The following is a 144,179-nucleotide window of genomic DNA, read 5'->3' on the forward strand; positions in this document are numbered from 1 at the left end:
CCAACAAAAAAAAGAAAACAGTGGTGGGCCATTATGGGGGGCATTATTTAAACCATGGGGGAAATTATTTAAGATTGGGCCCTACATTGGGGGCATTATTAAAGCTGGGGACATAAAAGAAAAAATTATACACTATGGGGGACATTATTTAAGATTGGGGACTACATTGGGGGTAGGGGTGGACGATATAGGCGATATGCGATATAAATTTGTGCCACGATATGGATTTTGAGCATATCGCCGGACCGCGATATGATCGCGCTCTCTGCGCGCACCATCTTCTCCTGAGCCGGCACACTGGGCACAGTGGAGAAGGAGAGAGTCCCTCCCTCCCCACTATGCGCGGCTGCCGCTGACCACCAATGACAAAAGAGGAGGAGGGGAGGGACTGACAGTAAATCATTGAGTTTTCACGATCTCAGTGAGCTTGTGAAAACTCAAATCCGATGGTATATTCTAACCCCCAGGCGTTCCCATGGTGACAGGGACGCTTGCCTGGGGGTTAGAATATACAGGGCCACGCCGCTGACAGTAGAACATTTAAAAACGAATCAGTAACTTTAACTTTATTCATTGGTGATCTCTTTACTGTATACCTTACTAGGTCTTAGCTCCGATAACAGCAGGCAGTGCGGGGGGCGGCGCTCACTCACTGACGTCACGCGCCTGCGCCGCCTAGTGGAAGGAGCAGGCGCGTGACGTCAGTGAGTGAGCGCCGCCCCCCGCACTGCCTGCTGTTATCGGAGCTAAGACCTAGTAAGGTATACAGTAAAGAGATCACCAATGAATAAAGTTAAAGATTCGTTTTTAAATGTATTCCTGTGAGCGTAGGGGGGGGGGGGGAATCTGTGGATGGCACCGTTTAGGGCAGGGGGGGGGTGTCTGTGGATGGCACCGTTTAGGGGAGGGGGGGGTGTCTGTGGATGGCACCATTTAGGGGAGGGGGGGGGGTGTCTGTGGATGGCACCGTTTAGGGGGGGGGGTGTCTGTGGATGGCACCGTTTAGGGGGGGGTGTCTGTGGATGGCACCGTTTAGGGGAGGCGGGGGTGTCTGTGGATGGCACCGTTTAGGGGAGGGGGGGTGTCTGGATGGCACCGTTTAGGGGAGGGGGGGGTGTCTGTGGATGGCACCGTTTAGGGGAGGGGGGGGGTGTCTGTGGATGGCACCGTTTAGGGGAGGGGGGGTGTCTGTGGATGGCACCGTTTAGGGGAGGGGGGGTGTCTGTGGATGGCACCGTTTAGGGGAGGGGGGGTGTCTGTGGATGGCACCGTTTAGGGGAGGGGGGGTGTCTATGGATGGCACCGTTTAGGGGAGGGGGGGGTGTCTGTGGATGGCACCGTTTAGGGGAGGGGGGGGTGTCTGTGGATGGCACCGTTTAGGGGAGGGGGGGTGTCTGTGGATGGCACCGTTTGGGGGGGGGGATCTGTGGATGGCACCGTTTAGGGGGGGGGGGATCTGTGGATGGCACTTTAGGGGAGGGGGGGGATCTGTGGATGGCACCGTTTAGGGGAGGGGGGGATCTGTGGATGGCACCGTTTAGGGGAGGGGATCTGGGGATGGCACCGTTTAGGGGAGGGGGGGGGGATCAGCTCCCTGCTGCTGTGTGCACAAAGCACAGGGCAGCAGGGAGAGTGTAAAGTCCTATTCACCCTAAAGTTGCGGGTGCGTTGCAGGAACATGCGTGATTTTTCCACGTGAGTGCAAAACATTGTAATGCGTTTTGCACGCGCGTGAGAAAAATCGGCATGTTTGGTACCCAAACCCGAACTTCACAGAAGGATGGCTGGCACCGTTTAGGGGGGGGGGGTGTCTGTGGATGGCACCGTTTAGGGGAGGCGGGGGTGTCTGTGGATGGCACCGTTTAGGGGAGGGGGGGGTGTCTGGATGGCACCGTTTAGGGGAGGGGGGGGGTGTCTGTGGATGGCACCGTTTAGGGGAGGGGGGGGGTGTCTGTGGATGGCACCGTTTAGGGGGGGGGGGGGGTGTCTGTGGATGCACCGTTTAGGGGAGGGGGGGTGTCTGTGGATGGCACCGTTTAGGGGAGGGGGGGTGTCTGTGGATGGCACCGTTTAGGGGAGGGGGGGGTGTCTATGGATGGCACCGTTTAGGGGAGGGGGGGGTGTCTGTGGATGGCACCGTTTAGGGGAGGGGGGGTGTGTGTGGATGGCACCGTTTAGGGGAGGGGGGGTGTCTGTGGATGGCACCGTTTGGGGGGGGGGATCTGTGGATGGCACCGTTTAGGGGGGGGGGGATCTGTGGATGGCACTTTAGGGGAGGGGGGGGATCTGTGGATGGCACCGTTTAGGGGAGGGGGGGGTGTCTGTGGATGGCACCGTTTAGGGGAGGGGGGGTGTGTGTGGATGGCACCGTTTAGGGGAGGGGGGGTGTGTGTGGATGGCACCGTTTAGGGGAGGGGGGGGGTGTCTGTGGATGGCACCGTTTGGGGGGGGGGATCTGTGGATGGCACCGTTTAGGGGGGGGGGATCTGTGGATGGCACTTTAGGGGAGGGGGGGGATCTGTGGATGGCACCGTTTAGGGGAGGGGGGGATCTGTGGATGGCACCGTTTAGGGGAGGGGATCTGGGGATGGCACCGTTTAGGGGAGGGGGGGGGGATCAGCTCCCTGCTGCTGTGTGCACAAAGCACAGGGCAGCAGGGAGAGTGTAAAGTCCTATTCACCCTAAAGTTGCGGGTGCGTTGCAGGAACATGCGTGATTTTTCCACGTGAGTGCAAAACATTGTAATGCGTTTTGCACGCGCGTGAGAAAAATCGGCATGTTTGGTACCCAAACCCGAACTTCACAGAAGTTCGGGTTTGGGATCGGGGTTGTGTAGATTGTATTATTTTCCCTTATAACATGTTTATAAGGGAAAATAATAGCATTCTTCATACAGAATGCATAGTACAGTAGGGCTGGAGGGGTTAAAAATAAATAAATAATATAACTCCCCTTAATCCACTTGCTCGTGCAGCCGGCATCTCTTCTGTCTTCTTCTTTGCTGTGCACAGGAAAAGGACCCGTGGTGATGTCACTCCGGTCATCACATGGTCCACCACATGATCCATCACCATGGTAAAAGATCATGTGACGGACCATGTGATGACCGGAGTGACGTCACCACAGGTTTTTTTCCTGTACACAGCAAAGAAGAAGACAGAAGAGATGCCGGCTGCACGACCAAGTGGATTGATGTGAGTTATATATATATATATATATATTTTTTTTTTAACCCCTCCAGCGCTATTGTACTATGCATTCTGTATTCAGAATGCTATTATTTTCCCTTATAACCATGTTATAAGGGAAAATAATAATGATCGGGTCTCTATCCCGATCGTCTCCTAGCAACCGTGCGTGAAAATCGCACCGCATCCGCACTTGCTTGCGGATGCTTGCGATTTTCACTCAGCCCTATTCACTTCTATGGGGCCTGCGTTGCATGATAAACGCACAATATAGAGCTTGCTGCGATTTTCACGCAACGCATAAGTGATGCGTGAAAATCACAGCTCATATGCACAGCCCCATAGAAATGAATGGGTCCGGATTCAGTGCAGGTGCAATGCGTTCACCTCCCGCATTGCACCCGCGTGGAAATCTCGCCCGTGTGAACTCAGCCTATGACGGATCTCAATACCGGAAAATAGAAACTCTAGTGTGAAAGTAGCCTTCATTAGCCAGCTTCATGTTAAGCAGATGAAAAATCCCATGGGGCTAATCCATGTGGTCCCACGTCCCTCAGTTTCCATGTGTTTTCCTACTTGTAAAAGGCAGTAAGAAATGACGTCACTTGTATTTTTTTTGCACAATAAAAAAAATTCTGGGGTCAGAATCAGTTTTTTTTTTTTAAGTAGCAGAACAAAACAAATACCATATAGACTCATTGACCAAAAAAATGCACCAAGAAGGAATTGTTAGAATGGAATGAAACTTTCTATGTGTGAATGTAATGACATACCGTATTTTTCAGACTATAAGACGCACCTAGGATTTGGAGGAGGAAATTAAAAAAAAATTACATCAGACCTCAGAGCAGACACCCAAATCAGATTCCCATTCTTCATCAGACCTCAGATCTGACCCCCCAACTTCCATCAGCCTTAGATCAGACCCCCAAACCGTCATCAGCCTCCCATCAGACCCCCCAAGCAGCTTCAGATCGGACCCCCCAGCCCCCATCAGACTCAGATCAGCCCCCAATGAGACCCCCAGCCTCAGATCAGATGTTAAAAAAAAATAAAAAATTTACTTGCCTCACTTTCTCCATCGCTTCTTGCTGTGTACTGTGACCTGACGGCTCACAGTATCAGGTCATAGTGCGCGCCTAAGTGGAAGAAAACCAGGGAAGGTGAGTACAACCAGTACAGCCCTGCCCTCACCTCCCCGTGCCTACCTCATGATAATGACCGCTTCCATAACGGAAGTGGTCGTTAGAATTCAGACTATAAGACACACTGTCAATTTTTCCCCATTTTTTGGTGAAAATGTGTTTTAGTCCGAATAATATGCTATGTAAGTAGAATATTAGAGTCAAGGGATAAGTTTATCAGGGAAAACTGTACAATTGAAAGGAGGTTCTAGTACACTGTTGGGTCACCTCTAGCCTGGATACAGAATGAGATACGGTTGGGCATGGAGGCATACATTTCCGTATGGTATCCTGCAGCACATTTGGCCAAAGATTATGCAACTAGGCCTGTAGATCCTGCACAGTTGTGGTTGCTGAAGCTGGCATCCCAGCTGGTCCTATAAATGCTCGATTGGTGATAAATCTGGTGACCGGGCAGGCCAAGGAAGTGTTGCAATCTGGCAGAGACATTCCTGGGAAACCCTTGTGTGGGGGCGAGAATTATCCTGCTGAAAAATGCCAGATAGGCTACCTGCACACGGGTGCAAGTGAATGCACATAAGATCCATGCAGATTTATGTGCATTTCTGCAGCATATCCGCACCAAAATCTTCAATGTCTAACAGTGGTTTTTGGTGCCGATTTGATGCGGTTACAGGCTCGTGCACACAAACGTATTTTGCGTTCCATATACGGGCCTTTTTCTGCGTTTCGCATACGGTCCGTATACGGAACTATTCATTTCAATGGGTCCGCATCCGTTGCTCGTTCCGTGGCCCCGCAAAAATTTTGAGTCCTATCCTATTCTTGTCCGTTTTGCGGACAAGAATAGGCATTTCTATAATAGGCCTCCAGATCCGTTCTGCAAATTGCGGAAGGCACACGGGCGGCATCCGTTTTTTGCGGACGAGCCCTACCATTGAAAAGGGTGAAATCCGCAGCTAAAACTGCAAACAATTGACATTTCATTTAAAAAAAAACGCAATGCAGGTAAATTTCCGCACAGAAACAAATCTGAAAAGTGAGCATGAGGTTAGCGTAATCTCTTACACTTTTCTGGTACTGTAATATGCTGCAGTTTTTCCACACAGAATTTTTTATTTTATTTCGTAACTTGTGTAAGTAGACTTGGAAGTCCTGTCATGAGAGGCAAGACATAAGGCCGCAGGATGTCCTGTGCATATTGCTGAGCTGTTAGCGTCCCTCATCACTTCTAGGGGTGACCGACTGTTGTAAGCAATGGCTCCCCAAATCATCACAGCAGCAGTTGGGGCAGTGTGTCACTCCACAGCAAACGCAGGGTTGAACGCTATCACTATGATGTCTCTATACTCAAACCCAACCATCGTTGGATCCCATACAGAACGGGGATTAATTGCCGAGTACAATACAGTGCCACTCCATATCTTGATGGTGAACAATTAAACTATGGAAGCTGTTCGAGCTTGTTGGCAGATCAAGTGATCCTCTCTACTGGTGGTCTGTCTGGAGTCTTCGTTGTGCGTCCCCTCAGGTAACTGCTAGTTAATATCCGCTAGGTCAGAACAGCCTAGATGGCGGGCAGTTCATCCAATCATTCTGCTTCTCTCAGTCCAATGAGTCACCCCTTCTAAATGGCTGTCAACTGAGCAAAATGTCTTCAAGAACTTCGTAATGTCCAGTGGTCAACGATCTCTCACCAAGAGGAGCACCCACCAAAAACAGTCTAAGGCCCCTTTCACACCAGCGAGTTTTCCATGTGGGTGCAATGCGTGAAGTGAATGCATAGCACACGCACTGAATCCTGACCCGTTCATTTCAATGGGTCTGTGTACAGGAGAGGTTTTTTTCACACATCAGTTCTGCATTGTGTGAGAATCGCAGCATGTTCTATACTGTGCGTTTTTCACGCAGCTCTGGCCCAATAGAAGTGAATGGGGCTTCAGTGAAAAACGCATTGTAATCTGGACGTAATGCATTTTTCACTGATGGTTGTAAACCTTCATTTTTTTTTCACGCGCATCAAAAACGCATTGCACCCATGCAGAAAAAACTGAACTTGCTTGTGAAATGGTTCGAGTTTCACTGAATGTATCCTCAGCCAATCTCTATCATTCGTGTGAAAGAGGCCCAAGGCAGGGGAAGCAATTTCTTATCCGTATGATTGGGGACACAGGCTTGACCTTGGGTATAGCTGTTGCTGCTAGGAGGTGGACACTAAGCACAAAGGTGTGAGCGCCTCCCCTTCAGCTATACCCTTCCTACAAGGACTAAGCTAAATCAGTTTTTAGCTTAGTGTCTGTAGGAGGCATACCTTCCTGCATTGCAGGTCTGCTGGTTATTCTTTTTTGTTTTCTCTTTTTTTCTAGCGGGAGTTTCAGGCAGTCGGGAGACTAGGGGGTCCCCCAATCCCGCTGCTCCTTCCCGTTCTCCAGAAGCAAAGGAGGACCAGAGGTTCCTAAAAGCCTCTGTATCCCGTCAGCGTTCGGATCACCACAGTCGTCTACCGCCAGTCCCCTCTGTTCTGGTGTAGCGTCCCTCCCCAGGCTCGAGCCAGTGGGGCAGAAGACGCCGGACAAGTGAGTAGAAAAAAAGAAATAGAATTTGGCCCCAAAGGGTTCCCCTCCTCTCCATCACCCTCCCCTTCTCAGGTTACCTGGGCCCCTCCCGGACATTCCTGCTGTTGGAAGAGGGGGGGGGGGGGTGGCAGGGCTTGATACGGGGCGTCCATTTTCCTTTATTGTTCAGTGTGTCGGCTGGTCCGGGGCCTCGCTAATTGAGGCCCCGGCTTCTCTGCGGCCTGCTCCTTCCCCCCGACGCTTCCTATTTCCCGGCTGGCATCTCGGTTCGGCCAGGTCTGCGGTGGGTGGTTCCTGCAAGCGGAGGGGGAGCGAAGGCTAGGGGCTGGCGCTGGGTGAGCGGAGTCATTGTTGGGGGCAGGAGTTCACCCCATGTCACACAAAATTTCCATCCGCTCAGTCAGATCCCCTCTGCGTGTGCGGCTCCGCTGTCCACTGGCTTAGCCCTGGACGCAATCGCCCCTGCTGCCCAGCTTATGGTAGAACCGGAGTGGGCACATTCCCTGTCAAGGATGGTACAGGATGTCTCCAATACCAACAAATCTAGTGTGGAAATATTGGGGCTTTTATCGGCAAGGCAGTCCTCTGACTGGTCCGACTCTGGGCCAGAACATCCTCCCCCAAAAGGGTGTCTGTCTCTCCCATTTTCTCGGCCTTTCCTCCTCCTACTAGGGAGTCTCACTCCGACGTGTACTCCATGGAAGAGGCATGTTCTGAGGAGAGAGGGTCAGATGAGGATGTTGTCTCCCGAGGGTCAGTCGTCCAAACTGCCCTCTTTGGTGGACAATCTTATTACAGCGGTTATCGAGACGTTACAGGCACCTTCTTCGGCCAGCTCGAGGTTTTCCTTTAGAAGATCCCGTCGCTCGCACAAGTGTTTCCTCAACCATTAGGATTTTAATTCCTCTCTTTCCAAGGAGTGTAATTTTCCTGATAGACGTTTTGCCTTGCCAAAACGCTTAAACGTCCTTTATCCATTTCCGGAAGATTTGACTAAGAAATGGTCATCCTCACCTATAGTGGACCCGCCTGGCTAAGCATACTACCTTGCCAATGGCAGATGGGGCTTCTTTCTCTGATATCAGGGATAAGAAACTGGAAGCATTTGCAAAGTCTTCCTTTGAAGCAGTGGGCATAGCACTGCAGCCGGTGTTTGCCTCTACTTGGGTGAGCAAGGTTATGGGGGAGTGGGCGGATAATTTGCGTAAGGGTCTCGCCTCGGGAGTCCCCTCTGGGGAGTTGGCCGATATGTCTCTGTAGCTCTCTCATGCCAATGCCTATATTTGTGAAGCCTCTTTGGATGCGGCCAGGTTTATGGCTCGCTCATCAGTTTTTGTGACGAATACCGCACCAGTCGTGCCCCAACTGACACCAGATGTCAACTACGTCGAGCTCACGAGATACGGTATGGTTACTGGTTACCAAGGCGTGACGTTATGCCCTCCTGGAGGAGCGGGTAAGGTCAGTCTTGGTACAGTTTTCACAGACTCCTCCTGTCCACACGGGCACAGAGAGGCAACATGCTGAGAGAGCCTTTTCACTGTCCCAGTGAAATAGGTGTTCTCAACCCGGGAAGACTGCCACCAGTTTCTTGTTTGCTATAAGCCCGGTCCGCTAACGGGATTATATAGGGTAAGAAACCAACCCGCGGTAGCGTATAAATAGGCCGAAACACGGACGTGGGGATTCATGATCGAGATACAAGACAGCACAAGATTAAATTATATATTTAATCGCCTAAAGGCCTCACTAGACAATACACTATACACACAAGGAATATATACAGTGGTCTGAGGTTACAAATACAGGTGGTATGGTACAAACAGGGTTAAGCAGAACAAAAGTCAGTTTACCAGATGGATGAGTCCTTTTGGGTGGTGAGTTCTTAGCTGAATTCACATGGAGGGCAGTGATGTCAGCAGGTTGCAGGTCCCTCTAAACACATGGCATGATGTGACCCTCCTTCAGAGAAAAGACACGCCCGCTTGCTGGCACAAGCCTTTTAACCTGTAGCCGGCCCCTCCCCTCTCGACCTCTGGGAGGGGTCCATCCCCCCTCTGCTGGACTGACAGCAAATGACCCACAAAACCCTTTAGGGTTCATAGCTCCAGACCAGAAGGTCACAGGGAGATGGTTCTGGGGCCAACGGATCTGCCTGGGTTCCGGCTACCAGTAGAGTCCAAGCATGGTACCGTTTCTGTGGGGAGATACAGTCAAGTCCATAAATATTGGGACATCGACACAATTCTAACATTTTTGGCTCTATACACCACCACAATGGATTTGAAATGAAACTAACAAGATGTGCTTTAACTGCAGATGGTCAGCCTTTATTTGAGGGTATTTAGATCCAAATCAGGTGAACGGTGTAGGAATTACAATAGTTTGCATATGTGCCTCCCACTTGTTACAGGACCAAAAGTAATGGGACAATTGTCTTCTCAGCTGTTCCATGGCCAGGTGTGTGTTTTTGCCTCATTATCCCAATTACAATGAACAGATAAAAGGTCCAGAGTTCATTTCAAGTGTGCTATTTGCATTTGGAATCTGTTGCTGTCAACTCTCAAGATGAGATCCAAAAAGCTGTCACTATCAGCAAGCCATCATTAGGCTGAAAAAACACAACAAACCCATCAGAGAGATAGCAAAAACATTAGGTGTGGCCAAAACAACTGTTTGGAACATTCCTAAAAAGAAGGAACGCACCAATGAGCTCAGCAACACCAAAAGACCCAGAAGACCACAGAAAACAACTGTGGTGGATGACCTTAGAATTCTTTCCCTGGTGAAGAAAACACCCTTCACAACAGTTGGCCAGATCAAGAACACTCTCCAGGAGGTAGGTGTATGTATGTCAAAGTCAACAATCAAGAGAATACAGAGGGTTCCCTACAAGATGTAAACCATTGGTGAGCCTCAAAAACAGGAAGGCCAGATTAGAGTTTGCCAAACGACATCTAAAAAAGCCTTCACAGTTCTGGAACCACATCCTATGGACAGATGAGACCAAGATCAACTTGTACCAGAGTGATGGGAAGAGAAGAGTATGGAAAAGGAAAGGAACTGCTCATGATCCTAAGCATACCACCTCATCAGTGAAGCATGGTGGTGGTAGTGTCATGGCGTGGGCATGTATGGCTGCCAATGAAAATGGTTCTCTTGTATTTATTGATGATGTGACTGCTGACAAAAGCAGCAGGATGAATTCTGAAGTGTTTCGGGCAATATTATCTGCTCATATTCAGCCAAATGCTTCAGAACTCATTGGACGGCAATTCACAGTGCAGATGGACAATGACCCAAAGCATACTGCAAAAGCAAGCAAATAGTTTTTTAAGGGAAAGAAGTGGAATGTTATCCAATGGCCAAGTCAATCACCTGACCTAAATCCGATTGAGCATGCATATTACTTGCTGAAGACAAAACTGAAGGGAAAATGCCCCAAGAACAAGCAGGAACTGTAGACATTTGCAGTAAAGGCCTGGCAGAGCGTCACCAGGGATGAAACCCAGCGTCTGGTGATGTCTATGCGTTCCAGACTTCAGGCTGTAATTGACTGCAAAGGATTTGCAACCAAGTATTAAAAAGTGAAAGTATGATTATTATTCTGTTCCATTACTTTTGGCCCCTTAACAAGTGGGAGGCACATATGCAAAGTGTTGTAATTCCTACACCGCTCACCTGATTTGGATGTAAATACCCTCAAATTAAACCGGACAGTCTGCAGTTAAAGCACATCTTGTTCATTTCATTTCAAACTCAATGTGGTGGTGTAAAGAGCCAAAAATGTTAGAATTGTGTTGATGTCCCAATATTTATGGACCTGACTGTATGTATACCTCCCTCCCACCGCCAGACTATGACCATGGGCCTGTTCATCGAGGCCACAGGGACACAAATGTGTATCTGGTTTATGTATGTAATGCACGGGCGATTCATAATTCCTTATGAACTGCCGGTTCCAACCTGTCTGAGTGAAGTGGTGAATGGCTTAGACCCCCTGCAGGGACGCTTTTCCTGTTTCATTAGCTGGGTTCCTGGCTGGCTGAATGGAAGTGTGAAAAGTTGTAAACACTGGTGGACTGCTAGAGGTCCTCTGCCATCTGCTGGCTTTGAAGCAGGGCCCTCCTGTGGAGTTCACTACCTCTACTATCTGACAGCTGGTGTGGGAACATGGCTGACATGGAATAATAATCCATATTCCTCACAGTCCTGTCGGTGACTATTCACTGTACCCTATGGCTCTCCTGCTGGGCGGCAGATGATGCTTCAAAGCGGACCCCGATGGCCCTCCCCTTTACCGGCAGCAGACTGTTTGGTAACCTCCTGGATGAGATCATTTCAGACGCTACAGGTGGTAAGAGCACTCATTTACCACAGAGGGGCAGTTTAATAAGTCTAGTCAAGGAAGTCTTTTTTCGCCCCTTTCAGAGTTTTTCCAACCCTAAGAGGTCGGCTGACAAGTCAGCCCCAGAACAAGCCTTTCCCTTCCTGGCGGCCCCAGCAACAGGGCTCCAAGTCCTATAACCCCAAGACCTCCGCTGCATGACTGACGGCTTCCGGCGCTCTCTAATTGGGTGGGCGGTTGGCTTCATTTGTTTCGGCATGTCTGGCTGGCTCACATCTCGGATGCATGGGTGAGAGAAGTCATTGCAGGGCTACAAGCTGGAATTCAAGTCCTCCCCTCTGTCCCGATTTGTTCGGTCGTCGACTCCGACCTCTCCCTCTGCCGCAGATTCCTTTTTTCAGGCGATTCGCACACTCTTGCGGCAGTGAGTGATTGTTCCGGTTCCTGCGCAAGACCATTTTCGAGGGTTTTACTCCAATCTCTGTGATTCCCAAAAAAGGGAACGGTCCATCTCATTCTGGACCTCAAGGCACTCAACTGCTTCTTTCGCATCCACAGTTTCTGGATGGAGTCCTTGAGGTCGGGCATTGCGTCCATGGACACGGGGGAGTACCTATCCTCGATAAACATCAAGGACGCTTATCGTCACATGCCCATCTGCGTCATCAGATATTTCTCCTGTTCGCAGTGGGTCCATTTCACTTTCAGTTTGTAGCCCTCCCGTTCGGCCTGGCCACGGGTCCCAGGGTCTTTACGAAGATTTTGGCGGCAGTCATGGCCCTGCTCCATGCCAGGGGGATTGTGGCGGTCCCTTACTTAGATGATATCCTGGTGAAGGGTCCGTCATTCCGGGTGACCGCGGACAGCCTGAGCATAGTCTTGGACACCCTGGAACGCTTTGTCCTGTCTTTATCCATTGCAGCAGCTGACTTATCTGGGCATGGTGCTTGACACATTTCAGGCCAAGGTATTCTTGCCTCCGGAGAAGCTATCCGCTCTGTCTTCAAATTTTCTCCCTGTTGCGGCCATGTCCTATTCACATTTGTCACTGCATGCGGGCTCTGGGTCACATGGTCTCTGCCTTCGAAGCAGTACCCTAAGCTCAGTTCCATACCAGGACTCTTTAGCGAGCCATTCTGTCCAGTTGGGACTGTACCCCAGCCTCTCTGGATCGGCGCATGCGTCTCTCTGCTCCGATCCTCTGTGCCCTCAGATGGTGGTTGGCCTCTCCGATGTTGACGTCGGGCGGCTCGTTCCTTCCTCTCCATTGGACGGTGTTAACAATGGATGCAAGCCTCTGGGGGGGGGAGGGGGGTGTTGGAAAATCTCTCAGTTCAAGGAGTATGGTCACACGAGGAACGCTCCCTTCCAATCAACGTTCTGGAGTTAAGGGCGATTCGTCTCTCTCTGTGGCCTTGGACCGACCATCTCAGGGGACATCCGGTTCGGGTTCAGTCTGACTACTCCATGGCGGTGGCGTACCTCAATCACCAGGGCGGCACCCGGAGCCAGGCAGTCATGGCGGAGACGGTTCTGATCCTCAGCTGGACGGAGAGCCATGTTCTGGCATTGTCAGCAGTTCACATCCCCGGCATCGACTATTGGATCGCCGACTTCCTCAGCCAGGAGCATCTCGACCCCGGAGAATGGGCTCTTCACCCGCAGGTCTTTCGAGCCATTTGTGAGCGGTGGGGTTGGCCAGATGTGGATCTCATGGCCTCCCGCTTCAACAAGGTCGAGGACTTTGTCGCATGGTCCTGGGACCCCATGGCCCTGGCGTGCAACGCGCTGGTGATTCCGTGGAGTCAGTTCACGCTTCCTTATGTGTTCCCGCCTCTTCCTCATTACGCGTCTCCTCCGGAAGATCAGGTCTGAAGGACTGCCCGTCATTCTTATGGCCCGATTGACCACACCGGGTGTGGCATGCTTCTCTGGTCACCCTCCTCAACAACGAATCCTGGCGTCTTCCTCTTCGGGAGGACCTCCTGTCACAGGGGGCGATCTTATACCCGAATTTAGGGTCGCTACATTTAACGGCATGGCTGTTGAAGCCGCCGTACTAAAGGCTCGGGGGTTCTCGGATTCTGTGGTCTAGACCACGATTCGTGCCAGGAAGCAGTCATCTTCCCGGATCTATCTCCGAACCTGGAAGTCCTACTTTAGTTGGTATGAGCGGCGTCAGCTGTCTCCCGTTTGGTTCTCTTTGCCGCGACTCTTGGCTTTCCTGCAGTCTGGCATGGACTTGGGGCTGGCTCTCAGCTCCCTCAAAGGGCAAGTGTCAGCTCTCTCCATTCTTTTTCAGCTGAATTTAGCTTCGCTTTGGGCAGTTCAGACTTTTCTGCAGGGGGTGGCACATGCTGCGGCCCCTTTCCGTCCTCCATTGAATCCTTGGGATCTTAATCTAGTACTCAACGCTCTCCAGTCTTCAAAAGAAACGCAGATGTGAACGCTCCCTAAAGCCTCATTCACACGTCAGTGCTTCACGGACATGTGCTGTATGTGTTCTCCACGGACAGCACACGTCCTCATTAATTTTAATGTGTGTATTAGTGGGTCTGTTTTTTTTTAGCACAGATGCATGCTCTATTTTGTCAATGTTCACGGATCCATCACGCCTATTATAGTCTATGGGTCCGTGAAAACCATGGATGCCATCAGTGTTTCACGGATCATTAGGAAGAGATGCTTTTAAAAAAAAAATTCAGCTGTTCAGTGTCAGTGAAACACGGATGGCACAGCAAAAAACAGACACACGGACCCTTCACGGATGCATCACTGACCACCTTCTAACGGATTTGAGGCTCAACTCACATAGCAGGGGTTGGGAGCTACAGAATTTTAGCCTTGAAAGGCAAAGATGGAATAATCCATTTAAGTAGCAAACTAGGCTGCATCCTTAAGGCCTCGTTCACACGAGCGTGGCGGATTGGCTCCGGATGCATTCAGTGAAACTCGCACCATTTTGCAAGCAAGTTCGGTCAGTTTTGTCTGCGATTGCGTTCAGTTTTTTCTGCGTGGGTGCAATGCGTTTTGATGTGTTTTACACGCGCGTGATAAAAAATGGAAGGTTTATAAACAACATCTCTTAGCAACCATCAGTGAAAAACGCATTGCACCCGCACTTGCTTGCGGATGCAATGCGTTTTTACTGAAGCCCCATTCATTTCAATGGGGCCAGGGCTGCGTGAAAAACGCAGAATATGGGCTCATTCATACGACCGTTCCGTTTTTTTGCGGTCCGCAAATTGCGGATCCGCAGAACACGGAAGCCACCTGTGTGCCTTCCACAATTTGCAGAACGGAACAGGTGGCCCATTGTAGAAATGCCTATTCTTGTCCGCAAAACAGACAAGAATAGGACATATATTTTGCGGCCCCATTAAAGTGAATGGGTCCGCATCCGAGCCGCACAAACTGCGGCTCGGATGCAGACCAGAACAACGGTAGTGTGCATGAGGCCTATAGAACATGCTGCGATTCTCACGCAACGCAGAACTGATGCGTTAAAAAAAAAAAAGCGCTCATGTACACAGACCCATTGAAATTAATGGATCAGGATTCAGTGCGGGTGCTATGCGTTTGTCATACATCGCACCCGTGCGGAAAACTCGCTTGTGTGAAAGGGGCCTAAGGAGTTAAATCTAGTTAACTATAGCTGGATATTACTTTTCCTGAATTAATTTGAGGCCTAGGTCACCTTTCGGGGGGGGGGGGGGGGTTCACCTATTTTGATCCATGTCTTTTACAAGTACCCCATGTTCATTAAAGGGGGTCTTCCAGGATTTTAGTATCGATTACCTAGCCTCAGGATAGGTCATTAATATCAGTCCGACACCCGGCGCCCCCGCTGATCAGCTAGTTAAAGAAAAGCAGAGCTCCGTGCAAGTGCAGCCTTCCCTTCATTGTTTACCTGCTCCCTGTCAACATCACAGCGGCGAGCAGGAGTAAATACAAGCCGCCCTGTCCTCGTCTATGGGACGGCTCCTTCCTTTTCAAGTGTACGCTATGACAAGGACCATATTCTGATAGCTAGACGACTGGGTCAGAGCATTTCTGTGTATGGTGTTGCATATCCATAGACCAGAGTTCCCATGCTGACCCCTGTCCTCTGCAAAATTGTCTACAATGGGCCCATAGCATAGAAGTAAGCAGTACAGCAATAAAAAAGGTGGTCTGCTCACATTTCTTTTATATCATATGGAAGGCCAGGTGCATTGATTACCTGGGGAAGAGAAAGCACCAGGATGATCTATGTGAATGCGCCAATTTGATGCTGTGTGCAAAGTATTGCTGCAAAATTTTGTATCCTGTCTCTCCTAGACACACAGCACCTATCTAAACAACATTATTGCAGACCAAGTACACTCCATGACAAAAATATTCCTTAATATATCCTCTTGCAGCAGGAAAAGACACCGTCAAGGTTTGGCTTGACTTCCAAGTATCTTTGGGATCAGCTACAAAAACAAGTCCACAGGATAGGGGACAAGCATTGATTGGTGGGGAGTCTATCCTCTAAGGTGGTGTGTGGTATTGCAGCCAAGTTCCACTGAAATGAATGGAGCCAAGTTGCAATACTATGCACCACCTGTGGACAGGTGTGGTGCTGTTTTTAGAAAAGATCAGATAGCGACCCAGAACTCCGATTCTGTTAAAACTTGACTTTTATTATAAAATTTAAAGAAACACTTGGAAACTCTATGATTAAGGACCCCTAGTGGTCAGAAACACGTTTTAAGTTTCCCATTTTGTGGACATTTTGCTGGATCGCTATTGGATCGTGTTTTCCTACTTCAAGTGCTGCTGTTTTTAGAAGAAAGCCGCCATTTTTTTTTCATCCCGGAAACCCCTTTAAGAAACACCTGATTTTACCCCATCTCACTGCATGCTTTTTACTCGTTTAGGATGCATTCACACAACCGTATGTATTTTGCGGTCGGCAAAACACAGATCTCCCAAAAATACGGATGATGTCCGTGTTGCCCTTTTTTTTTTTTCTTTGCAGATCCATTGTAGCAATGCCAATCCTTATCCGCAAAAAAACGGACAAGAATAGAACATGTTCTGTCTTTTTTGGGAACTATGGAACAGACATACAGATGCGGACAGTGCATGCTGTGCTGTCCTAATTTTTTGCGGACCCATTGAAACGTATGGGACCGCATCTAAGCCACATTTTTTGAGGATAGGATGCGGACCCATTCATTTTAATGGGTCCGCAAAAAATTAGGTTGCGTGAATGGGGCCTGTAAAAATGCACAACCTAAAATACATCAGGTTATATTGTGCAGTGTGCTGCCAGTAGGTTTATGGTAACCTTTAGGCCAGGGTAATACGTGACTGCAGTTTTTGGTGCGTTTCCACAGCATAAAAAGCATGAAAAACCACATGTATGACATGCAGTTTTTGCAGCGGAAAAGCAATCAGATTTCACTCTCTCCATGGCAAAGGGTGAAATCCAATGTATAAATTGACATGCTGCGAATTTCAAATCCACAATGCTGTACCTTTTCCGCTGTGTTTTTTTTACGCAGCATGTGGATGAGAATTCAGAAATTCTCATCCACTTTACTGGTACTGTACAACACTGTAGAAAATCCACACAGTGTAGGGCTATCTCTGGCACTCCCACAGAAATGGAGTTACGGCGCACATTCTGACCCATTTCAGGGGGAACTCCATGTGGTTGAGTCCCTTGTTCTTGTGATCGGTGAGGGTCCCTGTCCTCTGGATAGGGGATAACTTTTTGTAACCGGAATACCCCTTTAACTTAGTGATGTTTAAGCTGGGTAAAGCATCACAGTGTCTGTCAGTCAGTGCACACATACACCAAAGTACGCTTAAGTTCTTCAAACATTTATGTAAAATATAGTGTGTATAAAAACATGGACAATTCAATAAAATATTCCTATATATGTACAAGTAATGTCAGTCTCGGGTGTATCTGGTCTATTGGTAAACTGATGGAGTCCAAAACTGTGATTTAATAAATAATATGTACACAGGGTTCAACAAACTAATATACAGACACGGAAAAGACTGCAAAGCGGGGTATGAAGACTTGTGGAAACGTACAAAATAATCCAAAACATTATTGCTGACTGTAGTGTTCTTGACCATATTACAATACTGTTCCTTCTTGAAATGCTTCAATCCACCTGGGGAGGAAAGAACAACAAAAAGTTAATGATGAAAAAAGCTCCAATGTTTCGATTACATTTACAGCGACTTTATGCACGGTCTGTATATTTGGTGGCGAGGACAGGATCCTTGTATCCCCTGTGCAGCTCATGCGTGGAGCTATAATACTGCCAGTGGCATGAGCCCAACTATGTGTAGTGACAAGTCGTCCTGGTTTACTCGTGAACAATACTGAGAATGAACCCTTCGAGTCCCTGCCTGCTTACTTTCATTGTCCTGAAATATACGGTACATTCAGCCACAGACGCACACCCATTTCTCTATGGCCAGTATAACTTCATCAGCTATACAGCAGCCAACACAAACCTGGTGATGACTCAAACACATTATATCTTTTAAAGGGAACCTGTCACCGGGATTTTGTGTATAGAGCTGAGACCATGGGTTGCTAGATGGCCGCTAGCACATCCGCTATACCCAGTCCCCATAGCTCTCTGTGCTTTTATTGTGTAAAAAAAAATTATTTGATACATATGCAAATTAACCTGAGATGAGTCCTGTAGGTGAGATGAGTCAGTGACAGGACACATAGCAGGTTAATTTGCATATGTATCAAATCGTGTTTTTTTACACAATAAAAGCACACAGAGCTATGGGGACATGATATTGCGGATGTTCTAGCGGCCATCTAGCAACCCATCTCCTCAGCTCTATACACAAAATCCCGGTGACAGGTTCCCTTTAAAACATATATTTTCCCTGAAATCTCAATATACAAATCCTAAACAGAAGAGAGGTGTTACATAAAGCATTACTTTTCCCTTCCTGGTGCTACCTCTGTCTTCAATATTAGAGGACTTCTTAAATGCTTTTGGTCATTGGCTATGTGTTTCTAAATGGTCTTGGGACCCCTTGGTGACTGGGAATATTCTTATTTACAGCCGGAGGTACATTGTCCATATATATGGTGATTTGTACACATTTACATCCTATAAAACCAGAACCAACAGATGGCTAAAACAAGACTGATCTGAGGATTTTACCATGCTTCCACTACAGAGCGCATGCATGGAATACACGCCAAAGAAAAATATTGAGCCAGTAATGTATACTTAATGTATGTTATGTATGGGCCCCTTCTAGTCGGCATAGATCAGCTCTATGCAAGAAACATTGATACAGATTTTATTTTTTTACACTCAAAAGTGTAAAGTGTAGATTTTATACTTAACTATTTTTAATCGCTGTTTGCATTTTGATTATAGGTTTGTCATTAATTTTTTTCAAACAAAGTGTATATTGGCCCTAAAGGATGACCATTAGTGGGATGAGGTACCTTTCAGTAGTGTGCACATCATCAGCTCTGAAAGCGTAAAATAAAGTGTTTTTGTGCAGTAGATGAATGACTTTATTTTCGCTGCCATCTTCCTTTACTACTTGAACTGTGAATCCTAGAAGCGGTTGGCTCTCCAGCGCTGCAATGTCCTAGAATTACACAAGAACATTTTTCTCTGAAGAATGAGCATCTATACAGGGACCCTTCAAGTTACAATGATGATGGATTCTGGGATAATCATTGCAAGATGAAAATATTGTAACTTAACACATAACGCTATAAGAAACTGGTAATTCATTCCAGACAACCCAAAAAATAAGGCATAAAGAGAATTAAATCAGAAAAAAACCTACTAGAGATAAAGCAAGTCCTTACATATAAGGGCTCATGCACATGGCCATTGCCATTTTTGCGGCACGCAAGTTGCGAATCCGCAAAACACGGATAACGGCCATGTGTGTTCTGCATTTTGTGGAATGGAACGTCCTGCCCTCTACTTGTCCGTAAAATGGACAAGAATAGGACATGTTCTATTTTTGGCGGAACGGACATACAGATGCAGAGAGCACACAGGTGTGCTGACCACATCTTTTGCGGCCCCATTGAAAATGGGTGCAGATCGGTTGTGGACCCAAACAATGGTCGCGTGCATGAGCCCTAATATTCAAAACTAGCTGACTGAAGCCGTCAATCACTTTCTATGATGAGGACAGGAGCTTCTTCAGGGCCCTGTATAGCACAGGGTACCAGAAAAATAGAATGGAGCCGCCCTCACCTGGTGTCTGAAGATGCAGCCCATCTTGGGAACAGTACAGGACATGTAGTACTGCACTGTATCGTAGAAGGGTGCTACTAGACAATCAGTGCATACAATTCACTAGTAGATCTTCCAGCCAATGAAGCATGGCACATATCAGCAATGTATGTGGCATCGTATGTAGAATCTGGTTTCAAGTTACAATGGTCAAGAAAACACCATTTTATGTTAAAAATATTGTAACCCAAGGCCATTGTAACTTGAAAGACCAATTATGTTCCTGTCCATAATGCCTTTTATGGCAGTTAAAGGGTTAGTTTTAGGTGGCACAGACCAGAAAGTAAATTAAAGTGGTTGTTCAGCCTCTTCACATTTTTTAACATAAGCTTGGAATGGTATAAAATAACATACCAAGTAATAATCACCCGAATGAGCCACAGATTCCCAGGTCCCCATCTGTCTCTGTATCCCATCCTCCAATGAGGACGTTTTGACATAGACATGGCTGCAACAGTGATCTCAGTGGTGTCCTGCAGCCAGTGACTGGTTGCAGCAGTCCTATGTCCAAATGTCCTTGCTTGAGGCCAGAATACAGAGACTAACAGGGGATCAGTACGGGTTATTTTATACCATTCTTTGGTCAAATGGACAACCTCTTTAAGAGTGGATTCCCCACACAGGTTTTAGCAATTTTTTTTTGCACATGTGATTTTTTGTGCTGAAGCCACAAGTGGAGAATTACAAGTCTTTCCTTTATATTTCCCATTCCTTCTGAACACACTTCTGGTTTTGACATTCAGCAGTGATGCCAGCAATTAGGGTACATGTAAACAAAGACAAGCTGCGGACCCCTGGACCACCTGCAGGGGATTGAAGAGGTGGGTACTGTGTTTTTTTCATTTTTTTTTTTATAAAAACTCTCAGACAACCCCTTTAAAGGAATGTTGAGATTGCCTCATTGCTTCATTAACAAAAAGTGTCAGAAAAGGATACATAAAAAGAAACTGCTTCTTACCTCACTAGCAGCATACGTGTATAAGACTTTGTTCTTTATGACAAACCACAGTGGTTTCCAAGGCTTTTTGCTGCCCTTTGATCTATGTAAGTAACCACTCATTGTGGAATCCTCCGTGCTGGCTGACACCTGAAAAGAAGAATGCTACAATTAGACCTGTGCAGGGCTTTCACTTTATGCGTTCGGACTCTTTCACATCAGCGCTATTTATTCCGGTTCTTCTGCTCCGTTATAGGAGCAGGAGAATGAAAATATTCGGCACATAACTAACAGGAACGGAGCCTAACATTTTTTTTGGGCGGAGAAAAAAGTCCTGCATGCAGGACTTTTTTCTCTGCTATTTTTGACAAGCTCTGTGACGGAGGCCCCAAACAGATCCTCCAACGCAGATGTGAACATAGCCTTACATGTCATACTCAGCTATGCTCAGTCTATGGCATAGTTGGTGTAAAGTTGCCCAGTTTTACGGTCTGCATATCTGTTAACTCTAAGTCCTCGTCCACACTTCCATTTTTCACCGACATGTGCTATCTCCATTTTCCACGTGCAGCACACATACCCATTGATTTAAATGTGTCTGTTCACACATCAGTATTTTTTGTATGACCATCACATAGACATGCACTACTTTGGTCTGCATCACGCCCATTGAAGTCTATGGGTCTGTTAAAATTAAGGACACAACACAGATGGCATCCATGGTGAGTTAGATAGGAAATGCTCTTGAAATTAATTTTCAGCTGAGCAACATCCGTGGATTATGGATGACACACAGAGTAAAAACAAACGCATGGACATCTTCACAGAATAAATGACACTTTTTCCACATCTGTAATATTCACACAGAAATGTGAATGAGGCCTAAGAAGGCACACAATCTATTGATTTTCCCTACAAACTTTCTCCTTTCACCCAGTTCAAGACCAGACCATTTTACCCCCCCTTCCTGACTAGGTGCATTTTCATTTTTTTTTTTTTGTATATGTGTCTTTGAATGTTATAACTTTTTTCCCCATTCAATCACAAAATAATTTTCGCAGCTTTTTAGGCGATATATATGGGGCTTTATTTTTATGTCACTTTAATTTTAGCATTTTATTTTTGGGGGGTTTTATACCCAGGAAAATGTGTTTTTTTGTTCTTTTTAATAAAAGGAAAAAATTGTTTTTCAAATTTGTTTTCAGGTTTTTTGTTTTTTTTCACTAGCACAAAGTGAAACTAAAATACTATTAAAATTTATTAGGGTAATTTATCAAACTGGTGTAAAGTAGAACTGGCTTAGTTGCCCATAGCAACCAATCAGATTCCTCCTTTCATTTTCCAAAGGAGCGGTCAAGACTGAAAGGTGGAATCTGATTGGTTCCTATGGGCGACTAAGCCAGTTCTAATTTACACCAGTTTCATAAACCATCCCTTAGGGCCTTTTCCACAACGGTCAATTTGATAGAGAAGCCATGAATGTATGGGATATAGTCACCAGGGGCAAGGCTGGAAGCTACAGTGTGGCTCATGGTCGTAGGCTTTTTGTTTTACATTTTTTTTCTTTTGTCTTTTTTTTTTCTTTTCTTTACACCTTTTTAAATTGCTGATTTCTTCTGTAACTAGGACCAATATATAAAAGAGATCAGATTCACCCCTTGGAATATTGCCATTTTTTGACACTGATCAACAGGAAAAAAAAAAAGCCTTTCATCTCACAGTAAGGGCTCCGTGCCAGTGCTGCGGATCGCGGACCCATTCACTTGATTCGCATCAGACGGTCCGCACCGCAAAAAAGTAGTGCACACACTACTTTTTTGCGGTGTGGAGACACAGCCAGAAACACCGCACCGCATCTCCGGATTTGCGCACCCATTCAAGTGAATGGGTCCGCATCTGTGATGCGGAATGCACACGGCAGGAGACCCGTGTATTGCAGAACCACCGTATGCGGTCCGCAGCACGGGCACGGAGCCCTTACGTTCGTGGGCATGAGCCCTAAAACAAATCTCTACAAGGTGATTTGCAGTTTCCAAAGTAAAAACAAACTTACTTTAAGAGCCGCAGGGATTTTCTTATGCTTCCTCCCAGATGGAATACTATGCAACACCGATGAAAGTGCACTAGAAGGGGACTTGTGGTTTGCAGGTGAGCCGGTCTTGGCCATGCATTGGCTATCTATGTAGAAAGAAAATATTCAACAGATAAACTCAAGAGATGTAGTGCAACAGTGAAAAGGTGGCATATCTTGAGGTCATACTGCTTTTTTGCTAATTCATTCTTACAGCTCATGGACACAACTGGCAGTGTGCGTTCCACATTTTGCGGAATGGCCGGCCCCTAATAGAACAGTCCTATCCTTGTCCGTAATGCAGACCATATTAGGACATGTTCTCATTTTTTACGGAACAGTCATGCAGAATGCACACCGAGTCATGTCCGTTTTTTCCGGCTACACTGAAGCGAATGTTTCCGCATACCCCCCCCCCAAAAAAAAAAAGAACGGACAAAGAAAAAAACTATACGTTTGTGTGCATGAGCCCTTTAACTGTGGCATTTGGTGTGTTTTTAGCAAACCGCTAAGGACTACGACCCAAGGCCATGACATGTTCATGTTAGTGGTGGCAAGTATTGGGACTTACCGCTAAATGCCAGCAGCACCTGGACTTGCCATTTTTCAGCTTGCAACTATAGGTGTAGCCCAGCAATTAGCAGTAACCTGTGAACAGTACCAGGGGCCACTAAAGCCCATGTAAAAGCATAAAAGTGGCCTACACTGAGATTAGGCATGAGCGAACTTGTGTTTTTCAGGTTCGGCGTTCGGGTATTAGTGCAATTCTGTCCAGCATAACGGAAACCAGACAGATTAGTTATACTGCCCAATGACTTCTTTTATGATTGAACGCAAAACGGAATGCCTCTTAAAGGCTTCCCTGGTGCATTCAATCATATTTCGTGATAACAGAATCGATAACGGAATTGCACCAATACCTGAACTTGAAAAACACAAGTAGTAACTGGCAGTAAGATGAAATGCAATTCTATTGAAAAAGTATAATAATGAAAGCCAGACTGCATGATGTCACTGGATTCTGAACTTCAGAAAGCTTCAGAGAGAAGCAAGTAAAAATAATTAGGTGAGCGAGTTATCTCCCCAATCAGATGTATTTGCAGATAAGTAATCATCTAGCTATCACATTTATATTTGTAGGAATATTTTGCCAAAATGGGAATAGGAAAATTGTTTCCACTCTAGCCAAAATCAATAAGAAAATTCTTAATTGCTTTCTGTGTTTTTGGACATCCATAATAAGTTTTGCTAAGGGGCCCAATGAGATATGTGTAAACCCCTGGAGCCTGCTTCAAACGCCTAAAGTTTTACTGCAAAGAGAGAAGTGGTTTTGTAATTTTTTTTTGTCTGACTTATTTTTTTTACTGTCAAAATACAGTAAAACACTTAAAGGGAGTCTGTCACCTAATCTGAGCCTTTTAGACTCCTTTGCCCTCATTACAATGGTACCTTTGTTCTGTACCTCGCCGAGAGAAAAAAATACTTTTTAAAACTTATGCTAATGAGATTCGGCAAGTGCCCAGGCCCCTCAGCGATGTGCCCAGAAAACCACACCTCTTACCCCTATGGCCCGCCCTTGTTTCCTATTATTACCTCCTCCTCTCTCTCCCAGATCTCGCGCCTGCGCAAGCGCAGTCCAACTACCTGTTCCTCTGCCCATAATGGACACAGCAGTGCGCAGGTGTGGGACAAGTGTGGAGTGGCACAGGCGGGAGATATGGGAGGGAGGATGTAATTATAGGAAACAAGGGCGGGCCAGAGGGGTGAAAGAGGTGTGGTTTTCTGGGCACATTGCCGAGGGGCCTGGGCACTTTCTGCTGTAATGCCGCCCCTAGGCACTTGCCGAACCTCAATATCATAAGTTTAAAAAGTCTTTCTTTGAAGATCTCGATGAGGGACAGAAAAAATAAAAGGTACCATTGTAATGAGGGCACAGGAGTCTATAACCTGATCTGAGCGGTCTAAAAGGCTCAGATTAGGTGACAGACTCCCTTTGAGTGTTTTACTGTATTTTGAATGTAAAAAAAATAAGGCAGACAAAAAAATATTACAAAACCACATCTCTTTACAGTAAAACTTTAGGCGTTTGAAGCAGGCTCCAGGGGTTTACACATATCTCATTGGGCCCCATAGCAAAACTTATTATGGATGTCCAACAACACAGAAAGCAATTTAGAATTTTCTTATTAAGACCTCATTCACACAACCGTAGTTTGGGTCCGCTGTTTCTGGGCTTGGATGCGGACCCATTCACTTCAATGGGGGCGCAAAAGATGCAGAAGCACTCTGTGTGCTGTCCGCATCCGTTGCTCCGTTCCGTAGTCCTGCAAAAAAATAGATGATGTCCTATTCTTGTATATTTTGTGGACAAGAATAGGCTTCCTTGTAATGGGCGGCCTGTTTCGTTCCGCAAATTGCATGGCGCGGTCGGGTGCATGTAGCCTCAGTGGAAGAAATTTTCATTAAAAACAAGGAATTGTAATAAAACAAGTCACCCTCAGCCTCACCCACTTTATCCAACTTCTTTGTTGGCAAAAGTGTAACTGATGCTTCATAAACATAGCTCTCATTCCGAACACCATATTTCTCAATATATTTACACAAGAAAATTAGGAGATATAATGAAAGGTCCTCTGTAGTTTGGCTGTGGGGTTAATAAGGGCAGGTGTGAGCAGGGGCGGACTGGGAACTTAAAGTGGCCCTGGAAAAAAAATACTAAAAGTGGCCCCGTTTTGTTGTCAGGTCCAAATTAATGGAAGGCAGGGCCAGCAATACCATATTGTGGCACATTATAACACCCCAACAGAGCTAAATACCACCGTCCATCACAAAATACATCCCCAAAAACTTCCACTGGCCGGCCGCGAGGAGGGCTCAGGCGGCCCCCTGGGCATCGGCGCACCAGGAAATTTCCCTGTAAGGTCTATGGCCAATGTGCCCCTGTGTGTGAGCGATGGCTGGCCTTTTGCAATAAATGGACACACACAATGAAAGAAAGAGCGAGGCGGAGCTAACAGAATAATATTAGCCCTGTACTCCCGACACTTGCCCAGCAAAGAGGACCATTATCAGGAAGTCAAGTACTGTATGTAACAGTATGTAACTCTGGTTATGTAACTGAGGGTTAACTGGTCGCTCTGCTGTATGGTAAAAAAAAAAAAAAAAAAAGGAGCAGCACATTAAGAATCTGTCCGGTGGAAGTACAAAGCCAATCCCCCAGATGGGCTCCTCCACGTAAGTGCGTATAGGGTTGTTGCCTCACCAATAGCTATATCTCTGAACTGAATATATATTGTAGTTTAAGGTCACTAAAGTTGGCCCTGATTTGAGAGGTCAGTGAGAATACTGATGAAGTAAGGCTATGATTTGAGCATAGAAGAGCAATAGGTAACTGTATCAACCGTTGGCGACGTCCTTCTCCCCTAATAAGAGTTGCGCTGTAGAGTTGCTCCAGCGACTTCCAAGGCCGAGTTGTGATTCCCTGTGCAGCTCTTACAAGAGCTAGTAGTAATATTCCCTACAACACGAGACGAGGCTGCGAGAAGATTCACCTTTATTGGTGCCACACTTGGCCTTATATACAAGTCCCCATGCAAGGGGACCTCCCCTCTGGACCTGATGGAGAACTGGGTGACAAACACACAGACCAATGGAAATGACCACACAATCCGGGACACTCCCACACAATGCCTCCCCTCTGCCTGGAAGATAATTAGGTGAGATACTGTATGTAACCCAATCATCTCCAGACAGTAAAACCCCATTGTTTATAAAAACTCCCATACAGGACACACAATGCCTCCCCTCTGCCTGGGAGATAATTAGGTCACAACTGTATGTAACCCAATCATCTCAGACAAACAGAGGGCTTCTGTTACAGTAACCAAACTACTTCTGGATAACTTTAGTAGTTATGGAACATTCATCCTATATTTTTAATAACTGAAATCCCCAATGCATCTCAGCAGCTACAGTTCAATTTTCTCATCTATGAAATCAGTAGTAACATAACACATAAGGTAGAACTCAATAAGTAATTCTACTACCTTTCTTCTGAAGTTCTTGAAAGCAGTGATCACATACACGTGCCAAATGATTCTTCAGGTACTCCAGGCTGTACTTGTTTGTTGAGCAGGCCTGACACACAATCTAAAAACACAATTAAATATCATGATACATTATCCACAATGAGCACAATGTTTATGACCTGACTAGATATACCAATTACATGACCAGGGAAGTATCAATCCGTTAGAGGGAATGTGTCATCACAAAATTACATTGTTTAAATCAAGGTTTTATGTTAAACATATTTTAAAAAAAATGTTGGTTGTTTTTAAATTTTCCATATCACTATATTTAAAAAATAATAATAATCCAGATTTTTATTTATTAAAAATTTTGAAAAACATTTATCTTTCTTTTTCCGTCACACATAATTGCTACTTTGTGCTGGTCTATCACCTAAAATCCCAATAAGATACAATTAAGTTTGTGGTTATAACGTGAAAAAATGTGGTAAAGCTCAAGGGGTATGAATACTTTTTCAAGGCACTGTATATATATTTATCGTTAAAGGGTTTCTACCACCTAATTTTGACCTAATTAGCTCTCAGACACTAGCGATCTGCTAGTGTCTGATCTACCTAACAATGCTATTCTCAGACCTGTGTGTGGATCCGTTTCACAAAAAAACGAACTTTTATTAATATGCTAATGAGCCTCTAGGTGCTATGGGGGCGTCTTTTCAGCACCTAGAGGCTCGGTCTACTCACATTGTATGCCCCCACGCTCGTCCGTTAAGCCCGCCGATCTCCTCTTGAATGCCATCCTCCATCTGAGCCAGCGGACAAATTCTCGCGCCTGCGCCGTGCGCGTCTGTATTCGGTGCAGGCGCAGTGAATGTCTGACCGCTCCCTGCACAGACATTTCCACTGCGCCTGCGCCGATGACCGAGATGTCTGTGCAGGCAGCGGTCAGACATTCAGTGCGCAACCTGCCTTTCTGTTTAATTCAGAGGTCCCCATGAACGGTGAGGGTTCCAGCTGTAGGACCTGGAAAACCCCTTTATCTTCATAGGTTTTAACAATTCAGTATTACAGGACATAGCCCAGCATAAGGACACACCTTTCCACATGCTCTGCAGTGATGTCTTCTCCAGGTCAGAGTAAATTCACTAGTGCAGATCATGCACATGGTGGCTCTGCCATCAGGGATCCATATTGGTGCCTTTGATCCAAGAGTTTTATCTCCTTCCTCTTCAGGATCAGTCTGAAAAGGTAATAAACAACATTTTTCTTGGGTTAAAGTGCCCATACACATCAGATAGAAGTTGGTTGATGGTTAAACAACAGTTGAACAAACATATGGTGTAGGAAGGCGCAAGGGTCAGTCATTGACGGAAGGTATGTGTCACCAAGATTCCTGGCCTCGGTGAGGTAAAAGCCGGTAATTTTAAGTGTCAGCGGCAGTTAGTGCTGACTGACACTATTTGTTATTTAGTATGGCTGTAGAGCCAATCCAGGCCGGCTCTTACTGAGAGCAGCCAAAGTGCAGGGTGGGTGGCTTCTCCCCACATTCCAGGCCGGGTTTTGGTTTGGGATATAAAAACCCAGCCAGCAGTCTCAGCTGGGTGGATTATCCTCCACTTCACAGTGAAGCTGTGGTTTTGGTATCCGCATGAGGTGTGTCGTGCTAAAGGGCTGAGAGCCGCATTGCTGGAAAACAGGCCCCCTAAAGCCTGCAGTGGATGGCTAATGAAAAACTGCTAACCAGGTGGACGTTTGTGTTCTGTGGACTTTCCATGGTGTGAACATACACCAACACTGCGAACTGTTATTTTAGCCTTTTGTGTGAATAAACACTGAACTATTTAAGTTAAAGACTTTGTGATTGCCTCTTTACTGTGTCCGCTAAGCTGCCTACCAGAGCAAATCCCCGCAATGATTAATGATCTGTTTGTAGGCATGGCCACGCATATTGGGCGTTACAGTTCTTCAAAATGCCTATACACGTTCCATGAAACCAGGTGATGGACAAAGGTCTTTCTGGACACATTCTTTCAAAGAAAGATCTTTCAGGTGAAAATGTCTCTGCATCATGATCCCCTTAAATAATCCCAAACTTTATTTTTTGTTAGACATACCTCTTCTTGACTTTTAGTGGGATTGAAGGTAATTTTCTTCTTGGCATAAGCCTCTATTGCTGCAGAAATTGCCTCGAGCCAGTCATCTCTCTCTGTGGCAGAGCTGTTAGAAGAAAATAAAGCTTCATTTAAATTTCTTGTTTATTTCAATATCTACTGTGTCTTCTCAGAGGACAAATACTTTAAATATGTGAGATGTTGCCTTTTTAATGGTGCATTAGGCTACTTTCACATTTGTGGCACAGTTCTCCGGATCCGGCATTGCTGGAATGCCCGCCAACCAGGCTCCATTGACTATAATGGGGTCCAGCGGAGATACTGCCGCTATCTGGCAAATATACTGCAACGCAACGGTTCTGGTCCATCCGATTCCCAGCATTCTATGCTGGTACAGCCTGTGCTGCAAACATGAAAGTAGCCCTAGAAGTTATTTACATATAATGCTGTGCCTTATTGTCATTGCCTCACTAATAGAACTGTAATGGGGCAAAATGGCAGCTTCCACCAACTTGTAATCAAATGCTCAGGTAAAATCTCAGGATTACTTGACTGAAATACTTCCCCATGGAAGAGTAGAGAATGACCTTCTGACTGGCCCAAAAAGGCACATATATCTCTGCTGCCATATTTCCCAGTAGACTATAGACTACTTGGAGTCCCATTAAGGGGACATTTTGTGATTAGTTTATTTTCAAGGTTACCTTTTAAAAGGGCATCTGTCCGCAGATTTGTACCTCTGAAACTGGCTGACCTGTTGCATGTGTTTGCCAGCTGAAGGCATCTGTGTTGGTCCTATGTTAATATGTGCCTGCATTGCTGAGAAAAATGATGGTTTTAACCCCTTGGATACCAGAGTTTTTTTTTTTTATTCTTCCCTGTTTTCCCGGAGCCATAACTTTATTTTTATTTTTCTGTTCACATATGAGGGATTGTTTTCTGCGGGACAAGTTGTACTTTTTAGTGGCACTTAATATGGCATGCAATGTAGCGGGGAAAAATCTGTACGATTACAACGATACCACATATGTGTAGGTTTGTTTGTGTTTTAATACTGAAAAAATAAAAACTTTTTAAATACATTTTATTAATTTTTTTACATCGCCATATTCTGATTCCCCCATAACTTTTTTTTATAGTTATGTCTACTGAGCTGTGTGGGGGCTAATTTTTTGCGGGACGATCTGTAGTTTTTATTAATACTATTTTGGAGTGTGTGTGCCTTTGATCACATTTTATACCATTTTTTCTTGGGTAAGTGAAGTGATGAAAAAATTGGCGAATCTTTGATACTTTTTTCTGTTACGCCATTCACCATATGGGATAAATATTTTTATATTTTAATAGTACAGGCATTTTTGGACATGGCAACGCTCATGATTAGGGATGAGCGAACTTCATATTTTGAAATTTGAGTTCGGGTTGTGATATATGCTGAATTGCATTATGGATTCCGTTACCACGAACCATAACGCAATTCCATGACGGAATGCCTTTAGAGGCATTCCGTTATTCATTCTGTCATAATAGAAGTCTATGGCTTGCATAACGGATCCAGAGGACTCCAGCAAAACTAAATCCATAACACAATTCAGCATATATCCAAACCCGAACACAAACTGTTGAAGTTCCCTCATCCCTACTCATGAGGTTTATATTTTTTATTGTTTACGTATTTTTTTATTCTAGGGAAAGTGGGGTAGAATTGCAGTTTATACTATATTCCCATACAATGAAAGTACAAGCTGAATTTGCTGATATTCTATCTTGGACTGCCACCTGCTGGCCAACATAGGAAATGCAGCTCTAATATGCTGGGTCTCTTCAAAGAGACTCGGTGTATTAGAATAAATAACTGGCTTCCCCGATTGCCGCACAGGAATCCGGTCTTAACTCAGAAGGATTTTTCGCTATTTAGCTGCCGTGGTCGCACTTGACCACGGCATCTAAAGGCTTGAATGACTGCAATTGGCATTATTGCCAGTCACAGACATTAGCCACGGGCCTCTGCTGTTTGAAAAGGCAGAGACTTGCTGGCTATGGTGCCCGCTGCATGCACAAGCAGGCACAATGTTTAAAGACCCTCCCAGCACCGTACATGCATAAGGGTACATGCCTAAGGGTTAATATATGCAAATGAGCCTCTAGGAGCAACGTGGTGTTGACATTACACCTAGAGGCTCTGCTCTTCCAACTGCAGGACACTCTGCTCTTTGATTGACTTTAGGAGAAGTCAGGGCCAGGCGTGATGACATTTTCATTGCCTGGCCCTGTCAATCAAAGTAGAGAGGGTACGGCAGTTGCAGAGCCACTAGGTGTAATGGCAATGTCCCCATTGCTCATAGAAGCTCATTTGCATATATAAAATTTCATTTTTCTTAGCAATGCGGGCACATATGAACATGGGACCAACAGAGACGCCTTCAGCTGCCAAGCGCCCATGTAACAGGTCAGCCAGTTTTATAGGTACAAGTCTCCTGACACATGCCCTTTAACATGTAGGGACTGACTAAAACATAGAACACCTTTAAGTAATGAAAATAAATATTAAAATATTAAACTATGTTAAAGTTATGTGTAAAGGGGGTTTATCCTCTGGATAGGTCTTCAATATCTGATCACTGGGGTCTAAAACCCAGCCCCCACACTGATCAGCTGTCCCCTGCAGCTGGGCTGCAGTAACGCAGCATAGCCACCCCCACCATCTGGCTACTGATGTCCCATCTTAAGGATAGATCATCAATATCGGGAGCCTGGAAAACCTCTTTAAATAACCAGGAATATGGTTATGGTTATAATACCTGGCAGACAAAATGAAGGATCTCTCCACACTTTCTATATTCAGCTCATTCTGATAGGCCTCTTGGGTCGGCTTCCTCACCTTGAAGAGCAAAGCGCAGAAATAAAATATATCACCGTTGAACCCAGACAACCCCTTTAACAGCACTTTATATACAAAATACCTACCTTCATCCCAGCCAAAGAGAGCATGTTGTTCAGTTTATACATTCCTGACTGGACAGGGGTTGTATATAATAAAGCATCATTGAACTAGGGGAAAAAAAATATATATGTTATATTCCATTACTCTGCATTACATACAACATAACAACATGCATATTGTTAATGTCGTCATCTAAGCAGGCAGGTTCTGTTTAATGCGTTTCTTACTAGAGATGGATAACGGTTTTTAGTTTTTTTAATACTATGACAACGTTTTCAGGCCTTTGAAGACAGAACACGGGGCCTTTTATTCAAAATATGGTGGCAGAGGGGATACAGTGACCAACATAAAGGGTGAATAAACACAAGAAAAATACATAAACTGCAAAGTTGTTTTGCTTTCTGTTCATCTATGTGCAGAGGATTACTATGGGGTATGGTCAATAATGGCTTCCTCAGGCATGTTTTCACTAATCTGGCAACTTACCAAAAAAAACATTCGTGGCTGCATGACCTTCCTGGAAAGCTTCATCAAAGTCCCTTCTTTCAGAAAAACCTGAGCAAGCAAAATGAAACAATGAACAAAAAAAAAAAAAAGAGCAAAAAAATAAATAAAAATGAACTACCACCATGCTTGTTAAGTACAGTCTACCATCTACAGCTCGAAACCTCCTGTCCCGTTGTAGACAGCTTTTTCATTTCTGATGCAGAGCCTTCCAGGACAGGACTTCAGCTACTAGTAAACTCCTTCAGACGTGGCAGATAAGTACAGTACAATACACATAAATGGAGGTCTCAAAACCCCATTCACATGTAGAAAATTTTTGCACAGCCAATTTGAGAACATGCTGCAAATTGTGAAACCTGCAGCACTTGGAGAAGAATCAGTCTGAACCCTAAAGTATACTGTAATTAGGGGTGTGAGCCTGGTTGTAATCAGAAGTGATGAGCTGTAGGAAAGATTGAAGGATTATGACCAGTTATAGTTGAATGATCTGTAAATACAAAAATATTTCAGGCAAATCGCTTCCATATGAGAAGGGAGACGTATTCTCTGCACGCTTTAAAGGGGTTATCCAGGAAAATATATTTATAACTTATGCTCAGGATAGGTCATCAGTATCAGATCTGCAGGGGTGCAACACCAGGGACCCCCCACAGATCAGCTGTTAGAAGAGGTCTTGAGCACTGCAGCCTCTTCCTAGGCCAGTGACATCACTGTACATCGGTGACATGGCCTAGTTGCAGCTCAAGCCTATGAAAGTCAATGGGGCTGAGCTGCAATACCAAGCACTGCCACTATTCAATGTACGGCACGAGGCCCCAAAACGTCCTCATCTCGGCTGCACTGACCAGAGTCCAGCCACCGGCCCTAGCCAAAAAGGAGCCCGGGTGTTGAGCAATGAACTGTTGGGCGAACAAGTTCGTTTGCTCCACCATCAGATTCACAAAGTGGTCACTGAAAAAAAAGACTAAAATAGTCATATTCAGTGAAGCCCACTGTGGAAATCTGAATTCCTGGTTGGCCAACAAAGTCAGGAATCATAGGCTCAAAATCCTCTGGGGTACACCAGACAAGTTCACCGGTAGGGGGCTCAGGTGGAATTATCTGGTGGGCCGGAAAACTAGTACGAGCCCCAGGGCTGCTCATACTAGTGTGGGCCACAGGGTCCCTGGCATGGGGGTCCCCTGGCTCCGCCTGGCGGCATCTCTGCCGACTTGGGGGCTTCATCATCACTAGATGATGAGGAGGACGGGGATGACAAGAGGAAAGTGGGGTCATCCTAGTCCTCACTGGGACTCTCAGAGTCGGAGACAAGCAGGGCGTATGCCTCCTCGGCCGAGAACGTCCGGCGGGCCATAGGGGAGTGTGTGTGCGCGCGTGTGTGTAAAACTTTATTTAGTGTGTGTGGGGGGACGGGTGTTCACGTTCACTTATACCCTACCCCAACCCACCCTAAACCTAACTGAAAAAAATAAAGAAAAATAAAGAAAAAAAATATGACAGTCCCGAAAAAAAATAAAAATAAAAATTCTAACTCGCTGATCAGCGGTCCGAAGCTGATCAGCGGTGGGGTGGGCGATGCGCTAACAGTGGCCGGATGCTAAGAGTGCCGGCCACAGTCAGCACACGCACATAAAAATAAAAAAAAGTGCTTGTGCCCCAAAAAAGTGTGTGGGGGGGGGGGGGGGGGGGGGGCAAGCTACAACACCCCTGGGGTGTCTAGGGTCGCACAGCTGAGTGTGCTGTGGACCCCAGACACCCGATCAGGGTGAAGCACAAAAAAAAAAAAACTTTCCTCCCTAAACTATCCCTCAGTCTCCCTGCCTAATCTAACCTTTCCCTAAACCTGTCCCTAATAACTTTTGAGTGCCAGATGGCACTATGGTGGCTCACGTGGGGGTGCTGAGCTAAGAGGTGGATGGACGGGCTCCTCTCTCCTGGCTCCACGGAAGCAGTGTGGAGGAGGAGAGCAGAGCTGGGGGAAGTTAACGCCCGCCCGTCCAGCCAATAGGATGCAATCCTGAGAGGTGATGTCACCGCCACCTCTCAGGATCTAAGGATGGTGATTTGTAGTGTATTATCACACCACCGATCACCATCCTATTCCGGTTTATTGGGTCACCGGAGACCTGAATGACCCGGAAACGCAGCAAACCGCAGGTCTGAATTGACCTGTGGTTTGCTGCGATCACCGATACGGGGTGGTCACAGGACCCCCCTCGGCATCGTCACAGAGTGCCTGCTGAATGATTTCAGCAGGCACTCTGTTCTGCTCACCGCCCGCCGCACGGCGGTGATCGGGAATACACAGGGCGTACATGTACGCCCTGTGTCCTTAAGGACTCGAATATCAGGGCATACCTGTATGCCCTGTGTCTGTAAGAGGTTAAACCAGTGGCCTGCAAACTGCAGTGCTGCCTTTAATTGAAAGTAATGGGAGGCAGACCCCACACGGCCGCTGCTGGAGTTTTGGTCCGGTGTCCATCCCAAAATTCTGCTGGCAAATTCCACCTTGTGAACAGGCCCTTACGCAGCATATGCAAATCACTAGCAACCACTCTCTTAAAACAAGATTGCCAATGACAGCGGAGAAGCAAAAAGCAGCTTGGCAGCTTACAGATTGTGCCATTGCCAACCTCATGCAGTATCAGACAAAAGTTGGTTGGCGCAATGCATATTTATGTTGGTCACCACTTTCAACTGGAAATGTTACTAGCAAAATGTCAAATAACAGCATAGGCCCGTGATGGCTAACCTCCGTCTCTCCAGCTGTGGTAAAACTACAACTCCCAAGATGCACACTTGCTTGGCTGTTCTCAGAACTCCATAGAAATGAATAGAGCATGCTGGGAGTCGTAGTTTCACCACAGCTGGAGTGCTAGAGGTTAGCCATCACTGGCATAGGAGGTATTAATCTGAATAAGATAAATCTTCTCTTCTAAATTGTAGCGGAAAAAAACAGAGAAGCAAACATTGTGCACTTTCACAATATAATTCTGATCTAAATGAAGCTAATGTAGAATTAACGGCAGACACATTTGGGTTATACCAGCAGTCAATAGGAAACACATAAAAAAGACTGAAATATTTGCAATTACTAAAACATGAGAAGTGAAAATGATTTTTATACATACTCTCCCTGGCTGGACAATCTCATGGTGACCATTCAGGCTGTACTGAATCTGCATAAGCTTTTGAAAATTGTCCTTACAAAAAGAAATAAGAAAAACATGCAATAAGCATTATTTATGAATGAAATAAACTAGCAGAATACATTAGTGAATTTAACCACTGAATAAACTTCCAGGTCAAAGCAATTCTAACTATGCCGTGCTGGGTACTTACCCCATGCTTCAAGATGTCATTGGCGTGATTAGCAACTTCAATGACAACACTCAAGGCAGCTACAAAGGGAGAAAGTATAAAAAGTGAATTAATAACTTTAAAATGTCTCAAAATATTAGAGAAAATACCAATATCAGACAGTCTTTCTAGAAGATGCTAACAAGTAGGTGATGACCTGCCATGAACAGCTCAGGGCATGCACATTTTTAAAAGGGTTGCCCGAGCGTTTAATACTGATGACCTCAGGGTAAGTCATCAGTTTCAGAACAGTGGGGGTCCATGTCCCTCTGCCTATCAGTTGTTGAGAGCTGTGGACTCTTCTTAGCCAGTGATGTCACGTTTATCGGTCCCATGGCCCAAGTGAACGGGGCAGAGATGCAATACCAAGCAGCACTGTGCTTGGCAAGCTGACCGGAGGGGATGTCGGAAGATGGACTTCCACCAATCACGTACTGATGACCTAAATATTTTTAAAAGGAATTGTCTCATTAACGACAACCCACTTTGCAGGTGCACCCCTGACACATAGTCGATTTTGCTGGAGGAAGCCACGGTCGGCTATGGCAACTTTAAGGAAAATGTAGTATTACATGGTGGCCACTCAGATGAATAGCCATCCATGTAATACAAGTATGGCTCGGGTCCACCAGTGTTTTCAAGCAAGTCCTGAGCAGGGGATCCACCTCTATGACATCCACATACTCTAATAGAGTGCATAGACAGGGGTCTTCATGAGACAACTCATTTAAAGATCTGCATATCATGGTATATTTATGCGTGCATTACCCTGTGTGTCACTGTAGTCTGATGATTCCTGTGACAGATTCTGGAGGTAATCTAAAAAAAAAATAAAAAAAAATGCTTCATAAAGCTGAAATATATGACAAAAATCTGCTGTCCAATTGTTGAATATTAGAGGCATGCAAGAATATTTTAATGCAACAGAACCAAATACTGCATACACAAAAGTTTATAGATGCTCATTAAAAAATTATTATACCCTTTATCACCACTAGGTGGCTACTTTATCAGCAGAATACAGAGCAATTTAGATGTTGACTGTGTGCTCCATACAACATGACTTACATACAGTAACAACTGGACTACGGACAAGAATCTTCTATCCGATTGAAGGAGGCAGAATCTCTTTAAGGTTTAATCAATTAATATACTTAGTAAAATAATCTCCAAATAAAAAGTAGTTAAAACAGAACAGATAACCATGACACATTACACATAAAGAGATGGACATCAACATCTTTATATAAAATGTGCAGAATCCCTTGGAGAATTGTCGTCAGTTCCTGCTCATCTCAGCAGAGGAAATGCCAAGAAAATATATACAGTAGCAAGACAATAAATCCATCATCACCTAAAGAAAAACCAAACAAAACAATGCAGCGGAGACATTCATTAATATAAAGAGCGTGTCTTTCATGAACCCGCCTGCTTTGATGTGGCACAGAGGTGAACACATGAAGTGGATGCACAATGAGCAGAGAGCTGCATAGTTTAGGGCAAACCAGGAGGCCTCCTCTCCAGCAGGCTCTGAAATGCTCCGCTTTGATGTCGACTTCTGGATGTAATATTTCAAAAGGGGCCTAGACAAACTAATCTCTCATATTACAGGCAATAATAAACAAAGGGACAAATGGAGGGGAATAAGAAGGGCTGTGCAAGCCCTTATTCCATACAAAGGTGCTTGTAAATCATTAACACCAACATTAAAGGGGCTGCCCAGCCCCTAACTCAAAATTAATTGAGGGGGGGAATGGGTTTACAATAAAGTAAAAAATAAAAAAAAATAAAAAAAGACACTGACCTCTTCCAAGCAGCTCTGTTCCAGCATAGTTGGTCACGTTCCCAACTCTTCCGGTCCCCTGTGGACCGGAAGCAGGATGTCCTGTCTTCACATGTACATCTGCAGCCATTCACTGGCCTCAGTGATCACATGCCAGTCAGTGCTGGAATGGAGTTGCTTGGAAGAGGCAAGAGTCTTTTATTCTATATTGTGCATAAGGGAGGGATGCCCCTGGCCCTGTCACCAGTTGTCCCTCCTTGGACCACTTTGGGTAGGTATTAAAAGGGGCTGTCCAAACGCAGGGACTGTAATAACGTGACAATAAAACCCATACTGACCCACTGGACTCTCACTTCCAATGCCACCCACTCCTCTGCCTCTCTGGTCTTCTTCTCCACTACAGCCTGGTAATCAAAGCCTAGAGCTAGGCACTGGAAACAGGACTCCAAAGGGTAAGCATCTTATTTTTTTTAATAATCCCTTTAACCAAGGCATACCAGGAACAACCCACAAGACCAGTAAAAATAATCAGAAAGATATACTCCCTAATACATTAGAAAATAAAATCAGCTGGCATGACTGTACTAATACAGAAAGGTTTCTTTTAAGAAATTACTAGCATGCCTTACAGAAACTCGTTCATGTACCTGTTAAAAGTAATCTGTACTGAGGAATTCTTTGAACCGGTTTGAGTAAATAATGCTTCAGAGCCAAGTGTGCGCAGCGAGGGCTCATCTGAAAGAATCCATTGCATTACATTAAAACGGTGTTAAACCACACATCCCCCAGACACATACAATATTAAACAGTAAAACAAAAAAATTACAAGTAATCGCCTCATTCATACAACAGTACTTTGCATGAGTATTTGGTAGCAAAAACCAGGAGTGTAAAAGTATAAGGCTGTGTTCACATGTGCATCTAAACAATGGAACCGGACACATCCCATTAAAAAAGTCAATGGGCTCAGGCATTGCTGATGTGTTTCGCCTGATTGATCCACAACACAGTAAATGGAAGCCACCATGCAGATGCGACCAGAGTCTAATGGAAAGATTTTTTTATCTCTTGTGTTCGATCAAAGTGTGAATTAGGTCTTCGAATGAAGTAATACAGTGTATAGCAGCAGCCAAAATCCATTGCTTTCTATATGATGGGATTATAACCGATCTATATGGGCATAAAATGCAAAAACAAAACAGTAATATTCTGAATTCAGCTCAGTTCCCATATCTTTGTGGCCAATACCCGCGGAGGAGCTACCTGACAGTAGTCTTTACATAGTAAACAGACAGACTGCTGCCTTGATGTCAAACTACCTACACAATGCTGCAGTGACTCAATATACTTTACAGTAGCAGCATCTTCTGTATGTCATTTGTATTCGGCCTCATGCACGCGGCCCGCAAACGGCAGGTCGGCAATCCACGGCTGCCGGCCGTGTGCACCCCGCATCACGGATGCGGACCCATTCACTTGAATGGGTCCGCAATTCCGGAGATGCGAAACAGAGTCATGGAACGGAATATCGGAAGCACTACAGAGTGCTTCCATGGTGTTTCTTTCCGTTGTTCCGGACTGCAAATAAATATGACGTCATATTTTTTGCGTTGCGGACAGACCACAGAGCCATTCAAATTGAATGGGTCCGGCCCGCTGCACGGATGTTCCCCGTGCATTGGGGACCGAAATTGCAGTCCCCAATGCATGGAACGGTCGCCCAATGGCCATGTGCATGAGGCCTGAGGCCCATCTTGTAATATGCAGGATAAAACTTACCAGGAAAGATTAAAGGACCTTAACCTGTATAGCTTGGAAGAAAGACGAGACAGAGGGGATATGATAGAAACTTTTAAATACATAAAGGGAATCAACAAGGTAAGGCTACTTTCACACCTGCGTTCGGGGCTCCGCTTGTGAGTTCCGTTTGAAGGGGCTCACAAGCGGCCCCGAACGGATCCGTCCAGCCCTAATGCATTCTGAATGGATGCGGATCCGCTCAGAATGCATCAGTCTGGCTCCGTTTGGCCTCCGCTCAGCAGGCGGACACCTGAACGCAGCTTGCAGCGTTCGGGTGTCCGCCTGGCCGTGCGGAGGCAAACGGATCCGTCCAGACTTACAATGTAAGTCAATGGGGACGGATCCGTTTGAAGTTGACACAGTATGGCTCAATTTTCAAACGGATCTATATATATATTTTTTTTTTTGTTCATGGTAATGCAAACGGATCCGTTCTGAACGGATCTAAGCGTTTGCATTATAGGTGCGGATCCGTCTGGGCACATACCAGACGGATCCGACCTAAACGCAGGTGTGAAAGTAGCCTAAAAGAGGAGAGAATATTTAAAAGAAGAAAAACTGCTACAAGAGGACATAGTTTTAAATTAGAGGGGCAAAGGTTTAAAAGTAATATCAGGAAGTATTACTTTACTGAGAGAGAGTAGTGGATGCATGGAATAGCCTTCCTGCAGAAGTGGTAGCTGCAAATACAGTGGAGGAGTTTAAGCATGCATGGGATAGGCATAAGGCCATCCTTCATATAAGATAGGGCCAGGGGCTATCCATAGTATTCAGTATATTGGGCAGACTAGATGGGCCAAATGGTTCTTATCTGCCGACACATTCTATGTTTCTATGTCTGGTCACTTATCACACTATATAATTGTCATGTGAACCTAAATGGAATATCTGGTGCCCTCATCTAACTGAAAGCAGGGGGTAGTCCCCATTTGTCGATTTGTGGTGGACACTATTACACAGAATTTAGAAGGTGGTCCCCATTTTCCCCAATAGCTGAGGGTCCCAGAGGAGAATATCTTGTGGATATGCTGCCAATACCCGTTGAACACAGTCTATGACATTATTGTGACCTTCACAGGCTGTAAATAACCAAGTTAAGCTGATTATTATAATATAAGACACTACACCTTTTATTACCTCAAAATCTTTAACTACTCCAGCAAAAGCAGCATTTTTCTTGCATTGTTCATCGAGTAATGACACATTCCGATCAAATTCTCGAATATATGTAGAATACATCTTGAGGTACGGACCTTTCTTCACAAAAATATCAGCTATTTTTTGTTGCTCACTCCTACAAAGAAAAGCCTACTTATTATATGGACAAATATCACAAACTGTGTATTACAATGGCCAACTGCTCTAAACATTACCAACAAATCCTAAATGGAAAATAACCATTTTCTTTTTTAGTCTGCATTGGACTTTCTATCTACAGTTAAAAAAGTCCTGAGGGTGCGGCAGCTGCAGAGTGAGCTGAGCCTCTAGGTGTAACGGTAACGCCCCCGTTGCTCCTAGAGGCTCATTTGCATATGTTAAAACTTCATTTTTATCAGCAATATGGGCACATATGAATATGGGACCAACACAGCTGCCTTCAGCTGCCAAGCGCACATGTAACAGGTCAGGCAGGTTCATGGGTACAAATCTGCTGACAGGCTCTACACTTTCTGGTCCCAGCTCGACACACTGAAGGCAGGAAAGGCCAATCATTTACTGTAACACTGATCTGCCTCAGCTACCAATTGGCTGAATGGGCCTTTGAGTCAAGCTATGATCAGGACGTAAAGAGCACTGGGAACTGGACTAGCATCAGAACAGCAACGGCAGTGGAGCGGTGAGAGTATGATTTATATTTTATTTTACTTTTAACCCTTTGTGACTCTTGTTGATGACAATGGATTATAAAATGTATTGCAAATCTGAATATTTTTATTTTCTTACATTGAAATAAAATTCAGCCAAAATAAAATGTAAACGAGGCCTAATAACGAGATTTTTGTATAACTTACCAGTAAAATATCTTTCTCGCTCTTCCTTGGGGGACACAGGAGACCTTGGGTATAGCTCAACTCCCTAGGAGGCGTGACACTAAGTGAAAACTGTTAAGCCCCTCCTCCACAGCTATACCCTCAGCCTGGAGAGAGAGACTGCCAGTTGCGTGTCCAAGTAGTGAGAAAGGCAATGTCCAAAAAGAGGAACCAACAAGCCAACTACCCAATGGGGTAAACCAAGTCCAGAAACCGTGTAGAAAAAACAATGAAAGGGTCGGTGCTGTGTCCCCCAAGGAAGAGCGAGAAAGAGATTTTACTGGTAAGTTATACAAAAATCTTGTTTTCTCGCCCATATTCCTTGGGGGACACAGGAGACCCTGGGACGTTCGAGAGCAGTCCAAGAAATGGGGGGACCACAGCTCCAAGGCGAAGCACCCGAAGGCAAGAGGAAACCGCCGCCTGCTAAACCAGGCGGCCCCAGCGGCATCCGCCGAAGCCCAAGTATGCACCCTGTAGAACATGGTAAGACGTGCAAAGAAGACCGGTGGCCGCCTTGCACAAATGCATGGCGGAAGCCCAAATGCCTCCGGACCAGGAGGCACCTACCGATCTGGTGGAATAAACGGTGACACCAAAGGCAGATCCCTGACCTCTGTGCGGTAACCTCAGTAATAGCCACTCTGATGAAGCGGAGGAAAGCCACCCAGGGGGCTGTCAAACGTTGCGCGGACCTCCTGGAAACACAAGAGACCGAACGTCGACAAGAGTCGGAGATCTCCAAGTAAAACTGCAAGGCCCAAACAACCTCCAATCGGTGAAGATAGAAGAAATAGAAAAAATGCTCCAGCACCACGATGGATAATGTGAAAATCCTGGTCTTTATTGTCACCAAAATTCAGGTAGATACAGCAATCAAAGCACTGGTGCCCACCGGTTCCCAAGATCTACGCGTTTCGAACAATCGTGTTCTTGGTCATGATCCTGAATTTTGATGACAATAAAGACCGGGATTTTCACATTATCCATCGTGGTGCTGGAGCATTTTTTCTATTTCTTCTATCTTCAACCAGGACTGGCTTGAGTCCGCCCCGTGCACCGCTATGCAGGACGTAAAGGTGAGCTGGCTGTAACCTCTTCTATACTCCAATCGGTGAAGCGTCCGTTCCCGGGGACGGGAAGGGAAGGGGAGGACGAAAGCCTCGTCGAGAAGAAGGCAGATACCACCTTCAGAAGGAAGGAAGGAAGGAAGGAAGGAAGGAAGGAAGGGACGGGATGGAGAACAGCCCTGTCCTGAAGAAAGGACAGAAGGCACGGAACACGAAGGGCCACCAATCAGGCACCCGTCAGACACGATGGCAACAGAAACACAACTGTACAGGACAGAAGGAGTAGAGAGAACCTCTGTAACGGCTCCAAGGGAAAGATTGGAGCGCCGAGAGCTCAGTATGTAGTTCCCAGGGCGGTACCAGGAAACGGTACAGAGGAACCAAGGAGCCACTCCGTGGAAGAAGGTCATGACAGGCCCAAGAGGGCCCGGAAACGCTAGAAGGGGAAGGACAGCGCCGACACTTGACACTTCTAGTAACAGAGTCCCAGTCCCAGGTCCAGGCCGGACTAGAGAACGACAAAACCAAGGGGAGAGAAAGCAGAGTGGGGGAAAGCCCCGCTTCCCCCAAACCCCCAGGCAAGAACCCTAAGTCCGACAACCGATCCTGGACGAAGTACGGTCGGGAACGAACACTAGCGTGCTCGCAGGAATCGCCTGGCAAGCAGGAGAGAACCCAATGTGATCAGGCGCAGACCAGTAACACGGCAGAATGGTCGGCAAAATCGGTCCTGTCGGCCCCCGAGCAACATCTTCCCGTATCCACCCGGAGTGGGGGAGCACCACAGGAAGGAGTTCTACAGTCCCGGTGTGGGAGATCCAAGGACAATCTTGACCGAAGGGTAGTCCTCCCAAGTTACCGAGAAGGTAAGTCCACAGCAGGACCATTGCCCAAAATGGAAACGCAATCTGCACCCAGTGGGAGGACAGAACGCGGTAGACCTGGTAAATAGGCACACAGCTAGTACCGCCAGTGAGAACGAGGGAGATAGTACGAGACCACAAGTAACACCGGAACCATCCAAGTGAACAACCATGCTCTCCCCCAAGGGGGGGGGGCAATGACGGAACAGCCTCCGAGGCCTGGCCGGGGCAGAAGCCACATCGGAGTGACAAACCCCAAGCGGGAGCCAAAACAGAGCTGGCGAGGAAAGGCAGTCGACAGAGGCCGGCATAACACCCTCCAACCGAAAAGAAGAGTGGGCAACAGGGAAGCCATAGGACAGCTCAAAAGCAGAATCCCCGCTACTCTGTGAGACGCCCTGCTCACCGCCTCGCAAAAGGCAAATACCCTGAAGAACCCAAAGTGGAGGTCCACGGGACCTGGATAAATAGAGCACCCCAGAGAAGTTGGGTGACCTACCCGAGAAGAGCGGTCCGAACTCGGTAGCAGATCAGACTGAAGCGCAGAGGGCACCAATAGGAAGGACTCATACCACACTGCATCCGAGAGGAGGAAATGGTAGCAGGCGAGGGAACCGTAGTCCCGCCAGAGCCAACGTAGAAGTCGAGCGGCACTGCAGACAGCACTCTCGACCCTGTGACCGCTTGCGCAGGGAAGCAATGTCGCGGGAGGACGAATGGGTATGCATCTAGGAAAGGGCGGAAGAGGGGCGCATACACTTGGCCAGCGCTGTATCCCGGGAGATGGCAAGGGTCCGCCTAGAAGGGGAAACATGCACCTGGCCAGCACCGCAGCCGGGGAGCGCGACATGCCGCCTATGGAAGGGGGGCATAGCATGCGGCCAGCACTACTGTATCAGGCTGCAGCGTCCTGCATAGCCATTCCGTTATTTATTTACTCCGCCATGGAGTAAATAAATAATAAAATTATTATAAAATTATAAAAAAACACAGCCTCACTGAGGCAAGCAAGGGGCCACCATACAGGGGCACAGCCTCGCTGAGAGGCAGGAAAGGGGCCAGCCATACAGGCCCATTAGGAAGCCCAGATCATAGAGGGTGTGCTCTAGATGGGAGCCGGCCCCTAGATGGCCGGTACCCAACAGGTTAACAAAGATCCGGCCTGGGGGGGGGGGCGGCGCTGCGATCCCCTGGGGGCGGGGGAACCTCCAGGCGCGAAGAATTTGGGGGGAACCCTGAAGTCCAGCACTGCACACCCTGCCCTGATGGACCGGGCGCCCGTAGAGGAGGGTCAGGGGCAGCTAGGCGCGGGCCCCCTGGCCCTGGATCTGCGACCGGTAAGGGGGAGGGGGACCCTGGAACCGGGTGCCTTGAAGGTAGAGAAGGGACGCCGGCATAACCCCTGTGTCAGGGGCAGCTAAGTGCGGGTCTCCGGGTCCTATTGCAGAATTCCTCCACAGCAATCTGCATGTCCTATGGAGGGGTAGTGTATTGTCGCCCTGCGGTCACCAGTTTGGTGGTGGTGTGGGGCTATATGATTATAGTGGGCATATGATTCCAGAAAAATGGTTGTTCACCTACGGCACCCAGCCTAGGTCCAGCAGGGACCAGTATGGGGGTCCAGCACGCAGGAGACCGGGGAGGGGGGAACGTAGGACTGGAGAAGCCACTCACTCACCACAGCCGTCTTCACCCTCGGTCCGTTCCAGCAGGGTCGTCCCTTCAGCTACTGGCACCGTAGTGGCAGGATGCTGGAAGAGGGACTTGGCGTGCGGGCGACCCTTGCGCTGGCGGGATGCAGGGGAGCTGGGCTGCCCTGGTCCACCTTGCCTTCTGTGGGGGAGGCAGCAGTGCGGGAGACCGACACTGGCGCAGCTCAACCCCGGGAGAAACAGAGAGGTCTAGTGCGTCTCTGTTGTCCCTGATGGTCTGAAAGAAAAAGTAAAAATCAAAAACTAAAACAAGGAGAAAACAGCCCTGCAGAGCAGGGAGTGTTTTGCCTCCTTGGACACTAAGCAAAAACTGGCAGTCTCTCTCTCTCCAGGCTGAGGGTATAGCTGTGGAGGAGGGGCTTAACAGTTTTCACTTAGTGTCACGCCTCCTATGGAGATGAGCTATACCCCAAAGTCTTCTGTGTCCCCCAAGGAAACTGGGCGAGAAATGTTATTTAAAAGAATGAATGTATACAGTAGATCACAGCACCAATTTTTCTGTATTTGAACAGAAAAGATGAAAAAGTACCATTGAGACATCCTCTCCTGTAGCTCTCTCAGTACATCTCTGTTCAGTTCATACAGCTGTGGCAGGTAGTACAGGATCTGGTTTAGGGTCTTGTCCTCAATCACTGGCTTCCCGAGATGTTTGGAAGCTTGAGCCACAGCATAGCGGAAATCCTGCCAAAGTAAGGATAACAAACCTTGGTCTGAGCAAAGTCATTTCCTCCACATAGAAACAGTACATGCAAAGCATTAATACAATTTACTAGAACACTATGAGACTTTTATAGGATGAGGAATAAGAAAGAAATTACGTCAAAACCATTGAATAACGCACCTGTAAGAAAGAATTTTTGTGCATTGTTAGGGTGTGTTTACTACTACATTTAGAATGAGAAACTGGTAAACTCCGCAATTTTCACCTTGGTTTCATATTGCAAGCACATCCTTCCAGCAGGCTGTTCCAGTGTAGAATGCTAGGAATCGTCCAGACACAGACCTCTTTGCCAGGTTTTGGCCAGATCTCCGCTGGACCCCATTATAGTTAATGGGCTGGACAGCATTCTGACAGTGACCAGCAGTGATGGATCAGGCAGTCTGTTCCCAACTGGAACAGCCTACTGGATCTGTAAAACCCTAGTATGAAACTAGCCTTAAAAAATACCTGACAAAATAGGGCAAAATGATGGCCACCAGTGGCATACCTCCAATAGAGGCAAACCACGCAGCTGCTATGGGAGAAAGGGGCCAACGGACCTCATTATAGTCAATAAGGTCTGTCAGGTGCTGTCGGTGTCCATCATGTGACAGATCACTCTTTGGCTTGCATTCCATTTTCTGTTAGGATGAAGGAACAGAAGAACAGAGTGCCTGATGCAGATTAGTATATATTTCTCCCATTTACTTCAACCCAGGGGCCAGAGGATGGTTAAATGTCTCAGCAACATTCTTTCTAGACAAGAAACCAAATTTTCTAAACAGTAAAAGAGTAGACAGCAAGTAACTAAATCTTCCACACAGGACAAGAGAAGACCTACTTTAGTGTTCACAATGTCAGCTCAACTACAAGGAAAGCACTGTGCTATGACTTTCCACACACCAACTTCATTACTAGGCATTTCCTCACGGATTCTTACTTAGGCCTCCTTCACGACCATATGGCTTTTTCAGTATTTTGCGGTCCACAAAAAATGGATCTGTAAAAAATACGGATGTCCGTATGCATTCCGTGTGCATTCCGTTTTTTGCGGAACGGAATATCTGGCCCCTAATAGAACAGTACTATCCTTGTCCGTTATGCGGACAATAATAGGACATGTTCTATCCTTGAACAGAATGGAAATGGAAAGCGTACGGAGTACCTTCCGTTTTTTTTGCAGATCCATTAAAATTAATGGTTCCGTATACGGAACGCAAACTGGAAAAAAAAAATTATTTAGCCATTTGCCCTCGGGCAGCTCATGAATTTATTGGTAGCTGGCAATGCTGGTGTATGCCGATACATTGTTAACCAAAAGATATAACGGACCAAAACATGGGCTCCCAAGTAAACCTAATGCCGTGTTGTATGATCCATCTAGATCTGTTCTGTGCCCTGAAAGGCTTGGAACTGGATCAGTTTGATAATTTCGTTAAGTATATTGTAGCATGTAGATGACTGTGCACCCATATTTTCAACTATTTTTGCCCAACATGATGTAAGCTCTACATAGGGCCATGACAAAATCTTATTTCATTCTATACAGAAACTGAAGACTACACAAAAAAATACTAAACCTTGCTTTTGCACATTTCTAATTTCATGTATCCTATGTAAGGGTACTTTCACACTAGCATTAGAAGTTTCTGCCTGCCGGATCCGGAAATACGCGTACAAACGGATCCGTCTGACAAATGCATTGAAATACCGTCTCGCTGATGTCTTTCGGAAAATGGATCTGCACAGACAAGGAAACCGGATCCGTTTTTCCAGAATACTTGGTACCGGATCCGGGATTCATACATTTCAATGGAAATCCGGTTTTCCGGCAGGTGTTCTGGAATTTTGGCCGGAGAAAATACAGCAGCATGCTGCGGTATTTTCTCCGGCCAAATACAGTAAAAGTGATTGAACTGAAGACATCCTGATGCATACTGAACGAACTGCTTTCCATTCACAATGCATTAGGACAAAGCTGAAGCGTTTTTTCCGGTATTGAGCCCCTAGGACGGAACTCAATACCGGAAAACTTTAACGCTAGTGTGAAAGTACCCTAAGCATACACAAAGAGTTACTAAAGCACACATTCTCATTAATCACAATTATAGCCCTCCACTGATCAGGCTAGGCAGCCTTTCAATTTACTTCAGTTGCTGATGTAACTTGACTCCAGGAAACATAATACAAATGATTAAAGTGACTGTAGCTTGTGAATAGCAAATATCACATTTGTTATAAGGCTTGGGCATTTTCCTATAAGGCTTAAGGCTTAAATGGAAGGTTTCATCAGAAAATAACTTATTTTTAAAGAATTCTGGTGATGTTATTTTAAATTTTCCATGTCAATCAATATATTTAAACAAAAAACATAAAATCCTGCAGTTTTCACATTGGCCACTAGGCCAAACAACAGGCGCCAATTCTTGGTCTGTGCAGATCATTTTACTGCCGTTATTTGCTCATGATTATGGGCAGGATTACAATGACAGATATCACCTCTGTGTATAGATACAACAGGATCTTCCATTCACAGAAGGTGATTGTCAGAGTTCATGTATTCTTTCCTTGTACAATGACCTCTGCATTGCCTAGAAAACTCTCCTATAGAAGTCAATAGGGTCCCCTCCTGAACATTGTGTCTATGGCCCATGGGGCTGCCGTAAAGCAATTGTCTTAATGCTTTCTAAATTATGTTAAGAACAGCTCAGGCAAGATGACTGCCCCCACAGGATACAAAAATCTGTAATCAGGAAATGATTAGAAAAAAAAAAGGATAAGTGTCACTATCTGGTTTCAACTGGCAGATAACATTATTTTTTTTTGGGCTTTTTGAACTATATTTTTAGGCGAATATGCCAGCTCCTGTTGATACTAGGAAGTCTATAGAATATATCAAATGCAGGACAAACTGGCTTTTTTGTTGTGGCGTTTTTTTGGGTCGATGGCATTTTTTTGAAAGTGCAGCGTGTTCTGGTTCTCACCTTTTCCCCCTAACTACCATGCATTTTTTTTCATAGACCTGAATTGTTTTTTTTATTTTGTGCCGCTTGAAAAACACAAGTGCCAGTGTGTGTTGAATTTTTTTTACTGCAATTTTTTATAGTAACCTATTGTTCCCATGTTGCTCTACAGAGAAAGTGACATTACAGGGGGGTACATACTTTCGTATAAAACAAAAAAGATGATGAAACACATTAGATGGGCAAAAATGCCTCAAAATCACCTGCATTAGGCTAAAAATAGACTACACAAAAACACTTACCAAGTTATTTTTTTTTTTTTAAAGCGTTTTTTCTTTTGGGGGGGGAGGGGGGCAAAAAAAAGTTCTTTAGCCAGAATCACAGGGGGCCACCAATTTCAATGGGATTCATGTAATGTATCATGTCAATGAGGAAAATCATCAACTGGCTGTGTCCACCAGCCTTAAGGCCTCTTTCACACGGGTGTCGCGTGTGAGGGCCGGACAAGATGCGGGTGCGTTGCGGGAAAATATGCGATTTTTCTGTGCGAGTGCAAATCGTTTTAATGCGTTTTGCACATGCATGAGAAAAATCGGCATGTTTGGTACCCAGACCCGAACTTCTTCACAGAAGTTTGGGTTAGGTGTTCTGTAGATTGTATTATTTTCCCTTATAACATGGTTATAAGGGAAAATAATAGCATTCTTAATACAGAATGCCTAGTAAAATGTCCATTGAGGGGTTAAAAATAAAATTTTTAACCCCTCAATGGACATTTTATTAAGCATTCTGCATTAAGAATACTATTATTTTCCCTTATAACCATGTTATAAGGGAAAAATAACCATGTGATGGACCATCTGATGCGCGCAGTGACGTCACCACAGGTCCTTTTCATCAAAAAAGAAAGAAGGCATGCCAGGCTGAGCGTTCAAGTAGATTAAGGCGAGTTTATTAATTTTTTTTTTCATTTTTTTAACCCCTCCATCACTATTTTACTAAGCATTCTGTATTAAGAATGCTATTATTTTCCCTTATAACCATGTTATAAGGGAAAATAATAAAGATCGGGTCCCCATCCCGATAGTCTCCTAGCAACAATGCGTTAAAATCGCATCACATCCGCACTTGCTTGCGATTTTCACGCAGCCCCATTCACTTCTATGTGAAAAAAAGCACAATATAGAGCTTGCTGCGATTTTCACACAACGCACCAGTAATGCGTGAAAATCACCGCTCATGTACACAGCCCTATTGAAGTGAATGGGTCCGGATTCAGCATTGGACCCGTACGGAATTCTCACCTGTGTAAAAGGGGCCTAAAGGTTCACTATTTTTTCCAAAAACTTTTCATATGGCATAGAGACATATCAAAAGTTTTGATCAGTGGGGGTCTTAGCCTAGAACAAGGGGTGAGAAGAAAGCGCATAGTGCATGCTCTCCTTGTTGGTGGGGATGGAAACGAGATGAGCCCATAGACTTCTCCTGCAGTGTAGGTGAGAGCACAATATACTCATCTTTCCTCGCTATAGAGATCTGTGGGGGTCTCAGTACTCAGACGCCACTGATCTAAACTTTAGATATGGGGGGGCATGGCCTGGCTATGGAGGAGTAGAGACACACATCGCCTCAGCTCCTGCCCTTGGATCTCTGGAGAGACCTAAATACATCTTTATACATCACTATCAGCAGCAAGATGGGACCCAAAAGACTGAAGAAGATTATGCCTGCATCACCCAGCCAACCCGAGAACCCCATACCGCAGGGCATTGAGAAGTTTCTAACCCTCAGATCTCAGCGCGAATCATCGGCACCATCTTCCTGGGATCCCCGACAGGAAAGACAAGCAGAGACCTCCAGAGCTCTATCCCCACCTGAGGAGTCAGCGGTCCGGGAGCCTGACGACCTAAAAGTCAAGACGCTGTCTCAGAACAGCGCAGCAATGGCTGCAGAGGTAACGGGAGGGAGCAAGGCGCAGGGGTCACTTACCTCACTGCCATGCCACCAGCCTCAGGAAGAGCGGGAAACCGCCATTACATTAGAGCCATCTGATGCGTGGGGAGAGGGAGAGTGGGAGAATTCCCCAACATGTGAAAACATCACATCTAATCCTCCATCCCCTAAGGCACGCTCAGCCTTTTCTGTGTCTGGGACTCTAACATGTCACTTAAAGCTTCTCAGCATGTCCAGGAACCACCCACCCTCATTGAACGGAGAGATCTACTCATAAGGGTTTCCTCCATTCCCACAAAGGATGACATGGAGGCTTACGTTTCCAGACTGAAAGATGGGTACAAAAATGAGGTCAATAACATCAAGAGTGAAATACTCTCTATAGGGGAAAGAGTAACCTGTGTGGAACAAGACATGGGGGCTGTGACTGTTAGACAGGATCAGCAAGATTCCAAGATGGAGTCCCACACATACCAACTGTAATACTTCGCAGATTTGCTCGATGATGTTGAAAACAGAGGACGCCGTAATAATATAAGTGTGAGGGCACTACCCGAATCCGTGGCCTCTAAAGATTTAGACTCCACCTTGCGTCTCATCTTTAATGACATTCTACAAGTCCCGCCTGATAATCTATTGGAATTAGCTAGAGCCCATAGAGCCCTAGGACCTAAACCATATAGTCCAGATAGGGCTAGGGATGTTATATGCCGCGTTCATCGTTACCAACTGAAAGCAGCCATCATGAATAAAGCCAGGAAGGCTGGTCAAGTGTTCTATAATGACACACCAATACAAATACTAGTAGACCTATCCTTGATCACTTTGCTGAAAAGAAAAGCCTTACGCACTCTATTGGCAGTGTTGCAACAGCGCAAAATAGCATACACTTGGGGATTCACTTTTTGGTCTACAAGTTCGCTCGAGTGGCAGGGTGGTGACATTACGCTGCCCTAGATATCGGCTGCCCTAGATATCACTCCGGTGAAGATACTCGAGTGGCCATCTCTGCCAACCGGCCCCACAAGGGAAACAGCCCCACTCCCTCAGAGAGCAACAAAATTTCCTGGCCCAAAAAAAAAAAAAAAAAAAAAAAACGCGGCACACCCAGAAGCTCAGATGAGGTAGACTGCTCTCCCACTAAATGACTCCTTGGGGAATGTAATTCATCATATAAATCAAGACCAATTGGACTTACATAGTTTATTCCAAAGTCTCTAATTCGAAAAATGCAACCTACAGGCATAACACTCAAGAGAAGTGGTCTACCTATGTGCTTCAAGCTAACAGACTAGGAATATCTAACTACCTTATCTGATATTGTAGACTCATTCTTCCTGAGGCTACTCTTATGTCAAGAAATCTCCTCTGGGACAGCATAGAATATGCAAAAGGAGGCCTCACATATCCACATAATCCCAAAGGGATGCACTTAAGATACACATCCAGACATTATGGTTGCTGGACCGAAAATTCCTGCTATGGCCTTAGCCTAAAGATATATATATATATATATATATATATATATATATATATATATATTATATATCTCTCTTTCTTATTTATAAAGGTTTATATATAACCATTAAGTATTTCAGCCAATCACCTATGACAACAAGTTAACCCAGATGTACCAGCCATAGGTGTTAGGCTATTTAGGGTGCAATTCAATTGTATTGCCAGACAAAATGCCTATGTCATGAGAAACTTCATGAATCTGGGGGATGGCCCCATGCAATTATGTAATGAGACGCTAAAACATATGATTGATGTCCATCCTCAGCAGTGTAGATAGCCTGACTCCCCACACGAGACCACCTTTCAGCGATGAGAATTTCCTCATGGGCGCAAATAAGAGCTTGGATGATGGCATTGTGCGTCCATGTCATAATAGATTACATAAGCGATGAGTCATATTCACTTGCTAGTGGCCACCGACTTAAACACGACTCCTGGTAGTGCTCAACATGATGTGATGGATACATAGGCTAGAGCTCTTGCGTCCGGTATATATAGCATCGGTTAACCATTTCTAGCCACCTCGCGGGGACCCGTTTTATAGGGACACTGGTTTCTTCACTGAGAGGGGAGGGACTGCCTGAGGATGGTTCCCCGCGATTATGGCACATAGCAGAATATTGGATGGACATAATGTCAGATATACCATACTTAATGTTCATACTTTTTGCTATTACACTGCGTGCAGAATTATTAGGCAAATGAGTATTTTGACCACATCATCCTCTTTATGCATGTTGTCTTACTCCAAGCTGTATAGGCTCGAAAGCCTACTACCAATTAAGCATATTAGGTGATGTGCATCTCTGTAATGAGAAGGGGTGTGGTCTAATGACATCAACACCCTATATTAGGTGTGCATAATTATTAGGCAACTTCCTTTCCTTTTGGCAAAATGGGTCAAAAGAAGGACTTGACAGGCTCAGAAAAGTCAAAAATAGTGAGATATCTTGCAGAGGGATGCAGCACTCATAAAATTGCAAAGCTTCTGAAGCGTGATCATCGAACAATCAAGCGTTTCATTCAAAATAGTCAACAGGGTCGCAAGAAGCGTGTGGAAAAACCAAGGCGCAAAATAACTGCCCATGAACTGAGAAAAGTCAAGCGTGCAGCTGCCAAGATGCCACTTGCCACCAGTTTGGCCATATTTCAGAGCTGCAACATCACTAGAGTGCCCAAAAGCACAAGGTGTGCAATACTCACAGACATGGCCAAGGTAAGAAATGCTGAAAGACGACCACCACTGAACAAGACACACAAGCTGAAACGTCAAGACTGGGCCAAGAAATATCTCAAGACTGATTTTTCTAAGGTTTTATGGACTGATGAAATGAGAGTGAGTCTTGATGGGCCAGAGGCTGGATTGGTAAAGGGCAGAGAGCTCCAGTCCGACTCAGACGCCAGCAAGGTGGAGGTGGAGTACTGGTTTGGGCTGGTATCATCAAAGATGAGCTTGTGGGGCCTTTTCGGGTTGAGGATGGAGTCAAGCTCAACTCCCAGTCCTACTGCCAGTTTCTGGAAGACACCTTCTTCAAGCAGTCGTACAGGAAGAAGTCTGCATCCTTCAAGAAAAACATGATTTTCATGCAGGACAATGCTCCATCACACGCGTCCAAGTACTCCACAGCGTGGCTGGCAAAAAAGGGTATAAAAGAAGAAAATCTAATGACATGGCCTCCTTGTTCACCTGATCTGAACCCCATTGAGAACCTGTGGTCCATCATCAAATGTGAGATTTACAAGGAGGGAAAACAGTACACCTCTCTGAACAGTGTCTGGGAGGCTGTAGTTGCTGCTGCACGCAATGTTGATGGTGAACAGATCAAAACACTGACAGAATCCATGGATGGCAGGCTTTTGAGTGTCCTTGCAAAGAAAGGTGGCTATATTGGTCACTGATTTGTTTTTGTTTTGTTTTTGAATGTCAGAAATGTATATTTGAATGTTGAGATGTTATATTGGTTTCACTGGTAAAAAGAAATAATTGAAATGGGTATATATTTGTTTTTTGTTAAGTTGCCTAATAATTATGCACAGTAATAGTCACCTGCACACACAGATATCCCCCTAAAATAGCTAAAACTAAAAACAAACTAAAAACTACTTCCAAAAATATTCAGCTTTGATATTAATGAGTTTTTTGGGTTCATTGAGAACATGGTTGTTGTTCAATAATAAAATTAATCCTCAAAAATACAACTTGCCTAATAATTCTGCACTCCTGTATACCAGCTCTAGGCATGCAATTCTAATACCGCCACAATCTATTTTATTATGCCACAGTAGGACAATTAGGCTCGGGGACTCAAGATATGCGAGTCCTGTTAATTACACGTTTGTTTACTTTTTTCTTCTCTATATACAGAAAATTACAGGTCTGTTATACCTAATTGTTACACATCAAGTGATGTTTTTGTTCTACCTTACAATATGTTCAGAATATTTATTCTTGGTCTCTCCATGATGATCAGAGGGGGGTAGCTCCTCTTTTGAAAGTCCGCTTCCACTCAGGGATCACGTCTCATTGCAGCGGGGACACACATATTTCTTCCTAACCTAGTACTTTATCCTTATTCATTCCTTCTACCCTCCCCCTTCCATGGCTACTTTGAAGCTGGGATCTTTAAATGTTCGGGGATTTAGCACCCCCCAGAAGCGGTCACAGATTTTGTTATCATATGCATAACCAAAAAGTGCAGCTTTTACTGCTACAGGAAACACATTTAAAAAAAGGTCATATACCATCTATCCGAGATAGATATTACTCAGAATGGTATCATAATCAGAGTCCGGATTCCAGGTCCAAAGGCGTTTTTCAATAGCCTTGCACAGGTCTGTGCAGGGGACGGTAGAGGATGTTGAAATAGATGGAGAGGGGCGCTATATTTTTATCAAACTGAGGATACATTCTAGTTTATTTACTGTTGTCAATTGGTACTTACCTAACCAAAAACTTGCTTTCTACTTGTAGATCTTTCTTGGATCAACTGGCTGAATTTGCGGAGGGACAGGTGATGATCGGCGGAGACTTTAACATTACATTGGACCCAACAATGGATTCAAGTGCAGGTCAGGGCATCTCTCCTGGACGGCAGTTGAGATCATTACTTTCACATCTTCACTCTCTACAACTCGTGGATGTATGGAGAATTCTATACCCACAAGGTAAAGATTACACATTCTACTCTTCTCCCCATAAATCTTATAGCCGCATAGACCTTTTCGTCACCAGTCACCACACACTAGCGTGGAAACCTAAGGCATCCATTGGAGATATTCTCTTTTCAGACCATGCCCCCATCAATTTTTCTATAGAACTACCTGACTCTGTCCATAGACCATGGAATTGGAGACTGAACGATAATCTCCTTAAAGACGCAGTTTGTGTTGCAGACATTCAAAAGACAATAGATGACTTCCTCCACGTACACTCCACAGATAACCCCTCCATATCAACACAGTGGGAAGCACTAAAATGCGTCCTTAGAGGAACGTTTATCAAACATGGTTCCAGGCTGAAAAAAGAGAAGGCCCATAAATTACTCACATTACTAACGCAGGCTCACAATCTAGAAATGCAACATAAAAGAACCTTATCACCTACAACCCACGTAGAGTTACTAAAAGTCAGGGATTCCATTAAATCCTTAATCGACCAAAAATATAAAAGATATATAGACAAAGGAAAAATATTATTTTACGAATTCTCTAATAAATGCGATAGACCGCTAGTGTGACTGTTACACCCTAGTACAACTCAAACCTTCATCCCTTTTATCAAAAAAACAAATGGTCACAGTACTCATAATCCCATAGAAATATTGGAAGTGTTCCATTCATACTACTCCCAATTATATAACATAAAAGGACAGTTCTCGGATCTACCCTCTTCTGCTCTTAATACCCGTATAGACGAATACATTTCTGAAACAGCCCTACCCACAATATCAGAACAGGATAAGGAGGCCATGGACTCAGACTTTACAAATATGGAAGTCACCCGCACTATCACAGAATCACCCACAGGGAAAAGCCCCGGCCCAGATGGCTTCACACCTGCCTTTTATAAACATTTTAGAGACCTTCTCTCTCCCTTCTTGACGAAGGTCTTCAACAGTATAGACACAAACTACTCATTTGTCACCCAATCCATAGAAGCTCACATCAGCATCTTACCTAAACCTGGCAAAGATCACTCCGTCCCCTCAAATTACAGACCTATATCTCTAATTAACATAAATATCAAAATATACTCCAAAATTCTTGCAGATAGATTATCTCCTTTACTCCCATCAATAATACACTTAGATCAAGTGGGTTTTATAAGAGGCAGGGAGGCACGAGATAACACAATCAAGACCATGCTTCTAGCCAATGCGGCGAGAAACGATGCTTCTCCTCTATGCCTATTATCGATTGACGCCGAAAAGGCATTTGACCGTGTCCATTGGAGCTTTATGGACGCTTCTCTGAGACAAATAGAGTTAGGTTCTAAATTTATGAGTAGAATACATGCGTTATATTCTACCCCTACAGCCAAAGTAAGAGTAAAGGGACTATTGTTACCATCAATAAAGATACACAATGGCACTAGACAGGGGTGCCCATTATCCCCTCTATTATACGTTATTGTGATGGAACACTTGGCCAAGGCTATTCGCACAAATCCCTCAATACATGGGATCACAGTATAAGACAGCTTTATATGCAGATGACCTAATGCTTTATGTCACTCAACCACATATTTTCCTCCCTTCAACTTTGAAGGAATTTGAACGCTTTGGACACTTAAGCAACTTCAAGGTCAATTATACAAAATCGGGCATCCTTAATATATCCATCCCACAACAAGAATTTAGCAATTTACTCACCTCGTTCCCATTTAGACACCAACCTTCATCAATAAAATACCTGGGAGTGCAGATCCCAGTGGACCCTGATTTATTATATACAGTACAGACCAAAAGTTTGGACACACCTTCTCATTCAAAGAGTTTTCTTTATTTTCATGACTATGAAGGCATCAAAACTATGAATTAACACATGTGGAATTATATACATAACAAACAAGTGTGAAACAACGGAAAATATGTCATATTCTAGGTTCTTCAAAGTAGCCACCTTTTGCTTTGATTACTGCTTTGCACACTCTTGGCATTCTCTTGATGAGCTTCAAGAGGTAGTCACCTGAAATGGTCTTCCAACAGTCTTGAAGGAGTTACCAGAGATGCTTAGCACTTGTTGGCCCTTTTGCCTTCATGCGGTCCAGCTCACCCCAAACCATCTAGATTGGGTTCAGGTCCGGTGACTGTGGAGGCCAGGTCATCTGGCGCAGCACCCCATCACTCTCCTTCATAGTCAAATAGCCCTTACTTTCAAAGTTTTCCCAATTTTTCAGCTGACTGACTGACCTTCATTTCTTAAAGTAATGATGGCCACTCGTTTTTCTTTACTTAGCTGCTTTTTTCTTGCTATAATACAAATTCTAACAGTCTATTCAGTAGGACTATCAGCTGTGTATCCACCTGACTTCTCCTCAACGCAACTGATGGTCCCAACCCCATTTATAAAGGCAAGAAATCCCACTTATTAAACCTGACAGGGCACACCTGTGAAGTGAAAACCATTTCAGCGGACTACCTCTTGAAGCTCATCAAGAGAATGCCAAGAGTGTGCAAAGCAGTAATCAAAGCAAAAGGTGGCTACTTTGAAGAACCTAGAATATGACATATTTTCAGTTGTTTCACACTTGTTTGTTATGTATATAATTCCACATGTGTTAATTCATAGTTTTGATGCCTTCAGTGTGAATCTACAATTTTCATAGTCATGAAAATAAAGAAAACTCTTTGAATGTGTCCGAACTTTTGGTCTGTACTGTACATTAAATTATCTCCCTTTATTAGAGCGGACAGTGGAAGATTTATCCAATTTTAACAAAAAGGGGTTATCCTGGTTAGGACGAATGAATGTCTTAAAAATTGACATTTTACCAAAATTCAGTTATATCTTTCAAACAGTTCCCCTACCACCTCCTCCTTCATTTTTCCGCACCGTGCAGACCTCAATTATTACATTTTTATGGGGCTCCTTAAACTCTCGAATCGCTCTCACTACATTGAATAGACCTAAACTCTCTGGGTGGGGCGAGTTTACCAGATTTTAAGTTATATCACGCAGCTTCCTCATTTCTCAGGCTCCTAGACTGGCAATACCACAGTGATTCAAAACAGTGGGTTCAAATAGAACAGTCCCTTTACCCTTTTCCCCTCAAACATGCTCCACGGATCGACACAGATGTTCGTCCTCAGCTCAAAAAAACATAACAAAATGACACAACAAACCCTAAAATTATGGGACTCCTTCGTACGGAAAGGCATATGCTCTAGAAAATTCAGCCCACTTACACCAATCTTTCACAATCCAGTCTTTCCAGCTGGTATCAACAGAGATTCTTTTCTGGGGTTACAGGCTTCTACAGACACACGCTTTTATCACCTCTTATCAGGGGCTCTGCTGCCGTCCTTTCATGACCTGTCCGCAAAAAATCCAAATATCCGTTTATCCTGGTTGGAATACGAACAAGTAAAATCCTATATCTCCTCAAAGGGAGAGAAATGTTCTCTGGGGACATTCCTTATCCAAAACCGAAAAACTATTTTTACTGTCATCTCCGCTGACTCACCTGATCTCCTTGCTATATCAGAATTTGATAGAGGACTCATACAAGGGCAAACCGAGTTTTATCTCGGGATGGGGACAAGAATTAGGTACCTCTATAACAAAAGGAGGACCAACAAAAAGCATTTATATTTTTCCATAAATTATCAATGGCCTGCTCAGCTCAGGAAAAAAACTATAAGATAATGGCACGGTGGTATAGATACCCAGTCAGACTGCATAGGATGTTTCCTTCTGTCCCAGAATCCTGCTGGAGATGCGGAACGGAGAAAGGAACCATGCTTTATGTCTGGTGGGGGTCTAGCAGGGTTAAACCATTCTGGGACACAGTCTTCGAAATATACAAAAAGATGACAAAGAAGCCAATAGAAAACGCACCTCAGATAGCGCTCCTCTCCATCTTACCGGGCTCCATTGCATTTCAGAAACAAAACATCCCAAGATTCTATGTCTCCGCAGCTAGATCTGTGATACCCAGACATTGGCGCACCACACATGCACCTGATGTCAGAGAATGGTATCAAGAAATGTTACCTATAACTAGAATGGAGGAGATCTCCGCTGAAGCCTCCGGCCAATCAACCAAATTTTATAAAAGGTGTGGTCGCAATGGATTGACTTTCAGGAATCTCCAGAACTTTTATCAATACTCACAACGTGAGTGGCTGATCTTAATGCCGTCTTCCCCCTTCTCACCCCCTTTTTCCCTACTACCTTCCCCACCCTCTTTCTTCTGCCCTCTTCTATTATCTTCTCTTCTTTTCTCCTCTCGTTCGTTCATGTTACTCTATGCTCAGTATATATTTTTTTAATAGTATTTATTTATCTTTTTTTCAAATAAATAAAGTACAACAATCCCTGAGGGGGAAACAATTCAAGGACAGCACGCAGGCCGAACACCAGATATCAATTAGATACAAACTTCATATAAATAGCATTCCTACAGGTGAGACCCAATAATACAGTCGTATATGCATATGGTTCAGTATGCAGTCTCCCCTGGTCATATAATTGGTATTGACATCTAGGAACGACACCCATACACTCATTCATTCACACGTACTCATTCACACGTCTGGGCAATCCGTTGTTCCACTCGGGTTCATCCTCAAGCCGTACCCTGGTCTTGCACCCATATTCCCCAAATCTTATCGAAACGATCGTGCACTATTCTGGCCGCATACGTCAATTTATACATCTGAAGATCCTTATTTATAAGTTGTGCCCATTTTTCAATTGTCGGGCGTGTAGGAGGTTTCCAATTCAACAGAATTATTTTCCTACCATAAAACATCAACAGCCGGAGCAATTTCCTGTCTATGCTCAGTATTTACTTATGAAGAAAGAACAGGGGATATACCCCACGCACTACAAAACTTATCGTACTATAGAAGTTTTTTTTGCTGAAAGTATACCCTTGTTGTTATATATGTAAACCATGTGTATTATTAGATACTGTCTAACATGTTACTTGTATAAACAATTGAATTGAATAAAAACAGTTTAAACATAAACTTTAGATACATAGTCTCTACAACACATCAAAAGTTTTTTAAAAAGTTATTCACCATTTAACAGCCATGGCTATGTTCACATTACGCTTGTGATATACATTTGGCGTTTATGCCGGGAAAGCTCTCTACGTACACAATAAGGTTATGTTATACCTTTCTGATGGGCTAAGTCAAAAATAAAAGGGCATGAAATAGCACGTAAAACTATGTTATTCCATACAACAGCATCTAGTAAAAAAGTACACATTACACTTTTTCCTTTCACAAGGAGATCCTATGGGAGATGAATACCATAGGCATCCATCAAAGGCATCTGTTTAATGTATATATCATGATATACAAATTAAGCGGAGTTCATAAACATGTGAAAAGAGCTCATACACTTCAAAGTAAATGTATCAACATTCAATTTTAGAATGTGATCAAGTAACAGAATATTACACTTAAAATCTGCTAAGTCATGAACTGTACATGCAGATTATTGCTAGGCTTTTCCTGTATGAAAACATTTACAGATGTGGCTTACAACTGAAGCAGGTCATCTGCACGCCTTGACTCGCCTACGCTCTAATGTACACCATCTATTCTCCAGAATGCTGAAAACCTCATACATAACACTAGGGCCTTTATTGTATGCTTTTCCTACAAGTCGCTCAGATTTCACAATATGCATAAAAATCTACTACACCATGTTTTCCTTCATTTTAATAGTGGCTTGGGGGATTTAAAAATAAGATTGTTCTGTTTTTAGTTTCAGCAGGAGAAGAAAAATTGAAATCTCCAGCATTTCCTGAAAAACAGGAAAGGTGAATGGCGAACCTCTCATTAGTACTTGTTTCCTGGCAGAATTTATTGCTGCTAATCAAGCATGAAATATCTACACCATACAACTATTGGACAGAAATGGGCTAAATCATTGTAGATTTTTCTTACATTTTAACCTTGTATGCATATATTATCTGGATTACTTATTTTAGGTAGTATGCATATCATTTTCTTTACTATATGTGTTATATGCATTGATTTCATGATATCTCCCAAACAATACTATTCCTTTAATCCAGCATTTGATAATCCCAAAAATCACAATCTGGCACTTGTTTCCAGCACAAAAATATATTATATAATGTAGAATTTCACCAAAAGCAAAAGACTCAGCATAGAAAACTGGTTAAAGGACAGAAGATTTTATTATATTGTTGTCTTTACCTTTTTAAGGCCTGTTTCACACTTGCGTTGTGGCTTTCCACTTTTGAGATCTGGCAGAGGATCTCAAAACCGGGACAAAACGGATCAGTTTTGTCCCCATTCATTGTCAATAGGGACAAAACTGACCAGGATGCATTCCTTTCCATTTTGCTGCGTTTTTTGACCAGACACAAAACCGCTGCAGGCTGCAGTTTTTTGTGTCTGGTTTGCGAAATGGAACAAAATCGGATCTGGCATGAAAATCAATTTAAGTTAATGGTGCAGAATCCATTTATTTTTTTTGTTAGCTAAAAAGACGGATCCAGCGCCCATTGACTCACAATGATTTTCATACCGGATTATATTTTTTATATTTTTTTTCAGTTTAGACTTAATACAACCGGATCCGGACGAAACAGATGCATCCGGATGTATTAAATGGCACAGATCCGTTTAATTCATTAATTAACAACTCAAGTGTGAAACAGGCCTAAGGCCTTTCTTACCAAATAATTTATACCCTTACAAATGTTACAATTTACTGTGACTGACCAATAATCTTAAACTGCAACTGCACCCCCAACTTGTTAACATCAAACTAGAACCTGAGCCAATCTCAATATTAGTCTTGGTTCAGTTTTTTGGTGTTGTATTTTGTTTAAAGACACTGTCCGTCCAAAATTAAAAATGAATTATGGGAAATGGGATGTGCAAAAAAAAAAAAAAAAGAGGAATTACTCACGCTTCACACATCCCACCATTATAGCGCTATGGGCAGACTGGAAATGATGATATTCCATTACCATTTATGTGACCGTTGCTGCTGATCGCTGTCCTCAGAGCAGTCATGTGCAAGAACAGTACATCACTGCAAAGGCTCAGCGGTCACATGCTATTCCGCATGTAATCACTGAGCCCAGTGATTGGCTGCAGCGGTCATGTAAATGGGAATGGCATCACCTCCAATTCAGAAAGGACCAGAAATGGTGGGGACTGCGGCAGTGGTGTTTGAACAGTGGAACCCCCTGCCTGTAATTATTTTTTTTATTTTGGCCAGGTAACCCCTTCAATGCATTAAAACTGGATTGTTTTTTTTTTTAGCTTTACAAGAAAATGTATTCGTTTTTAGTCTGTTCTTTTCCGACATTTTAAATAAATATAGTGGCAATGCCACTATTTTATTTAGGTTTTTTTCATTACAGTCAATAGTGATGGATGAATGAAAATAATAAGAAAACAGATTGTGATCCATCATTCCATTGACTGTCACTTAGAATTTTTATAAATGTGATCCCATAAAAATACATTTTTAATAAAAAATCTATGAACATTAGTGGGAAAAAAAACAAACAAATGTGATCTAGGCTGACTGCAGAGGTAGCGACTGATGTGTATTGCTGTACTTTCAGTAACTGCATCAGCATTACACCTTCTGCAGCTGCTGTGCAGGATTTAAAGCTTTAGATAAACTTTATTATATTTACAAGCAGTCAACTTCCTCAGCAGTCCTGGATTTCCTCCTGATGTAATACTAGTGATAAGCCAACAGTCCCAGCAATCTCAACACCAGCTGTCTCCTCAGACTACAGTGGTGACTAAAATTATATCATTTGTATGGAGGTCTTTTTCTAATGTTCAGAGGTTCTATACAATATATAACAGTATTGTTCTTTTTTTACATTATAAAGCATGCATTTCAAGAGCTTTACTAGATAGCCTGATAAAAAGTCTGATGTCTGATAAAAGGTAAACTTAAAGGGGTTGTCCCGCAAAAAATATTCTATAGTGTTCAAACCAGCACCTGTATCTGAATATTTTTGTAATTGCATGTACTTAAAAATTTTGCACAGCTGCTGAGTTAGTCAATAAAATGTATCTGTTTAGCTCCACCTGCCTCTTTGACCTGCTCACTGAGATGGCCACACATGCTCAGTTTCATCCTTCAACTGCCTCCTGAGCTGTGATAGGAAGAGCTGAGACACGCCCCCGAGCTTCAGCATAGAAGACACTCCCTTGAGCTGTCAGCTTGGTATAAATCTAGCAGAGCAATGAATGGGGAGATCTCTGGATCCATGTGAGATACAGGGCTGGTTCTTGCTTTGTTAGAAGTCGTCGTGCACTATATGATGTCTAATTAATTTTTTACATTAGTCATGGGATAACCCCTTTAATTAATATAGTTTGCTCATTTGCACAAAATCAGGGCCTCTAAATTTACATAATGTGTCATCAATAAACTACAACTTGCACATCCTTTCTTTTAGCTATCAGAACTAATAAAGAGTCACTGCCATGGATGAATGTGAAGAAAGGATCATGATTGAACTTGAGTATGAAGATGGTTTGTGGTTAGCTGTAAAGGTGTTTTTTCAGTTCATTGAGAAATATGTAGAAGAAAACAGGATACGGTTTGTGGAACAGAAGAATACAAGTCATTTCTATTATACTTACTATATGCAGGAGTTTAAGGACATCCACAAACCTGTTAAATACAAAACATATTCAAACTTGGTAAAAAAAAAAAAAAAAATTACAAAGCAAATCAATGTCTAAAGGCTATACTTACACTTTTTCTGAGCTCATGATCTCCTTGGCAATGTAATAAATCTTGGTCTTTAGTCTTGGCTTTTTTTCCTGTTTTGTGAATGAAGTAACAGTTTGTTAATATTTCCCCATGTATGGAGACTTTTGAATAACTATATTGAGGCATGTTCAAAATCAACCTCAGGCCCCAGTGTTTTGCAGTCTTGATACCTGGATTAAAGGGAGTCTGTCATCAGCATTTCACTTTTTTAACCCTTCCCATAGCTCCCTAGCATGCTTACAGTTAATAAAAACGTTACCTCTGGCATCAATCCTGGACTTATAGAACCATCAAAAACGATCTTTATAACTTATGCAAATGAGGGCTCGTAAGTGCCCAGGGGCGGCGTTACACTCGTAGGTGCCCTGCTTGCTCAGCCTTTTCATTGCGTCCCCCCGCCCCTTCCTACCCTCCGCCCGCCCATCCTTTCCCTCTGACCGCCTTTCTACTAACTTGTTATTCCGCCGAGATCCCGCGCCTGCACACTCAGTCCGTCAGCCGGCGCACTGCCATGCCCATTCCTTGTATGGCATCACAGTAATTAATGCGCCAGCTTTGCGCCGTTGGCCGGCGCATGCGCAATAGTTACTGTGATGCCGTACAAGGAATGGGCATCGCAGTGCGCCTGCGCCGGCCGACGGACTGACTGCGCAGGCGCGGGATCTCGGCGGAAAAACAAGTTAGTAGAAAGGCGGTCAGAGGGAAAGGATGGGCGGGCGGAGGGTAGGAAGGGGCGGGGGGATGCAATGAAAAGGCTGAGCAAGCAGGGCACCTACGAGTGTAACGCCGCCCCTGGGCACTTGCGAGCCCTCATTTGCATAAGTTATAAAGATTGTTTTTGATGGTTCTATAAGTCCAGGATTGATGCCAGAGGTAACGTTTTTATTAAATGTAAGCATGCTAGGGAGCTATGGGAAGGGTTAAAAAAGTGAAATGCTGATGACAGACTCCCTTTAAGGCGGTTAATCCATCTAACCGATCTTTAAATGGTGCCAAAATACATAATATTTAGGTATGTTTCCAGAGTTAAAGAGTGAAGACAGACCGCTTTAACTTTGGACAAGCCTGCAGTGCTGTGCCGTGGATGTAATATTCCTGCCTCTTACTTCTCATCATCTCATTGCCAACATAGTAACTAGATTGCCATGCCCTTGGTGAAAGCAATTATGCAGTAGTACACATTTGCTAACTTAAAATCTGTGGCTAGATTTCATGCATGCTTTGCTTGCAAGACCAAAATAGGTTTATATTTTATTCACAACAGATCATAGAACACATATTAGATGTTGAAAGTGAGAGATCTTACCGTTTTATGAAACAATTTACTCATTTAGAACTTCATAGCAGCAACACATCTCAAAAAAGCTGACAGCGGCAAGAAAAGGATGGGAAAGTAAAAAGTACTAATAAAAAAACAGCTCTGTATATAAAAAAAAATATAAAAAAAAAAAATAATAATAATAATAATAATAATAATAATAATAACAACTCTCCGAAGCAAAGGTTCACCAATCTGTGAAAACGTGCATCTAAGGGTACTTTCACACTTGTGGCAGAGGATTCCGGCAGGCAGTTCCGTCGCCGGAAACTGCCTGTCGGATCAGTCAAAACGTATGCAAAACTAAATGGCATTTGTCAGACAGATCAGGATCCTGATCCGTATGACAAATACATTGAAATGCCGGATCCGTCTCTCCGGTGTCATGCGGAAAACTGGATCTGGCATTTATTTTTTTCACATTTTTTTGCGGTCTGAGCATGCGCAGACCGCAATGCTGGAACACTCGTGGCCAGATCCGGCATTAAGGCGTTTCAATGGGAAAAAATGACACATCCGGCAAGTGTTTTGGAATTTTGGACGGAGATAAAACCGCAGTATGCTGCAGTATGATCTCCATCCTGAGAAGTCAAAAACACTGAACTGAAGACATCCTGATGCATCCTGAACGGATTGCTCTCCATTCAAAATGCATTAGGATAAAACCAATCAGTTCTTTTCCGGTATTGAGCCCCCTAGAACGGAACTCAATGCCGAAAAAGAATAAGGCTAGTGTGAAAGTACCCTAAAACTTGTGAAAAAATTTCAGAAAAATGTTCAACATAAAATTGCGATCCCTTCATCTACAGTACATAATATCACCAAAAGATTCAGAGAATCTGGAGAAATCAATTTGCACATTGGATAGAGCCAACAGTCAATATTGGATGCGCAAGATCTACAGGCTCTTAGACGGCACTGCATTAAAAACGGGCATGATTCTGTACTGGAAATCACTGCATGGGCTAAGGAATACTTCCAGAAATCATTGTCTGCTGGTTCAACATGCAATCTACAAATGCAAGTTAAAGCTGCATCATGCAAAGAAGCCATATATCAACACAATCCAGAAACACTGCCGTCTTCTCTGGGCCAAAGCGCATTAAAAAACGAACTGAGGAACGGCGCATGTGCGCAGTTCCCCGGAGTGAATGTGTGCCATGTGAGCTCCATGCCATACACTGCTAACGGACCTATTTAGCGCTGCCAAGCAGCTCCACTAGATCCACCTGGACCCCCCTCACCTTAAGGACTATAACTAAGTCCAAAAAGGTACCCGGAGCTGCCGCATCTGAGCCTTTATTACAGTCCATTCCTATCATCTACGCTTCGCAAGTGGCGTCCAAGATGGCGAACCCCTCCTCTCCAGCAGGTAATTAGGCGCTGGATCGAGGAACGCCGAGCTCCCCGTCTCCAGCTCCGGCCTCTCCAATACCGGATCCTACGTCGCAATCAGAGTTATTCCAGAATATAGACGCATGTTTAAAGATGAGCTAGCCAGGCAGTAGCCGAATTCATACGGCAAATACAGAAGCTAGGCCAGCGAGTAGCAGATGTAGAAGCCCGAACTGAGAGCCTGGTAGACGCTGATGTTTCAGACAGGCAAGATATTAACTTGATTTCAATTCTTCTTGGCCTTTACCCACAACTCTAGGCCCTACCTTGTCAGGTCCCTGGAAGAAGGCAAGGACACCCTAACTAGGGCGGGCATCTCGATGGAGTTCGCACCACCTCGGACCCCCAGACCGGCGTGTTCGTGGATCACTAAACAAAGTCCTCCACTGACACCACGACCTACCACCTGAACTCCTGCTGGCGTGAGCGTGATGAACATATGCTGAATCTATCAGCTTGATTGCATGCCTAACTACACTCAGGTTTTTCCTACATATTGTTTTTTATTTGTACTTTTTCCTCTTTCTTTTTCACATATTTTTTTATTGTTCAGGCTCTATTAGTTCCAACCCTCTCCAACAGCGCCTAAATCAGGCCACTAAAATCCAGACTAGAGAAGGCCAGGTTACTAGCAATCCTGATAATAAAAAAAATACAAAAAGTTGTCATAAATCCTATCAGGCTCTATATAAACATAGATCTCCCCCTCCCCAGGCCTCTATTGATTTGTTTTTTGCAAAAGCCAACCTGTCAGGGGTGACCCAGGAATTTCTTGACCACCTTAAAAGAGATATTACTGACATGGAAGTTGACATGGCGATCAAGCGTCTCAAACTGGGGAAGGCACCAAGCCCAGATGGCCTTTCCACTCTCTAGTATAAAAAGTACGCCCCTATTATAGCTCCGCACATCAAAAATTATGGCAACTACCTACTCCAAGTTCATGTCATGCCAGCGGAATTTTTGGATGCTCTCATCACAGTTATTCCGAAGCCCAATAGAAACCATCTCTCTCCAGCAAATTATAGACCGATATCCCTCCTTAATCTAGATGCCAAGATCTTCACATCCATATTGGCCCATAGGCTAAATCAGCTACTACCACACCTAATACATCCCGATCAGGTGGGATTTATCCCGGTCGAGAAGCCCCCGATAATGTGCGTAAAATCCTCAAAATCATTTTGTGGTCCCATCAACAGCGGGTACCCCTTCTTTCCTTGAAAAAGCATTTGACTGGCTGTCCTGGGATTACCCGTTTGCGGTCCTTGGGAGGATGGGTATCCAGGGCCCATTTGTTCATGCCCTTACTACCCTATATTCTGACCCATCTGCATTTCTCAAATTGCCTACAAATAATCCTTCTCCCATTAAAATAGGCAGAGGAACACGGCAGGGTTGTCCTGTCTCCAGCTCTTTTTGCCTTAGCCATTGAGCCCCTAGCTGCCCTAATAAGACTCCAGATATCAAGGGGGTCACCATAGGTGGCCACGAGATAAAGGTGAATCTCTTTACTGATGACCTTTTTCTGACAATCACCAATACAGCGGTCTCACTCCCTAATCTAACCACCTTGCTGAGGGAATTTTCTACAGTGTCCGGTCTTCAAATAAACTCTTCAAAATCAGAGGCTATGTATTGCAATACCCCACCGTCTACATCGCCCTTGTTGAAAGGGAATTTGGCTTTCGCACTTGTCCTGCCAAACTTGCCTATCTTGGTATTCATCTTATACCCCACATCTCTGGTCTGTACAGATCCAACTATACCCCCCTCTGGCAGGATATTCGGGCTGACCTTATTAAATGGAATTCCCCATTGCTCCCCTGGATAGGGCAGATTCATTCCATCAAAATTGTTATATTGCCTCGTTTGCTTTTTTTATTTCCATTCATTACCATCCCGGTACCCATAACTGACCTCCGGGCACTACATCATGCTTTTTTCCACTTTTATATGAGCGAGCAAACGTCCACACAATAAAAACTCACAACTATGTTCTTGCACAAGAGGTTGGGGGGTATTTTCTGTTCCTAACTTAATAAAATACTATAGGAGCGGCCCGTTTAGCCCAGCTCTTTCTTATTTCATAGTCGTCGTACACCCCCTATCTGGGTAAATGTGGAAGCTATCCTCATAGCACCTCACACTTGGCCCATGTTATTATGGGTTCAAGCGCACTCCCAACTGACCTCAAAACTAGTGCTCTCCTGACATTCTATACTATTCAGCTGTGGAGATCAGTACACTTTAAATTTGGACTTCAATCTAAACTATCCCCCTGCTATGTAACTCAGACTTTCCCCCCCAACTGTGAATGCCAGGGAGTTCTCCTGGTGGTCTGCCAGAGGCCTAACGCGCCTACATGACTTCCTAAGTAGAGGGAAGGTGATGTCCTCTGAACAAGTGCAAAGCAAATATTCCCCACCACAATCCGAGGAATATCGGTTATTGCAAATCTTGTAATTCTAGCAGACCATGACGAGAACCACTCAGGATGCTCAGTCCTCTCCTTTTGAGCGTTTCATCCTACAGTCGGGCCAAAAGTTTTGAGAATTACATAAATATTGGAAAAGTTGCTGCTTAAGTTTTTATAATAGCAATTTGCATATACTCCAGAATGTTATGAAGAGTGATCAGATGAATTGCATAGTCCTTCTTTGCCATGAAAATTTACTTAATCCCAAAAAAACCTTTCCACTGAATTTCATTGCTGTCATTAAAGGACCTGCTGAGATCATTTCAGAAATCGTCTTGTTAACTCAGGTGAGAATGTTGACGAGCACAAGGCTGGAGATCATTATGTCAGGCTGATTGGGTTAAAATGGCAGACTTGACATGTTAAAAGGAGGGTGATGCTTGAAATCATTGTTCTTCAATTGTTAACCATGGTGACCTGCAAAGAAACGCGTGCAGCCATCATTGCGTTGCATAAAAATGGCTTCACAGGCAAGGATATTGTGGCTACTAAGATTGCACCTCAATCAACAATTTATAGGCTCATCAAGAACTTCAAGGAAAGAGGTTCAATTCTTGTTAAGAAGGCTTCAGGGCGTCCAAGAAAGTCCAGCAAGCGCCAGGATCGCCTCCTAAAGAAGATTCAGCTGCGGGATCGGAGTGCCACCAGTGCAGAGCTTGCTCAGGAATGGCAGCAGGCAGGTGTGAGCGCATCTGCACGCACAGTGAGGCGAAGACTTTTGGAAGATGGCCTGATGTCAAGAAGGGCAGCAAAGAAGCCACTTCTCTCCAAAAAAAACATCAGGAACAGATTAATCTTCTGCAAAAAGTTTGATGAATGGACTGCTGAGGACTGGGGCGAAGTCATATTCTCTGATGAAGCCTCTTTCCGATTGTTTGGGGCATCTGGAAAAAGGCTTGTCCAGAGAAGAAAAGGTGAGCGCTACCATCAGTCCTGTGTCATGCCAACAGTAAAGCATCCTGAGACCATTCATGTGTGAGGTTGCTTCTCATCCAAGGGAGTGTGCTCACTCACAATTTTGCCCAAAAACACAGCAATGAATAAAGAATGGTACCAAAACAGCAACTTCTTCACCAAACTGTTGTTGGATCGTTGGAAGAACAATGCATTTTCCAGTACGATGGAGCACCGTGCCATAAAGGCAAAAGTGATAACTAAGTGGCTCGAGGACCAAAACGTTGACATTTTGGGTCCATGGCCTGGAAACTCCCCAGATCTTAATCCTATTGAGAACTTGTGGTCAATCCTCAAGAGGCGGGTGGACAAACAAAAACCCACTAATTCTGATAGCAATCCATTCTTTCATAATCACTTGGATTTTATCAGTCAGGAATTGGCCCAGAAGTTGATTGAGAGCATGCCCAGTCGAATTGCACAGGTCGTAAAAAAGAAGGGCCAACACTGCAAATACTGAGTCTTTGCATAAATGTCATGTAATTGTCGATAAAAGCCTTTGAAACGTATGAAGTGCGTGTAATTATATTTCACTACATCACAGAAACAACTGAAACAAAGATCTAAAAGCAGTTTAGCAGCAAACTTTGTGAAAACTAATATTTGTGTCATTCTCAAAACTTTTGGCCACGACTGTATTTTCATTTGAAAGGGTAGGGTTAGTCTCTAGGTTATACAATTTACTAAATACCCCGATAAGTGACTGTAAATTACTATTTATGACCAGATGAGAGGAGGACATCCATTGCACACTGCCGTTGTCTAACTGGCATACTTGTTGTGAGAGTACAAGTAGGGGAAGTTGGCAGGTCTCTCTTATTGACACCTCACTTAAAGTCCTTCATAGGACGTACATGGTCCCCGAGCGATTGCATCGATTCTATCCCCCGGTCTCACCCCTCTGTTTTTGAGGATGTGATTCAGTAGGCTCAATGTACCATATCTGGTGGGCATGTCCAGTTGTTAGCACATTCTGGACCAATATATGTTCCATCATTACAGGCTTTCTAGGCATCTCTTTCCACAAATTACCAGCTACTTGCCTCCTTAGGGACAGGCCCGTGGGACTGAGACATGCTCCATTTAAACTGCCGCAACTCTTTTTGTTAGCCGCCCCGTATTCACATAGCAGCAAAATGGCGCACTAATATGCTTAATGTCCCAGAAGTCACACAAAGAATGGACAAATGGCCATTTATGAGAAGATCACAACAATCCAAACTGACACGATGGAGGCATATTCGAAACTGTGGCGGCCTTAGCTGTCGTCCTCCCATACCCTGCATAGGTTAGATTATGGTATGCTGTGAATGGGGAATTGTCTGACCATATACAGAGTGCTGGATACTGACCTTTAACAATTCTTTCGAGATACCCCACCATGCTGCTGTATCTTGTTTTTTTTTTTGTTTTTTTTTCGTTTTTATTCACTGGGACCAAAGTTGTTATTATTACCGATTTTATCTCTGTTTTTGTGTTCATTGCTTTTGTGATACTCTTAATGGACTGCATATTGGCTTATTGCCTTCTTGGTTACCCCCTGCGCGGGGCTTACTTGGTATTGCAGTACCACATTTTGTATTATTTGTCTGATATACCTTCTAATAAAAATATTTTAGTTAAAAAATGGGAAACTGTTCTGTGGTCAGATGAATCAAAATTTGAAAATTCTTTTTGGACCCACGGATGCCGTGCTCTGCAGACTCAAGACAAGAAGGACCATCCAGCTTGTTATCAGCACACAGTTCAAAAGCCTGCATCTCTGATGGTATGGGGTTGCATGTGTGCCTATGGCGTGGGCACCTTATACATCAGAAAAGGGACTATTAATGCTGAACAGTATATAGAGGTTTTAGAAGAACACATACTCCCATCAAGACAACATCTCTTTCAGGGAAGAACTTACACACTTCAGCAATACAATGCTAAACCACATATTGCATCCACCACAACAGCATGGCTTCGCAGAAGAGTCCAGGTCCTTCACCAACAGAAAACAATTGGCTCATCATGAAACAGAAAATCTGGCAAATAACACTCAAGACTGTTGAGCAGCTAGAATCCTACATCGGACAAGAATGGGACAACATTCCTCCCACAAACTCCAGCAATTGGCCTCCTCACTTCCCAGATGTTTACAGACTGTTGTTAAAACTATACAATGGTAGGCATGGCCCTGTCCGAAATTTAAGATGTGTTGCTGCCATCAAGTTCAAATGAGCTCATTTTTTTTTTAATGAAATGGTAAAATGTCTCACTTTCAATATCTGATATGTGTTCTATGATCTATTGTGAAGAAAATATGGGTGTATGAGATTTGTAAATCATTGCCTTCTGGTTTTATTTACATTTTACACAGCGTCCCAACTTTTTTGGAATGCATACAGATACATATTAGATACAATTAAATAAAATTATACATACACCCATAAAACACAGAAGATATATTGCGCTCTTATTGAAAGGAAATGGTTCTGTTATTTTTGCACATATCTCATCTCAGTTTACATAAAACTTAAAGCAACTCCTGCACTAATGGTAAAAAAAAGGGAAGAGACCTTGGAGAAAGCATTTTCCGGACCTTGGCCAGTGGTATGGATAACACAGCTGTCAGCTGTGCTGTTATTTGTTGGTTTCATGTACTGAAATGGAATATTCCTGATTCTAATATTTACCCTCCTATATGTCAATGCATGGAACAAAGAAAACTAGTTTTAGAAGTAACCTATGTAGCAAAAACAAATTCACAAATTCCCTTATTCACTGGGCAGTGAATTAGGGTATTTTTTAGGGCTATTTACCATCTATGACCATGAGCACTTGTACCACAACTTCATTATCTATCAACCGACTGGGACCACCCCTTTGCTTTAACTGGTAACTTCTTTGAAACAGTTTTTTCTGGAATCCGGTAAAGCTATTTAGGTTATACAAGGTGGACCATGAAAAAAGTAGCCCACCTCCAGCGATAGTATGACAAGATGAACGAGCAAGTGGGTGGTTGTTTTTTTTTATTACCCAAAAGTCACAAAAGATTCTGAAAGTGGTCCCTGTTCATGTCTATGCATCTTTGGGCACGTCGGATTATGTTGGCTGATACTGCTTGTGATGCTGCAGAAGAAGAAAAATGTCCTGCTTTTCCCAACACGATGGGGCAACATGCCGCACCCCACAGAACTCACTGACACTCGTTCATGAACTGTTTACGGAGGAGCGAACTGTGAGCAAGGGGTTATGGCCACCACATTCCCCAGACTTGTCCACAAGTGATTTTTATCAGTGGGCAAATGTAAACCAGAAAGTGTCCGCTAACAATCCACATCCCCTGGATGAACTCAAGGAAAACATCACAAACACTATCCACAGCATCACAAGCAGTATCAGCCAACATAATCTTATGTGCCCAAAGATGCAAAGATGTGAACGGGGACCACTTTCAGCATCTTCTGTGACTTCTGGGTAATTAAAAAACAAAGAAAAACAATCCACTTGCTCGTTCATCTTGTCATACTATCGCTGGAGGGGGGCTACTTTTTTATGGGCCACACTGTATAACACTGATGCCTAGGACTGACTCACCTGACACAATTGGCAGTAACGTGTTTTTTTGTGACACTATTTTATAAGTGTCACACAAGTGACATGCATGCATATCTAATAACATTAGGAACATTGGCATATCAATAACTGTTTTAATAGTTCTATTATAAGTTATGTTTTAGCAATTATTTCTCCCCTCTGGATGTGGTTTGTTGATACAGGGAGGATTGCCTGAGTAAGCACTATGATCACTGCGGCTTGATTTATATTTTTTATACTCAATCATAAAAAGAGCATAGATTTTAATGGAAATAAATTATATATATATATATATATATATATATATATATATATATATATATATATATACATATACACACACACACACACACACACACACTCGTGCCTACCTACAGATCAGCATGATCTTTCAATGGGTCAGGTTCCCTAAGACTGCACATGGATGTATAAGGTGCTGGCATTATCAGGAAAAGTTGAAACCACACATGCTACTGTGCCAGAGGACACAGGAAATGTTAGTCACAAGGGTTTTCCAGCTATGCAGAACCTTTGGTCACATAAGGATTTCAGTTTTGCTGATGACTCTACACACCAATTTCTCTTCCAGGTTATCAAGATCAGTTTTGCTAGAGTCAGAGCTGAAGTCATCTTCATCTGAGCTATTTATAATTTCCTCTTCATCAGAGTGAGCAAAGCCCAAGTCATCATCATCATCAGGATCTTCTAGTGATGGCTCACTGCAAATAACAAAATGGGGGGGGAAGAAAAAGTACAGGTAATGCTAGTCTGCTCACAGAAACATTTAATCCCTCTGTTTCCTCAAATGATAACCCAGCAGAAGTAATAAAATAATGACTCAAAAGACACATCATCTAGAAAGTTGCTACTAGCATCTAAACATTTAGGATTCTTGACACTGACAAGCTTGTGGCCAAAAGTAAGAACATTTTGTACGCCACTCTTAAAAGGGGTTGTCTGACCTTGGAGCTGGCAACCCCGAGGGTCCTAATCTGTGCCCCTGAACACTCACCTGCACCAGGTCACCGCAGGCGGACAACCCCAGGCCTCAGCAGTCACAGCGCCTTGAACAGTACATCACTGCTGAGGCCTGTGACTGCCCCCAGCAGTCACGGGGCCAAGCTTTCCATTTTATATTGGAAGTCTGAACATGCTGGTGTATCTGTTATCGGATGGATACCCACAGAACAGGGCCGTGGAGCACAGATAAGTATTCTTCCCTTTACAGGTGTGGCTGGGAGGGGGTGGCACTAAAAAGCACGTCAGTCCTTGACAGCCCCTTTGAACTGTAAGTTCCTAGTCATTCCAAAGTGTTTCTATAATCTGAATATTTGTCCGATGTGCTCTAAATACCAGGTTTCATATCAAATTATAAAGCTAGAACATTTCCCACCCTCCAGAGATACAAAGGCCTTCTGTAACCCAACAATTTTGAGTCACTAATATATTTGCCTAATTAGGTTGGCTGGATATAACAAAGTTAGAGCGGAAACGCTACATCTAATAAGGAACTATCACCAGTCCCAAAAATAATTAGTTCTCCATCAGCAGTCATTGGTAAAATGCAAAGTACAGCTGAAAATGTCACAGATGTTTCCTTTCACTAGACCAGCTTATGGACCAAGAACTCGGGTCATTAAATGATTACCACAATTGACCTTTCCCCAAGGACAATGGTCAAAGAAAATGCATAGACCAATGTATATAAGCCATGAGTATAACTTTGGAAACATACTGGGACATCACATGATGTATAGAAAACTTTTCCTGAAAAAAATAAAAAAATAAAAAATCTCATCTTTAAAGGAATGAGTCACCAAAATTGTATCTGCCAGTTATAACCAGATAGTGACACACATCCTTTTTCTCTAATCTGTTTTTATTTTCATATTACAGATGTTTTTATTCTATTTCCCGAACATGATTATGGGGACGGCCATCTTGCTTGGGCTGTTATTGCTTTACAGCAGCCCCATGGGCCATAGACACAGTAGTCAAGAGGGGACCTCATTGACTTCTATGGGAGAGTGTTCTAGGCATGCTCTGTGACCTGTGCAGAGGTCAGGAGGGAGTAGATAAGCTGTGATATTGTGAATGGTGGATCCTGTCCTTTCTATACACCGAGGTGATATCTCTTTATCATTACAGGCAGGATTAGAATAATAATAATAATAATAATAATATACAGTAAAGTTATCTGTATAAACCAAGAAGTGGTGCCTATTATTAGGCTTAGTGGCCAGTGCGATAACTGCAGGATTTTATGGTTTTTGTTTAAATATAGATGTTGACATGGATAAATAACATCATCAAAAATTGTTTAAAAAGATGTTAAACATAAAAACTTGATTTTAAAAGATAGGTCATTTTCAGATGAAACATTCCCTTTAAAAACTTTTAACACAGCCTCAGGCCAGGTTTATACCTTGCTTTTGTGTTAATTAAAAAAAAAAAAAAAATCATGGCAAAAACAAACTAAATAAATAAAGACAGTTTTCATACACAAGTGAAACATGGCAAGCGTTTCAGAGATCCGGCAGGCTGTTTTCGGCCAGAACAGCCTGCCGGAGCTCTCATTCTCTCTCAATCGCTGGTGTGCAACTACCCGAAATCAATGCTCCGAATTCAGTAACACTGGGTTCACATCACTGTATCCGGCACAGGCTACTTTCACACTAGCGTTTACGTTTTCCAGGATTGAGATCAGTCATAGGGTCTCAATACCGGAAAAAACTCTTCAGTTTTGTCCCCATTCATTGTCAATGGGGACAAAACTGAACAGAACGGAATGGAATGCTCCAAAATGCATTCCGTTCTGTTCAGTTGCGTTCCCATACCGGAAAGCAAACCGCTACATGTTGTAGTTTGCTTTCTGTCCTGGGATGCGGAGCATGACCCCCAATGCAAGTCAAAGGAGACGGATCCGTTTTCCCTGCCACAATAGAAAACGGATCCGTCCTCCATTGAATTTCAATGGAGTTCATAACGGATCCGTCTTGGCAATGTTACAGATAATACAACCGGATCCGTTCATAACTGATGCAGACGGTTGTATTATCAGTAACGGAAGCGTTTTTTTTGCTGAACCCTGCCGAACGCTAGTGTTAAAGTAGCCATAGCCAGATACCATCGTGCACCGCCAGATCCCAATTCACTGTAATGATATCCAGCGGTAATCCAGCTGCTTTCCACCATATATGCCATCTTTTGGCCGGACAAAAAATGTTGTCTGTAGCTGGTATGTACGCTGGATACAGTGACCGGATTATAGTGCCAGAGTTCACAACGCAGATGTGAACCCAGCCTAAGGGCTCATGTACACGACAGTATGGCTTTTTCAGTGTTTTGCGGTCCGTTTTTTACAGATCCGCTGTTCCGTTTTTTGTTTCCGTTGGGTTTCCGTTTCCATTCCGTTTTTCCGTATGCCATATACAGTAATTACATAGAAAAAATTGGGCTGGGCTCAACAATTCCAATAGATGGTTCAGCAAAAACGGAACAGATACGGAAGACATACGGATGCATTTCCGTATGTGTTCCGTTTTTTTGCGGACCCATTGACTTGAATGGAGCCAAGCACCATGATTTGCGGACAAGAATAGGACATGTTCTATCTTTTCACGGTACGGAAATACGGAAATACTGAAACGGAATGCACACGGAGACACTTCAGTTTTTTTTGCTGAACCATTGAAATGAATGGTTCAGTATATGTACCGCATACTGAACTCAAAAAACGGACAGTATACTGAACGCAAAATACTGTCGTGTGCATGAACCCTTATACTGTCTAAAAGTCAGACAATATAATGATACTGTCACACTTTAGCGAGTTGTATCAGTGATTGTGATCCAATACCATGCGAGGGTCTAAAATATTTCCCTTATACCTTCTCTCTGTGGAGGCTCCTCTCCTGGTTTTAGCTCACAATCACTGATGGAAATCACTGCACAAATCACTGGTATCTGTAAACTAGGCCTTAGCTGACCATATGCCTTGGATAAATATCAAACAAATCTAATCATTCTGGCAGGAATGATCAATCTACTATGTATGGTGGCAGCCTGTCTGTCACCAAATATGCTAAATACTTGGAAAACAGATAGATCTTTTTCGTGGACTTTGCTGACAATTTAAAAGGAACATGTCAGGTCCCATAGGGCATGTTCACACGGTGGATTTCCTTTCTTGGTGTGGTTTCTGCATGGAAACCACTGCAGGTGTCCCCACACGGATGATCCCAGGTGAGATCTGTGACATATAATCTACAAATCCACTGAAATCTGAGGGTTACAATGGGCATTTGTGGCGTCTATTTCAGCCAAGTGAACATACTCTTATAACTTGGGCGTTCCGTCATTTACACGGATTTAGGCCCTATTCACACGTCCGCAATTTCGTTCCGCATTTTGCAGAACGGAATTGCGGACCCATTCATTTCTATGGGGCCGCACAATGTGCTGCCCAGATATGGAATTGCGGACCCGCACTTCCGGGTCCGCAATTCCGTTCCCCCCAAAAAATAGAACACGTCCTATTCTTGTCTGCAATTGCGGACAAGAATAGGCATATTCTATTAGTGCCAGCGATGTGCGGTCCGCAAAATGCGGAACGCACATTGCCGTTGTCCGTGTTTTGCGGATCCACAAAACACGCTACGGACGTGTGAATAGACTCTAATGTAGTTTTTTTCTTTTTTTAAGAACTTACACATTACATTCTATACCACATGGCCAGCAAAAAGTTTCATGGGATGTGGACTCCTTCTGCCGCTTATTTACAGGTTTCTCTGGAGGCACAGTAAAGGCTCATGCACATGACCGTATGTATTTTGCGGTCTGGCCACATACTGCAGAGTGTAACCTGTATGTCCATCACTACACTCAGAGCAGCAGAAGACACAGAACAGGTTCCATTTGAAAAATATATAGTGCTGATCACCAACTTCGGGGAAAGGGTTGAGTTACTGTGTCTTTGAACATAAGGCAACATCCGCTTGCTTCAATAATAAAATGGTGGTTTTATAACAGTATTATATGAATGAATTACTGGCATTTTCACTAAATGCCAGTTTATGCAAAAGCTCATATATTCTATGGGTAACATTTTTGTCGGTCATAGAAGTATCCGGGAAAAAAACACAACATACCCTGTGGAAAAGATAGTTATCTTTGGAATAATGTCAGCTGACAGAGCTTCCTGAATGGCACAGACTGCTGGAAAGCAACGTGAGGAAACTTACAGTTCACAAAATGCCTGTCTCTAAATACAAGTACAGGAAAGAGCAGCAGGCCAGACGGGGCGGAGATAAGAGTCAACTGGAGGAAGAAACCTGCAGTAGAATATTGTCATATTGTGCCCAGCAATGACCAATACCCTATTACAGGTCTCCTAAATAAGAAACTTAGGGCCCTATTCCCTCCCGTCAATCGCCTACTCACTAGAGGAGGAGACCGCTGCTATTACATGCAGCGATCTCCTCCTCAGTATAGGGACGATAGATCGCTAATGCATCGCTCATCCTTATACTGTCTCGTTGTCTGCCGGCAGCAGAGTGCATATTACAAATCGCGATCTGCCGCCAGCAAACCAGGATTTTTTTAAATGTTAAAAGATTGCCCGATGAACGAGCAAACGCTTGTTCACCGGGTAATCGGCAGCAGTATTGCACTGCCAGATGATCGCGCGTTACTGATTATCTTAACGATAATCTGCCCGTGTAATAGGGCCTTTAGCATAAAACCAAACAACAATGCTAAGTAAAGCAAACAAAACCTGGAAGATTATCAGCATGAGTTACTCTGCTATGGAAAGATTCTGCCACAGATTTCAACCTGAAACCAAAAGTTGTCCGAGATAAGAAGAATTAGGGCACAGGCAGGGGATGGGGTAAAATAACAAAATAAGCACGACTTACCAGCTGAATCACACATCTAAAGTCTTAAAAGGGTTTTCCAAGATTTTATTTTTCTAATTTCCCCCCTGTGGGGCCTACTCCCAGCTGCTCTTTTCAGCTACATGGCCCCTGGTCTGTATTCACTGGACTTCCACTCCCTGCCTGTCAACTTCCACCACCACTGTCCTCACCAGTGACATGTCCCCAAGCAGCACATCACTGCAGGGTCAGGTGCCACTTAGGGACATTTCACTACTGAGACCAGTCATTGGTTGCAGCAGTGCATGTGACCCCCATCTATACAGAAGCTGACAGACGAGGACCAGAGTTGTGGTGAAGACAGCCCAGGAGCCTCAGAGACAAAACAGAAAGGCAGGGAGCAGGCAAGTACAGATGTTTTTCACAGCTACCAATGGATAAGGGGATATTTAAAAGGAAAAGAAATTCTGGACAACCCCTTCAAGTATAACTTTCCGTGCAAATGCCCAATAATGAAAAGACTAGAATTCTACAGTCTAAGGCCTGTTTCACAATGGCATTAATGGACAGGCGGAGATCCGATGCAGCGGTATTTGTCCGGCTGCCTCTGCATATATGCCGTGCTGCGGCCGGATCTCCACCAGTCCCCATTATAGTGAATGGGGTGGAACGGACTTCATTCAGCTAACGGCTGCACATGGTAGTTACAGATCTGGCAGGTTGTTCCTCTGCTGAAACCATTAACGCCAGTGTAAAACAGGCATAACTCGGGGCTTTAGTTACCAAAAGGTTCCCCACCTTTAAACTTACATGTTTTCTGCACCTAGAAAAGATCAGTGAGCAGAATCCTACCTGTGGGTGACATGTATGGGCGCTGAGGAACTAGCTTCATTCGGGTCTTCCACCTCATAAATTGTTGCGTCACATTCAGTTACATCCGATACTAGAGTGAACGGCAGGTTTTCATATTCTGGGATTTCTTCATAGTGACAAATATTTTCATATTCAGGTATGTCAGGGTCCGATTTATCCAGTGAAGATGCTACCTGTGCTGTGTGTGTTACCAGCAGATTCTCATCTAAAGACGCAGAGGCCGGGTCGTTCTCAATGTTAAGCTCATTCTTCTGTTTCTGCCTTTTCCTTGATAAAGGACTGAAAGAATCAGCAGATTGCGCTTTTGCAGTCTTCATCTTTTTCTCTAAAGTGGGGGATGTAGAGTGCCCAGTACAAGAAAATATATCCGACGTTACATTGTCTGCCAGAAGATTGCCTCGAGAAAGAAATTTCTGAAAGTCACTTTTTATAAGACATACAGATAACTTCAGGTTTAGCAACTTCTTTAAGGAGCTTTTTTTAGGACTGTCAGGCAAGGGTTTTTCTATTCTATCCATATCAACAGAAGATAAAGATTTAGCCCTAGGCTTGGTCAGGGGGTTAGGGGTTTCATTATTTGAAGTCTTAAATGTCTCTGGACTACCCAAGAAAGGTAAAATTGGGTGCTGCAACTTCCATACTGGTTTCTCAGAAGTCCAGCATAATTCTTCACGTCCTGTGGCGCCATCTGAAGGACCCTCATTGCTGGAACTCAGGAGTTTCTCCTCTGAAACAGCTTTTTTGAGCAGGCCAGCTGCAGGTAAACTGTATCTTTGTGGCTTCTTAGGGGCAACTCTTGGTGAACTCACAGTAGGTACATTTCCATGATTCTTCTCTGTGGCAGTATACTTTCCAGGCGATTGCTGTTCATAAATAAGTTTCAGCTGCTTCGGTAAACTCATGGATAGAGTACTACACCTTTTAAAGTTGCTGCTTTCTTCACAATTTGTTAGTTCTTCAACATGTGTCCCAGTTCTTTCTCTATCTGGAACTTTTGGAGTCAATACAGTACCCGAACTCTGATGCAAATCTCCATTTTGATCTTTACTACACATGCTTTTGCAATTTAGGTGGACCTCCCTGTCTGCTACAGGTCTATCAGTGTGTTCTGTGGAATGGTCAACTCCATTTTGTACCTGTTCAACATTTGTTTGAACACAGTTCTCACTACTTTCTGCAGTTCTATCCACACAGTCTTGTCGCACTAAACATGGTTTGCGTGGCTTCCTTGGTTTTGGAACAGGTAGCTTTTTGTGAGGAGGAGGGGTCCGTGGTACAAAGTTGACCTTTGCATTGCCTTCTGTATTTAATGGTTCGTCGTCAGGTAAAAAACCATTGTAATGTTTCACATTATCCATGGATTCAGAAACTGAGTGAAATGGAGAAGCACCATTGGAAGAAGAAGCAGTAGGTTGATGATGGGACTTGCTACCATTTTCGGTATTACCACCAGAACTGTTGAAACTGGTGTTCTTGATGTCTTCTTCAGCATTTTCTTGCTTGCCAGTATAACCATTAACAAGGACATTATGTGTTAATACGCCCTTGAATGTATTGCTGGCCTTTAAACTAACTTGGTTTATTTTTGAAGGTTTTGCCTGCTGACTACAAGGTTTTCGCCTCGTTCTTGCACATGGAATAGGCTGCCCACACATCTTTTTATTTTCTAAATTTTCTAGCTGTTCTATTGCTTTCTGATTTTTCTGCAAGTACTCCACATTTTCAAGTTTGTGGCTGCAGTCAGTATCACAGCAGCATGGTGAAATAATATAGGAGGCGCTTTCATTACTGGCTGGCGGGTCTAGTTTATGGATGAGGTTTGCAGAGCTTTTGTGCTCCTCCTTGCTTTCAGTACTTGATTTGATGGTGTTATGTTTGCCATCCGATGAACCTTTAATGACCTTTGGCTTTGGGGCAATTGTGGGCTTTGATTTTTTTGGTACCACTTTAGGCTGGACTATATCTGGCTTAGGTGCAACAGGTGGTGGGCTAGGTTTCTGACCCACAACCTTTTTAGGTTTAGGGGCTACTGGAGGCTTCTTCATATCTGTAGTAGAGAGAAAAAAAAGTTAAAAATAGTAAATAATGTGATTGTTATTACTAGTGATATCCTATGATTTGTACTGCTAATAATACTTTACATTTTAAAAAAATGGACAGATGTACTTTATTACTATTACCAATATTTCATAATAGCCCCAATAAATGATCAAAATCCATCAAATTCCCATAAAAGTATTCATTTTATTAAATATCCTTTAAAATATACAATCTGACAAATGGATCCACCAGTGTTCACAGCCACTAGGCCACTATGATTTATATATCATCACAACTAGTCGAATCAGAACTTAACAAGCAGCCAGTAAATAATATTATATATCCAAGATTAAGTAACCATCCCCACCAAAATATAATACTCACAGTGCAAAATATGTACCACGAATATTAAATAACAGGCTACACAACTAATATATCCATATGGGACTGCAAACGCATCACTGATTTAAGTATTAATCTGCACAAATACATTATGCTGACCCCACTATCACCATTGATACAATGCAGCTGAATGAAAAACTACTAAAAAATATGATTTGCGATAGGAATAAAAAAAATCTCAAACTTTTAGGAGAAACATTTTTACAGTAAGCGGATATGTAGAAAGGATGTGAGTCAAAGTATCCTACAAGAAACTGAAGTAAAAATAGCATGTGTGTTGTGAACAGGCATGGCTCGCCGGTCTTCCTGTGCTGCCTTTACACAGTGAAGTTACAGGCAGCTGCACATAGTAATGGCAATGTATACAGGTCCAGCATGGATCATTAAAGACATCTACATGTGCAAACATAACACACATCATAGGCAGCTCAAGGAAACATCAAGGGCATGAGACTGTTGGCAGATCCAGTGGAAAACCCCAAGATCTTGCTATAAAAACCGCACTTGAAGCTGTAGAGACAAAGACTGCTGTATGCACACTCCTCATAAGGAATTGCATCATTTGGCGAAGGTCACATACTCGCAATTATGTGAGGATTTAGATTTTTTGTGTGGATTCCAGTCAAAATCCTGATAGAATCCACTGACGTTCTGCAGCAAGTGAGTGGTGTACAACATGCAGCAGGGAAACATCTGCAGATTGGCCCCACTGAAAGACAATGGGGCTAAACCACATGCAGAATGGCTGGCACATCCAAGTTTCAGACTTACATTTCTGATGCAGATTATTTAAAAAAATAATCTACGTGGCATGTCCTGAACTTGTGAAAAAAGTGTTCAGCATAAAGTAGCCAAGATTTTTTTTTAAAGCAGAAAACAGGCAAAGGTCCGGAAAATGAATAGCCCAGTACCAACACAAGATACCTTCTTGTAATATTGATACCATCATAATTATAACCTTATAAGGCCCACCCCCCCACTACAGTATTAACTTTTTCATTCATACTTATCGAAAGATGCTTACCAGGCAGCGGCTGCGCTCCTGCTCAGATGATATGCTCTGGCACTTCCAGGACCACGTGCCATACATTGTGCACAACATCCTAGCCAATCCACGGTACATGCGTGAGAATGTATCTCTAGCTAGTGCTGTGGAAAGAGATTCATTCTCACGAATACGCTGTGGGTTGCAACCAGGTCAGGAACACATGCACAATGGACACCACATGATCCTGGAGGTGCCAGGGCATATAAATGGACGAGGAGCGCAGCCACTGCCTGGTAGGCATCTATTAATAAATATGAATGAGAAAGTTAATTAGTAGGACCCCTACCAATCTAATAGTTATCCCCTGTCCTGTGGATAGAGGATACATTTTAATTTAACAACCAGAAAACCAGAATACCCTTTTTTAAGCAGGGATCAGAGAACGGTGATAGAAGCAGTAGGGGGATACCTTCTTTTGTTATTTTATCACAATTCTGAGCCGTAGGCACATTTTTAAATAATTTGGAAAGCCCCTTTACTATATTTACACTAGGAAAATATTCCTAAGAGCCACAATAATGCTCTTCACATGTCGTTTTGAAAACAATAAAAGCCACAAACTGGAAACAATAGGGCTTGCTGGTGTTAAAATATCGCAATTATGTTGCATTTTTTTATAGGGGTCTATCACCAGGAAATTCACTGTTAAATCAGACATAATGCCTTGTAAGGCTAGCTCAGCTCAATATAATGATACCTTTCACTCAGGGGACGTTCACACAACCGTATTTTCGGTCCGCATTCAATTTCAATGGGGCAGCACCGTGTGCATTAAGCATCCATATTTCCATTCCACTGTCCCGCAAAAAACAGAACATGTCGGATTCTTGTCCATTTCTAACAAAAGGCAGAACATGCTGATCCGGTGTCCATCTTTTGCAGAGCTGCAATTTGCACACAGCAAAAAGGATATGGTCGTATACACGTATAGATGATCTGGCAGATTATTGGGAAAGAAGCAGACTCTCCCGATATCTGACAGATCAACAGCGTAGGTGAAGTTTGCTTTTATATGCAGCAATCACCTCTGAGGTATGGGGGCAAGAGATCGATATAGCGATCGCTTCTCCCCATAGAGGACCATTATTCCTGCTCAGAGGATGTCTAGACAGCAAGATCTGCTGCACAGGAACAATGATTTTCGGGGTCTGGAGAAAGACACGATCGCCAGATGTATGAATAAATGGCAATTGCCTTTTACACAGGAAGATTATTGGGAACAAGTGTTTATAGAAACACTCATCCTTAATAATTTGCTTAATAATCAGTCCATGTAAAAAAGGACCTTAACTCATCCGTCTGGAGAAATAGTACTTTTAGCATTTTAGTGACCTGTTTTTGGGCGTCTGTGACTAAGCAATTTTTTTCATTTTTTTATTTTTATTTGATGAAACGTTAACATTTTTACAATTTATTAGTCCCAAAAGGGGTCTCTGACAAGCGATCTTCTGATCGCTTCTATAATACACTGCTAATGTTCCTCTGGCACAGCCTGATAGGACATACACTGCAGACAGACCTAGAGACCTGCCATGCTAATGCTACAGTCATATATGCAATTACAAATCCTCTGCATAAAACAGCCTGCTGGAGTTCGCCAGATCCAGATAATGCCATGCACCGCCGGACCCCACTGACTATAATGGCCAGTTTCAACACGCACAACTTTTTGTCTAGCCAAAAGCCGGCATTTCGCCAGAAAGTGTCCGGATTCCCACCAGATTCCATTATAGTCAATGGGGATCTGGCGGTACACACCATTATCCGGCTAGGCTGCCGAAACTGCCTGCTGAATTCCTATACACATATGTGAATGTACCCTAAGACATCAGCACCCAACAATCTCATCCCTCTAAACCACTTAGATGCCACGGTCACTATTGGCCGCAGCATCTGAGGGGTTAAACGGCTTCTGCTGGTCCGGAGTGTTAGCAGGAGCTGAGGTGCCCTCAGTGCACTTAACTTCTCATTTGCAATAGGCAAATCGCTCATTACTCACCCATCGTGATCTTTCAGCAAACGAGTAACGACAGCAAGTACGAATGATTATGTGTATTATAAGCAAAATTGTCGTTAATGAATCACTACATCTTCAATCGTTAATCTCGATCTGTATGACATCTGCTGGTGTAATAATATCTTAAAGCACTCTCATGCGAGAGCCAGGCTCTGGCTCTGTGTGGCACTGGAGACCTGTGCAGCGCTTAGACTAGGCCACCATAAAAAGGTGGTGACCTATTGCAAATGAACAGTTAAGTGCACTGAGGGCAGGCACAAGCCACACTGTGCACCCTTGCTCCTCCTGCTTCCTCTGCCAGTTTCTCCCTTTCCTTCTTGATTGACAGGGAGAGGCGACAAAGCTGATTGTGTCAATTGGGGCTAATGCACATGAACGTATTTTCTTTCCGTGTCTGTTCAGGTTTTTTTGCGGACCATACACGGAACCATTCATTTCAATGGGTCAGCAAAAAAAAACAGAAGGTACTCCGTGTGCATTCCTATTCCGTATGTCCGTTCCTATTATTGTCTGCATTATGGACAAGGATAGCACTGTTCTATTAGGGGCCAGCTGTTCCGTTCCGCAAAATACGGAATGCACACGGATGTCATCTGTATTTTTTGCGGACCACAAAATACATACGGTCGTGTGCATGAGGCCTTAGGCCTAGTTCACACGAACGTGTGTGATCCGTGGCCGTATTGCGGGCCGCAATACACGGCCACAGTTCCGTGTGCATTCCGCATCACGGATGCGGACCCATTCACTTCAATGGGTCTGCAAATCCAGAATTGCGGAACGGCCGCACGGAACGGGACCCCTCGGAAGCACTACGGAGTGCTTTCGTGGGGTTGTGTCCCGTACTTCCGTTCCGCAAAAAGATAGGACATGTTCTATCTTTTTGAGGAACGGGCGGATCGCAGACCCATTAAAGTGAATGGGTCCGCCATCCGATGCGGCTGACCTACGGCCGGCGATCGTGCATTGCAGCCCGCAATTTGCGGGCCGCAGCACAAGCACGGGCCACACACGTTCGTGTGAACTCGGCCTTAAGGTGAAGCAGCTTGGCATGGACCCATCCTCGGTGCATTTAACGACTCATTTGCAGATGGATTAAAAGTACTTTTTCTCCACAAAGAAGCAACGGATCTCTAAGTGAATGGTATCATTACATTCAGTCAAGTTAGCCCTACAAGACCTTGTGCCTGGTTTAAAGGGAACCTGTCACAGGGTGTGTATAGAGCCGAGGACATGGGTTGCTAGATGGCCGCTAGCACATCCGCAATATCCAGTCCCCATAGCTCTGTGTGCTTTTAGTGTAAAAAAAAACGATTTGATACATATGCAAATTAACCTGAGATGAGTCCTGTATGTGAGATGAGTCAGGGACAGGACTCATCTCAGGTTAATTTGCATATGTATCAAATCGGTTTTTTTACACAATAAAAGCACACAGAGCTATGGGGACATGGTATTGCGGATGTGCTAGTGGCCATCTAGCAACCCATGTCCTCAGCTCTATACACAAAATCCAGGTGACAGGTTCCCTTTAACCATGATTTTCCTTGTGACAGATTGAATGGGATTCACAAAATCCTATTCACTACAGTGTAGCAACTGAACAGCAGAGTGCTTTCCAGAAGTGAAACTGGTTTAAGACCTTGTCCCAGGATAAGGGTCCATTCACACGTCCGTAAGTGTTTTGCGGATCCACAGATCCGCAAAACATGGACACCGGCAATGTGCATTCTGCATTTTGCAGACCTCACATCGCTGGCACTAATAGAATATGCCTATTCTTGTCCGCAATTGCAGACAAGAATAGGACATGTTCTATTTTTTTCGGGAATGGAAATGCAGACCCGGAAGCGCGGGTCCGCATTTCCGAATCCGGGCCGCACATCGTGCGGCCCCATGGAAATGAATGGGCCCTGCAATTCCGTTCTGCAAAATGCGTAACAGAATTGCGGACGTGTGAATGAAGCCTTAAATAAAGCGTTGATGGTTTTCAGCACTCTGCTTCATAATGTAGGAAGTGATATTATGAAATGGTAATGATTTATGCAGATAATGGTTATGAGTGGGTGCACAGAATTTTCCTTAAAGTACAAAAAAGGGTGCAGTAGATTATAATGCTCAAACTGATAGTTTCCTTCTTATTTAATGGATACTTAAACTATTTAGAGCGTGTTGGATCTGTCATATGCAGGGGCGGATTGGCCACAGAATTCACAGGGAAATTTCCCGGTAGGCGATGCTCAGGGGGCCGCCCAAGCCCCTGTCTAATTAATGCTGGGAGTATCAAGTACTCATGTACCCAGCTAGTGACCACACATGTCCTTCTGAATTCAACTATGGGCCACATCTCGCTTCCTAAGCACCCCTGCTCCATATCTTAATCAGAGACAACTGGAAGCGGAAGAGAGAAAATGGCCTCTATTAATGGCCACCACAGAGGGAAAGCTTTTGGGGCAATATATTGTGCGGCACTGTGGTATATGGTATTTTGCACTATGGTATTGCTGACCCCTTCCACTTTTGTTGCCCCAACTCCTGTCAATTTAGACACTCCTACATGGTGACACTTATGTTTTTTGTTTTTTTTTCAGGGCCACTTTAAAGGGGTTCTCCAGGAATTAAGAAAATTAAAATACTTAAATATCACTTTATTATAAATATATTCCAAAATACCTTACATTTGTTATAATGGCTCATTTTGTCTACAGAGCAAACATTAGGGGGGAAGGGGGAATGGCCGCTGTCCTATTAGTACACACAAAACCTGTCCTAATCACACAGCAGGACAAGTTACTTCACAACACTGAGGTAAAGACCTGTCTCATCCTCCTCCTCTCTGCTCTGCTTGTCAGGGATTATGGTCCTGAATACACGTGATAAGATCTTCAGCTGAATATATGTGGGAATGGAATGCATGAGGAGACAAAGTAGAGAGGACGGACAGGACAGACTGTGATAAAGTGGGGCTGTGGTAATGGAGACTGCATACAAATGCTACTGCTCATTATCCACATTCTCTCTGTACGTCATGTCTCCTCATGAATTCCATTCCTACAGAGATTCAGCTGAAGATCCTGAATACAGATGATAAGATCATAATCCCTGACAAGTAGAGCAGAGAGGAGGATGAGGGAGCTCTTTACCTCAGTGTTCTGAAGTAACCTGTCCTGCTGTGTCATTAGGACATGTTTTGTGTGCGCTAATAGGATGGCGGCCATTTTATTTCTCATGATGATTGCTCCCTAGAGAAAATGAGCCATTATAACTAATAAAAGGTATTAGTGAATATATTTATAATACAGTAATATTTAAGTATTTTTATTTTTTTAAATTCCCGGAGAACCCCTTTAAGTTCCCAATCCACCCCTGGTCACATGACATCACCAACAGCGCCTAACAGACTCTATTGACTGTAATGGTATGAGTTGGGTTTCCGTAATGGTATCCATCATTTTACTGGACAAAAACAGTGCAGCATGCTGTGCTATTTGGTGCTGAATTTTGATGGAATCTGCAACAGAATAACCTAAGTGCAGGAAACATAGACTCATTACATAAAGAAACAAATTGCCCTCAAGTGTCTTTTCCCCAATGTATCAATTAGTGCCTCGTCTCATTTAACCTCCAATCTCCGTTCAGTGCAGTCCATACACTTTTAACTCAAAGAAAACTGACCCTAAATCTTTCAGAAATGGTCTCTCAGCTGTCCAGGTCTTGCAATCAACAGCAGGGTGTGTTTTATGGGGCATCGGTTGTAAGCAGCACGTAGACTTCTTTTGTTCCTAATTTTATCACTTAAACTTCTGTGTAAGCTAATAGATCTACAACTCCTGCCTATGATCAGCAGAAGTAGGAAGGTTTTCTGTATTACTCACTTCAATGTTGCCAACCATCCATAAATTCCTGGGCAGTCTGTAAAAATAGGATTTTTTTTTCCTGTGTCTGTGCAAAAAAAAAACAGATGGGTCCCTGATTTTTGAGGTGGTGGTACTATGCAGGTTATCATTGTGGTACTTATTATTATTTCACTGTTTCCAGTTAAAAGGGTTATCTGACCCCTTAAATGCTCCCCCCATATGCCCGGGCCCCTCACACACAATGTACTTACCTCGCTTCCCAGCACCCGAGTCGCTCCTGGAGGAGGGGGGGCAGCAAATGGCAGGCGCTGATGGGGATGAGCCTCCCTAGCGTCACCTGCGATGCTAGAAAGGCTCATCCCCGTCACCGCCTGCCATTTGCTGCCCCTTCCCCCCCGACACCGGATGAGACTTGGATGCTGGGGAGCGAGGTAAGTACGTTGTGTGTGAGGGGGATCGGGCAGTAGGAGAGGCATTTCAGGGGTCGGATAACCCCTTTAATACTGGTAATGAGTTTTTATCTGTATACTGAGTTAGAGTAAAATAATTTCTTTATTATTCATTATGGTTTTCCAATTTGACCAAAAAAATGCAACAATGCAAAATAAAAATAATCAACCATGCTTCTCCCCAGATTGAAGATTTGATCTTACTGCAATTCATAAATGAATTTAGCACAAAGCCCTATACTAAGGCCCCTTTCACACGGGCGAGTATTCCGCGCGGATGCGATGCATGAGTTGAACGCATTGCACCCGCACTGAATCCTAACCCATTCATTTCTATGGGGCTGTGCACACGAGCGGTGATTTTCACGCATCACTTGTGCGTTGCGTAAAAATCGCAGCATGCTCCTCTTTGTGCGTTTTTCACGTAACGCAGGCCCCATAGAAATGAATGGGGTTGCGTGAAAATCGCAAGCATCTGCAAGCAAGTGCGGATGCAGTGCGATTTTCACGCACGGTTGCTAGGTGACGATCGGGATGGGGACCCGATCATTATTATTTTCCCTTATAACATGGTTATAAGGGAAAATAATAGCATTCTTAATACAGAATGCATAGTAAAATAGGGCTGGAGGGGTTAAAAAAATATATATAATAATTAACCTCACCTTAATCCACTTGCTCGCGCAGCCCGGCTTCTCTTCTGTCTGTCTTTTTTGCTGTGTGCAGGAAAAGGACCTGTGGTGACGTCACTCCGGTCGTCACATGGTCCGTCACATGATCTTTTACCATGGTGATGGATCATGTGATGGACCATGTGATGACCGGAGTGACGTCACCACAGGTCCTTTTCCTGCACACAGCAAAAAAGAAGAGATGCCGGGCTGCGCGAGCAAGTGGATTAAGGTGGGTTAAATTTTTTATTTTATTTTTTTTAACCCCTCCAGCCCTATTGTACTATGCATTCTGTATTAAGAATGCTATTATTTTCCCTTCTAACCATGTTATAAGGGAAAACAATACAATCTACAGAACAACGATCCCAAGCCCGAACTTCTGTGAAGAAGTTCAGGTTTGGGTACCAAACATGCGCGATTTTTCTCACACGAGTGCAAAATGCATTACAATGTTTTGCACTCGCGCGGAAAAATCGCGCATATTCCCGCAACGCACCAGCACCTTTTCCAGCAACGCCCGTGTGAAAGAGGCCTTAGACTTTCACACTTTTCTTAATCAAATTTTTTTTATTTTACCAAGTTTCACATATTGTGGATTTGTAGTAGCTGAAATTCAAATCTAATCTGCAAGTAAACCTGCAACACACTTGTCATTTGCAGATTTACGGTAGTTGTGGATTTAAACTCTATTGAATGTAATGGATGAAACTGGTGACTAATCCTTGAACAATCCACAAGACAATGGGCAAGCTGTAAATTTGAAAGTCCGATCCACATGAAGAAATCTGCATCTATAAAATTGTGTCCCCACTGGCTTCTGCATGCGGCCCGCCATGCCATCTGGTCGTGCTCAGTCTTCATGTACAGGTTATTTCTTAAAGAGTCACTGTACTTTCACACAATTTCATTTCATTTAATAGAGAATGGTGTAACCAGCAAATTTCTATATCACTTTAGTTAAAAAAAAAATATGCCTGCATCCACCAAAAAAGATTTCCTCCTGTTCTGTCTTTTTGACCCATACCATTGTTTTGGCTCACAATAACCGATGGAAATAACTGAAGTGTGAACCAGTCTATTGGTTAAAAACAGTTCTCCTTTTTTTATTGCGATATTCCAAGAGCCATAACAGGGCTCCAGATGGCGACCAAAAATGGCGACATGACTTTTTAGTCTTGTCCCCATTTGCGACTAGACCCGCAGCTCTGCAGTTGAATACAGAGGCGGGGCACCAGAGATGATCGTTCTCTGCCCCGCCGCCGATGTTCTTCTCAGCAGCGCAGTGGAGAAGGAGTCTCTCCCTCCCCCTGTGCTGCTGCTGCCAAGGAGAGAGACGGGAGGAGGAGGGGAGGGGCTGTGGCCACTGCGCTACCAATGACGATAACTGACCTGTTAATACAAATACAGGAGGCGGGTGCCGGAATCAAATATCAGGCACCCAACCTCTATGACAGGGAGCTGGGTGCCGCACCTGAGGGGTTAACCGCAGCGGATCGCAGCTCCATGTCATAGGAGGTTGGGTGCCGGCTATTTGATTCCGGCACCCGCCTCCTGTATTTGTATTAACAGGTCAGTTATCTTCATTGGTGGCGCAGCGCGCGCCCCCCCCCCCCCCCCCCCAACACCCCAGTATAATAAACATTGGTGGCGCAGTGCGCCCCCCCCCGACCCCTCAGTATTAGGCCTCATGCAAACGACCGTTGTGTGCATCCGCGGCCGTTGTTCCGTTTTCCATTTTTTTTCACGGACCCATTGACTTTCAATGGGTCCGTTGAGAAAAAAGGAAAATGCACCGTTTGGCTTCCGCGTCCGTGATCCGTTTTTCCAGTCCGTGAAAAAAATATGACCTGTCCTATTTTTTTCACAGACAACGGTTCACGGACCCATTCAAGTCAATGGGTCCATGAAAAATCACGGATGCACACAAGATAGTCATCCGCGTCCGTGATCCGTGTCCGTTTTTCCTATCATTTTCAATGCAAACTTGACTTAGTTTTTTTTTTCACTTTTCATGTCCGTGGATCCTCCAAAAATCAAGGAAGACCCACGGAAGAAAACGGTCACGGAACAGAAATCCGTTTTGCGTACCGCAAAAAAAAAACGGTCGTGTGCATGAGGCCTTAAAGTCATTGGTGGTTCAGTGGCAGTTCCGATCGGAGCCCCAGCAGTGTAATCGCGGGGCTCCGATCGGTTACCATGGCAGCCAGGACGCTCCTGAAGCCCTGGCTGCTATAGTAGGCTCCCTGCTGCCGTGTGCACAAATCCCAGGGCAGCAGGGACAGTGTGAGGTCCTATTCACCTTGATAGAGCTCTATAAGGGGGACTAGGACAAGGGTTCCAGCCTCTAAGGGGGCTGTTAAAAAAAAAAAAACACAACACACACACACACACACAACACAAACACTAAAATATTAAGTTTAAATACCCCCTTTCCCAATTTTACATATAAAATATATAAACAATAAATAAACATATTACATAGCGCTGCGTCCGAAAAGTCCAAACTATTAAATTATAAAAAAATATCTCCTATGCGGTGAGCGCCGTAACAGAAATAAATAAAAACCATGCGATTCGCCATTTTTTAGTGACCTTTTCACCCCAAAAAATAGGATAGGACTGTTCTATTATGGGCCGAACGTTTCATAAAATGCAGAATGCACGCCGCTTTTTTTGCAGTTTTTTTTTATTAATTTTTTTTGTGTGGTATTGAGTATCGCAATACTTTTTTATGGTGTCAAAAGCTAATCAAAATTTTGGTATCGAAACAACCCTACGCCGATCTAATCGGCGTAGCGTTGTCACGATACCAAAATTTTGATTCGGTTTCGATTTGGCGACTAAAAATTTAACTTGGCTCCTAAATTTTTCAGTTCAGTTTTTTTTTTTGTCTGGAGCACTGCATAACCTTTTTTATATTCCCATTGACACAGACGTATGAGGGCCTGTGTTTTGTGGCATGAGTACCACCATAATTTGTTGATTTACTTTTATTAACTTTTAATCTTTTTTGGGGGGAAAGCAATGGGGAAAAAAACTATTCTGCCATTCTTGAAATTGCAGGCAGTTGATAGCAAAACTAATGCTTTGGAATACTTTCATTACAGCATTACTGTATTCCAAGGTATTATTGCCTGTCAATGTTAAACTGACAGGCAATCTATAAGATATATTAGGCCCACTGGTGCCAGAGTGAAACTGCTATGGCAGCTATGCTCCTTTCACGAATGTATCGTTACGTAATGCAGTACTATATATATGTCACCGAGTGGGACTGAGCATCTGGCGGTGACATATAGCTCGGTCAGCAGCACATGACCTGTTTGGTGTAGTTGAGACTATACTTCAGAAACTCTGGTCTCTTGAACAGCAACCATTATTTGCTAACTAGTCTCACTGCGTTAGACCTGATGTACATGCCAGAGCTGTCTGCAAAGAACCTGTATGGCGTTACATCGGGTCCCTGTAGATCCATACTACAGAGACATAGACAATAAAGTCAAGGAGTCTGGTTTACCTATCAGTGATATTAAATACACAGAACAAAAACTGTTGGAAAATTGGAGACATACGTGGGTATAGTAGAGCCTCATAGATATCAATGGGTGACATCACTGGCCTTACAACTTGGATGTTTGACAAGTACTATCAACAACCCGGACACCGACCAGTCATTCCATGATGAAGAATGGTCTTGGGGGATAATGTCTGCCCTTGTGAAGAACGATAGAAAGGATAGTCTGAAAGGCCATGCAGTGCTCCCTGGGAATATGGATATGTAGATTAGCTCTCTGTAGAGCTACCTTATATTTGTCTGATCCTTTAACAGGCCTTGCAACATCACTAAGGATATTAGCCAAACCAAAAGCCTTCTTCAAAAGGAAAAGGAGACCTATCTGCATGCAGCTGTTTTGAGGTTCTTGGTCCTTGTCTGTACACAGCAGGGTGCTTGGAGAGGCCTTTGATGTAGGCCTCAGGGAGTACAGTTTCTCTTGTGGGGATTAGTGGTGGGTCTAATTGATGAGCACATCATCGAACGAACGATCCTACGAACACTCGTTCCCGACAATCTGCAAGTCTAAGGGTGGAACCAATCACCTGATAAGCAAACGGAGCGCTTTCTGCTGCCCAGAAACAATCCAGCTGTATGAGGATGAATGGTAGTAGTAGCCATTGCTCGTTCTCATACTGTGGATGTGAACTCTGCATTTAAATGTAGCTCTTCACCTCCACTGGATGAGCAGCCAGTTGTCGGGAAGGAACGCTTTCTCCCCGATAATCGGCGGTTCCTCTGGCCGTGTAAACCCACCATAAGAATGAAGTATAAAATCGAAACACTGAACAATACATCATAACCATCGCTTGCGGCTCATGTCGATATAAAAAAATATGGAAACACTGCACATACAAGCTAGAACAGTTTACAGGGCAAGGCTCCACAGATATAAGATGACTCACAGTAATAACTCTCTCTACAGTCATGTACAAACCAGGACATGTAAGTTCTCATACCAGGAATATGTCTCGTCAGGTGCTTTAGTCTAACATATTGCTTTGCTGTCATTTTCATATTGCTCATTAATAATTATTCTGATGAGTGTATAATACTTATGTTTTTCTTACAGACCTCATCCACCAATATAGAGAAAGCACAAGAACATACCTGTCATTCATCAAAATCTATGCCAGCCAAGAAAATGGAGCAACCTCTTTCTATACTAATGTATATGATAGGAGTTACTACAAGTTAGAAGCAGTGCTATTCTACACTATGACACTTCTATTATATCTTCCCTAACACTCGCAAATTTCATACAGAAAGCAGCTTTATGTACTATACCTCAATAACAGGAACAGACAAGTGTCCACAAATCTCTAAGGCTACTTTCACACAAGCGTTTTTCTTTTCCGGCATAGAGTTCCGTCACAGGGGCTCTATACCGGAAAAGAACTGATCAGTTTTATCCCCATGCAATGGAGAGTAATCCGTTCAGTTGTTTTGACTGATCAGGCAAAAGAGAAAACCGTAGCATGCTACGGTTTTATCTCCGGCTAAAAAAAAACTGAAGACTTGCCTGAATGCCTTTTTTCCCATAGGAATGTATTAGTGCCGGATCCGGCATTCAGAATACCGGAATGCCGGATCCATCCTTCCAGTATGCGCATGCGCAGACTGAAAAAAAGGGTGAAAAAATAAATGCCGGATCCGGCATTTCAATGCATTTTTTCGACTGATCAGGCATTTTTAAGACTGATCAGGATCCTGACCAGTCTTACTAAGGGCCCTTTCACACTTGCGTTGTCCGGATCCGGCGTGTACTCCATTTGCCGGAATTACACGCCAGATCCGGAAAAACGCAAGTGAACTGAAAGCATTTGAAGACGGATCCGTCTTCAAAATGCGTTCAGTGTTACTATGGCACCCAGGACGCTATTAAAGTCCTGGTTGCCATAGTAGGAGCGGGGAGCGGGGGAGCGGGGGAGCAGTATACTTACAGTCCGTGCGGCTCCCGGAGCGCTCCAGAATGACGTCAGAGCGCCCCATGCGCATGGATGACGTGATCCATGCGACACGTCATCCATGAGCGTGGGGCGCCCTGACGTCACTCTGGAGCGCCCGGGGAGCCGCACGGACGGTAAGTATACTGCTCCCCCGCTCCCCACTACACTTTACCATGACTGCCAGGACTTTAGCGTCCTTGCAGCCATGGTAACCATTCAGAAAAAGCTAAACGTCGGATCCGGCAATGCGCCGAAACGACGTTTAGCTTAAGGCCGGATCAGGATTAATGCCTTTCAATGGGCATTAATTCCGGATCCGGCCTTGCGGCAAGTGTTCAGGATTTTTGACCGGAGCAAAAAGCGCAGCATGCTGCGGTATTTTCTCCGGCCAAAAAACGTTCCGGTCCGGAACTGAAGACATCCTGAACGGATTTCTCTCCATTCAGAATGCATTAGGATAAAACTGATCAGGATTCTTAAGGCATAGAGCCCCGATGACGGAACTCTATGCCGGAAGAAAAGAACGCAAGTGTGAAAGAGCCCTAATGCCATCAGTTAGCATACATTTTGCCTGATCCGGCAGGCAGTTCCGGCGACGGAACTGCTTGCCGGATCTCTCTGCCGCAAGTGTGAAAGTAGCCTAAGAAAAGCAAAAAGGGTTATTAAAAAAAAAAAAAAACACGACTCTGTGAAAGAAAAGAACATGGCAATAAAGGAAACTCCCCCCTGCTATAGTCTGGCTGCCTCAGGGGTATAAAGCTGAGTCTTCAACTGCTCATCAATTTCAAAGGAAACAATTACTCCTACAGGAAATTACACTAAATCATCATTTTTATTTTATTTTATTAGAACTCACATTCTTACTTTTTAAAGATTCCCCACATCTTTGAAAAAGAGGACATACTTATAGGAGCATACATCAAGATCTCAACAGTGTCACTAAACTGACCAGAAGTTAGGGACAAGAGGAATTCCAATAAAGTCCGTTTCACAGGAGGGCATTACAGGCTCATATTATAGCTGCGTTCTCACAGCATCATAGATCCCTGTGACACCGAGTTTGGGTCAATAGACCTGAGACTGGGCAAACTGAAGACAAGTATAAAAAAAAAAGAAAATGCTGTGTGAAAGCACCCTTGGTAAAGCTGGTAAATCCTATACAAGTATACGAGGTTGCACAATCCCATAGCAGTAGATGAATAAATGTGAAGAACACCGCACACAGACAGAATGTGGACACACACCTTTGTTTGCATAAGACACACAAAAAATAATTTCCTAAGGAGAAAATTTTCCCAGCCTGCATGTAGTTTTCTTTGTAAGGGTTGCTGTTCAATTTTTTATTGTACGTGTGTATTTTCAGATAAGTTAGGTTTTCAGTTCGCAATGCCATCAATTCTCTATGTACAGCGGACTGTATGGAGAGATACATCCATAATTACACACGCCTCTCAAGCTTTCGTCTTTTGGAGGGACAGTCCATCTTTTTGACACAAGTCCCTATGTACCTCTTTGCTCGTCAAAGGGTACCTAAACCTTGACACAAAGCATAGAGGGTGCGGTGGTGCTTCTCAGAGCAATCCGCACCTTCCTCTTGCATTGGCTTTGCTTTTGCAGCATGAAGAGTACAGATCCCTAGAAAGTAGTCAGTGAGCAGCTGTCCAGGAGCTGCAAACGCTGTAAAAAAAACAAAAAAAATCTTTTAACTTAGGCCTCATGCACACGGCCATTGTTTTAGTCCGCATTCGAGCCACAGTTTTGGCGGCTTGGATGCGGACCCATTCACTTCAATGGGGCCGCAAAAGATGCGGACAGCACTCTGTGCGCTGTCTGCATCCGTTGCTCCGTGCCGTGGTCAGCAAAAAAAAAATATATAACCTGTACTATTCTTGTCCGCGTTTTGCAGACAAGAATAGGCAGGTATATTAATGGCTGTCCGTGCCGTTCCACAAATTGTGGAACGCACACGGACGCCATCCGTGTTTTGCGGATCCGCAATTTGCGGAATGCAAAACACACAACGGTCGTGCACATGAGACCTTAGACCAACTTTTCCAATCCCCTGCTGGTACAGTTCTTTCATAGCCGGGTCCTCGCTCAGACACTCACTGGCTGCAGCCATGACCCACCTCAGCCTGTGATTGGGTCTTTCACACAATAACTCATAAGTGTCCCTCTTTGACCATCCAAAAAGTTGGGTACTATGTTTACAGATTACACTGGGTAGTGGTAAATGGGTTATATCATGGGGCCCACTAGAGAAACATTACGTCATCAGATATAGTTATTTTTAGAAAAGTTAGGAAGTACGGTATCCTACATCTGCAATGAGAATAGCCAGATCCTTTGATGAACTCTTCAGAACAATGGCTTTCTCTGAACCAGATACAATAGCCTCAAGGAAACTTTTGATGACTAACTGGCTTTCGCTAGGTCAAAAAGCAAGCACCAGCTGAAGGGGGGGGGGGGGTGTCCAGATTTTAGTGCCGACAGATTCTAATTTTCACTTCATTTCTTTTATGGTTACCTTTCAGTAGTTTTATATATATATACCACTCGGCAGGTCCATGCCTTCACCGATCTTGAAGATCCTACAACTGTATGTAATATCTGGTATATTACACTTACTGTATCTGCCACCACACTGAGCATATATGTAATAGGCACCCTGGGTAAGATCTATCAGTAATTTCACAGGATACATTCACTTGGGATGGGAGTCATCAGAAATTGTGCACTTGGCATAATAAATTTGGCGCAGCTCTTCTAGAAATACTAGCCACGTTTCTTTTCCTTAGGGCTCGTCCACACGAATGTGCGCTGCCCGTTGCCGTATTGCGTACTGCATTTGCAGATCCGCAATACACAGCACCATTCCGTGTGCATTCCGCATCACGGATGCGGACCCATTCACTTCAAAAGGGACGGTGCGGAACGGAACACTACAGAAGCAATACGGAGTGCTTTCTGGGGCTCCGTTCCATGCCTCCGCACCGCTAAAAGATAGAACATGCTCTATCTTTTTGCGGAACAGAGGGATCGCGGACCCAATCAAGTGAATGGGTCCATGATCCCCAATGCAGCTGGGCCACGGTCGGTGCCCGTGCATTGCGGACCACAATTTGCGGTCCACAGCACGGGCTTCACACGGTCGTCCACAGCATGGGCTTCCCAGTGATCGGACCCCTGACGATCAGACACTTATCCCCTGTTGTAATAAGAGAATCTCTATAAAGGAGTTGTCTTGTTTGATGACTGGCTGTCCATGTCATTTATGGACCTCCATTTACATGGGGCACAATGAGATCTGTGTATGACCCCGTCTACCCCAGATACTAGAGGTTTGCTTTTCTGGAGAATGGAATATTAGATGAGCCTTCCTATGATAAATTCCCCATTATATGTATCTTGCATACTGGTGTCATTAATGGTAATAGCATTTCAGTTTTAAGTAGTGGCTACATGGAGATATGTTGCACAATATGAAGACTTGGAGACATCAAATCTAAAGACTGTCAAAGGAGTTGCAATGTGAAATGTGCCATGCCACGACTACGATGCCACAATCACAAATAATACAACACTGTTGCATTGTGATCTATGACAGCAAAGTCGCATGCAACGTGCGACCAAAAATCTTAGTTGTGTGCATCTGCGAATTTTCTGCGTTTGGTTGTGTTCTTACAGCCACATCACAGCTCTGACGTAGTCGTGCAATAGCACGTTGCAGACAAGTCTTCTTGGTTGCATGACGTTTCTGGGACCTGCAGTGTAGCTCCAGCCTAATGGGTCATGCACACGAACGTTTGTGCCCCGTGCCTGTGCTATGGACTGCAAATAGCGGGCAATGCCTGGGCACCACTTGAATGGGTCCGTGATCCGCAAAAGACGGTCTGCCCTGCCAAATAATAGGACATGTCCTATTTTTTTGCAGTGCGGAGGCACGGACCGGAATCCCACAGAAGCGCTCTGTAGTGCTTCCGATCCATGCCTCTGCTCTGCACCACTCCGTATCTTGCAGATTTCTGGCCCAATCAAGTGTTTGTATATTGTGGACCCACTGTTAGAGGGCCACGATACGGGCTCGGGCTCCACGCGCTTGTGTGGATGAGCCCTAAGGGGACCTTCACATTCGGCAGATTTTGTTGCAGAAGACTTCAATTATTTTAACAGGGCTTGCAGAAATCCATGTGCTTCCCATCAACACAGCCCCATTCAGATAACTGGAACTGATTTTAAATTTTCTTCATTCAATACAGCATTTGGTCCATGTAAAGACTGCAATTCGCTGGCAGCTTCTTATTAAAGGGGTTGTCCAGGTTCAGAGCTGAACCCGGACATCCCTCCATTTTCACCCCGGCAGCCCCCCTGACTTGAGCGTCGGAGCAGTTCATTCTCCGATGCGCTCCTTTGCCCTGAGCTAGATTGCGCAGGGCACGGGCTCTTTTGTTTACAATCACACACTGCCAGGCAGAAGCTTCCGCCCGGCAGTGTGTTCGGTGACGTCACTGGCTCTGTTGGGCGTGCTTTAGCGCTGTCCTAGCCGTTTTACTGGCTAAATCCCGCTCATCAGTGCCGGTGATGTCACCGGGCTTCCTGGCAGCCCCATGGAGGGCCCGGTACGTCACCAGATCTCCAAAAAAATGCCTTTGCACTGAGCGATTTAGCTCAGGGCAAATGAGAGCATAGGAGCATGAACTGCTCCGATGCTAGCCTCAGGGGGCTGCCGGGGTGAAAACGGAGGGGTGTCCAGGTTCAGATCTGAACCTGGACAACCCCTTTATCCATGCAAACATTCATTTAATTTTTTTTTTTACTAAAACTAGTTTTCCCATGTAGCAAATCTGTTCTCCAATGGTCATAACATGAAAGCCATAGCACACAATAGGCGGTCTTTTGTTAAAAAAGGGCTATTAAAAAACGTATATAGAACAAATACGTATATAGAACAAAAAACGTATATAGATCCCGCTACTTCCTGGTAATGAAATATGCACAAAGGAGGCAGGCAATGGATTAAGATGTCAGACTGTGGATACAAGTGTCCTTGGACATAGAGCAGCTTTGAACAGCTGGTTGAATAAGGTGAAGGGGTCAACATATATTTTTAGCTGTTGCAAGGGTCACAAGGAGTCCACTGTCTATATGGCAAGAGATTTCTAAAGCTGTATAGTTATATTATAGCTACAAATAATTATTGCTATAACCTAAAAATCATTCAAGAATAATAGAGCCATGTAGCCCTAGTAAGGCCGGGCTGCCCATCTGGCAATTCTGTCAAATACCAGATGGGCAGTGCCCTCAGTGGGCCGCTCTCATCCTGTTCCCCCATTGCTGGCTATTATCTGGAGCAGTAGGCAGAGCACTCCCTGCACTCAGTCATGGTCTTTACCACCCCACAAACCAGACCTGCAGGGCCCCTAACAGGCGGGTCAGACACTTCACCCCCGACTGCTAACCCCCCCCTTCAATGCTGTTCTAGAAAATCAATCCTGGCGCCTGCAGTTGATTCTAATTTAAAGGGGTTATCCAGTACAGAATATCAGTATCTGATCGGTGGGTCGGTTCCTTCACAAACAGCTGATCAGTGGGGGTCCCAGGTGTCGAATCAGATACTGATGACTTATCCAGAGGATAGGTCATCAGTATTAAAATCTCAGTAAACCCTTTTAGCTAATGAGGCCACACTGCTTACTGGCTCTGTATTTTTAATGGCTGGTGGGCACCTTCAATACAGCGCGACTAACAATACGAACCTACTGAACAGTGCCGGCTCCTTAGTTAAATTAGGGCCTGTTGTGGCCCATATAGTGGCGCGGCACTTAAAAGTAGCTCGGCCACGTCGCAAGTGCCATACGACCGGCTTTCTGCCGTTGTCACATATCACACAATCATTAGATGCAATGTCGCCATATAGCCCCAGCTATGTTCATACACTTAAGGAATAATATAATAAGGAGTGCAGAGATGCTCCATCATCAATTTTAGCATCGTGGGGCATATTAGCACGAGCAGCATGGTGGCCCATTGGTTAGCACCTGTGCCTTTCTAAGGCTAATTTCACACTTGCGTTTTGGGTGGATCCATCATGGATCTGCAAAAAACGGATCCGTTACAATATTACAACCGCATGCATCTGTCATGAACGGATCTGTTTGTATTATCTGTAACATAGCCAAGACGGATCAGTCATGAACTCCATTGAAAATCAATGGAGGACGGATCTATTTTCTATTGTGCCAGATTGTGTCAGAGAAAACGGATCCGTCCCCATTGACTTACATTGTGTGCGAGGACGGATCCGTTTGGCTCGGTTTCGTCAAGCGGACAGCAAAACGCTGCAGGCAGCATTTTGGTGTCGGCCTCCAGAGTGGAATGGAGACTGATCGGAGCCAAACTAATGCATTCTGAGCGGCTCCTTTTCCATGCATTAGGGCAAAACTGATCCGTTTTGGACCGCTTGTTAGAGCCCTGAACGGATCTCACACACAGAAAGCCAAAACGCCAGTGTGAAAGTAGCCTAAGGCCTCATGCACACGACTGTGGTGTGTTTTGCGGTCCGCAAACCGCAGTTCCGCAAAACACGGATGGCGTCCGTGCGTGTTCCGCAATTTGCGGAACGGCACGGACAGCCTTCAATATAAATGCCTACTCTTGTCCGCAAAGCGCGGACAAGAATAGGACATGTTATATTTTTTTTAGCGGGGCCACGGAACGGAGCAATGGATTCGGATAGCACACAGAGTGCTGTCCACATCTTTTGCAGCCCCATTGAAGTGAATGGGTCCGCATCCGAGCCGCCAAACGGCCGCTCAGATGCGGACCCAAACAACGGCCGTGTGCATGAGGCCTAAGAAACAAGAACAACATCTGCATGGAGTTTATATGTTCTCCCTGTGTTCGTGTGGGTTTCTTCCCACAATCCAAACACATGCTGATAGGGAACTTAGATTGGGAGCTCAATTGGGGACATCCCAATGCTAATGTCTGTAAAGTGCTGCGGAATATAGCACTATTAGGGTCCATTCACACGTCCGTTTTTTCTTTCCTGATCTGTTCCGTTTTTTGCTGAACAGATCTGGACCAGATCTGGACCCATTCATTTTCAATGGGTCCTGGAAAAAAACGGACAGCTCAATGTCTGATTTTTTTCAGGACCCATTGAAAATGAATGGGTCCAGATCTGGTCCAGATCTGTTCAGCAAAAAACGGAACAGATCAGGAAAGAAACAACGGACGTGTGAATGGACCCTTACACGTGAATACATCAGGAGAGCTGTTTGTAGTCTGAACACCACTCTACTCATACTGATGGGTTACAATCCCTAATGGTAGAGGTCACTGTGACTAATAGGGATATTACCCAGCTTTAGGCCTCTTTTACACATCAGTGAGTCACGGACCAGTGCTGTCCCATTGATGTTAATGTATCTATATATCAGTCATGGGTAAGCGGAAAAACCATGGAGACATGCACTACTTTGGTCTGTGATGAGGGGTGCCAGAAGTAATGAGGGCTTCCATCAATACAGATGGAAGCCCTCATTGGGGTGCCAGAAGAAATGAGCGCTTACATCAATACAGATGGAAGCGCTCATTGCTGGAGCGCTGACGCCCACATACTGCGGCGGGGCACGGAAGCCCATAGTTCCCTGCCCCGCCGACGATCACCGCCATAGGCTTCAGGCCTATGCGGTAGTGAAATACCGGCACAGGTGTGCGTGATAACGTCATCGTGCGCGCCTGTGCCAGGACGCAGCACAGTGAAGTGTGCGCGCCTGGACATAGGTGAGTATTTAGCTTTTCGGTTTTTTTTCATTTTATGTGCCAACTTCGGGGGATATGGGGGGAACACACAGGAGGACATGTGAAGAGACAGTACATTGGGGGGAAATTGCATTATGGGGGCAAATTACTATGTGGGGGGGAAATATTATGGTGGGATACTGTATGGGGGCACATTATTATGGGAGGAATTACTATGTGGGGGCAAATTACTGTATAGGGTAATGTGGGGAAACTACTGTGGGGCAAATTACTGTATGGCAGCAGTGTGTGGGAAACTACTGTGTGGGGTAAAATTCCTATATGGGGACAGTGTGGGGGAAATTACTATATGGGGGCAGCGTGGGGGAAATTACTATATGGGGGCAGCGTGGGGGGAGTTGCTATTAGGGAGGCACTGTAGGGGCAATTCTATTATTTTTGGTGACACTATACAGGGATTATTACCTGGAGTACAATATAGGGTGTTATTACTGGGGGTACTCTAGGGGACATTATAACTGTTGTGGACACTATAGGGACATTTGGGGTAATTTATCAAACTGGTGTAAAGTAGAACTGGCTTAGTTGCCCATAGCAGCCAGATTCCACCTTTCATTTTTGACAGCTCTTTTGGAAATCCAGTTCTACTTTACACCAGTTTGATATACTGCCTTCTCAAACAGACGATCAGCGGGGATCCCAGAGGATAAGTCAGCAGTTCTAGAGTCTCAGAAAACCCCTTTAATGCAAATTAACTTTTATGACTATGGTCTTTACAGGCACCACTTCTCACCCACTGGAGACAATGGTTTCACATTAAAGAGGTCCTTTCATCAGGCTAGCTCTAGTCTAATTATTATCCTACCTTATAGGGCGGCCCCCACTGATGCCATGGCACTTTTTTTTTCTTTTTCTAAAGAACCCCCCATTCGTCCGCTAATGGCCCCATATATTTTGGCGTCTTATATTCTAATGAGGCGACTCGGTTATACTAGGCGGAGACTTGTATTTTCCCTGGGCGCGGTTATCTTCTCCCTGGCTGTGAGCGCATCCAATCAGAGCGCCCTGCTCTTAGCCAGGGAGAAGGAGCTCAAGTTCTCGCGGGAACTTGAGCGTGTAGACATCCTCGAGCTCCTTCTCCCTAAGAGCGGTGCGCTCGGATTGGATGCGCTCACAGCCAGGGAGAAGATGACCGCGCCCAGGGAAAATACAAGTCTCCGTCTAGTATAACCGAATCGCCTCATTATAATATAAGGCGCCAAAATATACGGGGCCAACGGGGGGGGTTCTTTAGAAAAAAAAAACATGTGCCATGGCATAAGTGGGGGCCGCCCTATAGGGTAGGATAATAATTAGACTAGATTAATGTAGCAGCCAGGGTCACCTATCTACCGCTACTCCAATGCCTCCGCCCTGTGCCAGTCATTGCATTGGTTACCCATACAGTACAGGATTCCACGACTGAAAATCTGTTCCATTCATTTGAATGGGGCAGCGGGCACGTGGAATGGAACCGATTTTCAGTAGCAAACTTTTTTGCCACAAAATCTGCGGCGTGTGAGGACTCCCTCTTCTATGTATGAATGGAATCAGAGAACACTCCTTTCTGGGCCATCTGCTCCACTGATGTACAGTATGTGCTGCGCACATTTTTCCAATGTTTTGCAGGAACATGTGGAAACGACTCCAGTTGGAACGGGCAAACTACAGTCTGGAATATGGAAAGTAAACATCCTGTTAGTGGAGCACAAGCCTGCGTACAAGGGGAAGCACTTCACCTCTTCAAAGTGTGACCCCTGTGCCCATCATCTAGACAGCCATACTAAGCATTTCCTTCCTGGGGACTCTGGATTGCTTGTAATGCCCCTGAATGTAGATGGCATATGACCATATACTGCCCGCTTCTCATCACCAGACACATGGACAATCTAAAAGACCGCCAGGGTAGACATGGGAGGAGCGCCACCAGATACTATCTCATCATGACCTGCCAGTCAGACAGATGGCCAATAAGCCACGGCAAACATGAACTGGCTGAAAAAAACTATTTAGCAACTAAACAATAAACCAATGCTTTTTTTTTTTTTTAGGTGACGCCCCCTCCCCCATCCCCATTCCATGTCACATCAGGACAACCCATTTCTGGATGTCCTGTTAGGTCATGTGAACGCCCTCCTAGGGACCCTCATCTGTTAGCTAGAGGGGGGAGCCACAATCACTCATTTTGATTTGGAAAAAAAACTTTCTTGAAGGAGCTGTGCAGTGGGAGATAACTATATACATAGGGGTGCACCACCAAGGAGGCCTCAAGAGGGGGCAGCGGAAGGGCCATGGGCAATCAGTGCTTCCATTGTGGCAAAGGGGTTAGGTTAAGAAATTGGCATTAGGGGGGGGCGCAGTTTCAGTTTGCGCCTCAGGCAGCAGAAAGGATAGGTGCACCTATATATAGATATAATTAGCTCACCGGGGTTAAAAATTAAAACAAAGAAGCTATATGTACCCTCACATGCCATGAAAGGCCTGCTCAGCCAATCACTGTACTATCTGCCGGACAGGTCATCCACATGGAGTAAAACACCAGGTACTGGCTGTATGAAGCTGGAGGCAGACAGCGCCGTCCACTGTGTAGTGGCCGTGCTGCGGTACTGCAGCTCAGCTCCCATTCAAGTGAAGTCAAGCACAGAAACTACACAGTGCCCAGAGCCTCCTGCTTCAGCTCCATACACTGCCAGGGGCCAGTGACCGCCTGATATCAGAGGGGGCTCCGGGTGTTGGAGACCCCTACCGGTCGCATACTATTGACCTATACGGCAATCAATATCTGTGGCCTGGAGAACCCCTTTAAGGCAGGTCACCGCTATGCCCAGTGATTGGCTGAGTGGGCTTTTCCTGGCATTTTCACCGCTGGGACCAGAGCAGTGTCCCCACACCAGTGAGGGGGGCTTCTTCGTTATGTTTAACCCATTATCAGCCATACTGCAACCAGACGACCTCTTTCATATGAGCTTTTCAGACTGCGAGGCATGTAATAGGACACAATAAAGGAAATAGCATATGTTATACTGGACTAATGGGAGGCTAAGAGCTGTAGTGCATTCTGTGGGACATATAGGGGCAAAGAGAAAACCATGCTTGCTGTCAGCGAACATAAACATTATGATTTACAGCCAGTCTAGACAACACTGATACATTGTAGCACCCTGTCCACACAGGGGGATTAGTCCTGCAGCTGCTTGACTCACAGAGGATGTAATTGTAGCAAACCCCCAGCAGTAAATACAGTTTTCATCCTCAATATGCAAACGTTTCCATTCGCTGACAGCAAACGCCTATAACAGTGAGAAGCTATTCTGCAGGGCTGCTCGAGCACAAGCTGGACACCCGGTGTAGAAACCCCCCACATCCCGCAGAGAACTTCTGCCCAACTCACCGGAACTCATGTTCTTCCATGGAGCGCGGCGTTTACTCCCTAATAACGTGCGGCCGGTGCATTACCGGTGAGGAGACTCCCGGGCAGCGAACTCCGCCGTGTCCCCCCTCTGTCCGGGCAAGGGGCCGCCTGGCGGAGCTGGGAGATGTCGCTTCCCACTATGGTAAAGAGGGAGGTGAGGGGAGTGCCCGCGTGACGTCAGAGCCGCATCGCTGCTGACTGACTAGTGTGTATGGACGGCTAATGGACTGCTAGTATTGTGCATATAGTACTGTTCTCATAGGTATAGTACATGATAAACTTGGGGTTCTGGGGGCCTACCAGAGAAAAGAATTACCAAGGCCCTGCCTCTATACCAATAAAGTCTAATAGGTTTTGAATCAAAGAAATAGACCCTGGTGGCAAGTTACTGGGGCACATTTACTAAGACCGGCTTTTTAGTCTCCCCCTTTGGCTGATGTAAGATTCGCATACCTCGCCATAAACTAGTCACATCTGTGGCAGTCCTTGCGCCTGTCGTAAAAACTACCAGGGTTTTTCACTAACATGTGTGCCTGGCGTAAATGTTAGGAAAATTGTGGGGATTTGAGTCCCCCGCCCCCTCGCCAGCACACCGACACTCCACCTCTACCCCTGCCCAACTGGTGGACATGGCATGAAACCAGTTTGTGACAAAATATTGTGACAAGGCCAGTTAAAAAAGGGGACTTGAATCTATTTTACACCTAAGGCCTAGTTCACACGAACGTGTGTGACCCGTGCCCGTGCTGCGGGCCGCATTGCACGATCGCCGGCCGTGGGTCAGCCGCATCGGATCGCGGACCCATTCACTTTAATGGGTCCGCGATCCGCACGTTCCGCAAAAAGATAGGACCTGTTCAATCTTTTTGCGGAACGGAAGTACGGGACGCAACCCCACGGAAGCACTCCGTAGTGCTGTTCCGTGCGGCTGTTCCGCAATTCCGGATTTGCGGACCCATTGAAGTGAATGGGTCCGCATCCGTGATGCGGAATGCACACGGAACTGTGGCCGTGTATTGCGTGTGAACTAGGCCTAAATTAGTCACAAGTCCATTAGTAAATTGTCTCCAAAGGCAGCTCCAAATGGGATTTTTCTCCTGGGCCTTTGGGGCCCACTATAGTATCAGAGCCTGGGCCCACCGGAGGAACCTCTGGTATTCTGGTGGCCAAGTCCGACCCTGATCTCTCATGTGTGACACAAGTATATAGCATGTTTAACATTTGTCACCAGGGGTGTAGCTATAGGGGGTGCAGAGGTAGCAATAGTCCCTACCGGGCCCAGGAGCCTGAGGGGGCCCAAAGACCCTTGTGCCGCATAAAAAGACACTGGTACGGTAAGTGCATGCTGGTCAAGTTACACCTCTCTCTGGATGGAAGGGGTTAGGTCAAGCATTTGGCATGGTAGGGTGGGGGTGGTGCCGTCTCAATTTTTGCCTCAGGTAGGGTGGCCAGACGTCCGGTTTTAGGCCGGACAGTCCGTTTTTTTGGCTCCCTGTCCTCCGTCCGGCGCAGGGCCTGAACGGACACAGGGATGTCCTCCTTTTCAGTAGCTCACGCTCAGACTGCAGCATTGACTGACTAACAGGCTTCTTTCACCCCCAGTCAGTCACTAGAGCCCTTGGACATGGCTGACTGAGGGGGAGAGAAGCAACCCGGGCTGCCCCCATCTCACCTTCTGGTCTGAAAGTTCTCCCCGACATCTTTTTTTTTTTTTTGCCGGCGATGGGGCGGTTAAGAATTTTTAGAAATCTGCCCTATTGTGCCTTAAGAAACCAAACAACATCCGGAATCATCTAATTAGAGCCGATATAGGCATCCAGTCCAAAAAATCGAGACAACTCCTTCTGCAGACTAAAAGACAAGGGACTTTCCCATGCCTACATTGTGCGAGCTGCACCAACATATTAAAAGGTAATGTCTTCCATCATCCACACACAGGCAAAGCATATCCTATCAAGGACTTCTTCACATGTGACTCCAACTTGGTTGTATATTTAATCAAATGCCCGTGCGGTCTCTTATATATCGGCGAAACGACGCAAGCCATAAGGGATAGGATTTCGAGCCATAAATCCACAATTAGACGTGGCAAGACTTGGCTTCCCCTACCGGACGCCGGCCACAACGTATCGCAACTCAAGTATCAAATTATTTAACATGTACCAAGACCCAGACGAGGAGGGAACCACATTGCACTACTCAAAAAACGTGAATCCTACTGGATTCATACGCTTGGCACACTCTCAACCCATGGACTCAACCGAGAACATAATATCCTGTATTAGTAGTCTGGTTATTGCGTATTATCACTTTCATATACTAATTGTGCTTTCTTCCTTACAGATGCAATGAAACAATGTCTTTTCTGCATCCCCATACGGCAGGTAGTATGAGGTCCTTCCTCTTCTTTCTTCTCTCCTCCCCCTCGCCTTCTGGTCATCTTTTCTTCATAGTCTGCCTACATTATCTTCACCTCTTACCCTTTCCCACCGTACACACTACACCATGCACTCTATAACACACACATCCAATACCCCTCTCCCATCTCCTTTTCTTTCCACACACACTCCTTCCCCCTCCTTCCCCTACATATCCACTATACCCACATACCTTCTATTCTTTAGGTTCCCCATACAATTTCCCATTACCTCTTACCAGTCTATGATCCCTTTACATACACACACTCTCTCTCTCGTTCTTTTCCCATACACCTTTTTCTCACTATTCGTTTAACCTCTCTCATATATTCATTCTCTATCACTTTCTTCTTCTCTCCCTCTCCCCTAGTACGATAGTTTCACCTGACCTTTCATTCTCCTTTTCCGACTTTGTATCTTACTCTTCTTCCCCTTTCATCTTGCCTCTCCCATACACCATTTTTACCCCGTTTTCTACATTAACACATGCCTCTCTTCTTGTTGTCCCCATGTACACACACTCCGGCGCACACTTGCCCATTTCCAACATGGCCACCTCCTCCATCCATAGCCACTGCGCCTGCACCTGCCCATTTCCTCTTGCGCCCATTTTCAACATGGCCTCCGCCACTCCGCATCCTCATTGCGCATGCGCCACCCCCACCCCGGCCAGATATCCGGCCCTCAGTGTCCTTTTCTCCCCGAGGCTCCCGACGTCGTCTGCAATGAGCAGGACCGTGGCACGGTTACACGGATGTCAAATTATGCAGTGGGTCAGGATATGTGTATAATAGTCTATTGTTTGTTTGTGACGCCAATTGAAGCGAGCGCAGGGTACTGTCAAAGGGCCCTTTAAGGTGTTGTAACTCACGTACCAGGTTAGAAATGCCAGAGTGGTGTAATGTCTCTGTATGGTAGTGGGTATAGTGTCAACGGTGTCTCCTACCTGGGTACGGCTGGACTCCTGGATCCTGGCTCACTTGCAATAAAATGAGTGTTGTGCTAGTAGGAGTAATAGAGGAAATTTGCAGCAGTAATTGAGAGCCAGACCTTTGGTAAAGTTCAAACTTGTCTTTACTAGTTGCAGCTTTCATCCAAGTGAGATACAGCATTAGTCTGAAGTCCCAGCAGGTATTGGTAATGTGCGGCAGGAATCTGGCTTCTGCTCTATCATGTGCCTGGAGCTTTTGCAGGAAAAGGACGTCTGCTTGTTGCTCTAAACTGTGGCAGGAATTTATCTTCTGCGCTTACTATCTTCTGCTGTCTTGGGGACTGACTAGCTGAGGAGGAATTTGGCTTCTCCTGGGGTCTCTGGACGGTACTCACAGTTATTATCTCAGGGTATGCTTCTTCCTATAACTGGAGGTGGCTGCTTGCTTTCTTCTTGGTTTCGTCCAGCTGAGCTGCAAAGCTCAGACTGGGAATGATGTTCAATTGTCTCAGCCGAGACAAGATCCTGGCTTTGGATCCCTATATCTGGGAGCTCCTACACGCACAGCCTTCCCCTAGCCGGGGTAGCTGGCACACTGACTCTAACTTCCTTACCTCTCCATGAGGCAGGATGTGGGCGAGCCCACTTCTGCTCATAGAGGGGATGGCTGAACTGGAATGAACTATTCCAGTTCAGAAACAGTAAACTGGCTAAGTCCTTGCTGAACACATTGCTGCTGGTGAACATGAAAATTACAGTAATATACATTTACAAGGCTTAGAATGCACATTTGTGAGGAAATTACATGAAATTACACAAGATGACAATGTTAATGCCCTTAACAGGATGTAGCGGGTTAAAAGAGTTTCGTAACACAACTCTGGGGTGTTACACGTCAATCTCTTCCCCGGTCTAGCGTCCTCCACGTGGGACGCCACCGCTCAGACACCCACTTCTCCTTTCATCAGGTAAGCTTTTTTCAGAGCGGCATTCCGACAATACTACTTTTACATACCGGTGCAGAGCTATCACTAGTGTCTCTCCTTTCTCCCCCTGCCACACTGGCTTCCCCACATTACTATTGCATCTCTATTTTCTACTATTCAGCCCTGAAATACCCCTCTTTTCCACCTCTACTCCTGTTTTTACACCCCATGCTCTGTCACATGACCTCCGCCATCCTGCTGTACACTACCTATGTTCTATTTGCCTCATGGACCTCGTTCAACTATAGCTCTCTATATGTGCATTGTTGAAGTGCAGCCGTCCAGCTATATACTACCTATATTCCACTTGCCTTACGGACCTGGTTTTTCATTTCTCTGGCATTATACCCCTTATATGATATCTCAGATTTTGATAACCATTGAGTTTTCTTTTATTCTTCTCCCTTTAACTTCATTTATTACTTATCCACAGCATTAACATATTTCTGTTTTGTACTATTTTTGCAGCGATGATTTGATAAAGGTCTATCTGACCGAAACATCCTCAAGCAATCGCAACGTTAAATACTTCATCTATCACACGTGGAGATTTGTTCTTTTTTTGATATCTTTGACTTTTTTCTTTTTTTCTTTTTTCTTATTTCAAAGTAATCGTTTTGATTAAATTCCTGAGATACATACCTGTATGGTATTAAGGAACATCAAAATTAAATCTACCTTTGCATACTACCTTGAGAGTGCGTGGTTTCATTCATATTGACTATATTTGGGTCTCACCCTTATACCACTGCACCTCGCCGTAAAGGAGTGCCTCTTCCATATTTTCTAAACCTTAACAAAGCAGGGCGTGGCTTAACAAAGCACGGGGAAGAACGGGCGTGGTTTAGCAGATTGGGGGCGTGGCCGGTGAGGTCCCGCTTTCTGGGATGAAGCCAGTGGCCATCCTAGCCTCAGGCAGCATAAAGGCTATGTGCGTCCCTGCTCCTGGGCACAAAGCACTGAAGGGGGGCCCAAGCTGCACTCTTGCACCAGGGCCCATAAGCCTTTAGCTACGCCCCTGTTTGTCACTACTGTTCAAAGTTTTTTTCTACATAGAAGAAAAGTTATGGCTGTCATCAGTATTGGCCCACCAGAATACCAGTGGAGATGTCATATAGTGGAGATGTCTGTGCAGGGAAGCGGTCAGACATTCACTGCGCATGCGCCGAACAGAGACGCGCACGGGGAGGATCGCATTCAGCAGGAGATGGGCGGGCTGAAGGGACGCGCTGGGCGGCGACAGTTTATGAAGGTAGACGGAGCCTCTAGGTGCTAATGACGCCCCTATAGCACCTAGAGGCTCATTAGCATATAGATATAAGTTCTTATTTTAGCGAAACGGCTGCCCCAAAACCTATCATATTTGGATGGTTTGTTAGAGCAGACACTAGCGGATCGCTAGTGTCTGACACCTAAATATGTGAAACGTAGTGATAGAAACCCGTTAAGGGGAAAAAAAAATCCTTTTCAACTCCATTTAGGCAATCAGATAACTCCCTGGATCAACGACCCCTCTCTAGTAGCTATAGCCTGTAATATTATTACACTCCAGAAATACATCCAGGCCCCTCTTGAATTCCTTTATTGTACTCACCATCACCACCTCCTCAGGCAGAGAGTTCCATAGTCTCACTGCTCTTACCGTAAAGAATCCTTTTCTATGTTTGTGTAGAAACCTTCTTTCCTCCAGACGCAGAGGATGTCCCCTTGTCACATTCACAGTCCTGGGGATAAATAGCTGATGGGATAGATCTCTGTACTGACCCCTGATATATTTATACATATTAATTAGATCTCCCCTCAGTCGTCTTTTCTCTAACGTGAATAACCCTAATGTTGATAATCTTTCAGGGTACTGTAGTCCATCCATTCCAGTTATTACTTTAGTTGCCCTCATCTGAACCCTCTCCAGCTCTGCTATGTCTGCCTTGTTCATAGGAGCACAGAACTGCACACAGTACTCCATGTGTGGTCTGACTAGTGATTTGAAAAGTGGTAGGACTATGTTCTCATCACGGGCATCTATGCCCCTTTTGATGCAACTCATTATCTTATTGGCCTTGGCAGCAGCTGCCTGACACTGGTTTTACAGCTTAGTTTATTGTTCACAAAAATTCCTAGGTCCTTTTCCATGTCAGTGTTACCCAGTGTTTTACCATTTAGTATGTACGGGTGACTTGTATTATTCCTACCCATGTGTGTAACCTTACATTTGTCAGTGTTAAACCTCATCTGCCACTTCTCTGCTCAAGCCTCCAATCTATCCAGATCCCTCTGTAGTAGTATACTGTCCTCTTCAGTGTAAATTATTTTACACAGTTTAGTGTCATCTGCGAAAAAAATTATATTTTACTGTGCAAGCCTTCTACAAGATCATTAATAAATATATTGAAGAGAATAGGGCCCAATACTGACCCCTGAGGTACCCCACTAGTGACAGTGACCCAATCTGAGTGTGTACCGTTAGAAACAGAGGGTGGTTATTATCACTCAGCCAGTTACTTACCCACATACAGACGTTTTCTCCCAGTCCAAGCATGGCAATACATGGCATATTGTGCCCATACCTAAATTTTATTAAACAAAACACACCACAATAATAAATAATACACTGACTAGAGAGTGGAGGTAAACGGAACTGATTTATTAAATATAGTACCAAATACAACTCACTTAAACTTTTAAGAGCCCAGTCATAAACTCAGACTCCAATAAAAAATAAATATATATAACTAAAACTCAGAGTCCATCCCATCACGGGACGACTATCATTACTTCACCCAACATCAATCACATCTCCAAAACTTACCATATATAAGGGGCGGGCGGGAGGGGCACACAGGATCCGGCTCCACAGGCAGGTTCAAGTTCAAGACAAGCCCCAGCCTGCGGAGCACGGCTAAATATAGCCCCCTCCACATACGCTTAAGCCAATCAGCGGCAATCTCCATGGCTCCGCTAATCTTCCTCAATACCCTGGGGCCACATAGGCTAAAATTCCCACCAATTGCAGGGTGATCACTGGGCAGAAATATTCCTCTGCCCAGTGATCCCACAAAAGCGGGAAACCCTTTTCCCGCCAAAATACCTAACAAATAACCCATCTATCACCATGTACAATTTACCACAGGTCAAATAACCCTAGGCAAATGCCAGTATGGCCATGTGTCCCCCTCCATAATGTCCGGGGGCCCTTCATGGCAATACATGGCATATTGTGCCCATACCTAAATTTTATTAAACAAAACACACCACAATAATAAATAATACACTGACTAGAGAGTGGAGGTAAACGGAACTGATTTATTAAATATAGTACCAAATACAACTCACTTAAACTTTTAAGAGCCCAGTCATAAACTCAGACTCCAATAAAAAATAAATATATATAACTAAAACTCAGAGTCCATCCCATCACGGGACGACTATCATTACTTCACCCAACCGGCCCAACCCGCCTTAACAAGGCGGCGCGGGCCCCACCCCACCAACCGCTATTTCAATCATAGCCTGAAGGTTGAGGTTGAAAATATCACAACCAATTAATGACAAATGAACACCATCTCTAAAATACAGGCCCGCCTCTCCACTCTCTAGATCCACATGTCTGAACGAAAAACCCCCGGACATAGGCATAAACTTAAACATTGCCCGATTGATCCTCTTCCGCACTTTTTCTTTGAATTTTAACTCCGGTGACAGCAGCCAGCAGCGCCTGCAAATGATCTCCGAAAAAATCAGGCGAGCATCCGGAAACAGCCGATGCAGATCTGAAAATGTCCTTTTCATTTGGAAAACCAAATCCATAGTATCAAAACAACCTATGTCATTACCTCCTAGGTGAATAATGATAACATTGGGGTTAGGAAAAACATCATGCAAATGTGACACTAAATCAACCAAACCTGACCAGCGAAGTCCTCTAACTCCGGCCCAGTATATCCTGACGGCCTCAGCTGAAAACGATAAATTGGATCCATAGCACCTCTCTGCAGCCCTCTTTTCAGCCCAGTGGACAAAAGAATGGCCCAGAATCCATACTGTAGTATCTGTAACTAAAGAATCACATAATTAACAAATGAGGTCGGACATGCAATTTATACCTGCTAGAAGACCACCTGCCGATCCCCTTTATAGCTGACTCATTCAAACCAGCTTGTGCAGCCGCAGTCGCAGCACCTATCCGGAATGAATGGGAAGAAAAAAACTTTGCACTCAACCCTAACTTACCCAAACATTTAGCCAGCACTGCCCTAAACTGAAACTGCGATAAGGGGGATAAATTATCATGCACCAGAAAACAATCCACAACCCCTCAGGGCGAATCGCCAAATACTGCTCTACTGCCAAAACCGGACAAATCCTCTTATCCTCAATCGCCCCCAATCCAATCCAGCACCCTTTACCTGCCTGATCTGCCTTAGACTTCTCAATAAACAAAGATACGCTAGCTTTCCGTAAAACTACATGCCTCAATGCCAAAACCCCCTTAGCCCACCTAGAACGAGGTAACAGCTCCCCAATCCGCAAAGCCCCAAAGAACAGGACAATAAAAGCAGTACAAAACAATGACACTTCAAACTGAGAGAAACAAACAAACCGTGCAACCTCACATAACCTAACTAGTAACTCTGGGGAAATAGGACACCGCCCATCAGGCAAATGACCCACCGACCTATAACCCTTCAATAGCTGCCTAATCAAAAAATACTCAGTAAAAAACCCAGACCCAAACAATTTAAGAAAAAATGACACTCCTGCTAAGATCCGACAAACCGAACTATAAGCTAAACCTTCCTCAAATAAATGCAACACAAACGACAGAGCCAACGCCTCATTCAAAACCCATGGCGATACCGACAAACCTGCCACAAACCGCTCCCAACGTAACCAAGCAGACATATAACCTTGCCATGTGGACACCGCCACTGACCGCCTCAGCAAGTTCAGGGCTAGCTCCAGATTAGCCCCCACAGATGCTCCGGACAAGGACTCCCGAAAGCGTCGGCCGATGGCACCAAACTGCGGAACCGATCCATCTGTAAACGGGACAAAGCATCAGCCACATCATTCTTACAACCCGGGATATGCACAGCTTTAATCCACACATTTCTCCTCAAACACAACAAAACAAAATGCCTCAATAACCTGACAACCAATGGACATTTGGAAGCTAAACAGTTAACCGCATACATCACCCCTTTGTTATCCGTATGTAAACGAATACGCCTATCCTGGAAAAACTCACCCCAAAGCACCAAGGCCACCACCACTGGAAATAATTCTAACAACACTAAATTTGATAACACTGCATTCTCTGCCCAAGACAAATGCCACCTCTTCATCTACCGTCCCAAAATGCGCCAAAACCCACACTACCTGCTGCGTCCGTAAACAAATTCAACTGACATGCACCAAACCAACAAATCATCCTTTGCTCCCCTGTCTAAAGTTATATGTAAACAAGGATTCCGAAACCCCGCTACCTTCAAAGCCAACTGCCTACAAAAAATCCTACCCATGGGCATAATCCTGCAACAAAACGCCAACAAACCCAACAAAGACTGAATTTCTTTAACAGTAACATTCTGACGCAACAAAAAACCTTTAATCAACAAACAAACCTTCCTAACCTTAGCCAATGGCAACCTAAACTCACCCACTTCAGCATCAATCACTATACCTAAAAACTCAATACACCTGGAGGGCAATACTGTCTTCTCCTCAGCCAATGGCACCCCAAAATCCGCACACACTGCCCTGAACACAGCCAAAACCTCCGCACAAACCCCAGAATCAGCCGGACCAACAAACAAAAAGTCATCTAAATAATGAACTATTCCACCCTTCATGACCTGTGCTGCAACCACCCACTCAAGAAAGGTGGAAAAAGCCTCAAAATAAAAACACGAAATAGAACAGCCCATTGGGAGGCATCTGTCAAAATAAAACAAACCCTGGAAATGAAAACCCAATGAATTAAAAGCAGCCGGATGAATAGGAAGGAGCCGAAATGCCGACTGCACATCCGCCTTCGCCATTAATGCTCCCTTACCAAACATCCGAACCACTGAAACAGCTGTATCAAACGTAGTGTAACACACCTTAGTCAGAGACGGATCAATCTCATCATTCAATGAATCACCAAAGGGATAGGACAGATGATGAATGATCCTAAATTCACCTGGCTCCTTTTTCGGCACCACCCCCAGAGGAGACAAACGAAAATCCTCAAAAGGCGGCACCGAAAAGAGGCCCGCGACCCTTCCAGCAGCAATTTCCTTCCGTAACTTTTCTGCCACGACCCATGGAAACTGCTGAACTGAAGGTAAATTCTTGACCATCACACATCCCTCGCCAGAAAATGGAGGTAACACAAAACCTTCAGCAAAACCACTAGCAACCAGATCAGCTATCTGCCGATTTGGGAACCTGTTTAACCAAGGTAGCATTCTCGCCAGCTTTACCGGCGTCAATGCTTTTAAAAAGAAACTCTTTTGCCAGCGGCTGAGCGGGCAAATTAGCCTTTTTAAAACATCGCGACATTGGGTGACTTGCACCACAAAACCCACACTCATGTTTGTACTTACAAGAGGCAGGCCATTTGCACTGCGACTCATTGTAGGCAAAACAGAGACCCCTCTTCATAGCACCGCCCGCCGGAACTACTCTCTGACTAACCACCGGCGGCTTCTGAGGCACCAACAGATTCAGCCATAAGCCAACATCCTTGGTGCCCCATTGCAGCTGCGGATAAACCGCCAACTTTTGTCTAAAATTCTCGTCATATTGGAACCATCCAAAACCTCCAAAATTTTTGTATGCTTCCAATACGATATCCACATGCTGAAATAATCCTGAACATCTCTCAGGAAAACGCTCACCTAAAACACCTGCAAAAATACAGAACGCCTGTAACCAGTTATTAAAAGAACGAGGAATCGGACGGCGCCTATCCTCTTCCCCTCTCTCCTCCTTGCGCTCCATTTTAGAAACAAACTCCTTAGAGGCCGGGAGGAGAGAGAGGATATCTACATAATCGCCACTCCAAATTTTTTCTTTAATAATTACAGATAAATGAAAACCTAAAGGGGAGACAGAACAAGGTAATACTTCTTTCAAACAATTCTCAGCAATACCTCCCCTTCCTAATACAGGTAATTGTTGAACTGTAAGTGGCTCAACTATACTGTCAGCCTCCCCCCCCCCCCAACCCCTCAGCCGTGAGCCAGGCAGCAGCCACATTATTCGGCTCGGCATTAGAAAACTGAGGAAGGGGGTAGCAGAGGACCGAGGTAATAAACCTTCTAGGGAAGAGAGCACTCTGGACAGGGATGACATAACAGGAGCAAGCTGCGCAGCTGACCACTCACCCGACATAGCAGACGATCCAGGCAGTGGTGCCGCAGCAGCGTTCGGCCATCCAGCCTGCGGTCCTGAAGACGAATCCCTTGCATCCAGAAGTGAGGTGCCCACAGCGTCCACCGGTCCCCCCAACCCCTGCGACCTGGTAACACAGGACCGCAGAGCGGGGTTAGAAACCGGCCTGCGGCATATACTGCTGTCCCCCGGCACAGCTGAACTCTGACCCGGCGCTCCAGCTGATTCCGACGTACCCGCCGTAATCTCGCGACGTCCTCTCGCGAGACTACCACCGGCACTCCTCCGATCCTGCTGCCTTGGTCCCGCACGCTCCACAGAAGCCTGAGAGAACTTCCTCTTCTGTGACCTCAATCTTCGGCTCTTCTCGCGAGAACCCGATGCCGCCGCCTCCTCCCTCAGCTCCGGCCGCTCCGACACTTCCCTCCGCTCCACACCAGCAGGGGCGAAAACTGCGTCTTCTCCTCGATCTTGGGCACGCTCCACATCTGTCACCGATGCTTCCACCTCCATCTGGGAAACCGGGGCACGCAGCTGCACCAGACAATCCTGGATCCACGCCGGGGCACCATCCTCCGCAGCTCTAGACGCCAACTCGATCATCAGGAAATCCATCTTCAAGGTAAGCAGCACACAGGATCCGGCTCCACAGGCAGGTTCAAGTTCAAGACAAGCCCCAGCCTGCGGAGCACGGCTAAATATAGCCCCCTCCACATACGCTTAAGCCAATCAGCGGCAATCTCCATGGCTCCGCTAATCTTCCTCAATACCCTGGGCCCACATAGGCTAAAATTCCCACCAATTGCAGGGTGATCACTGGGCAGAAATATTCCTCTGCCCAGTGATCCCACAAAAGCGGGAAACCCTTTTCCCGCCAAAATACCTAACAAATAACCCATCTATCACCATGTACAATTTACCACAGGTCAAATAACCCTAGGCAAATGCCAGTATGGCCATGTGTCCCCCTCCATAATGTCCGGGGGCCCTTCATTCTCATTTTATATACTAACCTTTTATGTGGTACAGTGTCAAATGCTTTGGAGAAGTCCAGATATACGACATCCATTGATTCACCACTGTCAAGTCTAGAACTTACCTCCTCATAGAAACTGATTAAATTAGTTTGATGTTGAGGAACGGTTGAGACGTATGCATATATATCCATGCATGCCTGCAAACACGTGCGGGCATGTATGGTATATATGTGCATACTTCAACCACAGCATCATGGGATGATGTGCGCAAATGTGCCCAGCATCTGCGCACGTCTGCCCATGGTGATCCCCAGGGGCTCATGGTGGCCCCTGTGGGAAATATGTGGTCCCTGGAAGCTGTGCCCCCTTATAATCCCCCTTATATTAGTATATATATGTGCCCCCTTATATGTGTCCCCTTATAGTTAGTATATATTTCCTGTATGACCGTGTATATATTGGCCCTGTATGGCAAGTGGGGACATATGCATGTCCCCTGTATGTGATGCCCCAGATATATGCGAGGGTGTGTGTATATATAGATATGTGTGTATGTATTTGCACACGTGTCTATGTATATACACTTATGTCAGCATGACAGTATGTATGTGGGCTTATTGCTGCCCATTCATACCCCCGGTTTTGTATGTGTTTATAGATGTGCCCCAAGCATCTGTGGATATATATATGCATATATGCAATTCCAACTGTTATCAACAGAGTTGTTTAGAGAAAAACTTGTGCTGATAGCCTGTAGGATAACAGCTGATTAGCATCTAGTCCCCTTTTGTTCAGGCCCCTTACAATCAGACTCTCTGGCACCGTTCGTGAGAGGGCCTTCTAACCAGAGACATCATAACCTGTTTTCCACACCTCTGCCCCATGGCCATGCCCATTACTCCCAGCATTTTTGAGACTAGGAGGGGGGACTAAGGCACACTATGATGTCACATGCCTGTGGAAGGAGGAGGGGGTTGCTTTTGGGCTATAAAACCCCAAACTGGACAGAGGTGCCCTCTTTTGCAACCAGACTAGATTCAGAGACGCATGGGAGAGAGGAGCTCCATGATAACCACCTGGATAAGGCCTAAGTATCACCCCTGGTCCTGTAACCCCTATATTTGTGTCCCTGATGTGCACCTTGGGCCCTGCCTTATAACCCTTGCCCCTGATGTGTACCCTGGGCCCTGATTTACCCTTGCCGTGTTACTGGACACCCTGATCCCCCAAACCCTTGCCTTATTGTATCCTTGTTTGTACCCCTGATCCTGTGCCACTGGTTCCCCTGATTGTATTTGTGGTTCAGTTACACCCCCCTGATGACCCCCACTGTATCTCCACCGTGTAACCCTTTCCCTACCCTGATTAACACCTGGTGGTAACCCCTGCTCAAACCCTGCCACACCCCCCCCCCCCTCACTGTACACTTGCAGGGTATTTACCCTTGCATTGCTGTACAGTTCTGATATTATCCCCATTGTTAACCCTTTGTGTTTGTGGTCGGCTTACACCCCTGTGAGGCCACCATTAACCCTCGTCGTACCCCGTAGGGACAGTGAATAGTCGGGTGGGTTACTGATATTTGTGTGTATGAATGTATTATTGCAATGTATAGATAGTGTGTGGGGTGGAATTTGGGATTGTGCTGTGTAGTGTAGTTAGGCTTGTATTGTGTTTATGGTAGTACTGTTTCTGTACTGCGGTGTGTACGTCTATATGTATATATATTCATATCCATTGATCCATGAATATGTATAGATATTAGCGTATTGCTAGACGTGTATAATTGTATTGTGTAATAAATATTCCTTATTGTTCATAATGCAGTGTATGGTGTTTTTAGTAGTCGCCGCCGTAGTATAGTGATAGTAAGGCGCATGCAGCTAGCATAGTGATTAGTGTAAAGCATAGCGAAGATATTGTGTTATTATTATATAAAGGCATAAATGGGCGGAGTTATCACTAGACGGCTCCTCCCATTTATGAATATTAATTATCGATATTTGCATAAATATTGGTGATTAATATTCCCCTTTTACATTTGACATGACCGATCCCTCATGAAGCCATGCTGATATGGCGTTATTTGCTTATTTTCATTGAGGTACTCCAAGATAGCATCTCTTAGAAAACCTTCAAACAGTTTACCCACGACAGATGTTAAACTTACTGGGACCCTTTTTGAATATTGGCACCACATTTGCTATGCGCCAATCCTGTGGAACACTCCCTCTCAGTATAAAGTCCTTAAATATCAGAAATAAGGGTCTGGCTATGACATTACTTAATTCTCTTAGGATACCAACCTTAGGATGCCAACCGGTCCTGGCGATTTGTCTATTTTAATCTTTTTTAGGACGCCGCTGTACTTCTTCCTGGGTCCGACAGGGCACTTTTAATGGGGAATTAACTTTTACATTCTGCATTTCATTCTTCAGTGAATACTGTGGAGAAAAAAATATTTAATAGCTTTGCTTTCTCCTCATCACTCTCTGCAACTCCCCCCTCATCACTCTGTAAAGGGCCGACACCTTCAGATTGATACTTTTTACCATTTATATAATTGAAGAACATTTTAGGGTTAGTTTTACTCTCTTTGGCAATTAATCTCTCGGTCTCTAGTTTGGCTGTTTTTATTTGTTTTTTACATATTCTATTTTTTTCCATATGGTTTTTCAGTGCTTCCTCGATCCCCTCCTGTTTTAGTGATTTAAATGCTTTCTTTTTGTCATTTCTTTCTTTACAGTTCTATTTATCCACATTGGTTTCTTCTTGTTCCTTAACCTTTTATTCCCATAAGGTATGTACCTCTCACAATGAGCTTTTAGGATGCTTTTAAAAATATCCCATTTTGTGGCTGTATTTTTATTTTTGAGGACTTTGTCCCAGTTAGTTAGGCCTATGGCCTCTCTTAGTTGGCTAAATTTTGCTTTTTTGAAGTTTGGCATTTTTCTTCCTCCCTGAAGAAACACTCTTTTGAATGATAATTGGAAGGTTATTACTTTATGGTCACTATTTCCCAGGTGTCCCCCAACCTGCACATCTGTTGTTCTGTCAGGTCTTTTGGTTAATACTAAGTCCAGTATGGCCGTCCCTCTATTCAGGTCCTGAACCAGTTGGGAAAGGTAATTGTCTTTGGTTATTGCCAAGAACCTGTTTCCTTTATGAGGTATACAAGTTTCAGTTTCCCAGTCTATATCTGGGTAGTTGAGGTCCCCCATAATAACCACCTCATTATGATTTGCCGCCTCGTCTATCTTGTTTAGTAGTAGATTTTCTGTGGACTCTCCTATTAATAATTTATTATTGTTTTTTCCTCCATGTATTTCTACCCACAGTGACTCCACATGTTTATGTCCCTCACTTATATATTCTCGGACTGTGGGCTTTAGACAGGACTTTACATAAAGGCAGACCCCTCCCCCTCTCTGGTTTTGACGATCCTTTCTAAACAGACTGTGACCCTGCACATTAACCGCCCAGTCATAGCTATCATCCAGCCACGTCTCAGTTATTCCCACTATGTCATAGTCCTCCTCACACATCACTAATTCCAGCTCCCCAGTTTTATTAGTCAGGCTTCTGGCATTAGTATACATACATTTAGGAGGTTTATGTATATTTTTTACCCTACACCTTTCCTTCTGAACTGTTCTAGTCCCTCCTTCCATTCCTCCCATAGTCGCATTACCTTGCCCCCGGTCTCTATCTGAACTATCCTCCCCTCCTATAACGTAATTACCCTCCCCCCCAGTCCCTAGTTTAAACACTCCTCCAACTTTCTAGCCATATTCTCCCCCAACACAGCTGCCCCTTTCCCGTTGAGGTGCAGCCCATCCCTACGATAGAGCCTGTAGCCAACAGAGAAGTCGGCCCAGTTCTCCAGGAACCCAAACCCCTCCTTCCTACACCAGTTCTTGAGCCACTTGTTTACCTCCCTAAAATCATTTTTAACCACCTCCGGACCGCTGTACGCACAGACGCGTCCTGGAGGTGGTTGATTCATTCCGCCTGGACGCATATACGCGTCATCTCGCGAGACGCGAGATTTCCTGTGAACGCGCGCACACAGGCGCGCGCGCTCACAGGAACGGAAGGTAAGAGAGTTGATCTCCAGCCTGCCAGCGGCGATCGTTCGCTGGCAGGCTGGAGATGTGTTTTTTTTAACCCCTAACAGGTATATTAGACGCTGTTTTGATAACAGCGTCTAATATACCTGCTACCTGGTCCTCTGGTGGTCCCCTTTGTTTGGATCGACCACCAGAGGACACAGGTAGCTCAGTAAAGTAGCACCAAGCACCACTACACTACACTACACTACACTACCCCCCCCCCCCCCCCCGTCACTTATTAACCCCTTATTAGCCCCTGATCACCCCATATAGACTCCCTGATCACCCCCCTGTCATTGATTTCCCCCCTGTCATTGATCACCCCCCTGTAAAGCTCCATTCAGACGTCCGCATGATTTTTACGGATCCACTGATAGATGGATCGGATCCGCAAAACGCATCCGGACGTCTGAATGAAGCCTTACAGGGGCGTGATCAATAACTGTGGTGATCACCCCATATAGACTCCCTGATCACCCCCCTGTCATTGATTACCCCCCTATCATTGATCAACCCCCTGTAAAGCTCCATTCAGACGTCCGCATGATTTTTACGGATCCACTGATAGATGGATCGGATCCGCAAAACGCATCCGGACGTCTGAATGAAGCCTTACAGGGGCGTGATCAATGACTGTGGTGATCACCCCATATAGACTCCCTGATCACCCCCCTGTAAAGCTCCATTCAGATGTCCGCATGATTTTTACGGATGCACTGATAGATGGATCGGATCCGCAAAACGCATCCGGACGTCTGAATGAAGCCTTACAGGGGCATGATCAATGACTGTGGTGATCACCCCATATAGACTCCCTGATCACCCCCCTGTCATTGATTACCCCCCCTGTCATTGATTACCCCCCTGTAAAGCTCCATTCAGACGTCCGCATGATTTTTACGGATCCACTGATAGATGGATCGGATCCGCAAAACGCATACGGACGTCTGAATGAAGCCTTACAGGGACATGATCAATGACTGGTGATCACCCCATATAGACTCCCTGATCACCCCCCTGTAAAGCTCCATTCAGATGTCTGCATGATTTTTACGGATGCACTGATAGATGGATCGGATCCGCAAAACGCATCCGGACGTCTGAATGAAGCCTTACAGGGGCGTGATCAATGACTGTGGTGATCACCCCATATAGACTCCCTGATCACCCCCCTGTCATTGATTACACCCCTGTCATTGATCACCCCCCTGTAAAGCTCCATTCAGATGTCTGCATGATTTTTACGGATGCACTGATAGATGGATCGGATCCGCAAAACGCATCCGGACGTCTGAATGAAGCCTTACAGGGGCGTGATCAATGACTGTGGTGATCACGCCATATAGACTCCCTGATCACCCCCCTGTCATTGATTACCCCCCCTGTCATTGATTACCCCCCTGTAAAGCTCCATTCAGACGTCCGCATGATTTTTACGGATCCACTGATAGATGGATCGGATCCGCAAACTGCATCCGGACGTCTGAATGAAGCCTTACAGGGGCATGATCAATGACTGTGGTGATCACCCCATATAGACTCCCTGATCACCCCCCTGTCATTGATTACCCCCCTGTAAAGCTCCATTCAGACGTCCGCATGATTTTTACGGATGCACTGATAGATGGATCGGATCCGCAAAACGCATCCGGACGTCTGAATGAAGCCTTACAGGGGCGTGATCAATGACTGTGGTGATCACCCCATATAGACTCTCTGATCACCCCCCCTGTCATTGATCACCCCCCCTGTCATTGATCACCCCCCCTGTCATTGATCACCCCCCCTGTCATTGATCACCCCCCCTGTAAGGCTCCAGACATTTTTTTGGCCCAAGTTAGCGGAATTATTATTTTTTTTATCTTACAAAGTCTCATATTCCACTAACTTGTGTCAAAAAATAAAATCTCACATGAACTCACCATACCCCTCACGGAATCCAAATGCGTAAAATTTTTTAGACATTTATATTCCAGACTTCTTCTCACGCTTTAGGGCCCCTAGAATGCCAGGGCAGTATAAATACCCCACATGTGACCCCATTTCGGAAAGAAGACACCCCCAGGTATTCCGTGAGGGGCATATTGAGTCCATGAAAGATTGAAATTTTTGTCCCAAGTTAGCGGAACGGGAGACTTTGTGAGAAAAAAATAAAAAATATCAATTTCCGCTAACTTGTGCCAAAAAAAAAAAAATTCTATGAACTCGCCATGCCCCTCATTGAATACCTTGGGGTGTCTTCTTTCCAAAATGGGGTCACATGTGGGGTATTTATACTGCCCTGGCATTCTAGGGGCCCCAAAGCGTGAGAAGAAGTCTGGTATCCAAATGTCTAAAAATGCCCTCCTAAAAGGAATTTGGGCACCTTTGCGCATCTAGGCTGCAAAAAAGTGTCACACATCTGGTATCGCCGTACTCAGGAGAAGTTGGGGAATGTGTTTTGGGGTGTCATTTTACATATACCCATGCTGGGTGAGAGAAATATCTTGGTCAAATGCCAACTTTGTATAAAAAAATGGGAAAAGTTGTCTTTTGTCAAGATATTTCTCTCACCCAGCAAGGGTATATGTAAAATGACACCCCAAAACACATTCCCCAACTTCTCCTGAATACGGCGATACCACATGTGTGACACTTTTTTGCAGCCTAGGTGGGCAAAGGGGCCCATATTCCAAAGAGCACCTTTAGGATTTCACAGGTCATTTACCTACTTACCACACATTAGGGCCCCTGGAAAATGCCAGGGCAGTATAACTACCCCACAAGTGACCCCATTTTGGAAAGAAGACACCCCAAGGTATTCCGTGAGGGGCATGGCGAGTTCCTAGAATTTTTTATTTTTTGTCACAAGTTAGTGGAAAATGCTGATTTTTTTTTTTTTTTTTTTTTCATACAAAGTCTCATATTCCACTAACTTGTGACAAAAAATAAAAACTTCCATGAACTCACTATGCCCATCAGCGAAATACCTTGGGGTCTCTTCTTTCCAAAATGGGGTCTCTTGTGGGGTAGTTATACTGCCCTGGCATTCTAGGGGCCCAAATGTGTGGTAAGGAGTTTGAAATCAAATTCTGTAAAAAATGACCTGTGAAATCCAAAAGGTGCTCTTTGGAATATGGGCCCCTTTGCCCACCTAGGCTGCAAAAAAGTGTCACACATCTGGTATCTCCGTACTCAGGAGAAGTTGGGGAATGTGTTTTGGGGTGTCATTTTACATATACCCATGCTGGGTGAGAGAAATATCTTGGCAAAAGACAACTTTTCCCATTTTTTTATACAAAGTTGGCATTTGACCAAGATATTTATCTCACCCAGCATGGGTATATGTAAAAAGACACCCCAAAACACATTCCTCAACTTCTCCTGAATACAGAGATACTAGATGTGTGACACTTTTTTGCAGCCTAGGTGGGCAAAGGGGCCCATATTCCAAAGAGCACCTATTGGATTTCACAGGTCATTTTTTACAGAATTTGATTTCAAACTCCTTACCACACATTTGGGCCCCTAGAATGCCAGGGCAGTATAACTACCCCACAAGTGACCCCATTTTGGAAAGAAGAGACCCCAAGGTATTCGCTGATGGGCATAGTGAGTTCATGGAAGTTTTTATTTTTTGTCACAAGTTAGTGGAATATGAGACTTTGTATGAAAAAAAAAAAAAAAAATCAGCATTTTCCACTAACTTGTGACAAAAAATTAAAAATTCTAGGAACTTGCCATGCCCCTCACGGAATACCTTGGGGTGTCTTCTTTCCAAAATGGGGTCACTTGTGGGGTAGTTATACTGCCCTGGCATTCTAGGGGCCCAAATGTGTGGTAAGGAGTTTGAAATCAAATTCTGTAAAAAATGACCTGTGAAATCCGAAAGGTGCTCTTTGGAATATGGGCCCCTTTGCCCACCTAGGCTGCAAAAAAGTGTCACACATCTGGTATCTCCGTACTCAGGAGAAGTTGGGGAATGTGTTTTGGGGTGTCATTTTACATATACCCATGCTGGGTGAGAGAAATATCTTGGCAAAAGACAACTTTTCCCATTTTTTTATACAAAGTTGGCATTTGACCAAGATATTTCTCTCACCCAGCATGGGTATATATAAAATGACACCCCAAAACACATTCCCCACCTTCTTCTGAGTACGGAGATACCAGATGTGTGACACTTTTTTGCAGCCTAGGTGGGCAAAGGGGCCCATATTCCAAAGAGCACCTTTCGGATTTCACTCGTCATTTTTTACAGAATTTGATTTCAAACTCCTTACCACACATTTGGGCCCCTAGAATGCCAGGGCAGTATAACCACCCCACAAGTGACCCCATTTTGGAAAGAAGAGACCCCAAGGTATTTCGTGATGGGCATAGTGAGTTCATAGAAGTTTTTATTTTTTGTCACAAGTTAGTGGAATATGAGACTTTGTAAGAAAAAAAAAAATAAATCATCATTTTCCGCTAACTTGTGACAAAAAATAAAAAGTTCTATGAACTCACTATGCCCATCAGCGAATACCTTAGGGTGTGTACTTTCTGAAATGGGGTCATTTGTGGGGTGTTTGTACTGTCTGGCCATTGTAGAACCTCAGGAAACATGACAGGTGCTCAGAAAGTCAGAGCTGCTTCAAAAAGCGGAAATTCACATTTTTGTACCATAGTTTGTAAACGCTATAACTTTTACCCAAACCATTTTTTTTTTACCCAAACATTTTTTTTTTATCAAAGACATGTAGAACAATAAATTTAGAGCAAAATTTATATATGGATGTCGTTTTTTTTGCAAAATTTTACAACTGAAAGTGAAAAATGTCATTTTTTTGCAAAAAAATCGTTAAATTTCGATTAATAACAAAAAAAGTAAAAATGTCAGCAGCAATGAAATACCACCAAATGAAAGCTCTATTAGTGAGAAGAAAAGGAGGTAAAATTCATTTGGGTGGTAAGTTGCATGACCGAGCAATAAATGGTGAAAGTAGTGTAGGTCAGAAGTGTAAAAAGTGGCCTGGTCTTTCAGGGTGTTTAAGCACTGGGGGCTGAGGTGGTTAAGGACTCTCCACCTACCTCTAACTTTGTCATTGGTTTCGATATGGACCATAACCGCTGGATCTGCTCCAGCCCCTCCCAGTAATCTGTCAACCCGATCCGCGATGTGTCAAACTCGAGCACCAGGAAGACAACACACTGTTCGACGATCCCGGTCTTTGTGACAGATTGCCCTATCTGTACCCCTAATAATTGAGTCTCCCACTACCAGCACCTGTCTGGCCTGCCCTGCCCTCCTGGTCCCCTGCTTACTGGATTCCCCTGACTGGTAGAGGAAGTGTCCGGCTGCAGCAGTGCTCTCCCCGAACTGATATCCCCCTCATCTGCCAACCTTGCAAACTTGTTGGGGTGTGTCAGATCAGGGCTAGCCTCCCTGGCACTCTTCCCTCTAACCCGCTTTCTAACTGTTACCCAGCTAGCTACCTCACTTTCCTCAGCCTCCTCACTACCACCCTCCCCCAAAGAGTGCTTGCTCAGTGAGCAGCAAACTCTTTTCCAAATTGTCAACGCCTCTCAGTGTTGAAACTCGCCCGTTTAGATACTCGATGTGCGATTCCAAACGGGCAATTTGCTCACATTTTGAACAAAGATATGCACCCTGAAAAGGCTGTTCCAGGACTGCATACATTAGACAAGATGTGCACTGGACTGTGCTGTCAATAATGGAACACATACTAAATGGGGATTACGCAAGAAAAGAGAAAAATACAATATGGTGCAGTGACAAGTATATAACTTACTGTAGTCCCCTCCTAAAGTCTCTGAATCTAACGTCACACACTTAATACAAATACACTTGAAATCAAACACGCGAACGCTCACGAACTTGCCTGCTTGTATAAATGGAGCTCTTAAACCAGCCTGCTTTTTTTTTCTCTGCATTCAAAGGACTGAGCTGCCATCAAGGCTGGATATTTAACTTCTAATTAGGCAGCCACACCCTAATTACTCACCTTTGCAAGACCCTGCACACCTTCCATGTTCATTCCGCATTTTTATCACTCCCATCAATAGAAAACACTGTTTTGGTCCACAATGCAGAGAGAATTGCACATGTTCTACAATTTGCAGAGTGGCAACATGGATCTGCAAAAAATGTGCATGGCCCCATAGTCAGTGTGCTATCCAGTGTGCATGAGGCCTAAACCAAAACCAGGAGTGGGACATAAGCAGAACGGAATACGGCTCTGTTTACATTACATTTATGGCTTCCATTTAATGTATATATATATATATATATATATATAAAATGCATGCCTCTGAGTCATACATTCACATCAGTCACCATATAGTGCTAATTTATAAAGACATGCATTTGGCATATGCTGTTTCTACTGGATGCCGTTGTATGGAATAAGGGGCAAGGAGAGCTATGATGAGTCCCTCCCTCTTGATAGATCAACTGCTTTGTACAATCTACTTTATATGGGGCGTGGCCTGCTCGCTGATGGTGCCGGACGCATATCTTGCTAGCTCCGCTCCAGGCATCCAAAGCGGCTCACAGAAGTAGCTCAAAAGAAGAATTAGAGACCCCATACAGCGGCACCAGTGTCTCCTACGATGGGTAAGCTGCGGAAGAGACAAGCGCTGAAAAAAGACCAGCAACTGCCAGCCCTGGCGGCTCTGACTCTCCGGCCCCGGCTCATCCACTTGCGGTATCTCCCGCTTCATCTCCGGGGACCTTGTCGGGCACAGACCAGCTTATGCCCTCAGGATCTCCCTCCATCCCGCTGACTGAAGGCGCCATTCGCTCCATGATGGAATCCCTGCGTTCCTCCCTCAATGATGACATCATGGGTCTCTTGAGGGAATTTAGGAGCGAACTGCGGAGTTTGCAACATCTCACAATGCTCTTATTGATGCTCATGAGGCACTTGAAGAAGATCTGGCAGCTGTTGAGAGCAAGATGCAAGATATAGAAGACCGCCACAGGCGGAATAATGTGAGAATACGTGGGGTTCCGGAATCGGTCGAATCTGAGGCCTTGGAGCCTCTCCTTAAAGGCCTTTCTTAAAGATGCGGTGGCCAATGTGGCCGACAGAGATCTGTAGTATAGATTGTGTGATTTTTTTAAGAACATGATGTGAATGGGAATAAATGGTTAATACAACACAGCTGGGAATAATAGCATGGACAGAAATCCTTGAATGCACCGTGGTTACTATAATCTCCCTGATTGTCTTTTGGGATCTTGGCTTCTGCCCACACCGTGCGTTATTTCATAAACACGGTGCTGACAGAATAACTATCCTATTTAGATCTATATTCATTTTTAGAAGATAAAAAATATATTTACTACTGGTAGAATTATATCAAACAAATAGTCAACTGAAACATTATATTAAAAATCAAATAATGAATAATAATAATAGAAATGAAAATAAATAGGATTAAAAGATAACAAACAACATTCAAAACACGATGCAATCAAGTATTAGCGGAATATATCTGTATGAAACCATTACTCTAGTTTAGTTCATTGTTTATGGGCATAACTAATATAATCTGTACTATGTAGGGTTTCTATTTCTATTTTTATGTTTATTTGCATTCTCATATTTATACTATTTGGAAGAAAATAACTACATGATTTTATGTTTTATACTTTATATATTGTGTATTATATATTGTAGCACTGCTGGGTATGTCTTTATATGTCACAGGTGAAAATGTTTGCACAGGTGTCTCACGTGGACCTGACTGATTTTCCGTTCACCCTGCCTCCCGTGACTCCTCCTTGGGGGTGGGAATGCTGGAGGTGAACCCTATTTCAGTTCAGAACATGTCAGACACCTTAGATCATGACTAAGAACACTATCGTTCGAAACGCGTAGATCTTTGGGAATAAGTGGGAGCCAGTGTCACTGTTTGCTGTATCCATCTGAATTTTGGTGACGAATAAAGACTGGGATTATTCACTACGTTCATTTCTGGTGCTGGAGCCTTTTTCCTATCTTGTGAATCACGACAGAGATCTACTTATAGACCGTATTCACCGTCTCCCGAAACCCAAAGGTCTGGACCCTACATTACCTCGAGATGTTGTGGCGTGAATCCACTTCTACCAAGTAAAGGAAAAGTTCCTGAAAGCCCTGAGGCTGAACCCTACTCCAACAGCTTCATTTAAAGGCATCTCTGTTTATCCCGACCTGTCTGCCGCCACTTTGGCCAAGAGGAGGGAATTTGCCCAAGTTGCTAAAGCTCTCCGTGATCAACACATCCGTTACCGCTGGGGTTAAACTACTGATCACACATGAAGGCAAACAACATGTCTGCATTTCCCTTCAAGAGGCAGCACAAAGGCTAAATAGTTGGGGTCTGCTCCCCACTTCGCTTCAATCGAACAAGGAAGCCATCTCTAGACCTGATAGAATCACCCTGGACTGGGAGAAAGTCTGAGTTTAGTAATGTTCTCTATTATCCTGTAGGATGCCTGGTTGTCGGGTAATGTAAGTGTATGTCACCTGATATACCTACCCCCACTTAGTCTGCTCTGTTTTCTGGAGGTGATACCCCACCGAGCAGACATCTTGTTGTACCCGACCATCTACCTTACACTATGTTGGTCCCTGATCGCTGCGTTTCTGTGCATCGTGATCATTTTGTGGACCCCGCTAGTTATGGTTTTTTCCTTTTTTCTTTTTCTTTTTTATGTTTCACTTTCTATGCAGGTGTTATTGGGCCTAAAAATTCAAAGCACTTATCTGGCTATAGTACTTTACTGTGTCGATACGCAAGTTTACAGCAGTTTGTAAATAATATGCTCTCTTCTCTCTCAATATGGGGTTGAAAATGTATTCCAATAATATGAGAGGTTTGAACTCTCCGTTCAGACGGTCTCAGCTGTGGTCAGACTTGCTGAGGTCTAGATGCGATGTGGCCCTGATTCAGGAGTCCCACCTGTCAAAAACTGACCAGCATAGGTGTGCACACCGCCGCTTCCCATACATTTTCCCTTCTCCATCTGTTAAAAAGCAGAAAGCTGGGACGTTTATATGTGTTAAGTCCTCAGTAGCATTTACTCCTCAGAAATGTCTCACAGATTCTGCAGGACGTTATGTTATTTTATTATGCTTAATTGAGGGGGCTCAATATACTATTGTCTCTGTGTATGCACCCAATGTCCGACAAAAAACTTTCCTCCCCAAACTATTTAGGAAAATTCAGAAGGTAGTGAAAGGAGCTGTGGTAGTAGGCGGAGATTTAAATATCCCTGTCAATGCAGATTAAGATTGCCACACAAGTGCACAGTCCCAACGTGAAGACGTACAGAACTCGCTTAAAGATTCATCCTTACATGACATATGGAGATATCAACATGGCGGTGAACGTGATTATACGCATATCTCATCATCCCATTCTTCACAATCCCGCATTGACTATTTCTTAGTCTCTTGGGAGATCTTGCATAAGGTGGTCAAGTCAGACATTGGGTGTGCTACATGGTCTGACCACGCACATGTCTGGTCTTCCTAACCAGTTGCCGTCACAATGGAGGCTTAACCCATATCTGGTTAAGAGCGCGGAGAGAGTGGAGGAGTATTGTACCCGTTTACGTGAGTTCTTTAGCTTTAATGACACCCCGGAGGTCTCTATCTCCACCTTGTGGCTTGCACACAAGGCGTACATGAGAGGAATCCTGCTGCAATCAGCTGCCTGCCTTAAGAAAAACAGGGAACAAGAATTGTCAGAGACCATCAGAAAACTTGAAGCAGCCAATACCATATACAAGTCTCTTCTTCTGTATAAACATGAAAGAGTACTAAGTCGACTCAAGACATCCTTTTATCACATGGGTGATGCGTGCAGACTCAACCCTAGGGCAGCAGACTCCAGAATAGAGAAACTAAATTATAATGGTCTACTGATCACCCACCCACAAGAGATAGCAAACACGTTCGCCTCCTATTATGCTAGTGCAATGGCCAGGATACGGGTATTTAAAGTTCTGCATTTCTCGTGACGCCAATTGCACGTCCCAGATTAGGAATGCCAGAGTGGTGTAATGGCCTATAATGTCTCTATAGGGTGATGATAATTGTGTCAACGGTGACTCCTACCTGGGTACTCCTGGCTCTTTTGCAATAAATTTGAGTGTAGTGATAGTAGGAGTAATAGAGGAATTTTGCAGCAGAAATGATGTCCAGACCTTTAGATGAAATTCAAATGTTTCTTTACTGAAGATAACTTGTATCTAAGCAGTATACAGCTTTGGTCTCTGGTCCCAGCAGGTTTTAGCAATGATTGGCAGGAATGAGTGCTTCTGCTTTAATGTGAACTTGCAGGATAAGTCGTCTGCTTGGTAGCTCTGTAACTGTGGCAGGAATTAATCTTCTGCACTTTTCTGTAACTTCTGCTTTGTGGGGACAGAATAGGTGAGGATGAATGGCTTCTCCTAGGTCTCTGGACTTAACTCACAGATGATTTCTCAGGGAATGCTTTCTTCCTGGAACTCTAGAGGTTGTTTGTAGCTTTCTGCTTCTTCATCCAGCTGAGGCTGAAGGAGCTCAGCTGGGTATATGATCAGGTCTCAGCGGAGACAAGATCCTTGCTGTCTTCCATATGCAGGGGATCTCCTCACACACACACACCCTACCCCTAGCAGGGGGCGGGTTACACTACTACTGACTCTAACTTCCTTCTCCACCCATGCTGCACAGAGGGGGAGCTAAGCTGAAATAATCCATTCCAGCCTAGATATGCTAAACTAGGACTAGTACCTTGCCAATGGAGTTGCTGCCACCTGCTGGTAAACCTGGAAAATTACAGGAAACAATTACATTTAACATGGTTTTATACAGTCAGGTCCATAAATATTGGGACATCGACACAATTCTAACATTTTTGGCTCTATACTCACCACAATGGATTTGAAATGAAACAAACAAGATGTGCTTTAACTGCAGACTGCCAGCTTTAATTTGAGGGTATTTACATCCAAATCAGGTGAACGGTGTAGGAATTACAACAGTTTGCATATGTGCCTCCCACTTGTTAAGGGACAAAAAGTAATAGGACGGAATAATAATCATAAATCAAACTTTTACTTTTTAATACTTGGTTGCAAATCCTTTGCAGTCAATTACAGCCTGAAGTCTGGAACGCAACAAAAATGTTAGAATTGTGTCGATGTCCCAATATTTATTGACCTGACTGTATGCACATTTGTGAAGACATAATATAAATTACAAAGTAATAGTAATGGCTGAGCACTCACCACTTGGACAATGGAAACAAACACTCCAGAGTAAAAAAGTCAATGCATAAGAACAATTACAGTAGATAACAGTTACTTCACCATAAGGTAAAAAAGAAAAAATGTAAGAATATATAATAATAATATAATAAAAGAAAAATAATACAAATATGCAGTGGTTAATTCATCATGATATCTGTAAAAAAAACTGAAAAAGAAATAGAAGTATTGTCGAAGGTATTCTTCATGCATGTACAGGTGATATATATATATATATATATATATATATATATATAAATGTATAAATATACATATGCTGTCCGATCCAAACGATGTGAATTATTAGACAACTAGAAGAAAATCATCTCAATCAGTCCTGACATATGCAGGTCTGAATATATTCATTCCCATTAGTAGAGATCAGTAGTAATAAGGCAGTACGTATGTTGTTTTATGTGTATAAAACACGGAGATTATATATAGTCATATGCTGACCAGCAGTTGTATAGGACTCAAATTCAGGTACACATGATTATTTGTCAGAATAATACAATGTTGCGATATTTGACCTGCACTCACAGTGGCGTCCCACGTGGCTGCAGTATTGTGTACATGGGTACCTGTCCTGAAGTTTTCAGCTGCTTCAGCGTTGTGATCGTGGTCACTCATCTCCGCACATTGCCACTTGGGTTTGCCGCTGTCTCTGTTTAGGTGCTCACCGGCCACTTCAGTTCTTTGTGTGGTGTCTCCGGTTCTCTTTAAAATGAGAGATAGATGTAACGGCGTCCCACGTGTGTCTAGTGGGGTGCGGGGCTGGTATCTCTTGTTACGGACTCTGTATGTGAGATAGGCAAATGTCCATGAAAACAAAAATGACATCGGAGGGTATGAGTCCATCATATAGTAAGCGGGTATCCTTCAAACCAGACTCGTTTCGGGGTCTATTCCTGGCCCCTTCCTCAGTGGTAACCCGCAAAATAATTTGGCCCTCCTTTATATGGTATATTCGCAAGTCTTAAAGTCCGAAATGGATTCAGGTTAAATGTAAAAACAGGAAAAAGGAATAAAAACAAAACCTGCAAAAATAGATGTAAAAATATGTCCGGTAGTGTGTCTGTCCTATCCAATAACATGTTAAGGGTTCAACTTCATAAAAATCAATATATCTTCCCTGCTATAATACACCTATTATATCATGCGGTACTGATACGTTTTCTTACATACAGATGCGTTTTTTCCTGAAAATGCGTTTTTCTCCCCATCAATGCTGAAAGGGGGAAATAAGTATAAATTATATGTGGTTCTGTCTAAAAAGTCAAAGGGTAACACTTGTTGCATCAAACAACATATTAAACCTTGACTATGACGGCATTTGAGTACCGTCTTCAACCCGATTAGAGAACAGTATGTCCCCTGATATAATCTACATAGTATTCTCATAGTTCGGAGCTGTAAAAAACTTCTATTTAGAGTTTCATTATTACTGCAGTTATCATGCGGTGTTGATGCGTTATTTTATATACAGATGCGTTTTTCCCTTATTTGTAACAAAACAGGGGCTTGAGTATAGGTGATATGTTGTTTAGTTAAAATACTTAAAATGGGCTAAAAAATTTATAAAAATTATGGTGCAGATTTAAACTGTGGTTTGGTGAAGGTATGGATAAAACAAACCACCTCTGGACCATCGTCGGGCCGAAAAATCCAAGTTCAGCATTTAAACCAATAAGAGACATTGAATTGAAATCAAAAATAAATCTGGATTCCAAGCATTTGTTTGATGAAGTCACCCCCTCTCCAATGGGGTTTCACCCTTTCAATAGCAGCGAAAAAAAGACCCTTCGGGTTTTGGTTATGATGTAATTTAAAATGCCTTGAGACTGTATGGTTTTCAAACCCATTCCTTATCTTTGTACAGTGCTCAGAGATCCTTTTTTTCAGGGTTCTCTTGGTGCGACCGATATATTGTTTATTGCACGGACACTGTAATATGTAGATGACATTCTTACTATTACATGTAAGGAAATTCCGTATCTCGTGTGTGAATGAATTGGAGGTACTTTAGAGGGTATATTCGTAGTTTTTTTAGGGAAATTTGTAATTTTGCCGTTACAACAGCTGTTACACCTAAAAAAAACCTTGAAGTTCAGCCAGTTGTTCATGGGATGGTTGAATGGTTTTTTATTTAGCTTAACCGTTGGAGCAATTTTTAATCCTAAATTTGCGGCTCTGGTGTATACTATAGTTGGATTGATCGGCATTAATGGACTTATTACTTTATCTTTTTGGATAAAGTGCCAATGCTTATTGATAATTCTTTCAATCTTCTTATATTGTACATTGAAAGGGAGAACGATATGTATATGGTCTGGTTGTTGGGCTATATTACTGATTGCATGATTTTCTTTTTCAAAAAAAGACTGCCTATCAAGCTCTTTTATTTTGTTTAAGGAATTCTCAATGCATTATATAGGATAATTTTTCTCTATAAATTTTTGTTGCAAGGCTTCTGCTTCTTGTTCAAAATTCTCATTATTAGTGCAATTTCTCTTTAGGCGTCGAAATTGGCTTCCTGTAATATTCAGGAGCCACCTGGGTAGGTGGCAACTTGAATGGACGATGAAGCTATTCCTGGCGGTTGGTTTTTGATAAGTAGAACATATAAGTCTATCCGACTTTACCTAAGGCCTCTTTCACACTACCGTAGGGCTATTTCAGTGTTTTGCGGTCCGTTTTTCACGGATCCGTTGTTCCGTTTTTTTGTTTTCGTTGTGTTTCCGTTTCTGTTCCGTTTTTCCGTATGCCATATACAGTATACAGTAATTACGGAACGGATACGGAAGACATATGGATGCATTTCCGTATGTGTTCCATTTTTTTTGCGGACCCATTGACTTGAATGGAGCCACGGAACGTGATTTGCGGGCAATAATAGGACATGTTTTATCTTTCAACGGAACGGAAGGACGGAAATATGGAAACCGAATGCATACAGGGTACATTCCGTTTTTTTTGCGGAACCATTGAAACGAATGGTTCCGTATACGGACCGTATACGGAACGCATAAAACGGCCCGCAAAACGGGGGAAAAAACGGTAGTGTGAAAGAGGCCTTAGGCTCCATTCACACGTCCGTGGTGTGTTGCGGATCCGCAACACACCCAGCCGGCACCCCCTATAGAAATGCCTATTCTTGTCCGCAGCTGCGGACAAGAATAGGACATGTTCTATCTTTTGCGGAGCTGCGGACCTGTAGATCAGAGCCGCGCTCCGCAAATGCGGATGCGGACAGCACACTGTGTGCTGCCCGCATCCATTCCGTCCCCATAGAGAATGAATGGGTTCGCACCCGCTAAATTGCGGAATGGATGGCGACCCATTTGCGGACGTGTGAATGGAGCCTTAATCTGCAGATCAAAAAATTCTATGTGTGTTTTGCTTATACAGGGAGTGCAGAATTATTAGGCAAGTTGTATTTTTGAGGATTAATTTTATTATTGAACAACAACCATGTTCTCAATGAACCCAAAAAACTCATTAATATCAAAGCTGAATATTTTTGGAAGTAGTTTTTAGTTTGTTTTTAGTTTTAGCTATTTTAGGGGGATATCTGTGTGTGCAGGTGACTATTACTGTGCATAATTATTAGGCAACTTAACAAAAAACAAATATATACCCATTTCAATTATTTATTTTTACCAGTGAAACCAATATAACATCTCAACATTCACAAATATACATTTCTGACATTCAAAAACAAAACAAAAACAAATCAGTGACCAATATAGCCACCTTTCTTTGCAAGGACACTCAAAAGCCTGCCATCCATGGATTCTGTCAGTGTTTTGATCTGTTCACCATCAACATTGCGTGCAGCAGCAACCACAGCCTCCCAGACACTGTTCAGAGAGGTGTACTGTTTTCCCTCCTTGTAAATCTCACATTTGATGATGGACCACAGGTTCTCAATGGGGTTCAGATCAGGTGAACAAGGAGGCCATGTCATTAGATTTTCTTCTTTTATACCCTTTCTTGCCAGCCACGCTGTGGAGTACTTGGACGCGTGTGATGGAGCATTGTCCTGCATGAAAATCATGTTTTTCTTGAAGGATGCAGACTTCTTCCTGTACCACTGCTTGAAGAAGGTGTCTTCCAGAAACTGGCAGTAGGACTGGGAGTTGAGCTTGACTCCATCCTCAACCCGAAAAGGCCCCACAAGCTCATCTTTGATGATACCAGCCCAAACCAGTACTCCACCTCCACCTTGCTGGCGTCTGAGTCGGACTGGAGCTCTCTGCCCTTTACCAATCCAGCCACGGGCCCATCCATCTGGCCCATCAAGACTCACTCTCATTTCATCAGTCCATAAAACCTTAGAAAAATCAGTCTTGAGATATTTCTTGGCCCAGTCTTGACGTTTCAGCTTGTGTGTCTTGTTCAGTGGTGGTCGTCTTTCAGCCTTTCTTACCTTGGCCATGTCTCTGAGTATTGCACACCTTGTGCTTTTGGGCACTCCAGTGATGTTGCAGCTCTGAAATATGGCCAAACTGGTGGCAAGTGGCATCTTGGCAGCTGCACGCTTGACTTTTCTCAGTTCATGGGCAGTTATTTTGCGCCTTGGTTTTTCCACACGCTTCTTGCGACCCTGTTGACTATTTTGAATGAAACGCTTGACTGTTCGATGATCACGCTTCAGAAGCTTTGCAATTTTAAGAGTGCTGCATCCCTCTGCAAGATATCTCACTATTTTTGACTTTTCTGAGCCTGTCAAGTTGCCTAATAATTATGCACACCTAATATAGGGTGTTGATGTCATTAGACCACACCCCTTCTCATTACAGAGATGCACATCACCTAATATGCTTAATTGGTAGTAGGCTTTCGAGCCTATATAGCTTGGAGTAAGACAACATGCATAAAGAGGATGATGTGGTCAAAATACTCATTTGCCTAATAATTCTGCACGCAGTGTATTAGAAGAGAAATGCAGATTTAGTTTATTCACGTTGACAGCCTCAAGAAATGTAGTGAGGGCTATTTCACCCCCACTCCAGATGAAAATCACGTTGTCAATGTAGACAATTTAGATAGCTTCATGTGCTTTTGGAAGGATCCGAATATAACGTATACGATTTTATGTACCTAGTCATACACCATACGTTCCTGACTACTACTGGACTGCTTTTATCTCTTTGTATTGCACATATTTTCTAATAGATTTTATGGGACAATCGATTTTATGCATTTAACTTAGGATATTTGATTTTTTGAATCCTGCTGTTAGTTATACACTGCATGGTCTTTAGAGACCCTTTTTCCTGACCATTGGAGGTTACCACATAGGACTGCTGCTATCCTTTGTTCCGGTTATATATTTATACCTTTTAACTGTACTATTATCACCATCACTATTTTATCTTACTTGTAATAATAAATTGCTTTAAATTTGACCCCATTGTCAGTGAGTGCCCAGTCATTATTTTTATTTTTAACATATCATTTATACTTATTTCCCCCTTACAGCATTAATGGGGGAAAAAAAACGCATCTTCAGGAAAAAACGCATTTGTATGTAAGAAAACGCATCAGTACCGCATGATATAATAGGTGTATTATAGCAGGGAAGATATATTGATTTTTATGAAGTTGAACCCTTAACATGTTATTGGATAGGACAGACACACTACCGGACATATTTTTACATCTATTTTTGCAGGTTTTGTTTTTATTCCTTTTTCCTGTTTTTACATTTAACCTGAATCCATTTCGGACTTTAAGACTTGCGAATATACCATATAAAGGAGGGCCAAATTATTTTGCGGGTTACCACTGAGGAAGGGGCCAGGAATAGACCCCGAAACGAGTCTGGTTTGAAGGATACCCGCTTACTATATGATGGACTCATACCCTCCGATGTCATTTTTGTTTTCATGGACATTTGCCTATCTCACATACAGAGTCCGTAACAAGAGATACCAGCCCCGCACCCCACTAGACACACGTGGGACGCCGTTACATCTATTTTTTATTTTAAAGAGAACCGGAGACACCACACAAACAACTGAAGTGGCCGATGAGCACCTAAACAGAGACAGCGGCAAACCCAAGTGGCAATGCGCGGAGATGAGTGACCACGATCACAACGCTGAAGCAGCTGAAAACTTCAGGACAGGTACCCATGTACACAATACTGCAGCCACGTGGGATGCCACTGTGAGTGCAGGTCAAATATCGCAACATTGTATTATTCTGACAAATAATCATGTGTACCTGAATTTGAGTCCTATACAACTGCTGGTCAGCATATGACTATATATAATCTCCGTGTTTTATACACATAAAACAACATACGTACTGCCTTATTACTACTGATCTCTACTAATGGGAGTGAATATATTCGGACCTGCATATGTGAGGACTGATTGAGATGGTTTTCTTCTAGTTGTCTAATAATTCACATTGTTTGGATTGGACAGCATATGTGTATATACAGTATATACATTTATATATATATATCACCTGTACATGCATGAAGAATACCTTCGACAATACTTCTATTTCTTCTTCTGGTTTTTTACAGATATCCTTATGAACTAACCACTGCATATTTGTATTATTTTTCTTTTATTATATATTATTATTATTATATATTCTTTTATGACAAAACAATAACAAACATAGGTGCACTCTGCAGTCTCACTAATTCTCAAACTGATTTTAAAATTGAGAGATTAGTCAACATGTCCTACGGTGTAGAACATGTCTTAAGCCCGGACACCACGACAAGGTTTCTCAAGTAGCCCGGGACCCTACACTCTCCTACCTGAGCCATATGGGCGATACCAGGAGCCAGTGGGCAAATTACAGGAGCATAGGGCCGACTCGCAAACAACTCACCAGTTACCTCCAGCATGTGGCCATACTTGCAATGGGAGGAGGGAGGAGTCTGTGAGTCCCACTCAAGACTTGCTGATATAGCCCAGGCTTCACAGGTGCACCTAAATGTGACCTGTAGATGGAAAACAGGCACATTTAAATAGGAGTTTATACACCTCCAGGAATCTATATATACAAACTAAGAAGACAGGTTGGCATCAGCAGGAGCTGCTCAAACCCACATGCGGTTGTGCATATATATAGGGGAGCAAATCCTGCACTTGTGGCCCGTTGCTAATGGCAATCCCCAGCAAAATGCATACAATGGAGGATGCCCGCGGCGAACCACAAGTACCACAATAGACATCCTACACAAGGTAACAAGTGCGGATGTGATAATTAATATAACAAAACAATAACAAACATAGGTGCACTCTGCAGTCTCACTAATTCTCAAACTGATTTTAAAATTGAGAGATTAGTCAACATGTCCTACGGTGTAGAACATGTCTTAAGCCCGGACACCACGACAAGGTTTCTCAAGTAGCCCGGGACCCTACACTCTCCTACCTGAGCCATATGGGCGTTGTGTAGGATGTCTATGTTACCTTGTGTAGGATGTCTATTGTGGTACTTGTGGTTCGCCGCGGGCATCCTCCATTGTATGCATTTTGCTGGGGATTGCCATTAGCAACGGGCCACAAGTGCAGGATTTGCTCCCCTATATATATGCACAACCGCATGTGGGTTTGAGCAGCTCCTGCTGATGCCAACCTGTCTTCTTAGTTTGTATATATAGATTCCTGGAGGTGTATAAACTCCTATTTAAATGTGCCTGTTTTCCATCTACAGGTCACATTTAGGTGCACCTGTGAAGCCTGGGCTATATCAGCAAGTCTTGAGTGGGACTCACAGACTCCTCCCTCCTCCCATTGCAAGCATGGCCACATGCTGGAGGTAACTGGTGAGTTGTTTGCGAGTCGGCCCTATGCTCCTGTAATTTGCCCACTGGCTCCTGGTATCGCCCATATGGCTCAGGTAGGAGAGTGTAGGGTCCCGGGCTACTTGAGAAACCTTGTCGTGGTGTCCGGGCTTAAGACATGTTCTACACCGTAGGACATGTTGACTAATCTCTCAATTTTAAAATCAGTTTGAGAATTAGTGAGACTGCAGAGTGCACCTATGTTTGTTATTGTTTTGTTATATTAATTATCACATCCGCACTTGTTACCTTGTGTAGGATGTCTATTGTGGTACTTGTGGTTCGCCGCGGGCATCCTCCATTGTATGCATTTTGCTGGGGATTGCCATTAGCAACGGGCCACAAGTGCAGGATTTGCTCCCCTATATATATGCACAACCGCATGTGGGTTTGAGCAGCTCCTGCTGATGCCAACCTGTCTTCTTAGTTTGTATATATAGATTCCTGGAGGTGTATAAACTCCTATTTAAATGTGCCTGTTTTCCATCTACAGGTCACATTTAGGTGCACCTGTGAAGCCTGGGCTATATCAGCAAGTCTTGAGTGGGACTCACAGACTCCTCCCTCCTCCCATTGCAAGCATGGCCACATGCTGGAGGTAACTGGTGAGTTGTTTGCGAGTCGGCCCTATGCTCCTGTAATTTGCCCACTGGCTCCTGGTATCGCCCATATGGCTCAGGTAGGAGAGTGTAGGGTCCCGGGCTACTTGAGAAACCTTGTCGTGGTGTCCGGGCTTAAG

At 44.4% G+C, this 144,179-nt stretch overlaps 1 protein-coding gene across 1 annotated transcript; it reads right to left on the reverse strand.

Moving 5' to 3' along the window:
- Positions 1 to 16,869: 16,869 nt before the first annotated feature.
- On the reverse strand, positions 16,870 to 107,681 carry FGD6 (FYVE, RhoGEF and PH domain containing 6). The gene is made up of 21 exons (XM_040408919.1): positions 107,529 to 107,681; positions 80,322 to 82,389; positions 74,168 to 74,312; positions 63,851 to 63,918; positions 63,736 to 63,766; positions 45,297 to 45,448; positions 40,230 to 40,386; positions 37,940 to 38,027; positions 36,278 to 36,328; positions 35,492 to 35,550; positions 35,281 to 35,352; positions 32,129 to 32,197; positions 31,666 to 31,749; positions 31,500 to 31,579; positions 28,702 to 28,804; positions 27,684 to 27,827; positions 26,603 to 26,705; positions 22,539 to 22,663; positions 20,507 to 20,635; positions 18,735 to 18,883; positions 16,870 to 17,415 (listed from the first exon to the last, which is right to left on the reverse strand). The coding sequence occupies exons 1-21, from the start codon at positions 107,536 to 107,538 to the stop codon at positions 17,379 to 17,381; spliced, it is 3,924 nt and encodes a 1,307-aa protein (XP_040264853.1). The 5' UTR covers positions 107,539 to 107,681; the 3' UTR covers positions 16,870 to 17,378.
- Positions 107,682 to 144,179: the final 36,498 nt, after the last annotated feature.

This window comes from Bufo bufo, chromosome 1 (assembly GCF_905171765.1).
Source record: "Bufo bufo chromosome 1, aBufBuf1.1, whole genome shotgun sequence".
NCBI classification, from domain to species: domain Eukaryota; kingdom Metazoa; phylum Chordata; class Amphibia; order Anura; family Bufonidae; genus Bufo; species Bufo bufo.

What these genes read in the sequence shown, in the direction of transcription:
- FGD6 (XM_040408919.1), bottom strand. An exon ending in TCTCTTTGGCTGGGATGAAG is followed by an intron (nt 31,580 to 31,665) that starts GTAGGTATTTTG and finishes TTGCTCTTCAAG; the next exon opens with GTGAGGAAGCCGACCCAAGA. An exon ending in GATGTGCACACTACTGAAAG is followed by an intron (nt 17,416 to 18,734) that starts GTACCTCATCCC and finishes TTTCCTCCCCAG; the next exon opens with GTGGATTGAAGCATTTCAAG.